The sequence below is a fragment of the Brachionichthys hirsutus genome, chromosome 8 (assembly GCF_040956055.1).
Source record: "Brachionichthys hirsutus isolate HB-005 chromosome 8, CSIRO-AGI_Bhir_v1, whole genome shotgun sequence".
Lineage (NCBI taxonomy): Eukaryota > Metazoa > Chordata > Actinopteri > Lophiiformes > Brachionichthyidae > Brachionichthys > Brachionichthys hirsutus.
The window spans coordinates 5,274,186-5,418,364 of record NC_090904.1 but is presented as its reverse complement, the minus strand read 5'-3'; the positions used below and the strand labels follow the sequence as shown (position 1 = coordinate 5,418,364).

Sequence of the window (144,179 nt, the reverse complement as noted above, 5' to 3'; positions counted from 1 at the left end):
AGGGAACTACGGAACGCATTCACAACGCGGATCTGTGTTAAAAAGGGAGGAAAGGAAAGAAAAGAAAAAAAACAGTGAGATGTTATGTTGTAGACAAAAAATGAGGGGATGGAGGGACCCCTGGAATGAGAGGGAAGTGGGAGAATAAAGGAAAAGAGTGGGGAAGAAGGGAAGCTCTCAATTGTGGCGAGGAGGAGGAGAAGGTGTAGTTGCAAGAGAGAACTGCAGTCTGTGCTCTGCCTTCACACAAGATGACTACAGTTCACAAATCACTCAGCTTAGGCGTGCACTAAGAAAAGCCGTGAGGAGCACGATTGTAAAAAAAAACACCACACAACAAAACTATACATTTCAAGAAAAACAAATACCAAAGCAACACAAGCGCTCGTTGTAAGTATACGCTTTAGTCCAATGTGCTGTATACCTAGAAACAAGCCACGTTAATAAATGGAATGCTCATAGACTAAATTAAAGGAGAATATCACATGCAAGTTTGAAGAAATCTGGTGGACAAGGTCAGTAAGAAGGAAGGAGGTTAGATCTGAGAGATCCAATCAGGTGGTTTAAAAAAACCTCTGGAGGTGCCAGAGCACCGTCTGTGAAAATATCCACACAGACTCCGATGGGGCAAACGAAACGCACAAATATAGCACATGGTGGGTAAAGCATGGATCCAAACAGAGCAATGGACAAACTCAAGCCTGCAGGAGGTTGGACCGACACGAGCATCGGAGTGTCACGGTAACAAAGTTCCACACAACGACAAGGGCAAGTAGACAACAAGCAAACACAGCAGGTAAAGACATTATGAACAGGGGTCAAAACAAACAACATGCAATAAGACAACGGGATGGCGAGGAGGTGGACACAAACACGGAGAGGTGAATAATACAAAATATAAAGTTAACCGTCAAAGGTCTGATGTCAGAGAATGTTTTCAACTCCATGCACATCTAAGTAAACACTCAAGTATAGCCCCCAATCAACTGAGTGAACCATTAGTGCATGCAGCATCTACATGTCGGTAAATTCAACCTGTGTATTGTAATGTCAGAATTGAACCTCAGCTGCGTGTACAACGGTATATAAAGTTAGATTTGGCTCTTTCACAGGTTTTCATGTTCAAACAATGCGCTTCACGTCAGCGTGATTGAATCGGGAATGTTCCTCTCCATCTGCGGGGTCATTCATTGTGAATGGCATCTGTTCAAGATGCCTCTTGTGAGACTTTAGATATATTAATGACTATTTAAACAGACAGATATATTGATCATGCGAGTCATCATTTTCATTTCTGATTATTTAAAATTTCATTTTCACGCTACAAAATTGTAGAAATAACCTTTTTTTTAAAAATCTAAAAGTGGCATCCTTAATTTTTTTTTTTTCAAAAGAGCAATTTGTGTAACAATTTAAAATGGAGAAAACATTTGTTAAATCAACAATGAATTCAATTTGAGTAACTTAGGAAGACTCTCTCATGAGGAGCAATGGAAATCTTATCTAAAAACAAAGCTAAAATAAATACTTTGACCTTCTATTATGGATATTTAATAAGTGACAGGTATTGTTTGGTTATACAATAAGTTACATGTGAACTTTATAGACAGTATAATATGATAATAGGCAGTACTGGTGCATCCCTAACTGTGAGTAAGGTATTAGGACACCAAACGGACAAGAGAAAAATAAACGTATCTCGAGTGCATGTGACAGGACGCCTGAAACGGGACACTGTCAGAAACGCGTGGGGGTGCTGAATTTTCATTGCTGGTGCTGGAAAGGATATGCGTTTGTAACTATGGCAACATAGCATTATAACTATGATGAGAGTATGAAGTGACAGGACAGGATGAATAGGTGCTGTACTGCTTCCCCCGTCCCCTCAGTCCCGGTCCACACACTCTGAGATTTACATCAGCTACTGATCAGAGCGAGAGAGACAGAGAGACCGAGAGCCAGAGAGACAGTCACAGAGAGAGAGAGAGAGCCTGGATGATGTGTGTACTCAGAGAGAGGTAATGGAAATGAACAGATTTAAACGGACATGGTGCCTGATACTGGCAGTAGTTGTTAGTTGCACCACATGGGGATCCTCATTTGAAAAAAATATTTTGGGTTTTGTTTTTCGTCCTCTGCACAAGTTTTAACTTATTTTATGCTTTCTGGTAACTGATGATGCGTCACTGGAGAATGTGAAATATCAGGTAAAACACAGCTTTAACTGAATGCAATGTGATTTGTCATGATTCTCAGAAGTATGAACCTCACAGAGGAAATAAGACAGCATTTGAACTTATACTTGAATGTTTACCAAGTCCCTTTTTGAGTTGATTGGAATTAGTTCATATTAATGTCTGTCAAGATGTAATTGGAAGGACTAGACGATGGGAAGATGGATGGTGGGATGGGCAGAGGGAGACAAACTCACAACCTGAAATGTCACGCCGTGGGTATCACCCTTAGTCCCGCGCTCCTAGCACTCTGAGGAAACAAACACACATTCACCAATGAGAGGACAGTACAGTACACCAAAAGCATGGAGGAGATATCAAGATGAATTTGAACAGAAAAAAAAAAAAGAAAAAAAAAGACAGAAGAGAGAGATAGCAAAAATAAAAACAAAAACAAGAAAGAAAAACAAAGATCTTCAGAGATGCCAAACCAAAACGGAGACTGTCATGGTAATTTATTTTTAAGAATAACAAACCAGAGAGTGTAGAGAAAAACAAAGCTTTTTGGTACATGATGGCACCCCTGAAGCAAACAGAGCAGAGAAGCAGACAGAGATCTGACTCACGGCCAGTAGTGGGAGGAGCAGTAGCAGCAGTAGTGCTTGTAGGAGAGGAAAGGGCATTGGACAAGGACACGTGACTAGGACTAGAAATATTGGTTACATCCTGGGTCTGGCTGTTGGTAGACGATTGGCGTCTCAGTGCCCCCGCCCCCTGAAAGGAGGTGCCACTCTTGAAGGTGTTGACTACTTCAATCTGTGGGAGGAGAGCGGGACAGGAGAGGACAAATGGCTGCTCAGAGTGACGGACAACACAGGCTGACTGCTGGGTGAAATTGGCGGCAATCATGACACGTTGAATGTGATGCCAGAAGACGGTCAGGACGTAGCGCGTCTCAGAGAAATGCTCAAAAAATTCACACGACTGTAAAATATTAAAATAAAGTAGTAATTTGAGGAAAATTGTGGCTGGAATTTCTCTTTTCTTTTTTTATGTAGACCAGATGATCGGCTCTACGATAATTAGTTTGTACAGGGAACCTGTATCTCTGCCGTTTCCCAGCCTTTGGCTGCGTCTGGAGGAATGTTGCTCCAATCTATCATGATGTGGGATAGTTTCATGCAGGACCGAGAGACACATCAGAGGTGAAATCCAGCACAGAACAAACTGTCGTGAGTATCACAGTGATAACGGTGTGTAGAAAAGTGAAAACTATTCAATGACTGCATCTGGTTGCATTTAGCCCAGAGGCCTGAAGTCCATCTTCCACCAGTGTACACGAATGACCACTTCAGTCCAGTGGCAGCTTGCATCTTCTTGTACCTGAATGAATCACCTACAGATAAAATGACTTTAAAGCACAAAACTATACGACACAGTCCAGTACCACCTCTTAGAGGCAAGTACCTTGCACCACCTCAGTATTTTCTCACAAGCACAAAAGCTGATATAGAATTATTAATGTAAACTCAGAAAATTTCAATTCATTTTTGCCTTATGTCAAGTATCAATATGAGGACTAACTTCCATCCAGTAAGATTCCTCTGTGAAATGAAACAGCAAACCGAGCGTGTGTCTTTCTCGTCTCCTCACCTGAGTCTGGATGCGGTTGAGTCCTCTGAACCAAAGGATCTGTCCTCTCCTCAGCTCCCTCTCTGCGTGGTCGATCTCCTCATTGTCCTCATTCACATCCTCCTCTGGTAACTCATCTTTCTGAGTTAGCTGCCCTGCCCTCCTGAGGAATCGCAACCTGCTGTTGGGTATGGTGGCTATCACCTGCCCCAACAAGAAAACAGAGCCCTGGGTCAAAAGGCAAGGGGATGACCGGCTCACACTACAGAATGGTTGGCCCACAGGAGTGAACCATGGGAAACTACAATGGAAACATTTTACAGCGCAATGGAAAACGTAAAAAAAATAATAGGGAAACAGATGAGATTTTACGTTACCTGTCCCCAGACAAGTTCTCCCAGCCCAAGGAAAATGCACCACATCCACTTTTCTAGTTCAAGAGGTTGACAGCTAAAAGGCTTCCCACCAAACTGGACAATTACAATCTGCACACAGTACAGCACATGTTTAAAAAAAATATCCTACAGAAGAGGAATCAACAATAAAGTTAAACAGTTTGCATATGCTTGCCTGCATAGCAAAGGTGCCAAAAACAATAGAGCAAAAAATGGGATTCCTGAAGATTCCGTCAAAGACGTTCCTCTCTCCATGGATTTTCCTGGCATTTATCTCGTTAAAGAGCTGCATCATGACGAATGTGTTGAAGATGATAGTGTAGTGTTCAGAGGGTGGAGAGTGTAGAGGAGCATTACGGCCGCTGTCAATGTCAAAGATTTGCTCGCCTACAGTTGGAGGAAGAAATCAAAAATGAGTATGATGCGATCAACTTTGCTGCAGAACTATTGGTGCAAAGCAGAGCAAAGTATCTGTACCGACAAAGAGCAGTGTGAAGATGATGATGAGCTGATAGACTCCGTGTCCGAGGATATTCTTCGTCATTGTGCTGGAAATGAGAGGCTTGTTGCGACCGTACGGCTTCCTCCTCAGCAGCGACTCTGTGGGAGGTTCTGTCGCCAGGGCCAGAGATGCAAAAGTATCCATGATCAGGTTCACCCACAACATCTGCACAGCCTTCAGGGGAGAGTCCTGACGGAATGGGATGGGGAACCAACGGTACAGTCTCATTATGGCATTGTATTGGTGTTGCAGTAGAGCTGCATTCACCTAATAGGAATGTTGAGCAATTGCAAACACATGTACAGCATATACAATCACACGCATACACACACACACACTGACCTGTGTGATGCAGGCGCCAGTGAAGGCCACTATAACAGCCACAACATTGACAGTAAGCTGGAATTGAAGAAACTTGGAAATGCTGTCGTAGACATTTCGCCCCCACATTACTGCCTTGACGATGCTGCTGAAGTTATCATCAGTCAGAATGATGTCTGATGCCTCCTTGGCAACATCTGTTCCAGCAATACCCTGGAGGAAGGCAAACACATTTCAGTCAGAGTCTAGGATATGCCAAACAACTGCGGTGATTCTAAATGTGCTAATCAGACCTTGTATCTCTTGCAAAACACAAAATAATGAAATGAAATTATGGCTGGTGATGAGGCAGAATAATTAAAGTTGGCCTGATGAAAGGAGGATGTTGATGATTTGTAAAGAGCATGACCCCCTTCCTAATAGATTCTGTCTTGTTTTATGGTTTACAAGATGGGCAGTAATCGTATCAGTGCAAAAACAGACTGGTACAATGGAAGCAAACGCTTTACGCGAGGAAATATTTGTACGTGCAACCCATTACATTAATTCATCTAGCTTAGGTAAATAATTTAGAGTCACTCACCATCATCAATGGGTATCTTATCTTTGAGACCTGACAAGTGTGATAACTCATCTTCTTGTGTGTATACCCGCACTGCTTACATACATGTTGTCCAGCCAGCCTTTGCTGATTGCTCTGCTTTGTATAGCATTACCAACAATGGGAATACGTGGGAGTTTGCAGAGACAATAAACATGGACATGTGATGTTCTGCTGTTATAAAAATTGAATAAAAACCCAGAGAAATGCTGGTAATGCGTAATTTCTGCCAAGTGGTACAAATGCAAACTTACATATGAAGGACTCTGCCCACACATTTAACCCTAACTCCATCATTATGTCTTAAATGTCCCCTTTTACCTCATCTCTAGTGCCAAAAAACCGCACGCATTTTAACTGCAGCCCACCAAGACATAATACTCTGGATAAGCCAAGGCATTCGGTCGTGGTGTGAAAAATATATGTAGTATTATGTGCTGAGAAATTGTATGAGCTCATACCACTAGGGGGAGCTAGTCATTCACCGATAGACGGAGTAGTTTGAAGGAAAGCCTGAATACTGCAGAGGTGAAGGTAGCAACAGACATTTTTCTTTCAAAAGAAACAGAAATGTAGGGGAAATGGAATACATTTTGCTCACCATAGCAAAACCGACATCAGCTTTCTTTAGTGCAGGTCCATCATTAGTTCCATCCCCCGTCACAGCCACCACCTGTCTCTGGTCGACCATAGTACTGTCAATAATGCCTGTAGAATACACAGTCATTAATTACCTTACAAGCTGAAAAATAATATGCATGGGAAAAGGTACGAGTGCTGATGCAATAATGAAGAATATTCCATTTTGATGAGTAGTAATTCATGTGAAGCAGTGCAACCAGTTCACCTTTGACAAGTGTGTGTTTGTCGGTCGGGGAAGATCTGGCCAGAACTCGGAGTTTAGGCCAAACCTTGTCGATGCGCTCCTGCTCTACCTGAACACAAAGTAGAAGTGATGTGTAATTAAGGATTCCAGAGGCATGAATTAATATCCCCCCTTGTTTTCAGTCGCTTTCACGCTCATAAGAGTTTCTGTACCTCTCCTTTCTCATTGCGGATTCTCCTGTTAAACTCTTTGCCATCAATGCAAAGGAAGTCCTCTCCAGGGTGGATAATACCACACTTAATGGCAATGGCCCTCGCAGTGTTTATGTTGTCTCCTGTCACCATGCGAACGGTGATTCCGGCACGCTGACACTTCTGGATAGCATCGGGAACCTAAAGAGTTAAACATGAACATACTTATCAAACCACGAGCAAAAAAATAAAACGAAGAATCAAGTTCAAGTTTGATAGAAGACATTTCGCCTCTCATCCAAGAGGCTTCTTCAGTGCTGGGAGACTGGTCGAGGGTCCAGATGCTTACTACTCTTGGACCAGAAAACAAAGAAGTGACCGAAACCACACAGGCAATCAGACTCGCCAGGAGTATTAGCATTCTCTTTATGAATGCTAATACTAACTGGCAGTCATGAAATCTGACCAATGGATCCTCAGGAGTCATTAGCATCTATAAAGTGAAAAGTTTCCATTTAATCAAATATTCCTTTGTGCTTCAGCCTCCGAACAGTAGTTAAAATTATAAATAGATATATGCATGAAGATTGATCTGTGGTGGAACCAGAGAGAAAAAGCAGAGCATTAATTCAGAAACACATCTTCCTCACAAAAGGTCAGTGTGTAGGAGCATCGCTGTCCAAACCCACTCACAAGCAAAGGTGCATAAACATTAGCATACAGTAACAGAAGCTTGCATCCACTTGCACATATATACAGTCCTGAGAATGTTCCTATCTCTGACACACACCCCAAGGCACTTTCAAATTTGCTCCTGGCACATACAGACACACACACTGCACATACTTAAGGCAGCACGCGGCAAGTCATAAACACACATAGAAAATTCAAACGTATAATGGAATGAATCCCGATTAATGAATCTACTGGACATTAACATGAAGGGTTTAAGCCAATTAAAGGGAGGGAATTACAAAATTAGTCTCTGGCAATGAGATGGAATCAACAAATAATAAGTTAGCTATATAATACATTTATAATTAATCCTGCTTAATTGATTTTGCATTGTAGATAATTCTTGGCTTCTTGAAGCAAGACTCCATGAAGTGTGACCCTTGCTATAACGATACTATAATGGAGGACCTTAGTTGATCAACTTAGTGCACAGTGACGACTCACTGACTCAGCAAAACAATATTTGAAGTCATATTTTAATAATTCTCACTAACATTAGCAACCACAAGCTACTGTTCATTCATTCATTCATTTATCTTCCTAACCGCTTTGTCCGTAACCGGGTCGTGCTGGAGCCTATTCCAGCAAGCAACGTGGACAAGCCGCCAGTTCATCGCGGGGCCACACAGACAATCATTCAAACACACACACACACACCTATAGACAATTTCATGTAACCAATGGGCCTAATTTGCATGTTTTTGGTGGTGGGAGAAAGACTGAGAACGCCGAAAACCCACACATAAACGGGGAGAACATGCAAACTCCTCACAGAGAGGCCGCAAGTCGGAGTCGAACGTGGGACCTTCTTGCTGTGAGGCAACCGCCACTGTGCCACTGTGCCCTGCTACTAGTCATACCAGACCAAATATATGAATAGCACCAAAGGCTGTATTTTAGAGAGAGCGCAAGTTCTTGCATCCAAAATAAAAAGATTTTGTAGGAAGAATCGTCTTTATTTATCCTTCAAAAGTAAAACACACCAATTACTCGAAGCATACTGCTTTAAAGTATTAGCATCATTGGACAACAGCCAATTTACCGTATGTAACTACCTCAAGCAAAGGCAAAAAAATGACGTGATAAAAAGAAAAAATGACAGGCGTTTAGTGTAAAGGTGGGATGCACCAAGGATCAGCTCTGAGCCCGTTTTTGTTTGCCATGGTGATGGATAGACTAACAGATGAGGTAAGACAGGAAGCCCTTTACAATATGATGTTTGCAGATGACATTGTGATCTGCAGTGAGAGCAGGGAGCAGGTAGAGGAGAATTTAGAGAAGTGGAGGTCTGCTCTAGAAAAGAGAGGAATGAAGGTGATCAAGAGTAAAACAGAGTACATGTGTTTAAATAAGAAAGCCCCAGCGGGTACAGTGAAGTTGCAATGAATGGACGTAAAGAAGGCAGAGGACTTCAAGTACCTCGGGTCAACAGTGCAGAGTGATGGAGAGAATGTGGAAAGGAAGTGAAGAATCGCGTGCAGGCTGGAACGGGTGGAGGAAAGTATCAGGTGTGCTCTGTGACAGGAGAGTGTCAGCGAGGATGAAGGGAAAGGTCGGCAAGACAGTGGTGAGGACAGCCATGATGGACGGCTGAGAGACAGTGGCTCTGAGGAAAAGAGGAGGAGCCAGAAGTGGCAGAGATGAAGAAGCTGAGGTTCTCCTTGGGAGTGACCAGGTTGGACAGGATTAGAAATGAGACAATAAGACGGACAGTAAAGGTTAGACGTTTTGTAGACAAGGTCAGAGAGACCAGACTTTGATGGTTTGGACATGTCCAGAGGAGAGACGGGGACTATATCGGTAGAAGGATGCTGAGGATGGAGCTGCCAGGGAACAGGACCAGAGTTCGACCCAGGAGACGAGACATGGACGTAGCGAGGGAGGACATGAAAGTGGCTGGTGTTGGGGAGGACGATGCAAAGGACAGGGTGAAGTGGAGAAGTTTGATTTGCTGTGGCGACCCCTCATGGGACAAGCCGAAAGTACAGTAGTAGTTACAGTAAATATTCTGGCGAGTCAAGCAAGTTATTACATAAGGGTCTTAACAAGCCACCGTTATCAAGATATCAAGTTCCCGTCTGCTTCTCATCTCCGCTGCCTGGTTTGGAAATCCCTCTGCTCCAGCTGACCGGTCACCCGAAAGAGGAGAGGAGAAGCGTGCTATCGAGGCTTATTAAAGATACAATCTGGCTCTACAATGGAAGAGGGTAGCAGGCTATAGTAGGTGAGACTGAAAAACAATCCTCTCATCTAATGCGGATGTGGTTTGAGTCTTGTGTTCTTCCTGTTTCTTTCCTTACCGATGTTACTTGTCCTGACGTCTGTAATCCATGTGTCTTACACCTGATTCTAAATTTGCTTCTTTTCTCTAATGCTCCAACATTTTTTTCTGTTTTCTATCCCATTTCCACGCCTTTCTAGTAGCAACCCTGCAGATCCTCCAGGAAAAACAAAAAAACTGGAGAAAAGATATTTACAACTGCGTGACCTTTTTAGCTGAGCACAGGAAGTTCTCATTTCCAATATTAGTCATTGTCTAACATTTCCGGTAAGATGCAACCGGAGTGCATCAACAGTCATAGCACTGCTTTCCTGCACGACTTATTGGAAATGTCAGATGTTAAGTGACTTTTGTCATGGAAGGAAAACAGACCTGGATGGGCCGTCGCGGGGGCAATTAAACATTTCCTGGTGACCTGGTGAGCTGACAGGCCTGTAGTGTCAGTGCAGTGTAAAACATGCTAAATGAATCAATGGCTGAATCAAAGAGATGGAAACAAAAGACAGTTAAAGATCATCAGAACTGTAGGCTGTCAGATTCCATGCCTGCCTCTGACCTCATAGTGTGGACTCTGGCTGTCATCACACATGAGCAGTCACACGACCACACAGCAACACAACCTTCACTCAGTGTTGAGTGTGTTCAAAGCTGAGTGGTGTAGAAAAGAAATGGATAGCAAAGGAAAGGATGGATGAGAGGAATGGTATAGGTGGAGGGAGCGCATGAAAACGGAGAGAGGTCTGAGAGGAACGCATTTTCAAAGTTGACCTCAACAAGTCATGTCACAACTTTTTGATGCTGTGTGTTTGTTTGCTTGCTCGATTCATAGCAGGATTATGGGAAAAACTGCTGGATGGATCAATATTGATGAAAAAAATCTGAAGATGGGGCTTGGTCTAATTTAGAGCCCATTACATTTTGAGAGAAATCTGGATACCCTTCTGGATACAAACAAAATATCCCATCTATCCCATCTATTTATAATGGTGGCTTTACAAAAAAAAAAAAAACAGCTTGTAAAATATGTTTTCAATTTATTCACAAAGAATATCAGTCATAAAGGGGTCCGATTTTCTTTTCTTTTTTTTATATTGAAAACCCATTTCATTTGCAGATTAAAAAATCTGTTAAAAATTCACAACTGTGATTACATTTTTATTTTTATGGTTGGTGTATAAAAATACCAAGAACAATTTATGACCTTTTGATGATGATCCAGATCACAACGTGGATGGTGTAAATCCAATTACGATGTGAATGAGCTGCTCGGCAGAGGTTTGCACTCTCCAAGTGCTCTTCTTGTTCTTTAAATGTTTACTGGTAGATGTTTTTATTTTATTTTATTTTTTTACTGATATAAGGAAGCAATACAAATACTTCAAGCCTGAACTATTGATCTATTATGAATGCAGTGAATGGGCAGATTAACTCAGGTTAGAATACCAGCCTGAATGCATCCCTGTACCCTCCCCTGAAGAAAGAAAAAAAGTGCAGCAAACTGCCAGGAACAAATTTGATTGCATTTATCCAGCCATGTCTTTCATCAGATTAGTTTTTTTCCCATTTCAGGACATTTCACTTAGCTGCAGCTGCTTAAATAACTTGTTCTTGAACTTGTTTTCTAATTCATGTTGAGCTCACTGGTTTCTATTTCCTCCGATTTATTTAATCTCAGACTTTTCAGATTATCTCTCCTGAGCAGAAAGCGAAAGAAGAAATCATTGAAAGAGAAATGTGAGGCACTATAGAAAAGTGAAAGACATACCTGACAATGATGATGTGTGCAAACAAGGAAACATTATGAAGAGACTGTGCTAAAAGGTGAGGAAGGTCATGGGAAAAAAATGAAGAGGGAAGTTGAATAATGCAGTAGATGGTGGCTTCCTGCTTCCCTGTGACTGTACGAGAGCTGCCAAGTAAGGTCAGCCACCGTACACAGACACCTCTTTCAACAGTTTTCCATTCTACAAAACCTAACCCTGCCTTTTTTCATATTAATAATGGACGAGCTAAATAAAAGACTAGTTACATTTTTTTTATAATGATGTCAGTGCCTTAAGGAAGAAGTTGTGGTGACAAGACAGGAGGTGTCCACAGTGGACAGGGAGAAGTGGAGAGCACTTGTTGTGGCGACCCCTGGTGTGACAAGCCAAAAGAAGAAGAAGAAGGAGAAGTACGCTCAACCATCCACTCCGTTATCTATATGGATCTCATTATTCCCTACCTCTGGCCTGACAGGATCCTCAATCCCAACAACGCAGATGGCTGTGAGGTCACTGAGGATCTTGTTCTCATTTTCCCAGCTGGGCTCAGGATCACTGGTGAAGTCACGGTACCCCACACAAATGGTCCTCAGGCCGTCACACGCCATGGGCTCAATCACCTTTTTTACCATCTCGTCCTTGTCCCGTGGACGGAAAACCTGCGGTTCACCCGCCTCGTTCAGGATATGGCTGCATCTGTGGAGTGGTGAGACGCAGGTATACTGTACGTGATTGGGTATTGTAACTATTGTTGAAATTACCCAAAATGGAAACACAAACACACAAGTTCTTTGTGGTAGTGTCACAATATTAAATATAAAAGGGCTCCTCGTCACTACATTTAACTTGAGCACGTGCTGAATGTTCTTCCCCAGACCCTCCTACAGGATGGCAGGTCTACACCATCTCCCTGTGTTGTTAGTCTACCATGAGTCTTGGAAAATCCTGTGGGAAACACTGATATTTTCTCAACATTGCCACATTTCTGTGACCTTTAAAGAGGTCACCCCACTCTGATAGCCCACTAAAATAGCTCAAGTACTTCATGTCCTCAAATTGGATCTGCAACACATTTGGTAAAAATTCAGTACTCGACTGTAACACATTATTGTAAAACAAGGCTGTCGGCTGCATTTATTATCCAAGTTCTCTTGTTATTCACAAAAACCACACTCACTTCTTGAGTACAATTTCAGAAGCTCCCTTGCTGTACATGCGGAAGCTCCCGTCAGAGAGTTTGATGACGGTACTCATGGACTTCCTGACAGAGTTGAAAGTGTAGACTTTATAAAGCTTCTCTTCTGGGATTTGGTTTCGTATTGGCTGGTAATCCCGCTTCAGGGCCAGGACCAATCCCAGCAGACCACACTCTGTCTTGTTCCCGACTTGTTTCGGCAAACCGCCTTCCTTATCTGGGGGCTGGAGAATGACAGAAGAAGATATTCTGGATGTTTAGTTCATACGATATTCATGTCATGCTAAATTTGATTCCAGTTAAAGATGAGTCTTATCACACAGTGAATAGAAAGTATATTCAGATGAACACATCTTTGGGGGGAGGATCAATAGTACATGCTCTTTATTTTGTGGTTTGTTCTGAAAAAAGGAATCCATTTTCTTTGGTACAGTGCCACCAATGTAAAGCTCGAAATAGCTGCCAGTGATAATTGAGCAGCCAACAGGTGAAGGGGTTGGTTCGTGTGGGAGGGAAGGAGCCGAGTTAGACGGAATCAAATTTGAATGGTCTTATTTCAGGCATACGGATCAACCCCTTGCAATCTGTACATTTGTTAAATATAGACATTTAATTGTACATTTGAAACCGTGTTTTCCTCCAGTTCAGTATTTAATCGCAGTATCCATTTTTCCCCACATAGCGGAATGGATCGTGTGTCTTCTATCATAACATTTCTGACATGTTTTTTTTTAATTACCATTTAGCATGTATATTATTTTCATGATGGAGGCATCAGTTGTTTGGTCTGTCAAATATGAGAAAATTGGAAATGACAAAAATGCATGAAAACATCAGAGAGCTCAGTGACATCCAAATTGCTTGTTTTTAAATTTCTTCTGACACTTTTCAATTTCCTGTCAGAGAAAATGAATTTTGGAAAACTGGGACCAGAAAATGTTTATAATTATTGGCTTGAAAAAACAACTCAATTATACAAGTAGCTGCTGAGTATAGTTTCTGATTGATTGATTGATCTGTTTAGTGTAATGATTAAGATGCAGTAGACATTAATTCATCCAGGCTCAGTGACATTTTACATGTCTGTTTAGCTGTAGCTGCTACACGCCAGGGTTCTTAGTTGAGACGGTTGAAGAGAAAGTCAGCTAAAATCTCATTAATCATTAAAATCCAATCAGACTGCTGGCCCACATTCACCTAATAATTTGACATATCTGGTAAATGTACAGCTGCATCTCACAGATACAGGCAAGAATATAAATACTTTATACTGAATTTGTGGTAAATAACTAAATTAATGCCTTTTCCAAATGACCATTGATTACATCAGGAAGACACTGTTCCACATTGGCTAATGAGAGGTTGGAACACATGTCCATGTCTGTACTGTCTGCAAAGTATTTGGGAGAAACGGCAACAGAGAAACACCACGACACTACTGCTAAATGTAAATGAGCCGCTGAATTCCATACAGGATACATTATAAAATTTAATTATTGTTTATAGATGAACTTTAAGATGTGGTGTCTCCAAAAACATTAAACGATGTTAGAAATTATGATTGCCCAGTAAGATTTATATTACAATCTGTGTGTGCAGAGTTTGTATATTCTCCCCCATGTGTGTTTGTTTTCTCCAGTTTTCCTCCCACCTCCAAAAACACGCAATTTCGGTGAATTGATCACTGCAAATTGTCCGTAGTGTATATGTGTGTGCGTAAATGGTCTATGTTTGCCTATGTGTGACCCTGCGATGCGCTGGCGACACATTCGGGGTGTAGCCTGCCTCTCGCTCATAGCAAGCCGGGATAGGCTCCAGCAGACCTGTGACCCAACAAAGCGAAAAAGCAGCTGTAGATGAGACAATCTTTCTTTGTTGAGTCTGTCATGAGACGACCTTTCACATTTTTAGAGAGCACAGGACGATGAGCTGAGTGTGTTCAGCTGCAATCTGAAGCCACATCGCTAGACGCCGCTAAATCCTAAATACAGCATGTGGTCATTATTACAGTGTCAAAAGAATTAGTAAGATAAGGCTGGAATCCCAATATAACTTCCAATTCATGTCATAAGGAGCACAATTTAGCTTCATATTTTGTCACAGACGATGTCCGTTTTCTGGAAATGTGATTTGTGGGTCCATCTCACATCAACAGTGTTGTTACATGTTGACCATCGCTTATCTATTCATCTGTCACTGACTGTCTATCTCTCCCTCTTTGGCTGTTGAAGAGGGGAACAGCAGTAGTAATGAGGGACAATAGTCATTATCTGTATGCAATGTAATAGCTGCTTTCTAGAGGGTTGATGATTATAGGCTAAATGACTGGTTCACGCCAAGTCCTGCAAAAGCTGAAGCTTTGAAGCTGGCTGATTTATCAACCCAAAAATAACGTCAGATGTTTCAGGATTCATGCAATATACTCGCTCAGAAAATACTGAATAGATGCAGATTTCAAGTGCTTCTGAAAAAAAACCTGGCATTTCAGTCAGGTCTTGTAAATGCTGTCACGTACAAACTCACACGTTCTGAACAGAACCCTTGATCCACAGCAAATCTTCTTGGTATCACGTCTAGTTTAACACCCACCATCCAAGCAAGTTGAAGGGAAATCCATTTGGTTACTTTTGAGTAATGCTAACAAACCAACCAACCACCCATCAAACAAATTGACACATATTGGACAATATTAATAAATACACAAATGAAAGACATTTAACATAACTCCTTCCATTATGTAGAGAAACACAGAAACTGATGCCACATGAACAAGCCATTAAAGGAGAAAGTGCCATAAATAAACAAAACAAATGGAAAGGCAGATAGAAAGGCTGCAGCCTTTCTGCTCTCAGATCCAATCGGGGTTAGCTCTATGTGGGGTTCTACAAGCAAGGAAAGTAGATCGAATGGGACGCTCAACGCTAGCACGATAGGCTTTGGCTTGGCATGTCCCATGGCCTGGATGTGGCTGAGGACCGGCTGCCCTCTCCCTGGCTCTTGTGTGCTCCTGCAGGCAAGGACATATGCCAGAGGGAGAGTTGGCAACTTTACTTCCTTTTCCACCTGGAGCTGCCCTTAATCTTTTCCTCCTGTTCTTCTCTTTTCAGCTTTTCCTGCTCTTCACAATCCAAACTCTAAAAAAAGTCTACTTTTTATTCCATTTCCAACACCGTCTTCCTGTCCTCGGTTTTTTCTATCCTGCCCTCCCCTCACTCACTCCTCTCAATCCTTGCCTCCCTTGCTCGCTAGTGTTCACTTTCTCCTCACCTTATTTTTCGCTCCTTCATCACATGCAGAAGTGGATGATATATCTTGCACTCTACATGACTGTACCAGCCAACTGGGCTCAGGCCTGTAGGCATGCTGGAGGGTTGTAATTCAGCCTGCCACTCCATGGTGAGGAAGCTTGTCACTCGAGTATGGTTCCTCTCCCCTACATCATTCATTAGGTGTGCGATTTTATCCTTGCTGTGACTCCATTTTCCTCTTCCGTATATATTTTTATCTCCATCAAAGAGGTTACATTCATTGACATTTCACTAGCATATCCTAGAAGTGATTAATTGTTTTTAGTGATACAGGAATTTATAACGGATTATTTAACATTGTGATTTAAGGCAGATTTCATCAATATATGTTTAATAATTTCTTAGGGTAGCAATGTATATCTACATTTTACCAAGACTGAATATTTTACTGTATCAGAATAGATTCCCAAGTTAATTGAGAGATGGGCCCCCTAATGCTGAAATTATTTCTCAGGGTTATTGGACCTTGGTTTGCAGTCTCCAAGTGTTCCTGTGCTCCATTTACTTTCACTAATTTTGGATACTTGTTTTTAATGTTCGTCTTGCCTTCACTGCAGACATGTTATGTTACCAAACATAAAAAGGCATAATCCTTAATTTTTTTATAATAACCATCAAATTTATTTTCAAGAATGACAACACTGGTGGATCCTTGTTTACATTCCATTATGTTAAGCATTAATTGAATACCACTTTTTATTGTATTACAACCTTCATGACTGACTGGGGATTTATTTTCCTGTAGAATCGTGATCCAACTTCTCCAAGGTATCAAAGCTTATGGAATTTACATTTACACAGATTGTAATTTTATTGTTGTTCTTACCACCATTTACCTTCCATGAATCTTACATTAAATTTATTGTATTTATCTTCTGGTTTGCAACAATTCTTTGAACATTTTCTGTGAAGATTTGAGAAGGTCCGCATTCACTTAAAAGAATAATATAATCCAATACTGTCATGTTGCAGGAGATTATAGTCTTATATAATCAGGTTTTGTCAGCACGGTAACTATAACAACTTGTCACATTGCACATGCACATTAAACTGAAATAGGAACTATTACAATTCTAGATTAACATACTTGAAAATGTTATTCTGCGTTGACGAATAATGTACAGTATCTCAAACCAAGGCTTTAATGAATGTACGGGACGTTTAACTGGCCATCGTGAAACAAAAGATGAGCAAACATAAATGCACCAGAAGTTATTTTACAATAATGAAGTGTTAAAATGCAGACTTTTGTCTCCACCAACCTCACATATTCTAAATAAATCCTTTTCTGTATTTAACTGATGCTGGCCTAGAAAAAATGGAAACATTCCTCCATTCCAATTCCTCATTCCAATGTGATGACATTATTCACTGTGTCTGTAAGTGTTGAGAAGATCAAAATAACTGTGTGGCTGATATTCTCTTTCACTCTCTCTAATTTCCAAAATGTGGCATTTTCAAATTTTGTCCAGTGTATCAAATAATTCCATGGGGACACTGGACTGAAAGCTTAAACCACCAAAGACACTCATCTGTCGTCAATGTTGTCCAAACAAACATAACATTCCCAGTACTCATTTCTGGATCTCTTATTTAAACTTTACACCCTGCACCCTATTACTGGCAGGGGGTTTATTTATTGATAAATAAAACATTTGTAATAACAAGCTGTGTTTCTTTCTTTGTCAGCCAGTTCAGAGCTTCATTGTCCATCTGTACAACTCTTGCCATCAACATTAGGACAAACATTTCTTTAAGAAATCCCTGACTTCTTGTTTTGCATAGCAAATGGAAGTTATACTATAAGTAAAAAACAGATATGAAATTCCTTTCTTTAAGTTGTACTTCAATAGTTAGTTTATACTGTGCATAAACTGTGCAAAAAGGCTGATGTGCGGTTTTTGCATACTTGCATTGCATTGAACCAAATAGCCAATAAATGCTGATACCTAATGTTTAAAGATACTATGCTAATAAAATACAAATTTTGAAACCTTTAGATACAGATGCAAGGATCTATGTAGTTCTAATGACAGGATCCTTGAAAGAAAAAAAAAAAAACAATTAGTACAAGTAGATTTAATTGAACAGGACAGCTATTCCGTACAAGGCTGTTGCTACTGGCTTTTCCTTTTAAGATGATGTAGATATTTTGACGTCACTGAATGCCATTAATAAATTACTACTTTGCATGCTTGGCTTGTCTACAAGAAACATCCAGGGTAAGATGGCGCGTTAAAAGCCCCAAGTTTTATATCCAAGCATGTGTGCACACATTTTACTGAATACATGATTAAGTGCACGTGGCTACAACATCAATGAGGAATTACATATACAGTTCGAGTGTGTATCCCATGTGTGTGCATGGATTCATTTTGTAAATGTGCGAGAATTTCGCCCTTGAGGATCCACTGAAAAGTCTGTATGTGCTGACAGCAGAAGAAAAAAAAATCTAGGCTGTAGCAGTATTATGAAGGCAGAGAGGCAAAAGGACTGATCTGGGTATCAAAGCCTGCCTCGCTGCCTTGGTGTTCTTTGTGTGTGATGGTCATCAAATGCTTCCATAGTCATCGTAGCATCCCACAGGATTGGACACTTATATAAGAACATACCAGCCAGCATACTGCAGGGCTGGAGTGGTGCTGAGGGGGTGGGGGTGGCTGAAGAAGGGAAACAGGGATGCACAAAATACTTACTGGAAATGTGCCTTTTACATCCTATTTGTAAGTTCACTTCATTCCCGAATTAAGTGCATCCTATAACATGCCAAGGACACACTGCACCTGCTCTGCAAAGAAGAAAGCTCTGCAGAAATGTCTCAGTGTTTCAGGGCTGCTCTTGTCATAGTGTTTCAATGTCACCCAGAGGAGCGGAATCTCTGCAGTGAACGCGAGATATTTGAAATGTAATAAAGACACGGAGTAGGGTTGTTGACTGTGAAAAGGAAAGGGGTACATGCTGTTTAATGCCATTACATAAGAGTTAAATAAAATGTGATGGCTGTTACTTCTGGATGGCATAAATGGAATGTCCAGAAATCTAACCTTACATTACAGGTGGCTTACCAGTATCTTGGTGGTGTAGGCGCTGTTGATTGAGATGGAGTTGACTAGGAGCTCCAGTGATTTTGGTGGCAGAGCTCCAGGATCCGGGATTTCTTTATAGTGGACATCTCCCACAAAACACTGCACAGCCGTCATGCGGTTGGTCGTTAGCGTGCCTGTTTTGTCAGAGCAGATGGCTGTAGCATTGCCCATGGTCTCACATGCATCCAGGTGCCGCACCAGGTTGTTGTCTTTCATCATTTTCTGTTGATAAAAAATAATGTGATACTGAGGATGTATTTAAATACACACTTGAATGAGCTTAGAGTTCAGCAGTCAGCGCGCAACAGAACTGGTTTGTCTGTCCGATCTTTTGAATCAAATCGGCTTTTAAAACTTTGTGGCCACTTCAGCATTCATGTAGGCATGCAAATTAGATGCTTGTAATTGTGATCAGATCCTGTGTGAAGTTCAAATCCAAGTCACAGAAAACATAAACATAGGCACAAAAATTAAAGCACTGTGGAAAAATATCCTTGCTGCATTCGCATCGAATATGCATACATTTTTCACGTGGTATGTTTAACTGCAAGTACAATGGAAAAGATGTTGCACAGAATGCAAACTGTGCAATGTGACTGACAAAAGGTGAATGAATTGAGTTTCATTTAAGTTAAGAAACACCAACTCAGGCCAGATATCCATGCGACACTGAGGAGAAAGGAGCCATTTGTCGTCGTAAGTTGACGACCCCCTGTCCAGCTTTTGTGTGAATGCAGTGTTAGAATACATTACTGGATACAATACTAAATGGAGTCAATGAACAGTAGAGCAGTCACAAAACATTCTCTCCCCAAAAACACCTGTATATATTTCTCCGTGAAAAACACAACTAGAAGTTGCATCCAACAATATTTTTTACTTTATTTTGTTGGGAAGACGGCGGCTCTAATAGAGTTAGCCTTTCATGCCATGCTGGATGGATTCTTCCCAAAACAGTTACATTCCTGATGCTGTCATTGATGGAAGTTTCTCACAAGTCTGTAAATCTTTTTTGGAATTTTAAGGCTACTCTCAAGGTACTTTAAATGTTGAACTTGAAAAATGCACCCACCCCTTCATTTGGTTCTACTCCAAAATTAATTGATTCCTATTTTAGGGAATAAACGGCCCTTCTACTCAATTTCATTATAATACACAAATGTAATACACAAAAAAGAAAGAATTGTAAAAAAAAAATAGACTAATAAAAAAAGCTAATTATTACACACTGCTATCTGGATGTTGTCCAAAATTGAATGGACTCTTTCCTGTTAAATCCCAAATATGTTAGTGGAAAGGGAAAAACAAGTCTTCACAGTAGTCATAATGTAGAAGAAAGGGGGACAATCCTTTCTTCCTTAAAACATTCTCAACCCTACCACTAAGTAAAGAAGTTTGTCCAGTGAAAAAACCAAACAGAGGACTCAAACTCCCAAACAGACCAGCGTCTGGGTGCGTATACACCGTATGTGTTTGTTCACCTTAACAGAGTAGGCCAGGGAGATAGTGACGGCCAGAGGCAACCCCTCAGGCACGGCCACCACCAACACGGTCACACCGATGATGAAGAACTTGACAAAGTACTGGATGTAGATGGGGGTGCACTCGGTCAACCAAGGGCGCTTCTGCATCACAAAGTTGTCGATGGCAAAGTACAAGACCAGGATGATGACCGTGATGGCTGACATGACCAAACCTGAGAAGAGATGGAAAAGGTTATTTGCACAGCAATGGCCTGATATGTAGTTGAAGTAAATGTATTGATTACAACCAATTAGCTGAATCCAATCATGTAGCACATTGTTGGAGCTTATAAAAATTAATAAAATACTTATTTTGATTATGCATCCAAGGAAGTAAGAAGTGCATTGATTTATGTCACGTGGTCTGTGTTCGGGTTGTTTTAGTATTTTATTTGAATTGATTAATCAAATGGACGGTGACATCAGTTTCAATTAGTGGCAGACAGAAATCGGCGGTCAGCCAGTTGCGTTCATCGATGCTTGCTGCTGAGGGGCTGACATATATAAAAGCACGGCATGCCATTAAGTTTGTGATCAATCCACCACTGAAAGCTGATAAAGCTTTGACTTGATAAGAGAATATACACAGCTGTTCCACCACAGTAACATACATAAACACATATCGGAGGGTCAGAGGCCCAAAACAACCATGTCAGATACTGCAGAACATGTGTCACTTCAGTCTGTCCGTTTCTGTGCTGTTAATAACTTGACTGACATCTCATTGCACCTTCACTGCTTTGAAACAGACCATCATGGTGGAATAAAGTTTCACCAGACCTGCAATGAAAATCGTGAATAGGAATAATGAAATGAATGAAGGGAGAGCTAGTCTGTGAATAGGGCTTTTGTGATTTTGGTTTAAGAACCAAAATGGCTCAAGACTGCTTAATAAACAAGACCCATGTCATATTCACTGATATCCTTAAGTTGCTGCTGGGAGGATACCTACAGCGCAGTCAAAATGGAATGTGAACATTCATCGCTGTTAAGTGCAACGGCATAGTGCCAAAGATTCTATATATTTAATAAAATGTATTATTGTTTGGATTGGATGGAATCTAATGTAATGCAATGACTGTGAAAGTGTAGCAGCTGCAGATTGTTATCTAAATTGTTTGCAGTGCAGTGATCAGTCCCCAGATGGCAGGTCATCTGCTAAATAAAAAGAGCAAGGGGTTTTATACTAACAGACACATTTAATCTTCCTCCCCATTTCTGTGAGTCAAGCAATGACTTCTGGTTTTGAGTCATGAACTGTACCTGCTTTGCCAATCTGGACTGCGAGTTTAGTCAGCTTCCCTTGCAACACAGACTTCTCTTTCTTTGGAATGGACACTTTCTTCCTCTCTTTCTCGTCAGCCTCTCCCCCTTCAGCACTCTTTAGAGGCTGCATCTCCATGGCAGCTGCTCCATCTTGCTTCTTTACTGTAAACACCAAAAGAGACAGACAGCAGCGGTGTTAGAAATGTAGATTTGGCCGAGGGCGCAAAGACAAGCAGGGAGCCAGACTTAACCACCCAGGTGTTACACTCGCTCCAGGATATTCAGAGCAGATATTCCAGTTGAGATTTGGAACCAAAGGGAAATCATCCAACGTGCCATGAGGTGAAAGATAATTGGCATGTATAAACCTCTCACATGTCATACTTAAATAGTTGTTTATATTTGTCCCTCTTGGAGACTGTGAAACTTCAAACATTATATTTTTTACTACCTTTTGGGAACACATCAATATTGTAGGTTATGCCTTAGTTATTTCAGACCATGAAACTGAATGGAAGAGTGAAGGATATGCCACGGAATGATGGATTTTATTTTTTACTTTCATTATTGAGTCCTTTCCAGCCATTCACACCATATTTTCATCAGAAACTTATTTATATATATAAAAAAGTAATTAATGTGCTCATATGACTAGATTTGCGTATTTACAAAAAGCAAAGAAATTGAAACCTCATACAATGGAGCACATTTCACTCATAGGACACTAATCAAATTTAAACAATGATGATCAATAAAAGCATAGCTATAAACAATTAGATACCCACACCCAGGAGCGAGAGAAATAGAGCGATAGATAGATGTACCGGGTAAACGTAACAAATATCAGGACAGTATTCAGCAAACCCGTATACATATTTGCTGTGACCATTTTTATCTTGTACAAAAAGACAATCACAACACTGTTTCCATTAGTCTAATAACGGAATGTTCATTTCCTACAATCAATAATCATTGATGCATGTTGCACTTTAAGATTAATCAAAATATCATCAGCTTTCACGCAGTAGGAATTTATCAATTACCTGACTGCCTATCTGCCATTCACACACACACACACACACACATTCTTTGTATCCCATTGTCAAGAATCATTACATCCCATTTTTCCGACAACAATGAGGATTGTGTTTGATGCTCATGAAAACCTTTTATTGATCATTTTTCATGCTGTCTTGTTGTGCATTTTTCCTTTTGACTCAGGACAGAAATTGACTGCATCTGACAGTAATCAGCAGGAGGGCAGGATCAGACACTCGATGCTAATACACAATCGGGACAAACAGTTTGCCTGCAGAAAACTTCATGTTCTATATTCTAGCTACATGGTCTCCAATGCACCAGCAGCGAGATAAAACATCCCAGTCATCTAAAAAGGTTTGCATTCTGAGGTACTGTAACTGAAAAATCTGCATTTATTTTCCATTTATAATGTAATGTGATTTTTATTTTTTTCTGATTGTTATTACACAACAAGCAGACTATGACCAAATGAAGCAGTTGACAGCAATGAAAATTATATGCAAGAATAAATTACACCTGTAAATGTAACAATTATCCCAGACATGATTTTTTTCATAATTGGGGGTAAGGGGACCAGGACACTAAGAGGACAGTTTTGGGTGTTTGCAGAGGGAAAGGGAACCCTGCTTGAGGTAGGGTATATAATGACAAAACAAGAACAACAGAACAAAAGACCAGGGACAACACATCAGTGACAGACAGACTGAAGAGGAGGGCTATTCTAAGAGAATATAACTGCAGGGGAAGATCTGGTCAAATGCATCTTCTGAGATGTACAGAGGTGAATTTTGTCAACATTTGTCAATAATTTGAGTCACAAGGAGATACGCAGAGTATAGAATTAGACAGAGTCCGAATCATAAAGCAGTGGATGATTTTCTGCCTGCATTTGAACCAGAGTTCACGCCACACACCACAGAAAACATAAGACGAAGAAAAAGGAAAGGGGAAGGAGGAGGAGCCCAGTAAATGTGGTGGTTGTTACCTTTAATCTGGTTGCTCTCCATATTGCCATCTTGCATTTTACCTATGATGGAGACATACAAGACAACAACAAATACAACCATAGCAGACAAATTATCACCACATAGACAACACACACACAATTGAGACCAAAACACAAAGACAGGAAAATGACTTTTAATACAATGTCTCTGACTGTCACATAGAAAGGATTGTGATACTGATAGTGATGTGATGTAGCTACAAGCTGCATCTAATGAAAAATGTAACAGATTCACAGACATATACTGTAGTGTGCAGATTTCCTTGTAAAATTAGGAGGAAATTAGGTTTTAATAGACTTTAGACTATTTGTATTGCATTTAAAAGTAGGTAGCTAAGAATCCTCAGTGGGCCTCTCTGGAACAAAAATAATTGTTTTACATTTGAATATAGATCTATGTTATTTTCTGTGATTAGAAGAAGAAAAAGCTGTACTCATAATGAAATTAGTTTGGTCCTAACAGAGACACTATGTGCACAGGAAACTCGACACACATTCAAGAATACAAGGCATATTGTCAGACTATCAAATTAAAGTGTACAGTTAATACAGCATTACACAGTAGGGGAGAGTGCGCCACAGACACACACACACACATTTACTGCAGACAAAAACAAGGCTGCAGCATGCATAAGAGAAAAATCAGAAAGTGTGTGCAGAGAGCGAGCGAGAGAGCGAGAGACTGGAGGAAAGGACCCCCCACATGGCAAAGTTACATAAGAACAACTGAAGAAAAGTCAAAATCTAAGGTCATTCTACAAAAACAAGATTATATTTGTGATATAGAATTGGTTTGCTGGTCCATACATGTAGTAAAAATCTATTCTGCTTTGCTGATCTTGTTACCTAACCAGGCTACAATTACACAAAGGTGGGTACTGTTCGTCAAATTGCATAAAATGTGTTGAGTGTTTTGCACTCAGCAATGTCCCAGAGAAAATGACTCCGGCAGAGCCGGCGGACCTGATTTCCTCAGAAATCACAGGCATTTGGAGGGTAAGTGTCTGAAAATCCACTTCTACATTAACCGTTCCCTGGATTCACATTAAAGCTGAAGATGAAAAATAGCTCTGTTCCAGCCCAGGACAGCACAAGGTCATCATTACTGTGCAATTTACAGCACATTCTGTTACTTCGATCAAAGGAGACAAAGATAAGAGACCTCAGAGCTGCTATAGAGAATGTATTTAATCCATGGAATGTTGTAGAATTGTCACAAATGGGCGAGTTTACAGTTATATTGATGAATAACCATTGACACCAATTTCATCTGCGTTGGTTTAAAAAAGTTTAGGGGAAACAGTCCGGTCTGCCTACCAATATCAAAACATTTAGAACAGAGTCTATGAATGCCACTGTTTGACATTTCTATCACTTTTATTTTATTTTGGTCATTACAAAAACAAAAATTAAACTAAAATCTGAAATGGTTAATGTCACATTACTCCTTTAATCAGTTGCCAAAAAGAAAGCAACTGATTTAATTCTCAAAACTGCCGCATTTGAAAAACAATTTTGCATGACATTAGACACTACACTACATTACACACACGAGTAAATATTTCTTGTACATTTAACATCAGAGGCAGCTAATGACTTTTCTTATAACAAAAGGTTTCCGAGACATCTATTTGGTATACTGTACATATTCAATGCACTAAAAGATAAAATATGGCAGAGAGAAGAAAAAGAAACAAAATACTATTTCTACTGCGGAGGACATGCACAAACGGCAGAGATACAAAATAATTCCTATATAAGTGTCGGAAGAGGTAGAACAAGGGGTAAGCACCTGTGACAGGAGTCACTGGAGGATGGAGAAGGGTGCAGGAGTCACAAGTCACAACAGAAAGAGGTCAGACATCAGAGGTTGTGTCAACCTACCATTAATTAGGCTGGCACTGCCAGGAGCATTAATGCCTGCGGCCCCATCCGTGGCTATAGTTGCGATGGGGTGGATGGGGGGATGGGAGCAGTCTAGCCAGTAACAAAGAAGGCCAAACTTCAATGAACAAAATTTAAAATACACACACACACACACACATACTCACAAACATACGCATGACAAGACAATGAACAGGAATATTAGGGTTATAGGACATTTACGATAGTCAGCATATGCATGTGAAAGAAGTGTTTTTAACCTCCTTAGCGTGTAAAGCATTCATGTAATAAGAGGTCAATGATTGAACATTGGACAGACGTGAAACATGAAATCAGAGGACGACGTACTGCATAAGGAAATTCAACAAAAACTGAAACAAGAGCTACGAAATAGTCAAAACTCAACTTTATTTGGGTTAGGCATGTAGAGAACAAGACTAATAATATCTCATTGTATGACATGTTAAATATTGAGTGTCTTTTTTAGGGGGCGGGGGGTAATCATCTATTATTAATTAATTTATATATATATCATGTGTTGATCAGACACGTTTCTCCTGCTTTGCTAAATCTGCCAAAGTTTTTTTTTTAATGGGAAGAAATAATCCACTACACTACACCATACTAAAGCCAGATTAAACGTACCGGTAGACAACTGAAGTAGCATATATCAGCATATAAGTATTTTGATCAGAAGACTACAGTATTGTCCTCAGTTGATGAAATGGTTTAAGACTACAGAGCGCGATGTGGTAACTCTAAGAGAGTAACAAATGCATCAAAACACATGCATCCATACAAAGGCCCTGCTCATTGCCATCATAATTATTCATAAGTGGCAAAAAAAACACTACCTTTGGCAAAAATGCGCATGTGAAATATTGCCCCTTACATTTTACAAAAGCATGAATCATCTACTTTGCTCTCTATTGCTGGTGCATGTTTGGCACACCTGAAAGGTTGCTGCTCTCATGTCATTATTTTATAACAAAGAGATGAGGCTGAGAGGCTTTGTTTACTCGCAGCATTTAGGTTCTCTATGAATCAGGGACGATGATGGATATTAACTAGTCAGTGCTGCGATAAAGGGAGAAGATTATGTCATCTGTTGATGTGGTGCTTCTCTTTTTACGTGACAAATTACATCGGGGTGAGGCCCTTGGCTACAGGAAGGGGGCGCTGGTTTATTTGGTATCATGACGGCTTGAGGGTCAAGAGGATCAAATACCGCTCCAAAGGGTCAGAGAAAGGTGATACTGTACCTGTGTTCTGGTGTCCGTCTTCCATTGCGCCTCCTTTGAGGTGAATTTGTAAGGACAAGAGAGCATGGACAATAATGTACCTGCACCCACAGCACCTGAACACTTCCGCTAACAAGTATACAGCCAATACTCATTTCATACACCAGGAATGTGCATTGTTCTACAAACACTTAGAAAAAGTTCAAACAGTTTGCATGAGATAATCAGATAAACCAGTGAGTTTATCATGAGGGCACAGAACATTTCATGACCTAATGAAAAGGCAAAGCTTAGTTAGAAGAATGCTGCTGAAAAAAAGGTTAACTTTAAGTACTCGGGAAGCAACTGCTTAAAAAAAGAAGAAATCTGACCTTTCTTTTCTTTCTTCTCTTCTTCCTCTGTGCCGGCCCCCAGCAGGGTGAAGATGATTCCAGTCTGAGAGTTGACGCCAACAGCTGTAACCACCATGCGCCCTGACCCTTCCATCACATGTGTCCCTGGAGAGATGGCAGCACATTGTTATACAATGCTAGTTTATAGATAGACAAATGAATTGACCCGTTTGGTTAGCCCATCCCTTACACAGACTAAACACAGCATATGTAAGGACAATTTAATTACACCAAATGGCTATTATTGTCTTTGGGTGAGATTCCTCAGGTTATTTCTGTAGAATTTCGTGCGTAAATGCGTCAGTAAAAGATGTGTTCCTTTTCCATAGCATGGTATAAAATAATCCAGCGCCTCCTATGCCTGCTCTTTTTGATTGCTCTATGGTCTTCTTTCTGCATCTATATTTAAGTTTAACTGTCCTGATGTAGCAGCCAAGATTAGAAGACTGCGTCATCCTCATCAATACACCTTATTGAGAGAGCATCCTAAACTTTATCAAAATCAAATGTCAGCACTTTATGTTATTCGTACAATATACTTTATATGACAGTTTTAATTTAATGCACTGGAATAGTGAGCCAAAATTAGTCATTTGTGCAGACTGTGTTACACTTTAGTGCAAGAGTGCATGCACAGAATAAATATAAAGAGCATCATTAACCTTTGGGAGAGCAAGTCAATGTGGATGAATGTGAGGCTAATTAAAGAAGGTAGTAAAAAGTCACACAGCTAATTATCCATGAGCAAAAAACTAAGATGAGAAATCAGATTAACCCACATTTCTGTCATCCGTGATACATTGAATTTCTAAGAAACCTTCAGCTACAAATTAGGAATGAGCTGCAGCAAATACCGAAGGAGTTACGATGGGAAGCAGATATTAAACGCCATGCTTGAGGCTGTTGCTACCATATTGTAGATTGTAACTGGCCTCCTTTACTCTATTATAGTATCACCTTGACTTAAAATCATAATGTTCCCATCACTGTCTACATGAAACCAGGGACACCAAAACTATTCTAACCTAATTTGCTTGAAAGTTTAATATGGAACACAGACGGTGACATGTAGTATACACCCACCCATCAGGTGACATACCAGACAACAGCATGGGGTCTTTGTCCGCAGCCTTTTTGACATGGTCAGATTCTCCAGTCAGTGATGACTCATCAATCTTTATGTCATTACCTTGGATCAACACCCCATCAGCAGGAAGCAGATCCCCTACAATAAAGATTTATCCACATTGATGAATGTTTGAGTTAACAGTCCCTGCTGCATATTTCTGGTACAAGATAGCACTGTGATTGGATGCAAGCGTGCTCCTGTCTGAAGCTACTGACTTTCTATATATTAACATACAGCTGCTTGAATGTGTTTAATTGCTTAAGGTGGCATTTCTATTCTTCCTCTGGAAATGAAATGAGGTGTACTCTCTTCACCTCCGTGTTTCACCTCAGAAGATGTTTTGAGGATAAGATGCTCTGAAAATTAGTTGTAAATTTACCAGGAACCAGTCTTGACTTGAAAATAAAATGAAGAAATGCATTTTCTTAGAATTACATGACTGGGACCAACTAATTAATCCAGGAGCCACTCATTCTCTGATCATAGAAGGATTTGGTGTCAGCATTAGTCGTTTTTTGTTCACACGGTATAAAATAAGTCAAGTTGGATATGACAGAAACATTATATCCGCTTCCCATGGATATTTTTTTAAAGCTCTGTGAACTATGAATGTGTACCAAGGTCATATTGGCCCATTTGAAATTAACCCACCTCATAAGTACCAGAAACTCATCCAGCAAGCTGTTCCCAAACGTACCGTATTTGACCTGTGCAATATCCCCCACCACAATGTCAGCCACAGGCAGCTGTATGACTTGGCTTCCACGCACAACCTGAAACTTCTGCTCCTGCTCGATGCGGCTCTGCAATCCACGGAACTGTTTCTCCTTCGACCAATCATTGAAGGCCGTCACCAGCACTACACACACCACAGACAGCAAGATGGCAGCGCCCTCGATCCAGCCAGCGTCAGCCTCACCCTCATCCTCTATTCCGCCCTCTGCCATGCCACACACTGCAGGGTGAGATGGGGGGGAAAAGAGGAGAAATACATACACCTGAAAGATCTACATATAACACGCTGCATTTACACACAGGTATACTACATGTGTTTATAAGGTCGAGTGGGACACTCTTTCGCAAAAGAGCTGACAAGCACATAAACATCCAGCTGTGGACAGCTGGAATTGTGTGCGCAGTGCAAATAAACACACATGTGCAACCATTCTCTGAAGGCTGAAATGACCTTCAGAGAATTCATTTCTCTCCCCTTCATTCAGTGGCTTTCATTCTTAAAAATGAATGTCCTGCAATCCACTGGCTGTTCACTCACATACCGAATCATATTCAGAAGAGAACCGAGACTTATTTGAAGTCATTCTTGTTTTTCATGTCGACCAAATGTGTCCTACGCCGTAGGCTGGTGGCTTCAAACGACCCCAGTAGGGTTAATTGCTCCGGACTATAAAATACTGCATCACAACAAAAACAGTAAAGAACCGAAATTATCAACAAAATGCAGCAGCAGGTTTAATCTGGAACTGTGGTCTAAAATAGGATTCAATTAATATGATTATCATTTAGAGGAGGAACACATCGGAACAGCACAGCACCTGTGCTAACGCATAAATATGAGCCCATGTGCATCCATGCTTGTTATAATACAAAGAGAGATGTGTTGCTATAATGCGTCGAAATCCATTGCTTTGTCTGTACTCATATGACATTTGCTTATGTAGCTGTCCATGTTAAGAATTGTAATCTTCAGAGAACCATGTGTAGTTCGCAATTTTGATATGTCATGTATCAACAAATATTGGTTCAGAATCAATCTTCCTCCGTAAAATGTGCGTGAAGAGAATTTAATGAAAAACCAACTGTCACCATTTATTGCCCCGTCTGAATAAACCACGTGCGTGGAAATGAGGCAGTATATAATTCAACAGCAGATCAGCCGTCCTGCTAGGTCACTGCAGCTGACTGGTCGTGACGTGCCGCGTAGAAGCAGTCAGCAGTTCTGGTTTTACAGCTCTGCTCAGACATGTGAATATGAATGTGTGCACAAGCTGTGTTCTCTCACAGGACGACACATTATCAAGCAACGCTTCTGTCACTCTCCGTGGTGCTGAAGTGGGAGCTGCCAGATACCCAGTCAGAGCGCAGCGTGTTACAATGAATGCAGCTTCAAATGTTAAACATAACTCATACATGTAGAGATAAATGTCTGTATGCTTCAAAGACAGTTGAACAAATAGTATTTTTTTATCTTTTTTTGCATGGTGTGCATTTGACTGACAAAAATAGAAACTGATTCAACTTCAGCCGGGCTGTTTTATATTGTGTCACTCCAACTCTTTTTTTCCTCTACATTTATACATTGCCTTTAAGATTCTGTACTTGAATGTGATTGACTCCTTTTCCATGGGTTTGTGATTATTTTTATTCTGTTTGAAGTTTAAATAAGATTTTTTTTTAACAGTATTATAAGTATGCTGAATCGTGTTTTAATGATTTGAATGCTTTCCAGTTAGAAAATATCATTCAGTAAAGTGCATTATACTGAGAAAAGAAAAAACTTGACATTTATAATAAAATATTGCTGTCATTCACACGTTTGCTGCAATGTTTGTCCAAAGATAATACGGATCTACATAATACGATAATATTTATTTATAAACATGTAATATTTATCTACATGTTGTTCCTTCTCATTGTATTTTTCTTTTTCTTTTTTAATCAGGTGATCGTATGACCATATCTCACTCGGCTTCTCGTATTTATTTTACCATATGCTTTCACATCATCGCATATTGCATCTTGTGCCTCTCAGGTTAAAGGAGCTGCTTGATTAAAGCATCTGCAGATGGACACAGCTATTACCAGAAGGACTCTTTGGCTCTCCTGTGATTGCTTTGGACTCCATGTTGCAGTAAGAGAATAATGCAGCACAAAATATACATAGAAATTAAGCTTTGAGGGGAAAGTAGACAGTCATTAAGCAATACTAGTAATTAACCAACTTTACTGCATTGTAGTAAATATTTTATGCATATGAAATAATCTGTGTAAATACCAGTGGAAAGCAGAAATAAATGTCTTCTTTTTCTGCTATTTCTACCATTTTAATGGCCTTTTTGATGACTGGTCCCTTTGACAGGGTAACTGAATGCCATTACCGTTATAATGCGGGAAGCATGACTAATGTTGCTGACTCATCATCTCGTTATGTCCTCCGTCTTCATTTCCCGTTTCACCGCTCACAGGGCTGATGTATGGGCACTGGGACCTCAAGGTTATTTCTCTACTCAACACTCCATTAACCTTTCCCGTACCTTTAATATGCACAATGTGCACACACACACACACACACACACACTCACAAACGTATCTCTGTGCTCCATGAGTCAGTTGATCTTTGCAGTAGGTCGCAACCAGGGTGCGAGCTACCTCACCAATTAAAACTCGCGTGTGAATACATGAAGGTGCAAGTATGTCAGTGAGTGCCAGCAATGTCAGATGAAGTGATGTCAGTGGGCCAATGCAATTATATTACTTTGCTTTCTTTAACAGAATTGGAATACCAGCTGGTGTGTGCACGTCTCGTGCGAGTGCATTTCAAGACTACTATGAAAAGCAGCATTTCAAAGACAGCAATGTCAGAAAACAGTCCACTCACCTTCTCCTCCGCCGCGCTCTCCGGGAGGGTGATAGAAGGAGAGGCCCAGTGAGATCAGGGCAGCAAACTCTAGGATAATGAGGGTGACGTCCTGCAGGGCCTCCCATACCAACTGCAGGAAGGTTTTTGGCTTCTTTGGAGGTATCAGGTTTTTACCAAATAGTTCTTTTCTCTTGTCCAAGTCATCCTGACCACCAGCAAGACCTGGGACAGCATCATAGAGGAAGAGGAGCACAGAGGAAGATCGAGTTAGATTACATCTCTGAAACTGGGTTTTCTTACAGAGGCGCTGCAGCGAATTCTGTTGCGTATGCATGGCGCAACAAACACCATAGAATAATTTGTTTATTCTATGTTTAATCCAACATCGTCAGAATCTCTATCGTCCCACACAAAAGTTGGTGGGAAACCATTTCTCTCATTTATTCAGGCATTTCCATTCTTCAAACAGATATTTTTCGAATCAGTATTTGTCTCTCACAATCACAACAGACATAGAACATTTTTAATCACTAGTTTGATTCATGGTGTGCCAGAGAATTGTATACCTTATGCAAGTAAAGAGATTAACTACTGCATATAAATATCTCTGGTATTTTATCGAAAGGAAATTATCTTGAGACAAAATTAACTCTTACAAGACTATGGAGGAAATTATATAATGAGATATGAGAACAAGTGGTATTATTTAGTCATCTAAATGGCATCACCCAAAATGAGAATAGCATCTTGTATGTAATTGCCGGATTAAATTTTCTTTTAAAGATGCTTAATGTTGGTGTTGCATTACATTCAATCTTACAACGACTATCAACGTATTTTATGGTTGTCTTAATTGGTTAATTCTAACTATTCTATCTTCTAGTGTTCATAGGTAATGGTGTTCTTGATTTTAATTAATGTGTATGTGTTGAATCTAACAAATTACAGCTTTGAAATAATTTTTGAAATAGGAAAGGATTTAGAGCCAAAAGGACTACAGCAAAAAAATATGCAGTTGGAATATTCATTGACTTAAAGGCTTTTGACACCATAAATCACTTAAATTAGACATATTTATTGGGTTTTTGTTTCGTTGGTCGAAATATGGTTTCTTGTACACGAAAAGGTATTATTTATTTTATTTTTGTTCTGCTTGAAACAAACAAACTAAACTAAATAGTTTAATATAGTCAAGAAAATGTCAGTAAAAAACTAGAAATTGTTCAGTAGGAATCTTAAAAGCCGATTTTACATCATAAAACAGTCTTAATTCTAATTCATGATGTGCAATACATTATAAAAATCGAAAAGTGTTCCATTTTGCTTGGTATATTTCTTGCAAATGCATAGCTTGAGCGCAATTATGTTACGTGGATGCGATAATGTGAATGGTCTGTGTGGAGTGTATATATTTACATATATTATGTATATTTATCATAGTGCCTATAGATGATATATGCATGACACACTAACAGGCTGCATTACTGGCTCCTGTTTGGCTGCTTTTCAGCGCTTCACTATTCTATGGTTGCTGAGGGCACACACACACACACGCAGTGTGCATTCACTGCCTGCCACTGTCTCACACACAGCCACAGACATTATTACCACAGCGTTATGTCATGCCTGCTGTGTCACTGGGTCTCCCAGGAGTGGCCCCAGATTGCACCCGATAAGATCACTGCTGCATGACACCGTTTCACGCTTCATGCTCGTGACTGAGACTCAACATTGGAAAAAAGACTTAAGAAAATACAAATGTAAAGTAATAAATGAATAACTAAATTTACTAAAAATATGACCCTCACTTGCTTGGAAATGAGAGACACATCACTACTGAGAGTGAAATGGAGAGGACAGAAGGAGAGCAAGCTGAAAGGAGAACAATTCCCAGCTCCTATGCAGGAGAATGCCTTGGTTACAAATAGATCAGTCTATATATAACCTCATTATCCATTCTCTTTTAATTGTCTCTGTTAGAGGACCTAGCATGCCCTCACATTGATCTCCAAAGCACCCTGCATCACGTCATAATCAAAGGTGTGTGTGTGTGTGTTTCCGTGGCTTGGTGTGTGCGTGCGTTTGTGAGTGAGCGGCAGTCTAAGTATTCCAAAGGTTGGTTGCACTCAGACAGTAAATCTAGAGCTAACTTGATAAGTACATTAGCATTCCTTTTTGGATCACTGATTGCAATGTTCGGGATTCAAATGTTATATTTTGAAATGCAGCAGTCTAAAGAGCTCATCTATTCACTGGCAGAGAATGTGACAAAGCAAGTTAGTGTAGAAAGTCTCCGTTTCATTTCAGGAACAAGTAGAGAAGAAATCACTCTTTCCTTTGTTCACCTCTGACAGGCTGCATAGGGCCATTGTGTGTATTTATACATTTGAGCAGTATCTTAAAATAACAATTGAGAGATTAATTAAGATGCCAAACTAAATTAAAGTTACAAAAATACCCAAGCATGAGCAACTCGTGATGTTCCACCACTGTGCAAATTTGAATCTGGATTAATAATAGTAATGATTATAATAATATTTTATAAACTTTGTTTGGATTGTTGTTGAATGATGCTACTAATAAATGATGGCACTGAATATAAAAAAGCAGCAGTTAGTAATATTGTCAAGACAGAACAAAGCCATTTTATTGCTTGCTTGGATTGAAGAATTTGTCGTGTTTCACAGATTTAAAAGCATTCTCTAAATCTTTACTAAAATTATATTCTCTTCACTGTTCTTACTCTGATTTGCATCTAGAAAAGAATATAATGACCTGTCAAGTCAGATTTGAATAAGCAACCTACACCGCGTCCTGTTTCTAAAGGCATTTAAAAAGAAGAAAATAAACTTTGAACCATCCTTTTGGGTGGTATAAAGAGATAAAATGGGATTTATCATTCAGAGGGAACATGATGGCATATTTTAACAGTTGGCCCTTTTTTGTCTGCTAAAAATAGATCTCCATGGAAACATTATGCATCCCACTCATTGAGTGGAAATACCCGCAACTCTAAGCCATGTGTAACTGTGCAAGCAATATGTGTATGTTCTGTGACAATGCAGACGTGTATCTGAGACGGTTCTATATGTTCACAGAGAAAAGCCAGCAACAGAAGAAAATGTCTGACGACCTCCAAATGTCCTTGTATAATGAATGCATTTAAGAAAGCAGTAAACAAATCACAATTGCTTATTTATAAAAATAAAAAATCCTAACAAACTGGCTGGCAGTATCACCATCATCACTTATCCTGCAGGGAATCAATAGCTTCAGCATAGATACTCACCATTTTAGAAAAAGAGAGACTGAAGAGGGAAGAGAGGGGAGGGGTGGTTGAAGTGTGATGCAGAGAGCGCAAGTGTGAAAAAGGAGCACAAGAGAGAAACATGGGCTGAAACAGAAAATGAGAGTAGGCTGGATGTGGAGTAACTCCACGAATAATAACCCATCAGCCGTCAAAAGCTGGATAATTATCATTCCTTCTTTTAGAAGATAAAGTGAAAAAGAAATGTCACATTATCCTTGAGAATGGCCTCCATCATAATGACAGTTCTATGCCGTAAAAAAAACGGTGGGCTGATTTATTGACTTGTTTCACTGTAACATTTTAAATCCTCTGAAAATGATGTCCTTTGGACACACAAGTGACTTGCAAGGAGAAAGCAACCTATTCAATGGTTATGATAAAATAAGTTAGATAATAGGTGTAAAATATAAGCCGCTGAAGGGGAAAATGTATCACTTTTGGGTGAGGGTCTCATCTTCCAAGCCTGAACTTTGCTGGCTCTGGCAATGCTACAAGAAGCCAACTCGGAACATAAATCTTTCCGGATTAAAACTAAGAAATCCACTTTAGTGTTTTCTATGTAAGGGCTTGTCTGTAATTTTAATGGTTTCCCAACAATGTATGCTGCAATGCAAAAAAAATCACCCTTGATTGTCTGTGTGCGTTTATGCATGTGTCCAAGTATGTGTGTGTGTATGCGTGTGAGAGTGTGTGGGGGCAGGTGTACAAGTGGGTGAGTTTTGCTGTCATGCACTGTGCTCTGTGAGTGTGACTCATGTTAGCGAGTGGTGTGAGAGAATACAGCACACAGCATCAACTACACACTCACACAAACACACACACCCTGGGGTCAAAACCTTCTCATGCAGGAGGAATGCATGGTGCATCTGGTCGTTATTAGCTATCACTGTGTTGTATTGTAGGATCATCATGTGCATCCACTTGTCATCCACTGTGTGTGCTCAGCCATATTTAAATAAATCTTGTACTTGGATTAGATCAATTGACCATAATAAGATTATTACATTATGCAGTGTAATTATTATGTGACGAGTGTATTCTATTCTCATTTTGGTCTGAATTATGCAGACCAAGTATGCAGCAATTAATATGCATGTTCAAATGTGCTCATTCAACCAATTGCAAGTCATCAAAAGTGATTGCATACCTCTGCCAAGAGGTATGGAATTTCTCCTTAACCATTAAAACTCGTCTGAATTCCTAATCTCTGTTCACATTGGTATTGGTCGCAGGTTTCTTGCCCCATTTGTTCTTTTACATTAGCTGACAAATTATTAACTCTATGAAAACATGTAAACATTTTGTGGATCTGGATTTACATTTGCATCTGCAGAAAACTTTGTTTATTGACACCAATCCCTTAAATATTAAATATAGAGGTTTTTGGTTTTATCAACACATTTATAATTCCTGCAGAACTTTAAGAACATGTTTAAAACACCATCTGATAGGATACAAAAGTTTGAAAACGTTTTTAAGTTTCCATATTCTGCTGGGATCAGTGATATAATTTAATGGGGTTTTTGTTCTGACCCGTGGTTCTTACTGCCACCAAACCCGTTCAGTAGTTGTTCCTTAATATTGTTGAAAATCCAACAAACATCAATGACATCACAACATTTCCAAAATTTTAGTTTGAAACTGAGGGTCTTGTGGTCCACCATCTGAGACCCAAACACCGTAATGTTGGCTGCCCTGAATGCCCTCGGTGTAAACACATTAATGAGACATCTCTTTCTAGCCGCCGTGTTCAAGTGTGTGTGTGAAGAATGACATAGTGAGAGTGCCAAGTGTTTGGACACACCTGCTTAGTGATAACAGCAGATTGTAGCAGGGTCAGTTACTTCATTCTGTAATCCCAGACCGTTCAACCATTCATTCAGTTAATTGGCTTGTATTTACACTCCCCATTCTCCATCCATCCATCAATCCATCTCTATGCATGCCTTTCTGTATGTCCACCCATTAGGTCTCATCCATCTATCCGTCAGTGTTCTTCAGCTGTCAACTACTAGACCGATATTAAATGTTATTGGTATTAAATTGTTACAAGATTTTGAGCTTTATCCATTTAAAAATAATTTAGTCTAAAGTAAAAAAAATGAACTGGTTCAATTTAATTAGTCTGTGCATGGGAACAAATCAAGAAAAAGGCTATTTCGACAACCCTGACAACAGAGTTCTGATTCTATTACCTGTGCGAAACATGCCCACATAAAAAAAAACAACAACTGCACAGTGCACGCAAACCATCCTCCACTTGGGAGTGAAAAATGAGAGTGTCCATAGCCAAGAGGCTGAAAGGGAGAGTGACACTGAACTATCTACTGTCTCCCATCTGGGTGTGAGTCTCTGGTTTCACCCAAGGGCTCAGATAAGCTCGGGACACAGTGGGTGCAGCTATTAAAATTCAAACTACCAGAGAGAAGTCATGAAATAGTCATGAGTTTAAAGGAAATCAGCACAGGCCAATGTGGCCCTGACTGTCTGCCTGCAGGGAATATTGTTCCGGGTCCAAAAAGAGGTGCCGAAGAGTATACAGAGAGGATGTAAGCATATAATATTCAATATAATTAATTAGATACATACACCAGTCCCAAAGATAGACCCATATAATAATTGAATGCAATTGACTAAACTTGTTAACCTCCTACACAAATGGACACCGATGGCATGAAACAGTATTTAAGTAGCATTCAGTCCCATTGATTGACTGATATATATTTTTTGCACACTACTCGTGTAATGTTTACCATTTGATGTTAATGGGCGCATTTGTCTGCAATTTAAATACGTACACGATAAAATACAGATACTGAAAGTAAGAGTTGAGTACCTGGCACAGATTATTACATATGAACATAGACGGTGGCTTTTTGGTTTGCTGAATCCTGAATTATTCATTTGTAATAGTAATATTATGACTGTTACGTGTGTACCAAAAAGAAAAAAACTGTTCTTTAGTAAGACAGCACTGCACGTTTCTCTCGTGTTATCGCATTCTACAGTATGTGTAACTAACCAATCACCCAAAACATTACAACCTCTGATGGGTGACGCGAAGAACGTTACCTCATTACAGTTGCACAGGCCAGTGGGTGGGACTGTGTACTTTAGTCCTTGAGGCTCATGTGGCTTGACATGGGAAGGATCTAAAATGACTTTGAGGGACAAATTGTGATGGCTTAAACAATGGGTTAAAAGCATTTGCAAACTGCAGGTCTTTGAGTTTTCCTGATCTGCAGTTTTACCCATCGAAAAAGAACTAGGAAGTAACAATTGGTGAACCAGCAAAAAGGTTATAATTGTCCAAAGCTCAGTGATACAGGTGGCGATTGAAGGGTAGCTTGTATTTCTGACCCCACAGAAGAGCCAATGAAGCACAGACTACTGCTAAAAAATCAGATGAACACACTCTGCATTGCAGCTGGGAATGCATTGCTGCAGTTTCAGTCAGTGTGTCCATCCTGGTGCTGAGCCCCCACAAAACATGATAACGTAATAAAGGGCAAGATGCTGTTACTATGGGAATGGGTTGCTTTGGGCAACTCTCTGCTTGGAAACTTTGGGGCCTGCCCTTCATGTGGATGTTGCCATGACATGTGCCACCTACCTAAACAGTATTGCAGACAAAGTATGTGTGTGATGTGCTGTAGTGTACAAGTAAAAAAAATACTAATGCAAGATTGACTTGTGTGTTCGTGTAAATTTATACTAGTTTCACTTGTTTGCGGGATGGGTGACAAAAAGAAAAATATTCAAAGTAAAAATGACTGCTCTGAAATGAGATGTGAAATAAATAAGCTATTATGAAAATATGTAATATTCTGGAAACTCAAAGTTGGAATAAATGATAATGATTCAGGTTTTGTAATATTTGATTGAGGTTGATGTTCCATCTATATTAGTTTCCCAGACAGATGTGTGTGAAGCTGTTTACTGTATATTCTGATACAGACAAGCATAATGTACCAGGTCGCAGCAGGGAAATATATTCTGGTTTTGCCATCTGTCCTCTTAATTCAGTCAGACATCTCGAGACAGCTGGCTTCACTGCCAGCCATGTTCAACATCCATGTGTGTGTGTGTGCATACGTGTGCCTACAAACTGATTTGTACTGCAGCCTTTTTTACGTTTCAAGGAGGTAAAAAGCCTTCACCAGCACATCATGATTGTAATCAAATTTGAGTTTACCATCAGGCTACAGATGATTTCTACCTTCTATTCCAACTTTTTTTTTTAAATCCATAACAAAAAGTTCTAGTTTTAAACTTTGAACATTTTCTGCTAATATAAGATAAGATATATATTTTGCTTTAGCCTAAAACATTTTTACATCCCTGCTTAGTTTGGGAAAACTGTCCACAGTGTGCAGACAAAATAATATGGACAGTGGACTCATGGTACATGTTGTGTAAATGTAAATGTTGTGTTGTGTGTGTACTGAATGCCTCTGCATGCTCAATGACATGAATAAAGTTTTATGCCGTCTCAAACAATCAAACCCTGATATAAAGCATTTTAAAAGTGATTGCACTTCACAAGATATCAGTGGAAATGTTTTCAAACCAGTATTATTTTTACCAGATATAGCTTGAGATTCTTCAAAGAGGTGTACTTTGCAGCGGATGCACCGATTCAGACGTCCTCATTTTGCATAGCTTGTGTTCAATGTGGCAATGACCAGCATAATTTAATTAGCACACAAATGAAATGTTTGATGACCATCAATAAAAAATCAGTCATGTCAATGGCGTGTGGATTAAGCATGCTCTGAACCGATCCTTCAGGCCTCAGCACATCATGAAAAAACGTCTTATTGTATATGGACGCTGTTGCAGTGATCGACCACTGTACCACAACACTGCAGAAGTCTGCCTCAAGGTCATTCTTACTACACTGCGGAGGAGATGTGTGTGTGTGTGTGTCAGCCAATAATGTCGTTTTGCTAAAAGAGCAAAATGGTTGAATAGCATTTAGAATCTGTCCTCTGAGAGCTATCCCTTTTAGAGAGTGACTTGGGGAAGGAAGGATAAGGGAGAGCAGAGAGGAGAGGAGGAGGAAATGAGTTGAAGAGAAGGAGGAATTGTCCTTATTAAAGAGCCGTCTGCTCCATGTGAGAGATCCCTTGTGGAACAGAGATTAAATAGACTGCGTAAGAAAGGAACGTGCTTGTGGTGCTCTGACTGGAGGACCCGATAAGCATGATAATCAGTCAGGGAGGGGGGAGGGGGGGGGGAAAGAGGTGTGATAAGGAAAAACAGGGTTGAGCATAAAAGAGGAGAATATGGAGAAGCACTGAATTGAAATTTGGACTTAATTTCTTGGGAGGAATGAAAAGAAAGATTAAAAAGGAAAACAGGCAGAACCTGGCTGAGAAGGATGGGAAATTAAAAGAGGAGATGAAATGAAATGAAATGGCGTAGCAGGTGGGGTGTTTCAATCAAATCCAGTAGACACAGATTGAGTAGATACAGAAGGATAAACAGAGTGTGGAAGGAGGAGGATGACAGAAGTGTGGGGGAAACATTTTCCTGAGTTATGTATGCACTACATAAAGGCCTCGTCATGGGAGCACTACGGAACCAGCGAGTGAGATGTAGGAGGAATAAGAAGAGCATCAGCACCAAAAGTCTGGATGCAACAGCATGGAAATTAAAATGCCATGTGCTGAAAGCTCATCATATGTTCTCTCATTCTCCCTATTTTTGGTCAACCACATATATAAATATTATTACATATGTGTCCTTAACATCAATATAATGTCATTAATAAATGGTTGCAAGCATGTAGTTCAATTTTCAAGTCATTTTCATTTCATTTCATGGATATTTGGGTGTGATGTGCCGTGTAAAAACCTCCACAAGAGCCATCAACAAAATTGTGTGTTTGTGATGTGTATCATCTGGCCTCCATCCACCAGTCGTCACTGCCACAAAAAACAATGCATAAAAATACCCCCGCTCCCCAGGGGTGTTCTTTGAAAGCACAATCCTCAATCAACTCATTTTCACTTGCATTTCTATGCATTTGTTTTCAACAAAGAAAATATACCGGTAAGCAAAAATAAAGTCAACATCCAATATGATGCTTTTGTTTGCTTGCATGTTTGTTTGTGTGATTGTTTAGGTCTTGGTCAAACTTTTGTGAGCGGAACGGTACAAACTCCAGGAAAGATATCAGAATGTGCTGATGATCCAGATCATTATATCAATCTAGCGTTTTCTGAAAAGATTCGCTATCAGGAGCAATTTTTGACACTCATTTCTTGGATTATGCCTGTGATGCTTGGACAAATGTACTCAATCATCCCCAATTAGTTTTAAAAGTATTAAAAGTCTGGTCATGTTCCAGAAGGTTTAGATTCATGGGGCTCACACAATATTTTGCATATTTGTGATTTAACAAATATTAAAGGTAAAGCGTGAAACTAAGTACAAGTTGGAGCTGATTTAGGCGTCTTGTAAATTTTCTGGATCCTGAACAGATTATTTTTCTTCTGTAATTATCAAAGTAGTACTAATATCAGTGTGATTCTGGATTTTAATGGTGGATAAAGAGTCATGTTACAAGATCAAACTATCATTGTTGGCCTTTAGGTTTTGTTCAATTAATGGATGGCGGGGGGTGAGCTGCCTTAGTGGGCGGTTGCACTCTCACTGCTGTCTGGTTTTTGTAGTTTCAGGACAAACTGAACTTTAGAAAAGGTGTACTACTTTTCCAACACCATTCCACTCTCACTAATGACAAAAGAAGTGAACCAAAGGCAGAGCATGATGAAGGTTACAGATGTAGAACAGGTCTATTTAGGCTACCATGTACACCGGCCCACTGGGAGTGAACTAACAGCACACAGAAATAGAAATGGGAGCAGAGGATAGTGTGTGTATGTGTGTGTCGGAGGGAGGGAGGGGGGGGGGGGGGGGGTTAGCGGAGGGAAGGTGTGGTGAGCCAGGAATAGGAGGTAGAGAGAAAGAAAGAGAAAGGACAGGTGTCGGTATTGATGAGGAGGGTAGACAGACAGAAGGAGGATGGGAAAAAGGTAAGTGGGTGACATCCATGATGGAGTTGTGCAGTGGGAAGAAATCTGCTTTTCCCATTCTGCCAGCAGCCATTTAGCTTAGTTTAGCTTTGTATAAATAATAGAAACAGGGGTGGGGGTGGGGAATCTCCAAGTTAATGAGTATTGACCTTTTCATCGAACATTTAGCAATAAATCAAATATGTTTATTGACTAAAGACTATTAGAGGTTATGGATATTGGTTTTACTTCTTTTAGTCATTCTGGAAAATATTGTTTGTTTTTTTTGCTCCTTGTTGAAGACTGGAAATCATATTAGCTTCAACTGTTTTATTAAGACAAGTACCGGTAGCAAATTACATCTACGTCAATTCAGAATGCTATGAGGGTTTAAATCACACAAACTGATCATGTGGAGCACAGAGAGATAGAGCAGGAGTAAGGTAAGGACATAAAATGTCTTGTAACTTAATTAAAAAAAAGAAAAATACACAACCTGCTAAAATGTATCCTTGGATTTAATTGCATTGCCAAAACAAAGTTTGTTCTGTTTCAGTTAGAATTATCTCGATTCAGCATGTGTTAGTGTGTAATAATGATTAGTGATGCACAAAGAAACCAATTTGATAAAGCATCCTATCTATCCATTAATCTGTAACAGAGTAGTGATCAAGATGAGAATAGGCCAGGCTTTAGGGGGGCTGCTGGGTTTTACTCTGTGGATAATAGCAAAATTAGAAATATGGTTTTACAATCAAAAATATCACAGCTGATCGATATTAGAATAAACATAAAACATGAACTGATGCATATTTTACTTTAGGATTCTTACATAATTTTCAATACTATGTTATTTTATTCAGAAAACACAGGAATGGTTACTACAGGAGACTTGAGGCAAACAGATTTCTTGTTTCTAGCGTTGTTCTCACACGTACTCGTGGTTCCCCCTCCTTCTGTGTACAATCTTACTCAGAGCCCTCCCGCCCTCTCTGTCTGACAACATCAAAGACTAAGAACCTCTTCATTCTTCCGACCATCAGTGCATGGCTGTGCCCTGAGCACTCGCTCCCGCAATCGCTTTCTCTCATACCCAGAAGGACATGCAGCGCGATGCTCTCTACAGACTCTGAAAACACCGTTACACTGTGATTGCCCAGCAACCACCTTCGCTCACATCTCAGGAGAAGCAGGTCACATCCTGAGCAGCTTCCTGCCGACCCTTCTCTGAAACTTAGCTGCAGTGTGACATCCCATCTGGCCCCTGAATGACTCATGCCATTCGTCCGTTGGCTGCTTGAGGGAAATGCTAGCCTTTTTCACCCCACAGTCACCTACAAGACAACACAGGCAACAACATCCTGGGGCTGGGTATAGGGTGAAAGGAAACGATATACTGAGAAAGTTAAAGGGACAACAAACAAAAATCTATTCGATGTGCTCATTAAGGTCCTTCAGCGTTATTACCTCCGCCAAGGAGGTTCTGTCACAGTGATTGTCTGTTAGCAGGAATTCAGAAAAACTGCAGGATGGATCTTGATGGGGAAAAGAAAATCTAAAATGGTGGTTCTTGGTCTAATTTAGTTCCAATTAAATATTGAATAGAGAAAAAATAAATAATAAATCTTAATTAAAGAATGCATATCTTGTAAAAATAAGTACAGTATTCAATTCACTCACCAAAAATCACAATCAAAGGGGTCTGATTTGCATGATACCATACAAAATGTCTTCTGGATCTGATCCACAATGAAGTCAGGAAATGTTTTTACATTTTAACATTGAAAACTCCATTTATGGATTCAAAAATCAGCTAAGAATACACATCAACTTTGATTCACTTTTCCTTTTCATGGTTGGTGTATAAAGATACCATTAACTATTTAGAACCTATTGGTGATGATTCAGATCACCATGTGTATAGTCAAAATCCAATCAGGAGGGGAATAAGCTGATTGGCGGAGGTCTGCGCTCTCCAAGTGCAATGTATCGTGTTTTATTACCTTATTACCGTATCGGTTTATAAGGCACCCTGCGATGAACTGGCGGCTTGTCCAGGATGTAAGCCCCCGCCTCTCGCACGTAGACCGCTGGGATAGGTTCCATCGGTTATGCAAATTGATACACTAACAACCTATCGGTTTCACCAAACAGAACTGAAGAACCTTCGTGGATGATTGACGAAATGTCCGCAAAGTCTAGTTGCTACAGGTTCGACCTTAAATGCATGCTTGTGCCTCTTTAAGTTATAGAGCGGTTTAGATAATCATTCATACCAAATAATGTTTCCACTATCAAGAGCTGTTGTATTGGATGCACAATTCTGCTCTCTTCTTTGTCATGCGCACACTGTGTATTGCGTATGGGAGTTGTCATAACAATCTCTCTTATTCTCCAATGAGTCCGTTTGGAAATTCAGTGAGCGGCATATACGCCAGTCATTTTTATGTTACATTTTTAATGAGGTGAATAAATAAGTAGCCTCCCACCAATTTGCCTGTTTTTTTTTTTTTTGCCTTTAACTCAAAGGTTTACAATAATTTCTTGCAGTGTGATAAGAGGCTAAAGGGTGGCTGCGCTGACATTCATGCAGCCATAAATAAAAAACCTCTTCACTGGTTTAATTTCTACACTTGCATCCATTATTCATTTACCCTGCATAATGGGCTTTAAACATTCCTGAACTGTTGGTATCATGCGAGTGGGTTGGTGTGGGAGACAGTATGGGGCTAAAGGGTCGACCATGTTCAGGGCCTCTCACCATCACATGCAGGCCTGTGGGACGCAGGTGCGTTACACACACCACACACGATGACAGCAACACAGAGTACCTTCAAGGATAATTACCAAGATCATATTTCTGAGGCAACATATGTTTCGTGGAGAAAGCCGCACAGCACACCACAGCAGCCGTGTAGCATAACCCCAGGAACACCTGGGATCTTCTATGCAAAGATAACCAGATAGCATTACTCATTTACCTATTAGTGCATGTTCCAGTGACAAATAAAATGCATGTTATAATCAGGGTTGAAGGGAGCATCCTGCTCGTTAGCAGCAAAGTAAAATATTCAGTCAAAACATGCACTTATCAAATACCCAATTTATCCAAAGTGCTGCACAAAATTAACAATGTTTTCAAATAAGTCAATAAACAGCAAAAATTGTTAGCAGCAAATACAGATGTGCATAATCGAGCCAGCATCAGCATGCATTGAGAGACAGTCACTCTGAGCTGAATTAGAGCAATTTACTTCTCTTCATGTTTTATCATTTTATCCACCAACAAAGAGGAGCTGCAATATTACACTATTGTTTAAAATGGGGTTGGATGGAAGTCTTGCAGTAAATTTCAATGGAAAATTCACAGGTAAACACTTCATATGAGAATTTTTAATGTTTCAAAGGAGATGAATTGTCTAATAATTACATGAATATTGTTTATGTTCACTTGATCGCTTTGATGTGTTGCTATTAAATAATGGAGCGATAGTGTTGGACACAGATTGACAGTTGAATAACATGAAGCTCAATGAATTAGATCACCAGTAACCGTAAGTATGTTAATAATTACAGTGTTCCTGCTTATATAGAATATCTTTAATTACTCTAATCTGAACTTTATTGCACTCCGCAGGCAGTGATCCTTGTTTAGTCTGTTGCAGGCACGAATAAAATACAATGTTGACGCATCTAATCAGGACGCTCATCAGAATAAAATATATTATTAGATTTTGCTTGTTATGATAATTTTATTGCCAATTTATTTCCATTTCACATTTATTGCCACACAGGAGGGATCGTTTCATGCTGTTTTTGCATGATGACAGAGCACCGGGGGGCGCTGAACAGGTAAAAGTGTCCACAAAGTTGCTGGGTTGGTCCATGAGCCCTGTAGCTTGAAGTCGACGCTTTCTCCAGAGCGATCCTGATTTGGCCTCACTGATTCTGTTCTATTGGTTTATGGATGATTGTTTCGCTAGTTGCATACTATCCTCTGCCACCACTGTACAAATTGGTTGACTTGTAAATACACCGAGTAATTAATCAGACTGGATTGTACTTGGTTGCCACCATTGCACCTTTCTAGTCCAAAAGATCATCAAAGTGCTGTCCAACACAAGCCAGCATTAAAACATTCATACAATGGTGGCATTCATTAGGTTTTGATGAATTACTGCCCATTTGCCATTTATCCCCCATTTTCCTTAGCTCTCTATTCATTATATCTATATTCAACCCCAGACTTACAGCGGGTATTACTGAAAATCCAACAGAGGAATAATCTTTTGGATGAGGTTCACAGGGGATATAATCTGCTGTGACTATGAGCCTATAAGACATGATGGAGATGATGTTTGATCACAACTAAACCATCCCACAGGTCTCCTAAAAACGATGGTTTTGACTGATGCAGACCAATCAGAGATTAAAGGGTTAAAGCATCATATATCCCTGTAATCTACTTACAATGAGGCTACCCTAAGGATAGTAACTAGCTCATCCCATTTTCCATACTCGCAGTCAGTACTGCCCACATTCAGGACCGGCTGCAGCAAATTAAAACTCGTAATTTCGCCTAGATCTTTATACGTTTTGGCATCTTATTCTAGGATCAGTTTTCTGAAGAATATTTTAATTTAGAGGTGTTTCTCCATTTTTACAGACATGTTTGTTTATTATTTTTATCTTGTACTTTTTAGCTGAAATGTATTTTATGTGCTCTTAGAACTGCTATGATGTATCTGCTATGTATATGTTGACTCCAACATGAGGTGAAGAACCTAAAACTAACTCCCCAATCTGTGAGATTTTCAGTTAATCTTGATAATTTGTCCAACAGGCGTAACAATATGAAATACTGATTAGTGCTCAGCACACCAGAATGGGGATGATCCGAACACCGGTGAAGATTAATTATCGGTATTATGCAGATAGAAGCATCTTTTGCATTCAACACTATTGTCAATGGGAAGAAAGCAACAATCCTGCTTTAATACAATATTCAGTTAAAGTAAAGGTTGGGCTTTAGAGAGTTTAAATATCTTAACCCATTACTGATGTTATGGCATATCTTAGGTGTCAGGGCTGGGATTAGGTATCACTAAATTGGCTTTCATAAAAAGTTGACATTTTCATTGTGTGGAGAAAACAATGTCAGAATAGCATTATCATGTAACTAATCTTCACTGACTAGGATAATACATAAAACCTTAGAAGTGGCAAAATTAACTAAGGAACAGGAGCCGTTTTCTCATTCCTCTCATGCCCGTTTTATATTTGACGGCACGCAAAATTCCACGTGGCAAAAAAAACCTAAAACCATGTTACCCTAGAGACCAGCTCCTGAAAATAATCTAGTGCCGATTGGTTGATGAGATGAGAGAATGACAAGGGAGGGTGGTGGGCTTATATGACCATAGAGCTTTCTTTGCATATTAAACAGGTCTAACACAAGCTGGAATTTCCATCAGTCCCTTCAAACAGGACTCCCCTCCCTGCCTGCTGTTGTGATGCTGTGCTTACGTATTTCTCTGTGTGCTTTGCAACGCTGCAGACAATAAAGCAGTGGATACAAAAAAAAATACCACCATCCTATGACCAGCTCAACATACAGTCACAGAGCACATTCTCCGTCATCTGATTATTATTGCGATGCACATCATTGCACAAATATGATAAAAACACACACATAGGAGTGCAGGGACTCACCTTCTGTGGGTGAGGTTTTCAGTCGTTTACACAGTCCCTCTAGACCCCCATAGTCCTCCTGGAGATTGACCACTGCCTCTGTGCCACGCAGCTCCATGAGCAAGCGGAGCTCCATGACCGAACAGCCGAAGTCTGCAGCATGGTTGTCCTCGTTTCTTTGGTTCTTGGCGTAAAAATCGCTGTTGGACATGTCTCCCATGTTTGCCAGATGGTGAAGTCAGTTATATTAGTTGTGTTATTGCTTTTTAAGATCAATCAAAAAGCTTGTACAATAGAGTCACTCATCCCGGAAAAGGGAAGAAAAAAAAAATCCAAAATAGGTATCAAGCAAATAATGCCGCTCTGTATGGAGATAGATTGAAATCAGATTTGAAAGGAATAACCAAGGAGCGGCATTTCTGTTTCAGGAGAGTTAAATATCAGTAGAACAAAAACCAGCAGACCATGAAGAGGAAAGATGAGAAAACACAAGTGGGGAGCATCCAGGTGAGCGTTGGACAGCCCCAGTGGTCAGTTCCTGAGAAGGGAAATGATGGTGGTTGCAAGTCCTGTAGGTGTCAGGCTCACCACGGCTGCTGTCCAGACCCACTCCATGCGTGGCTTCCCATTGCTTCTATTTCTGCTGTTGCCTCCGCTGCCTCTGACTCTACATGGTGGTCTTCCCCGTCACTGCTACAGAGGGAGGAGGAGGGAGAGACACAGAAAAAGAGAGCAGGAATGAGCACTGCGTTGTCAGGGCAGGGGTGACTGCGGTGCTAGATGGTGCACGGCTGAAGGACAGTCTCTCCTCCTTGCTGCAGTAACTGAGGCTCTGCTGTCTATCTGCTGCTGCCGCTAACCTCATTTCTGTGGATACACCAAATGGCAGAGAAAGAGAGAGCGAGCGCGAGAGAGAGAGTGCAAGATAGCGAATTTGGACGAGGGGCGGCGCAGAGAGAAGAGAAGACGATGCTCTTTTCTGGTGCAGAGTGGAGATGAGTTGTGTGCGGGTGGGAGGCTGGGGCTGCTCTGACGACAAAGCAGAGAGGCAGCACGTAACGCTGCGTTGTCACAGGGAGGACGGTCGGTGTGTGCCGGTGATCTGCTCCTCCCTGCTGCCGTCTTGTACAGCATTTATGATTTCATGTTCTCACTCCATGCCTCAACCTGTCACTTAAGAACTACATGTGGCACAGTATCAACATGCACAAAGAAAATTATTTATCTGGCACTAACAATTACTGGGACTGTAAACCACCAGGTTTGTGGATACCCTTCTCCTTTACCCATCCGCTGAGGGCAGAGACCTGGAATTAATATTGATGTATTCCTAAATATCTACTGAATACTCCAGTAGATCTACACTAAAGCAGTTGGGGGTTTTGTAGTTGATCTGTAAATAGATAATGGTTTTTGAACAATCTAGCATTCATTGATGGGCGGGTAGCTGTGAGCATCAACAGAAAGTTCAGTTGGCTGCAGATGAAATGACCACGGTTGTGACTTCACTCTGAATTTTTCACAGAAAGCAATAGTGTCCACTCACAAATATCAAGTGTGATATTACAAATAAGACCAGCACTAGATAAAGCCATGCACTCAAGGCACCGACCTTGTCGGGGGGGGGCAGCGACCTTGTTGCAGCAGGATGTGAGAGATGAAGTCAAAATGTGAAGTTGCATCTGTAACTGTGCAGGAACTTGTACTGGCTGCTAAGGAGCTCGACGGTGAGACAGAACAAGGATGCCTGGGCTGGTCCAACCAAACAAGCCTCCCACATCAGCTAAAAGCGAAGCTCCTCTAAAATCTACAAATGAAAGCCAGCAGGAGCTCTCCCAGGAAATCACACGGGTCTGTATGTATGACTCGGGATTCAGCTCACTGGCCAAGGATTAAACATCTTCAGAGGGACATTGGAGCCATTATTAGTCTTTCAGCATATCCGTAGCGTGATAAGGGGGGGGGGGGGGGGAGGTACCCAATTTTGGATAAATTGGGTATTTGATAACTCAGATAGAAAAAAAGACTGTAAGCATACTTGCAAACCAATAATGCTGATGATAAATGCGTAATTAGATATTCAGCTCCCTTACCTTGAGTATTGATTACCATTATTACACAAAAGGTTAGTCGGCTACCCTCCATAGTATATAACATAAGACATGCTTGAGACAATTTAAAGAAAATATAAATCATTTCTATGTATCGATAAATTTCAGTCCTTCGCAGTATTTTTCTTTAGAGTAAAAAATTGGCTGGAAGCATAATACTTTTGTGAGTAATTAAACACAGAATGCTGATGGATCTCTCTGCACGGCATTTGTCCATATCAACACGCAGTATGTTTCCCAGTATCATGTTAGTCAGACACGTGACTGGCGATGGTGGGCAGCCCCGGCGTTATATTCTACTAGCAGGCAGTTGCTCATCTTTAAATTATAATGGCACACATAATCAGCAGCGACAAGAAGGGAAGAGAGAGGGAAATGTGGTTCACAAAAGACAGGAGAAGGTGGAGACGAGGCGAGAGTAAGATAAAGGCGACATGCAACACCGAGCTGAGTCACGAAATAAATTATGTTTGCCTATTATATTAACCTAATGCAGATTTGCTCTTGTAAAAATGGGAAAATGAAGTGGCGTTATTGGTGTTATATGCATCATATGATGGTAACACAGACACACACCCTATGTATCTGCATATAAACTTGCATCGCATCACTTTCACCACTCCCTCTGTACAATGGACCATCAGTCTATGTTTTCGTTCTGTTTATCTGTCTGTCTGTAGCTGACTAAAATGCTTCCCTGCTGTGCGATTCTACTGCCACCCTGCCAACTTGCCAGTCTGTCTCCATATTGTTGGCATGCTCATCATGGCTTGACAGTGAATAATGAGATGATCAAACAGTCGAGGAGAAAGTTTAGATTTTGCAATCATGAACAGCCTTTTACCTTTGCTGCAAGAACACTTAATTAGACTTTGCGAACCCCGACACCATATGGAATCCAACCACATTAGAATATGAAACTCAACAGCCAGCTGCTATGACCATCTGACTACCGTAGTGTAGAGTGTTACATAAATGCATGACCCAACTACTGAGAAGAAGAAAAAAATCAGGAACTGACAAAAAGGTTATTAACATAAAGCCACTACAGCATCACAAAGCAGCTGTTGTGTGCATGAGAAACCCCCGGCCATGACAGGGTTACGATCTTGTGGTTCTTCAGCCACACCTTGATTGAACTGGCTGTAGGGCATGGAGCATCGTCCTGCTGTCGGAGCTCGATTCATGCGAGAGGCATCCCCCAGATCATCACCCAACGTCCACCAAGCTTCCCAGTGGCAGCAAGAAACTGTATTGTAGCCGGCTCCAGGTTTCTGTCCAACCATGAGACAACCAGGTGTTGGACTCAGATAAAATTTTCTCAATCTCGTCCTCTATTTTTCGATCCTTATGGTCTTTTGCCAACCTCAGCCGAGCTCTTCCTTGCTTCTCATTGACAAAGGGCTTTTTTTTCTTGCTTTGTGTGACTTTAGTGCTGCACTGAAGAGCTCGTTACAAACCATTCTTACCAGCTGTCATTCTTAATGAAAGTGAATTGATGTCATCCAACGGAGAGACATTTGAAATGAGCTGGCAGGCATCATGGTCTGCGGACAGTGTTTTTCACCCTCTGCTGGTCTGCATCTCTGTTGACCCCAATATCTGCTCCTTGACATTGTTCTTATGAACCGCTCTTTGAAATTTTAAGAATGGAAGCAACCCAACGCTCACGTATCCCTCTGTCAGTCAAGTCAAAATTGAAATCTCTCTTTTCCCAGCACTGATGGGGGTTTTTTGCCATCCATCCGGTCCTATTGCGGGAGGATAGTAATGACCGCAACAGTGATTTTTAAACTTTTCCTCACAAAATAAGATTTGGTTCAGGTGATCACCTAATCATTCATTCATTCATATGATGCAGGACTCAAGTGTGCAGTACCCATACTATTACAGTGTTGTTTCTGGGGAAGTGTATCACACTCTGGCAGCCTCAATCAATATTTCTAAAAATCTGACGAAGCAGAGGCAGCGGGCTCAAATACTGTAAAAGATGGCGTCCTCTCTTATATGTTCCAATGGTTGGATTCAGCTTGATTGAAGTCATTCAGCTTAAGAGCAATTCTTGAGGCTGTAGTTTTAAAGCTGCTGCAGCTGTAGTTAACAGCATTTTAATAACATCATAACCACCGTCTATCTTGAGGTGACCCGTTTTCATATTCATGCAGTACAATATTGCAAGATCTCACGATCTTGTGTCTGTCTAATGATTCCTTAAATCGATAATAATCTTAAGTGATGCCTGTGTTCTTGGTCTGGCGAGCAGCGTGTGCTTTCTGTCTGTGAAGCCACACACACACACACACACCCGGTGCCTGTCACAAAATGTCCCTGGTAGAGTAAGGATCTCTGCCCACTGCACCAGCTGCAGCAGCAGCAGCACCGGCATAGAGCGCCCCCTGGCTGTGACAAAACATACTGCAACAGACTTGACTGCATTTCCTTTTAACTGCATCTCCATCATTTATAAATCGTGATTTCTTGACATGAGGAATTTAATTTAAAATGCATTCATAAGAATTCATGCAATGATTCCCAAATAACGCAATTGAGCACAGAAATGGCATTTAACAGACAGCTCCAAGTTTCACAGTTTGCTTTTACAATGTTACTGCTGAACAGCATTAATAAAAAATACTGGTATCTATATGTCAGCTGTGTCATGTGTATGTTCACTGAGCACTGATTTGCACTTGATGTTTCAATCAGAAGGCAGATATCACAAAAATGAAGGCCAACTAAACAGAATCTCTTTTTGTGTGAGCATATGTCAGAGATTTCATACACCACACTGCCAGTTTATGTAATGGAACACGCGCCTACATCCAGCTACTTCACAAATCATGAGGGCAATAAAATAACAAAACAAGCTCTGCAGCAGAAGCAGTTGAACAATGCACAGGGAATCCTCAAACACATGCAGAAACACATTAAACAGCAGCTGCAATGCAATACTGCAGTGCATTATCTGAAGGCACTTCAACAGACATTGTCTCCGAGGTGAGCCGTTACATAACAACCACTTAGAGAGCCTCCTTTCAACCATCATCAGCGCTCTATAATTGGGTTGAAAGCAGCTGTCACGCTAACTAAGCGCAGCAAAAGGTTATTTTGGAAACAAATACAGCAGTTTTAAAAGGACTGCAGCTCCACCTCGCATTAGGATGAGGAGACAATAAAGTGGAGAGAAAGGAATGAATGAGGGAAAGCGGGAGAAGAGACGAAGACAAATTCATATATGTGCGTGCCTGTGTATGGTCTGTGTTGGTTTAAAAACAGCACAAATGTTTGGAAGAACAGCGAGGAGACCCTGATGGCTGCAGGGGCAACTATGCATCACTGCAGAGTGAAACTGAGAAGTAAGCGCGTGAGAACTGGTGATGATATGCTATAGCTAGGAGATGACTGAGAACGGAGGACAGGTCACTGAATGAGACATGCCATATTACCCCATCTATTACAAAACATCCTTCTCTGAAAGCACCAGCAGTGCCTCCATAAGAGTGTTAATAATCATGTTCCTCTCACCTTCATCCAGCCTCAAATGCAACCGTCTTCTCACTCGCTCTATTCTTTTTTAGCCGGAGATCTTTTCATTTGTACTGGTTTATTGTCTAATTATTTGCAACACATTAACCTGGGTGGGTTTTTTTTTTCAGCCTCTGTTGTTGGTGAAAGGAGCTTTGCTGTATTCACAACCACTTGAACGCCTTGTTGCAGTTGTACCGAGTGAGCAAATGCCCCTTTACAATGTGAACAACATGGTCAGACTGTGTAGAAAGATAGTATGAACAGTGCAGTCCTGCCTGGAAAAGCGATGTGGAGGAAGAGTAACAACTGTGATCAAATAAATGGGGGCATTTTTTAACTGTCAGAGAAGATCCTGCACAAGAGCAGCTATTTCTAATTCATTTTACAATCAAACTGGACTGCTGGACCAACCACAGACCGACTTACACAGGCTTTTTACATGTGTAAAAAGAACAATGACTAGTCAAATTAGTGTAAAACTTAAAAGCAACACAATTGAGCACAAGCTGCCCTCTCTTTTGCCGTTTCAGCATTTTACCACTAAGCTGCTCATAGCTCCGCCCACCTCATCAGCTCATGCTGCTCACCTGCTCATTCCGCTGCTGCTCATCAGCAATAATGCCTGTATTTCAGCCCTACTCACCTCTAGATTTTGCTCACGTTTGCCCATTGATACAAGACTTTCCAGCACTCACCTTCAGGTTGAAATAAAGTTAAAATAAAATAAACACAAATTCAGACTGGACTTAAAAGCATGGACTGAACAGATCTGATGCACCAGGGCAACTTATTCCAAAGCCCCCCCGAGAACCCGATCACCCGATCACATTTAGTTTTTAACCTGGACTTTTGGCAGACAGCACAGGTGCCTGGATATGAAGCAGATCTGTTAAATCATGAGGTTCTAGCCCATCTGGCGATTTAAAAACCAAAAGTAAAATCTTAAAATCAATTCTAATAGACACAGTGTAGCGAGTCCATTAGAGTGGTATGTTCACGCTTCTTCCTGCCTGTAAGCCGGCATGCTGCAGCATTTACACCAGCTGAAGGCAACTAGCAGTGATTTAAGGTAAAGGGAATTGCAGAAGTCCCGCTGAGATGTAATAAAGAGATTCTTTCAAAATCAGACTCAACCTGATCCTCACCTGCCTGTCCCATTGGATCCCCAGTAAATGCCTCAGCCTTCTGTCTCCAAACCCTCTGCACCGCCTACTTCCTTTCTGCCTCTTCCCACAGCTGTTTGGTGTTTTCCTGCTTTAACGCGGCTGATGCCTTCATTCCAGTCTCCGGCCTCTGAGTGTGGCTCTCTGCTCCCTGTCCTGTTTGTTTGTACCCCTGTAGAAACCCGCCTGCAGATGCCTCCTTCCATTCCTACAACTTGGGAGACTGCTTACCTGATATTTGTACTAGCACTGGCTAGCGCTTACCTGCTCATGCATGTTCCTGTGAAAGACTATAATAAAATGTTGTTCTGCATTTGGAGCCTACCTGAATGTTACGCAAATGGTGAAATGAACATATACTAGATGTCACAGCAGAGGATTCATTTATTAAAGGGCGTTACAGGTGCATGGAAAGAAGTAGAATATTCAATCCTGAGTAAAGGTATCTGAATAGTTGCCCCATGCAATCTTATGTGAGATATTTCAATCTCATAGGTTACATCCTTTAGGATTTGTATGGGGTTTTCTTTTCCCCAGGAACACTCAGATTACTGAAAGATAAACTGTTAACTTACAACATGGCTCTCCCTCTTTTATAGTCAATTTTATCATTAAAAAAATATATATTATCTGCATTGACTTAATGGTTCATCTCATCCAACGCTGTAAAATAGGGATTTTTGGTCATTGTTAGGGTGATGGGGTCATAATTGATGATGAACAAAAGACATTCAATGAAGGTACCTTTTTGAGGTTTAATGCTTGAATTGAGGCAGACAGTGTGAATACAAAAGCAATTTACTCGAATATTTTGGATACATTTGACATAATGGTAAAGGACTGAAATTCTTATTTCACACTGATGTCTCTAAAGATCAGATGACACAAACTAGTTGTTTAGATCATGTCACCTTTGTCACAGATCGTCTATAAAACTGTACTTCAGATGTGGTTATTGACATTATGTGATAAAATGAGAGAAGAGTACTTGAGCAGTGATCTTACTTCTGTAAATGTCACAACAAAGAAATCTGGTCTGCATCATCCCACACATCTGTATGCGGGATTAAACAAGTATGAAGGAAGGATTTAGAGAAGGATTGCACACATTGATGCTACTTATGTAATCAGTTCAAGCAATCATCAGAAGCTCTCTGTTGCAAGTCAGGAATCAGAATCCAAGATACAAGTTCTCACAGATGTTCAATCATCTGCGTCTAAATGGGACTTCACAGTCAGACGACATCTGAGGTAACAAGAGAAGATTGTTTTGTCATTTCAAGAAATAGAATAGAAACATTTCTATTTTAAGACTTGATTTTGTGAGCCTCAAGGTGCCACTGCACTAATGCACCAACCATCAACTTAAAATAGACACAAAAGACTGAATCACACACTTACAGTGTCATAGATTGGCACTGGCGCTGTCTAATACGCTTGAGGAGTCTCATGTGGAGACCGTACATGTGACAAACAGGTGAAAATGATGACTACCTACACACTATTTGGGCTCTAAAACCTTCATCTCCTAAATGTGACAAAAGGAAAGTATATGAATGTAAACAGCTGTCTGATATATTTTCATCATTCTTCTCTCCTTGGCAATTGCCAGCTGTTCTCCTTTCAGATTTTACATCTTAAATGGTACACAAATAGCATACATGGAATTACATTTTCAAAAATGTGGTAGTATTGATGCTCACACATGAGCTGTAAAGATCATAGAGCCTTCCCTATAAACGAAATCCCTAACATCAGTCATAAGGCACAAAATGTGCCAAAACCAGCTCATGAATTAAAACATTCACATCAGCTGCTTGTTGTTGTAACATTATTTATTTCAGATTTATTTCACTATTGTTTTGTTTTTGTTTACTTATTCTGTTTGTTTGCACCCATGTTGCAGAACTAACCTTCTTAGCAATAGCTACCACAGCATCTTGCCTCTGTAATCTATTGTATTTTCTTCATCATTTCAGGAGAAAAAAAACCCAATGGTTCATCCCCAGGAGAAAAGGACTCATACTGGTGTTTCAGTTTTACCCCTAAAAACAACACGACTGGCTTGTTGCCTGGAGCGATACATGACCTTTGAATACAGCTGCACTAGTTTAACATTGACGGCAGTATTCATGAGGTCAAGCATGCATATCCAGCTGTTTATAGAACAAATGTTAGGTGCTGACAAAAGACTTATCAATCATTTTAATTCATGAGAAAAACCTTTGTCTCATTTTTACCACGCATTAGCATCAACTACACTCGAACAAGGACCGGGCGAGCACAGGGACACAGCTGTGTGTATGTATGCTGTATGTCTTATTTAAGTAACAACCATATCAATGATTAGACATCCTAACATTAACTAGCATTATCTAACAATATATTATAATATATATTACCTATAACCTATTTGCTAAAATTTAGCCAACTAATTTCATCCAGATCAAAAAAGTCAGAGTGATTGTACGCTTTGATCTACAGATCACAAATATTGTTAACAACAACAATAACAATATTTATTGTGCACTTGTACTGTTAAGGTCCGTAGGTCTCTGTTTTTTTTTTTTTACATATTCTAATTATCAGTCAAGATGTGTTCACTGTCATCAGGTCAAGTCAACTTTTATGTTGACTTGAGAAAACAGCACGTCTGGATCGTGAGTACTTTTCTGACTGAAGTCTGCACCCTAAGCCGACTCTATGGATGTGTGCACATACTCTGCTTAGGGCTCATTTTGAACTGGCTGGAATGGAGGTTTGGTCAGCCCTCAGCAGTTGCCTGCAACCTTTGAGTTTGCAAGAGTATGAAAATTTGGATTAACGTCAGCAACTAAGCCTGTTTCCACAGAGCATAGAAAACATATGAATGCAAGTTTACACACACATTTATGTTAAACACTAATTGTAAAATGGGCCCTTTATTAAGAAAAAAGAAAATCTGGATGCATAAAATCTGGAATCAAGAGAAAGAGAAATAGATGTAAGACTTAACGCCTTTTCAAACAGGAGAAGCTGCTTTCTACACTCGCAGATGTAGCTCCAATTGATGCCACTTATTTCTGATTTTCCACAAATGTGTTTTGACCTTATTAAGGTTTGTATCTTAAAAAGTAGTTATTCAAACAAGACTGAGGACCACTGCAACATTAGGCTAAAGCACTAAAACACACACACACGTGCACACACACACACACACGCACGCACGCACACACACACACATTTACACACACACTCCTCTAAAATGATCAACCTAGTATGATTGATCATTTCTTGTCAAGGACAAGAATGAACAAATTAATATTGACTGTATTATTTGGTTAAAGTTTCTTATTGTAATTGTCATGCTTTTGCATGGTTGCTATAATACAAAGAGGTGATGATGACACAGCGAAATGCACTGCAAGGTCTCATGAAATATAGCAGAGCACACAGAGCGAGCTATCAATTTTGTTATCCTGTAGATTGTCCTAATGTGTATCTGTTACTGTTAATAATGATGAACATATTATGGAGAAATACTATAATTACAGACCTTTGCCAAGCTGTCTCTGTATACTGTTACTGTATATGTGCTACGCTGCTACATGTTAACATCGAAATCTACCTTTTTTTTTGAAGGTCATAACATTTTAGGGGTCAAATCGAGTGCATAGCTGATTAAAGATTTTCTGACTGGATCAATGTCTAAAACCAGTTAGAGGTTGAGTTAAATGGATGACTGGTTGTTTGACTGGCGGCTTAGCTGTTAAGACATTTATGGATTTTCTGTTCTGGTGCACACAACAGATCAATTGAACAACAGGAAACAAAAAACACTGAAATATCACTCATTGACATCGATCGAAATCAGCCAGACAACTGGCCATCCAGAAGAGTAGACAGCCAACAGATGAAGGAAGGATAACTAACCTCAACATTAATCCTGTTGCCATACCGAATAGTTAGTTAGCAAACACATACAGCATGTGCAGTTACAGCAGCTGAGCCTGCTGGTATGACAGAAGAGATTTGCAGAGTTCATGCTGCTGACGGATGGCCAGACTGACTGAGAAATTGTGCATTAAACCATAATCTGGAGAAATTACAAGATTATTCCAAAAAATAGTAGAGCTTGGACGTACGCAACATCATGAAATAAACAGTGTGTGGATGCAAATCTGTGCATATTCAGATATGTGTAGAAATGCACAAGTGCCATAGACAGACAGAGATGAAGTCCATGCTGCAAGAGAATCATCTTCAAGCTCCAATCATCCTTGCATCGTCTGTTTCTTAGCTATTCTGACCAGTGACACACACTAATGCTACAATGTCACACATCTTTTATATCATAACAGATTCAAATGGAACAATGTGTATAGAATCATTTTCACATACTGCAGCCTCCAGATACTCGGATGATCAACACCAACACAACTAGAATGGTCACCAATAAACTGCTCTGTCATGTACATTCACACAATGCATATACTTACATGGCAGCAAGGATGTCGCTGGTAACACCATGACGCAAAAAAACCATCCCACCTAAAAGTGATATTGCAACGATACAAGGAGCAGCAGACTAACCGCCACAGCCATGTGTGTGTGTAGGTGTGTGTGCGTGTGTGAGTGTGTGTGTGTGCATGTGTGTGTGAGGAGGCTCGCTCAGCCGCACACTTACTGCTTCTGCCTCAGCTGGGATGTCTCAAATGCACAGCCTGTACCATGTCGGCAGACGGCAGGGGTGGGCGTGTGTGTGTGCGTGTGCGTGTGTGTGTGTGTGTGAACAGTGTTGCATAGCAAAGAGATTCCTCTTCACTTTAAAAAGCTGTCCACTGAGTGGATACAGGGATAAAGATGGATGGAAGGAAAGATAGATTTATGGATGGCTTGATGGGGAGAAGAACAGAAAGAAGGGAAAATATATGATGCTCGCAGCGTGCACACAAACTATGCGTGTGTGCTACTTGTGAGGAGTTTCTATGTTCTACGACTTCCACCCACCACCAAAAACATGCAGCTCAGGTGAATTGGTTTCACACACTCACTAAATTGCCAGGCACATGGACAATTTAGTGAGTGTGTGAATGATGTCTGTCAATGTGTGGCCCTGCGATGAACTGGCGGCTTGTCCAGGGTGTACCTCGCCTCTCACCCGTTGACTGCTGCGCTGGCTCCAGCAGGACCCGCAACCCGGTAACGGACAAAGCGGTTCAGAAGATGAATGAATGAATACCACATTGCCACCCACAAAACAATGGACTTCAAACCTGCTTTAATATCAGTCAGTTAAAGAAATTGTTATTTGTCTTGTCTCTTGTCGATGTGCTCACAAAACCAAAACCATAACAAGGCTAAATGAATAATGATATCCCCTAACAAGAGTCAATGATCACCTGTGGCTGATGTAAACTGCCATGTGTCACATAAGGTGGGGGGTATTTAGAAGTGCTGTGTTGCCACACAGTAGCACTGTTGCTGCACAATTGTTCCACGAGACTCGATGGTCTCTCAGCACAATTTTGTCAACAAAGAGCTATAAAGTGGGTCCAGTGTATGTTTGCAGAAAAGCATCCATCATGTCAGGCTATCAGACTTGCTGCCACCACTACTGCACACAGGTATTATTAGTCTGGTACTCCATGTCTTGCTCTGGACTTTTACTGCAGTGGAACACTCTCACACTTAAACCAGCTAGAGTTGTTATATAGAGCAGTTCTGCCTGCTCTGGGTATTGTGTTTTGAATGTTTGCGTAGAATATTATTTATATATGTGTGTGTGAACGGTTGTGCTTATGGGCACTGTACTTCACGCTGTATTTCACAGTGTAACACGATAAAATATTTAAATAACAATCCACTTAGGGAAGCTGCCCCAAAAAGATTATTCATCAAAGCAGCACTTTGACTACAGCGTCACATGGAAGTAGTTACCTCAACAGCTGCAGCAATGCAGGTGAAGGAAGGTGCAATGAAACAGAACAGACCGGATCAGACCAGAACAAACTAGAATAGAATAGAATAGTTATTGTGCTTGGTGAGAATGTCTGCAGGGTTTGGACAATAAAATATTAAAGAAAAAATTGTGAAACTCTAAATCTTGGACAGGATATAGAAAAAGAGAGGTTCTGAAGGAGGATGTCATACAGAGAGAGAGAGCGAGCGAGAGCGAGGGCGAGAGAGCGAGAGAGCAGTGATGGAGATCAAAAACAGGCCCTGAATATCAATGCAGCATGTCTGAGAGAATTCAGGGCTGCAGTGCACCAAAACCTGGGAGACAGAGCATGAGAGGACAATAACATCAGAGGCAGCCAGAACTGAAGATACCAATTTCTGCACAGCCAAGATCACCAAAGCAAAATCAATGCACTGCCACCATGAAGATATTCTGTCATTTAGATCCCTTGACCTTTTTTAATCTGATAGATTGTGAAGTCTGATTTCAGAGAGATGTGCTTTTAAAGTTTCATAATAAACAGTTTAATGCCGCTCCTCTAATAAACCAGAGCACGTGTCATTAATATGAAAGTCAGTCTCCCAACTAAACCCTGCAGGTATTCCAATTATATCTATATGCTCCAGACATGCTTACACACACACACACACATACACACACACACGTATGCCATCCATCTTAGTTAAATAACAGGCTTTAAAGATGCCTATTAGACACACTAGTGCAAGGATTCCCATCCTCTCGGTCCTTCTGTCTTTAAATTACCAATAAAAACTCTATTCACTTCTTGTAGGGATCCGTTAACCCTAAAAGTCCCATGTTTACATATGTCATATCCTGGTCACAAATCACCAACACAAAAACATTAGCTTTATTAATTGAGTAAGCCTGAAGCCGTCTCCTCACTTCTGCAGTAAAATAAGACATGTATAGCCAGCCAAATACTGGGCTATTGTAGTGTTGTCGGTCAGACGCGCTCAGCGGCTACGTTTTCTTGTCGATTCTCCGTGTCCAAAAAGGAGAGTCCAAAAGCCATTTAAGGGGGGTAACAAAGGGGTCCTCATTTATTACAGAAATCCAAAAAATTACAATCAATAAAACACGAGCGTCTGGATAACACTATTCCGCCAAAGCGGTCAACACCTGCGCATCACCTGATTGGCTCCGCCTTATATGCTCTGTGGCAACAGCGCCACACAGTGCACAACACAGGAAGCACATTCCACTAATTCCATTTGGCTCCTATAACATGCACGCAATTATGAAGATGATCCCAATGAGGTGTCATCAGCACAAACTCTCCCTCTTATCTAATAAACTCGCAAACTGCATGTGTGTGGATCCTCCTAGCGACAATCGTAAACACCAACTCTACGCCTTGCCACCTGCCGCCTGTGATTCCAATGAGAGGCTATTTTCTTTCAAATTATATTTGACCCATTCCACAAGTGATGAAAATGACCATGCCGGTGACATTACATATCTTCTGATGGGAGATAGAGCTGAAAAGCCCTGCATGTAGGCAGGTAGTTACATTACATTACATTTATACTGCTTTACAGTTACAACCGGCCCTTTGAGGGCAACCATAATGCTGATGTGGCCCTCAGAGAAAATGAGTTTGACCCCCCCTGCTCTAGGTGAAGGTGCACGTCATGCAAGACTGTGAAGAGGTGGTCTGCTGAATTCAAAAATGCCGGATTTGGTGGGATTCCGTTGTCCTGCAGGATCTGAAACTGTTACAGAGGAGACCACTGACAAGATACTTGACACGAGGACAGAAGTCAAATAACATGATTTATTGTCTGATGATGATGAATATATTTATTAGATAGAATGTTAGAGTACAAGTACAGTCACACAGTAGCATGTATTAAAGTACAAGTACAGTCAAACATCCTGTCTAAGAGGAGAATTTCAAAAAACCCCTTGTGGTCTTGTTTCCGTTGAAAGTCTCAGGGTTGGGTCTTTCTCAAAAACATGCCCGTGCATTTTTCCAGAAGGAACTCCAAATGATCAAGTTGCCACTTCCTTAGGGTTTGATGAGAAAAATATGAAATAAACCTGTCAAGGGATAATTGTGCCATTTCTTTTGCTTAGTCTTTGAGAGTTTTCCAGAATTTTGTAACCATGTATTTAGCTGGGTGATGGCCCATTTTAGAAGGGGGGTGCTCCTGGGGGACTATGTGGAAGGGGTCACACTATTACACACTACTGGCCTACTACACTAACCTCTTCAGAAAGGAACAGATGTGAAGATGACAAAATGAGGGGTCTTCCACCTGGACAATGCTCTGGATCCACAATGGCAACGGCTTCTCTCCAGGGCACTGTCCTCATCTGGGACCTGCTTTAGTTACCGTATTTGGCACAGTCAGACTGCTGCCACTTCAAAACGACGATGGAGCTCGGCGATGATCATTTCAACAGTGAAAGCTCAACAGAGAACCAGTGATTATTTGTCTCATCTCGACACAAAATCTAACACTCAAGAGCCAAAATTATTTGACAAAAAAATTAAATTAAGATTAAAATACTATTTGGGCACCCAAACAAGAGTTTCATGCTTTGCTTTTACTCTGGCATCTAAGAACATCCTTATATGCCCTGTGCTGGAAAACTGTTATATAAACATGCACATTATTTGTGAAGTGATGGATATGATGCAGAATTTTATTCAGCAACTTTTGTTTAACTTAACCCAGAGTGGTTGGGGATTGTCTAAATAGTGAACAGCATTTTCTGAGCCATCTGTAGAGTGTCTTCATGCAACACGCAGTCACAACGTGGAGGCTTGAAAGAGAATGTTCAGTCCAGACAGACATTTTATTATTGCCTTATCCTTGCTGTCAAAAACAATCAACTGGAAAAATCAGTGTTACGATTATGCACAAATAGACACAAATACAAAGTCATTCTAAAATATGTTGAGACAATACATTTTTTCACAACAATCAATAATTATAATGAAATGAGAGAAACGAGAAGAGGAAGTGCTCTATTACTGAAATAAATAAATAACAATAAATATACACATATGGAAAATATTAAAAAGATAGACAGTGGGGACAGATTATCTGCTACATATCCATTTCAAGATAATGTGAAAATAATAAAGTCTATCAATTGATTGAATCTGTGATTCAGACAAACCAACCAGAAATGTAATGAATTTTGACAACCAATAATTACAGCATGCAGGACATCATACTAAGATACCAGTACTTGTTGGTTATCTTTATTTTTCTCACCAGTCCTCCACATTCCTCAATTCCACAAAATCCCCTGTCCATGTCATGTTCTACTTTTCAAACTGGATGTATTGTTTTCTATTTTCCTCAATTTCTTGCCTGTTTTGAATTTGTCATAAAACTCAGGACTAATTCGGGATCTGTTTTTGATTTCTATGTATTTTGTTTTACTTCTGTGCACAGAATGTATCTCTCTCTTTCCATTTTTAGCATTCTGGTTCCTGACACATTCCACTGGTGAAAGATTTAATGCCCTCAAAAAGTTCTCGTTGCTATGCAACTGATCTACCGGCACTGAGAATAATGCTAGAAACTTAGACTACACAGAGTACAGCTGTACACACACACTCACACATGCTTAGCATGCATTCTGTACTTCTTAGAAGTATTTATTCTTAAACTACCAAAACATCCTTAATCTACCCAATTGTTTTTGACCAAATAATCCTTTTTTCATGAGAGCTATTTTCCTTCTACCTGCTTAATATGCAGATAGCTGAACGTGTTAGTTTTTCCAAGCAGAAATGGGAGAGAGAGAGAAACTAAAGACTGAGTAGCACAAACGCTGCATTTCCACTGTGAGGTACTGACTCAATTTAAAGCAACTTTACTCACCCTCGTTGGGTTTTCATTAGGCAACAAGCACTAAGGACCTGATAAATGGTAAATGGACTGTACTTTTCTATTCTGACTCACTGGTGTCATACCCTTTGTAGGTGCCTGAGAGGAAATATTAGCTTAGAGGTTCCTTCAAAGGTGGAAGTCAGGGTCAGATTAGGAAGGAAGCATGTGATGAAGAGTGGTGGAGGAGAGACAACAGTGGTTTAATGGTGAGCTCCAGAGATGAGATAGCTTGAGTTGCACATGAGCCAGACCTGTCTGGTTGAGGTTTATCATGTAATTAAGACTGGTGTAATGCAGTGCATATACTGTACGTACACACACACACACACACACACACACACACACACACACACAGACTGATCCTATTTTGCTCTCCATCTCTTACTATCCAAACTCTCTCTCTCAACTCAATCACTCACTGGCTTGCCACTGCAGAGCTTTAGCCCATCTCTCTCATGGTCACACCAAGGGCGTCCAATCCCTTCACACTGTATAATACAGGAAGAGAGAGGAGAGGAAAGGAGAGGATATCTTTCAAGATGATGATCACATGCAAAGCGAAAGGACTGACTGCTATAAAAAGACAGAGGGGTGGAATATCAGGTAAGCAATAATTGAAAAAAAACAAGTAAAACAAAATGAACAAACAATGAAAGAAATATTATGAAAATTGAAGGTATAGTGGGGGGAAATGGTGCAGGTGAAGGAAGGGAGGAGAGGGGGGGGTGGGTGGTAAGAGGGAGAGGGACAGAGCAGGATGTTGACTGATGAAGATGAGATGTTAATGTGCCTGCAAGTGATGCACTGCAGCAAAGTGAGGGAAGTTGAAAATGCAGGTAGAGACGGTGGAGGAGGATGGACAATCAAGAGGAAGAGAAAAGAGAGGGAATGAGAGGTGAAAAGAAAGACAAGGAGGTGCACCTGCACCATTAACAAGAATAAGAAAGTAAGAGGAAAGTTAAACTTGAGAGGAAGGTTTTGAGATGTGAATGGAAACTGATGTCTCTGATGATGTTTGGCGACTGAACATTATTGAATTGTGGACTGCTGCATTCGCTAACTGGCCATATTTGTACTGTTTTAATGAAATTGCAGATTTCTGTTATTGTATATATACTGTATATTGAAACATGTCCACAATAACACGTATCAATAAGATATTAATAATGAATTAATGAAGTATGATTCAAATGGCCTGCTTCCAAGCCACATGATTTGCACTTGTAAGGCTGACAGCATTACACCAGCTGCCCTGCCACACTCCTCCTCCCACCACAGCTACTTGCTGCCTGATTTGAGAAAAATGCTTGAACAGTCCTGAAACAGTTTCACCGTGAGCCTTCTAGAACACCTAGAATGCGGTTAGTGTTAACCTGAAGCATCAAATCAACTTACATCAGGTGGCTCTGTAAAGACAGACAAATCAGATGGTTAAATGTTATTTAATGGCTCTACTGTATATACAAATTAGCAATATGTTTTTTTGAAGAGAAACTTTGTTAGGGAACCTATTTGGTTGCACAGATATGACAAATCACCAACGTCATCACTTCTGCAGCGCTGTAGTGTCAGATATAAAATGGTGCTTTTGAGCATTTGCTGAAGTGCAGTGGCTCTTATTATGCTTTGCAAGTTCAACATGATAAGGACAGCACTATCAAAAAGTCTCATTGCGTGACATTTTTCATGACCTCATAAAACAGGAACATCCCCTCATACCCCTAAGGAGCAGCTTGCTCGTAAAGCCAGTGCTTACAAAGAATGCTCACCCCAATGTCTTTAATGGCAAGGCTACACTTTCTATAGATCTATTAATAAGTACAGTTTAAAAGATAGGCAGCACAATCATCAAACAGCATTAAGGATGTACGCCTCGCCCTGAGCAATCTAGGCTTTTCATTCAGAGCTTTTAGTATGACGTACGAAGTCTGGCCTTTGCAGTAGTGGACCATTCACATTAAACATGAATGACTCAAATCTGACCATGCCTTTGGCTGCTTTCTTCTTTCTGTACCTTCTCGAAGAAGAGAGCAGTTGGCGGCATGAGAAAATTGTAGCGGCCCGTTGCTCACGTACTTTCCTTGTCGTACTGTACTTGTACTGTGCTGGCAATAACAATAACGTTTATTCTGATTCTAACACAGAATTGCTTCAATTAAAGTGACGTAAAAATGCCTGAACCATGTTTGTCTGCGTAAAGTGCACGTGTTCACCTGGGACAAGGTTCCATGCCGCTCCATTTATGTCCAAGGACACTATAACAATAAAATGTAGTTCCTCTTTGTGAAGTCAATATCATACTCAAGTCACGCCCACAGTAGATTTCAAAGAGAGGAAATAGTCAAAGAGAAAAGTGGAAATTAACAAGGAGAGAGAGAGATGACAGTTACTGAAAGTAACATGATCAGAAAAGGTGGTGGATGAGTAAGAATAAATCCTAGACTAGATTAATTGAAAGATTGAGTGGAATGTAAGAAGGGAGGAAGATGGAGGCTATGGGAGCCATATTACATCCGTTCATGTACAAAAGTGAGGAAGGATAGAAAGTCAACGAGTCCAAAACCTCTATGAAAATAATAATAATAATATAGGTGGCCAGGAGAATAAAGACATTGGAAAGGCTGTATCAAAAGAATAACTGAAAAAAAAGAAGCACACCATATTGTCCAAAGACACAGTCATCACGACTACCTGAAAGAAACATCCTGATGGCTGTTCTATCTCCATGCCCAAGGTCTGTCAAAAATATGTGCAATGGCCATCAAACCACATGACCAGTAGTAGAAATTCCCAGATTCCTTGGCTTGAAATCAGACATATGTAATTTTGAATATAAAGTGAATTTAGAATGTGATTTTTCAAAAGTACAAATAGTTATAGACCCAAGAAAAATCCAGAAAAATAAAATCTTAGATATTTTAGAATTGGACAAAATCCAGTGCAATAAGGATTAGACCTAGCAGAACATAAATCAAATACATCTTATATCTGAAGGCTTAATTGTGCTCAAGTTTCATATTACAAGATGTATCTGCATGGATGAGAATATGGCTTTGTGGAATTATTGAGTCGCAGTCATATTCAAAGGGCAAGAAAGGCTTTGGTCTAGTTTCAATATCAATATCAGCCAAACAGTGTAAAACAAATAAATAGGAAACACTATTTTATCAGATAAAACAACAACAACAACAAAATAAACAGAAACCATTTAATGAAAATGTCAACAAACAAGTCAGACCGGAATGTGGCTGTAATTACATAAATACTTAGAACTCTAGGACTGGTTCTGAGCTGTATGACTGAAGACTGGACATTGATATAGCCGCTGGCCCCTGGGCAGAATCATATATATCAATGTCCTTTTTCTCTATCTAAATGCAAGCAGCTACTAAACTCAAGAAACTGCAACTGAACTGAGTAAACCCACAAGCAGGGTCAAGGGAGCTGGCTATTTTAGGAAAGGTTTGCTGTTCAGACAGTATAGAAATACTTTGCATAGAATGGACCCAACCTCTGAGCCTCACCAGAAGCAAACACAGCTGCTCGAGAGGAATATCTGTGTCGATGCATTTCTGTGGAGCAGGAACTCTGTGTGAGCGCAGGCATGCAGGTAGGTCCCCTCACTATACTCCATCCTGTGCTGTTTCTTGGTGCAATGAGTGCATGAGTTCATTGATTGTATCTTCCTCCTGGCACTTTAATGGTTGTGCTGCACTCGTCTCTGAACCCAGCATTAGCATGGTCAAGTTATTTCCTCTCAGGGGCTATTTCCACTGACCGCACAAGATTTTTCCATTAGCTTCAAACTTGTGTAAGAAAATGGTGAGGTGCTTTTCCCCGTGATTTTCTATACAATATCTGGTAATAGAAGGTGGCAGGAAAAAAAAATTCAAGAGAGATTAGACTTGTGCTTCAAATTTTTCATCAAACTACTATTTTTAAGGTGATTCAATCCAGATTGTTTCTTTATCAGTCCAATTTATTGACAGGGTAAAGAAAAAAAAAAGGAATTGCTGATGCCAAATATTTTCCAGCAAAAATCAAATTAAAAACCAAAATCTTTGCAAGTTCAATTGACTAAATCCTTGAGTGGGTGATATCACTGTAAGACAACGGAACCCTCCACTCATGGGTAGAGAACTGAGTGACAATCAAGCAGCAAATGATGCAGTGATGACATACTTAGGTATCTCCACACAAACACACACACTCTTCATTGCAGGTAATTGGTGTCAGGACAAAGCGTGCAGACCACCAGAAGGCAGCAGCGCTCTCTCACACCCTGACCTTGCATCTCATCCCATCATTTTCCTAACCTTGACCTCATATCCCCTGAGTATTTCATGCTTCTGTACTTCATTAGTCCTTGTCTAAGACATACATATATAATTAATTCAAGTTTAATTCAAGGCTACTGTGCATTGTACTGTATGTTGGAGTACAGTAGTAAAATTGCAGCATGCCACAGGATTATAAAGCTTTTAAAGAGAACATAAAGCAACATGATGCCTCCTTAAAGGGCCACAGCGAGCACCTGAAAAGTGACTAAAAAGGCACTCCTGGTCAGTTAAATTGGCCAAACATGTAGCTTCACAGGTTGACACCTCTGGAGTGTTATGTAGCGTGTGATCGTTGTAGTGTTTGTTGAAGCGTCACTCAGGAGAGTTTCCAGCCCCTTCATGTTTTAACAGGTCTTGGGACTGGCCTTGTTTCCCAAGATGTTCCAACTCTCTCTTTGCAGACAAATATCAGCACTTCCCTATTTAAACATGTCTAAAAGCTGTGATGGGTAGAAAAAAAAACCCTCACGGCCAAGTACTAAAAAAAAAATGGTTGTGCTCAAACAAAGAATGATGTAATGTAGGACGCATAAAGAGTCAAATTCGTTTGCATTTTTGACAAAAACTGCTAAGGTCAGACCTGGTTCTTGTGCAAATGCAGCACTTGATCTTAACCTTCATGCATCAACAACCCAAATTCCCTGTTTACACATGCATCAGTCATTTACAAGCCAAACGCTCGCAACAGAACAAGGATTAAAAATACAATTTTACTGCATCATCTACCGCATGACAGTTGAGAGCAAAGCTGATTATCAACCACATTTTAAGGCGGTCTAGTGAAATTAGTCTCGTTAAACATTAACATTACAATAGCTAGAACATTTCAAGTGGAATCGGTAAAGATACTAAATTAATGGACTGCCTAACAAGTGTAGAGCAACTGACTGCAACTCAACTCTTTGTCCCTTTTCAATGGTGGCAAAATCAGTCTCGTATTTGAAAAGAATTATAGTTGTATTATTTACTTACAGTGAAGCAGCAGAGAGGAGAGATTTGGTGATGGTGCTACTCAGTGTTCCCTGATATCCCTTTCGGTGCTGGTAGTTGTAGCTGCAGGTTAACTTGCCTTAAACCTAACCTAGACAAATCCTAGAATGTTTGCAGCGGGTGCCGCTAGCAGCTGGAATCGGGCTTCCCCACGTTGCATGGTCAGAATATTCGTTATATGTGGACTCATTCTAAAGGGCTGGAAAGCAGCACAGCATGGGAAAGTACTACAACAACAAGAAGGAGCTTCACATTAATGCTGTGTCCCTCGAACAAATGGAAGGAGGGAGGGAGGGATGGAGGGGGAGAGAGAGATGGAGGCAGGGAGGGACAGAGCTGGTGTGCAGGAACATTTAGTCCATCAGGAGCTCAACTGAAACTAAACTATCAATACCTCTGCACTCTTAGGTTTGCTGCAGTTTTTCAGTTAACTGCTGTGACACAAAATCTATATATATATATATAATTCTACATAATATAATACAATAATGTGAAAGTCATACTGGATCGGTCGAGGCCCGGGTGGAAATGTGATTACTGTGGGTCGAAGACAGAGACAAAGAAGAGTAGGAAGACGGTTGCATCAACGGAGAGAGGAAAATAAATGGAAGAGTTTAGGATTAAGAGAAGGTACTTTGAATGTTGGGACGATGATGGGAAAAGCTAGAGAGCTGGTGGACATGATGATGAGGAGAAAGGTTGACGTGTCCAGGAGACCCGGTGGAAAGGAAGCAAGGCTGGAAGCTTAGGAGCAGGATTCAAGTTGTTTTATAATGGAGGAGATGAGAAGAGGAGGAGGAGGGGTTATCTTGAAGGAAGAGTTGGTGCAGAGTGTTCTAGAGGTGAATCGAGTGTTGGATAGACTGATGAGTTTGAAGCTGGAGACTGAATGTGTCATGTTGAATATCGTTGGTGGGTACGCTCCACAGGTAGGAGGTGAGTTAGAGGAGAAGGAGAAGTTCTGGAGTGACTTAGATGAAGTGGTTCAGAGCATCCCGAGCAGTGAGAGAGTCGTGAATGGAGCAGACCTCAATGGGCATGTCGGGGAAGGAAATAGAGGAGGTGAAGAAGTGATGGGCACATTTGGTATTCAGGATAAGAACCTAGAAGAACAGATGGTGGAGGACTTTACCATTAAAAATGCAATCAACCTTAAATATAAAAGTTATACTGGATCGGTCAAGGACATCGTCACTGTAGATGGACAGAGCTAAATCATTTTTCCATTAAGTGTGTTTGTTTCTCTCTCTCCAATGATGGAAAAGCAATGGAATAGGAAGTATTTGTTCTTGCAGCTGTAGGGAGAACCACAAGGATAATCATGTTAGACAATTCCCCTGGAATGTTTTTGTGTACATGAGCATGCAAGAGTGTCATACTCTTTTACTGATACACTGAGACTATTTTCAGCAACGCTGATACACACACTGATACACACACTACATAATAGTAGTGTGTGTATTTTCTATTACTCCTAATAGAAAATGGATGACACATAAGGGCAGCGTGGAGGTCTTCCCATGCCCCCCCTCCTGCCCTCTCTGTTGGATTTGGACATCTCCCACAGGCTGAGCTTTAAATAAACAGTACCCCCAAAACTTTCACACACTCACACAGCCACATACACACACACACGCATGCGTGCACACACAGAACTATACTTAGAGGCACATTGTGGCCTTAACGTGTACTCAAAGGCTCTTCAAATCAAGACGGAACTGCAGCATCCCTTCAACTCCACTGACATTTGTGTACACACTGAGCTCCCCACTAGCACTGAGTGTTGATATTAAGCTAATGGAACAAGTTAAACCTTTAATGTCTGAACAGATCCCAGTTCTAGTCTATGATGTGTCAACAGATGTCTCATAGCCATACCACAGAACTAATAACTGCTCTTCGGGACAGAGCCACTGCAAAGACTGCACGGTAAATCACTGTGTGAAAGCATCACAGTAAACTAGGGTGGACAGTGGGGTATAATTACCAGTGGATGTAGACTTTGTCTTATATGTTGACTTATAATCAGCTCCTGACAGCCAAATGACATCACAACGAGTCCCGCTACTTGTCCCGCTCACTCAGAAATAAAGTGTAAAATAGCACAAATCTGAAACTTTACTTTTCAATGTGATTTCTGAATGTGCTGCTGAATATTTATTTCAAAAATATGTTTAAAAGAAATTCCACATTCATGTCATTTTCAAAATGGGGAAAATTGAATTCCTTCATCTGACCTGTTACACAGAGTGGTACTTCCTGTCTGCGTCATTTTAAGTTAAGCAGATTAGTTTGTGAGTAAACCCTAGAATAGCGTGAAGAATTATGCAGACTTGAATTGTGAAATTTAAACCAGCATTAATTAATAGTTCATTTCAATTAACATAATTTGTCAACCAAGTGCTAAACAACTGGGCAGGCAGTTTTTGTCTCCTCCATAGTTTTTACAACAGAGCAGCAGCAGATTAACAAGGTGTTAATCTTGTTTTCTTGAAATGAGTGACAACACAAGGACAACCCCAAACAACGATACTATGGCAAAGGATTGTGTCACTTTGGTGACCATGCAGGGTATCGCACAAACATCTAAATGCACCTCCAGAGCACGGCATCATTTCATTATCCACTCCTATATCTGCCAGAGATCAAGGCTCTCCCCGTTTCACCTCCGGTTCAACTAAACGGTCTGTAATATCATGACCTACAGCACAACTCAGCAGGCTCTATTCCTAAAGCTCTTCACAGACAAGAACGATTGCCCCAAAGTGCCTCACACTCTAAGCGAAGCAGTCACCGCTCCCAGCCAACCGGTTTGTGGTGCTTTATGAAATGACTGACGCTGTCAGTTCCCTTTTGAAGGATTGTTTTGTCTTACAATAACCTAATCCTGTCATTCAATACAGTCTCAACAATACAACTGCCAACCAGTCAAATAACAATGAAGTCCTTCATGGAGAACTGTTGTTACTTGGATAATATTTGGGAATTGGTATTATAATAGCTATTATAATAGCCTATCAGAAAAAAACAGAAACTCTATTTACTCTTTAAGAAGAAGATTCAACAGAAAAGGGGGGGAAATGTTCAGTTAATTAACTAATTTACAAATTCACAACACTTGCCTCAGCTTAGTTCTAATTAATATTCTCTATAGTTTTCTGATTCTAGGAGCCCATTATTCCCAACAGATCAATAGTTTTTCAACTATCTAGTCTGATGTATAATTTCCTTTTATAGCAGACACAGAGCACACATCTCTCCTACAGCAGCTGTCAGGAACAAGAAAATATTCTGGGTACAATTTTTCATGTTCAGAAATATAGAGTACCGGCATGTGTATTTTTCAAAGTAATTATTAATTTTTGAATTCAATATGATATATTAGTTTTAGCCACTGAACATTGCATCAGCTGCATCTTTCATTTGCATTATGTACTCCAGCACTACAGCTATTTTCTTACGCTGCACAGACATGCAGTGTACATTCAGTGCAACACTGAGCAGCCAGTCAGCAGGAAAAAAAACTACCTGCTGTGTCTCATATGTGGCAGGAATTTTAAGCCAAGAAACCATGAAGAAGAAAAAAGGTCAGCACTAACAGCATTTGAAAAGAAAATATTCAACTTTTATTCTATCTCAATGTAGTTTTCAACAATTTTATCACTTACATTGTTGCGATGTACGATTATTCGAAGATTAAATCCTTCCAAGTTCCTTTAGTCTCACTGACGGATTTGTGGAGCAAAAGGCTTGACCTGAATGCTCCAAACACAAGCAGCCCACTGTAAGCTCTCAAATGTGCTGTTAACCCTCGAGTCTTGATTATTTAACTACAAGAGCTGAAACCTTTTTTTTGTTTTGTCAGAACTCAGAAAGCATATTAGCATGCTTCAACAGTCCTTTTGTGATGAGGGAAATTGGAGAAACTTGAATCAGGAATTAAAAAAAAAAAAAAAACATTACTGACATTATTATTATTACAACCATCATGATTGGCATACTTAAACACCACTTCGCATAAATGTTGGCTTGCTGGCAGAGCGGCAATATCTTTGAGGCAGTGCTGCAAACATAAAATACGAAGGAGCAAACATTTGTTTGCCAGTGTGCTGATTGTGTCTGCAGGATTACAGGAAAACTGGAGGCTCGATGGCGAAATAACAAGGGCCAAGTAGGAATCAATTAAATATTGAAGTGGATTTGACTCACAGGGCAGATTACCACTTAATTTTTTCTTTTTTAAAGAGTATAATTTATTTGCATTTTTGCTGCTAATGCTAAACTGGGAGGGAGCTGCAGCTGTAAAGAGAGCTGCTTGTTCATGGGGGTCTAAAGTCTTGGACAACTCTTTTATGAAGTCTCGAGGAAACTTTGGTTGTGAATTCACACTATATGAATAAAAACTTGATTTCAAACCGACATGTAGACCATAACTTGAAGCTATATTTTTGAATGTTCTTGACAATTGAAAATAAAACACAAAAACAATCCAAACTGGTGTAAGATTATACCTACATGCATTAAATCGCCTTGCTGTATTGAGTGAAGATGGCGACAGTAGGGACTGATTGTCTGTGTCTCTGTGGAGATGTGTCAACCAAAACACCTGAAAGTATTTCTGAATTGATGATTAATCGTTCACCATGCTTAAATTAATTCTAATAAAATACAAATAATTGACAGATGGAACCTGTAGACCTGAGAAACGTTCAAAAATGGGTCATTACAGTTCAGGATTTTAATAATACTCAAATTGCTTGTGCACAATTTATTTTAATTATTCTTAAAATATTAACTACTAACTACTTAGAGTCACACTGTAATGAGTGGAAATGAGAAAAAAACTTTGAAAATAGGTCACCTAATTATATCAACAAATCAGTCTTCAAAGTCTAAACAGGTAATGCACCATGCTTTATGCACGGCATGCATAAGACAGATGTGCAAGGTAACGATCTAACTGGTTGCACCCTTCGCCTCTGTTCCACTGCCGATCTGCAGCACACCGCATGTCACTGTGGCAACGAGAGCAGACAGAATGGGTAGCAACAGTGTGTCATTCCTGCCGGCAAATCTCACTGTGAATGCCAAGACATCTCCCAGTATCACTGACTTCTCCTTTGACAGCAATCTCCTAACAAGCATGGCAGGGACAAACCGAAATGGGACTACAGCAACCAGACTGTAAGGGCCTTTTTGAATAGGTGCAACTGGCAGTACTTTGACTAATTAACCTCAAACAAACAATAGAATTGGAATTTCTGTAGCCTTGCAATTTCAACTTATTTATATCTGCCAAAGCCTACCGGCAATGTGCATTTATTAGCCTCCCAGTTAATTGGCAGGTCTCCACCATGTAGCTCAAGAGAAGCTGCAACATATGTTATTTTTGGCAGTAGGTTAAGAATCTGATGAGGATTTAATTTATGAAATGATCCGAACATATGTTACATTATGTAACGCAGATACGCGAGGCTGTGTGGACATGCTGGCCAACAGAAAATGCTGTTGATGCCATTACTTAACTTTCAAAGGCATAAGATATAGCCTAATGTAGCCTGGCAGAAAATACAGCAAATTATATGTAACACACACACACACACACACACACAGACACACAGACACACACAAAGGGTATATCGACTTGAAAATTTGGAGAAAGAGAGAGACGGGGAGTTAAGGGAAGCCACGTGGCAGTGCTCCGGGAACAGTTTTTGGGGTCTTGCTCAAGGGCACCTTAGCAGATACCAGCGCACACTGATCTGACCTTGATGGGGCGGCAGTGGCGCAGGTGGTTGAGCGGGTCGCCCTATGATCGAAAGGTTGGCGGTTCAATTCCCGGCACCCGCACGTGTACACTGTTGTTGTGTCCTTGGGCAAGACACTTCACCCACATTGCATGTGTGAATGTAGTGAGGGAGTGAATGTCGGTGGTGGTCAGGAGTGATACGTTTTAAAAATACACATCTACTCCGATTCAACTTACTTTTCATGGTTGGCGTATATACAGATACCAAGAACAACTTAGAACCTTTTGATAATGATCCAGATCACCATGTGGACGGTGTGACTCCAATGAGCTGCTTTTCAGAGGTTTGCTCTCCGAGTGCTTTTCTAGTTAGTGGTTTACATCTTTCTGCAGGAGCCAGCTTGCCGAGGCTAAACTGATTTACTGGGAGAGGTTTAGATTTTTCCATTGTGGAGCTGACATTTACGTGGGCAGGCCGGAAACAACACCTCGTCGTCAACATCCCTGGAAACACAACAGGTTCTTGTCCTGCCTTGTGGCAAATCATTTGTTCTCTTACTGAATTGAGTTTGTTGTCTGCTAATAGAGTACACTGACAGGCGTCACGCTCGCCTCACTCATGCAGCATACTGTATTTACTGCGACGTCGATGGACAGATGGGTCAACGACCTGCTGTCATACCTGGGCCACGGCGTGCAGGGGCAAAAACAAAGTAGCAGGAGCAGATGGCATCGAGACTGACGAGGGGAGATGTGTGTTAAATATTTAACTAGTGAGGCAGCACACTACTGCCCCCCCCCCCTTCAGCAGGGGGAGGTAACCACCGTCACACTAAAGTAACTAAAGTGACACTGGTTATGGAGATGCTGAGATTCAGGATTTATAGAATTGACTGAGATCAAAATATAAACATGTTTCCTCCTCGGCCATCATCTCCCCACTCAAACAATCTAACAACAAAATAACTCCAAAAACTGGGAGATAAGTCATGACAAAATTATATGAGACAAAAACACAAACATTGTACTTGTAGACATTTATTTGCTGTAACAGTATTCTTAGAATATCTGTTGGTGGAACAAGTTTCAGATCGCTGGGCAGCTGTGAATCGTGGCAGTAAATGATTTTGCAAACGGCAATTTCTTAACAACCTTGTTCTTGCACTTATTTATCTTATACTATGTAATTTTATTTTTATATAGACTGGCAAAAACATGCACGTCAGCAGCACAATGTAAAGCACGTGTAATCTATAAAACTCACCCCAAAATATCAGTGTACTCTTATTTTGTGAACGCATTACTTGAAAATTATTCTACAAAATCCAACCTCTGTCTCAAACGCATTGAACTCAATATTTTCCTCATTTTTTTGTTGATTGATGTTTCTATTCTGGGATTCATTATAGAAACCAGGTGAAAATTATTTCAATTAACCCGATTTACATTTTATTTTATAAATAGTGCGGTGTTCAGAAAGTCAGGTCATTGATAATATGAAGAAAACAGATGTTAGACAGGTGGCCTTCATGTCAGGATAAAGGTAACCGATGCTGCACATGCTGGCTGTGCATTTCTTAGTTTATACAGTACATTTTTGAGTTTGTAAAGACAGATGTCAACACTGCCATTTTTTTTTAACATATTTCTTGACTTTCATTAAAATACCATTTATTGGAGGGAATTTGGCATTTATACACCTTTTTGATCACACTGCTATTATTTTGAACTCAACCGTAGGTTTATTTGTTAATTTCCAAAATGTGCACTACAATAGGTGAACTTAGTTTCCCATATTGTGAGTCACTGCAATAACTCCTCTAGAATAAGATCACCTCAAATGACTTGAAGGAAAGTAGATTACATAATTTTTATCTTTGGCACATTAAATTCATCAAGTCTTTCCTTAATATTGACAGCAAGACAGGTTAGATGGCTTTCTAATCTTTATTTGCAAAAGTTTCTGAAACATGAATAAAGAAAACGACAATACTGAATATTTAAATTGAGCTAATATGAACCTTTCTTTGTGGTGTAGTCTACTATATTTTCCATCATCTATTGGAGCTTTTCAGCTATTATGTATATTAATCATTCTGTTCCTGAAAATCATCCAATTTCTACTGATTAAATAATGTAAATGTGTTCTTTGTGCAGGATTAATGTAGCCTAGCAACACATTGCGCTTTCGTATAAAACCTCACCTGGTGGAGAATAAAAAAAGGGCAAAAGTAAGAAACAAGGAACACAGCAATTTAGGCTAAATACGAAATTTAATTAGAGCTATCATCCAATCTCGGAATGTGTTGGAGCACATTAAAATCTCTCTAGACATTTCTAGGTATCGATTACGTGCCCAAAATAACCTTTAGAAATCTCAAGACATGGGTGATAGTGACTGCATGAAGAAACGGTTGAGAACTGTCAGAGAAGCTTTGCATCGGGATTTTCAAAATGATCTCATTGAACGACAAAATATTGTGACATAAATCCACTGAAGATCAAAGGGGCTAATAATTGGATTTCACTGGTAAAACACAAAACTGAATCCAGGGATCCTGCAAGGCATCGTAACATGGCCTCTATGAATTTATGCTTCGGCTGTTGTTGGAAGAACCCTGACAAAAACTGTTTTGGTGTCAAGAGATTTTACAGATGAACTGGCTGTCAATTCTGAAAAGGAAAAGAGACAATGAAATGATTACTATGTACACATTAGGCTAAAACTAAACATAATGTTTTTATTGCAAATGTCTCTTTTTGGCTTAACATAACTGCTGAATTGGTTATTAATTTGTTATTCACCTCTTACCCTGGAATTTAATAAAAAATAAAGAATTAAATAAACAATGATTTAAATAATAACAAAATATTCAATTTGTTCCAAATTTGATCAAAAGCACCTCTCTGACTATTCAAATAGTAAATCAACTTTCCAATTTTAAATATGGGGTCACAATTTTCGCAAATCTCCAAAGTTCAAAGATTCTCAAATTTAGAGAGTAATTTTATGAAATGTATTTTTATATTTTTTTTAACTACCGGTAGTAGTAGCTTATCCATAACAGCCTAATTAATTAACTTTCAGTTTGCAACTCTGAACAAGCAGACTCGTATCCAGTGCATGGTAACTGATTAAATATAGCACCTATACTTAAACGTGTCATGTGACCACCAAATGTCCTCCATGCTTCTAAACTCTCAGAGTAGGCTACAAAAAAGCATAGGTTTGTTATTTAACATTGAAAATTCACTCAATAATTGTTACAACCGATCTTTCCACTAATCGTTACACCTCTACATTATAAGAAGGTAAAAACTGATTTAAATAAGAACATACCTGCCAATATCTGCCCAGAACTATCTATTATATTATTATCTTACCCTGGGTGAGATCCTGGTCCAGGTAGAGCTTCAGGCGTCTGCCGCGTAGGCCAAAGACCTTGGAAACCTCAGACATCAGACCTGAGAAGTCCAACACATTCTGGCCCACCGGGTTCGCCAACAGGAGGGTGCCCACCTCGCCCGTCTGGCACTCTGGTGGAAATAGGAATAGCACTGACGACATAGACTTCACACTTACAAATTAAAGAAATGCTTGCCAGTATGCTCGTTTATGAATACTGTGGACAAGTTGGGCATGTGGAAATTGAGGAAAAAGAGGAGGAATAATGGATTAAAAAGAAAGTATGTTCGAAATTGTTCTTGGTATCTTCATGCACCAATGATTCACTTTTACATTTCATGGTTGGTGTAGAAAGATACTAGGAACCAATTAGAACCTTTTGATGATGATCCAGATCAGTATGTGGATGGTGTAAATCCAATTACCGGTACAAGGGGACTGAGCAGCTTGGCGGAGGTCTGCGCTCTCTGAGTGCGTTTCCAGTTTCCTCTAAAAACTGATGAAATGCCCTACTGGTCATGTGCTGGGGTTACACAAGTAGGGGTTGGAGTGAAAACAAGTCCACCAGGAAATCAATGTCAATCTGTGTCCCTGAAAGAGAACCAAGTCAAGTGTGTGCATTTCTCACCAGACGGTTGTGCATGGCAGAGCAGCAGGTTCACATACGGACACAAGAGGGTGTCTCTGGTGGGAGCGAGATCAGGGGTGGAAGAGCCTGAAGTCGCCAACAAAGTTTGACCACTCAGAGCCTGAAGATCCGTCTTGCTGGTCAACTCTGCAATGAACACACAAATTAGACAGAAGCTCAGGCTGATATGTGCAGCCTCCGACTCGTGTTATGTAGGCTGTTTACAGCTGAGGTCACTCTGCTGTAACAGTCACATATTTGCAAATGGACGCGTACGGAAGCATCTACTGGGCCAAACTTGTAACAAAATGTGGGAAAAAACAACTACTACTTGATTGTATTTCTGGCACTTATTATTTTCCTCCATTAATATCTATGGAGAAGTGATTTTGAGATTTGTCCGTACATTTACAAATTTGGATTTGGCGGTTTATTTATTTACAAATTATGTGCATGCAGACATTTGCAAGTTTCTGCACGCAGTCAGAACTCCCGGTATTAATCTGGAGATGCATAATCTTGATTACAAATCTGATTACACAGCAACACTTCCCAATTCACATTTGCAAAGTACTTTTGCTACAAAAGTGTGTGCAAATGACTGGCTCAAGAAAAACATTCACTCCACATTTTGTGAAGGGTTTATTGTTGAGGCAGAGAAAAATCCGATTTCTCCAGTACATGCTCATTTTTCATTTCTCTTTCTCTACAAAGAAAGCAATTTAAAGTACATTTCCTGTGTTTCTATAACATTTCACCTGTCAAAAACAGACTCTGCACTAATGCAGATTAATTAAACTGAAGGAGCTATGTGGATCAAGCGTGCATGAGGAACAGTAGCCTGTATCAAAACATATTACAAAAACTAATGCAAATCTAAACTAACTAAAAAGGTGGAGAGGAAACTGTTGCATTTATACATGGATTGACTCTGATCTTCACAATTATGCATGTAAGCCCACACAAGTCACCCCCCCACCACCCACCAGAATAGCTTCCGTTAACACTTGCATCCACAAGGTCATTTCACTCTCTCTACAGGTTTCTCTCTGCTATATTGGCTTTGAAATTATGTCAAAAAGTTCAAGCTGTGTCTGCAAGTTCTTTATATTGTGTTGTGTTGTGCTGATGTATCAGTGCTCATATTGATGATTAATCAGTATTTGAAAGGTCTTCGTGCAGTAGGCCTCAGGTGGCTCACTGCCGTGATGTCAGTGGGAAAAGGGCAAAACTCAGTGACAAGGTTGTTTGAACCTTTTGGTGTCTGAAATCATTAAATAATCAAGATGGAGTGCAAAGCCTATGAGATTTGTAAAAACCCGCATTAGATCATGAAAGATCTTGTTGGCAAGACTGAGATAATTTTTGTTGGATAGTAATTGTTCAAACTCTCTGCTCCTTAATCAGAAAGTTAATTGTTTGGACCAATTTACGGCATCCATAATGTAAGGATTTTGGCAATTTGACAGTACAATAAAGGTTTTGGTAAGAATAAGCAGATTAATTCAACATATGCCATCCTCTTTTACTACATTCTATTTTAAAGGATAACAGGTAAGATGCATGGAATGTGTTTTAGTTTAGTTAACAGCCAGAAACCTACATGGATAGACCAAATACAAAAACAAAGAATGCAGAAGGAACAATTTTTACTGCACTAAATAATTTTTTTAAGGCCCGAGTTATGTTTAACCTGACTCTATAGCAGTGATAATGAGAAAACTGCATTACCGGTATTTGACCTTGACGACTCATTATGTTTCATGACCTAAGAAGAGCTTAAACTCCCCACTAGACAGGTAGAAAGGAAGAAGCCTCTTGGAAGAGGGGAGCAAACCTTCCTAACAGTAAACAGCAATCCAGCTGCTTTAAATTCAACCTTCATGTACTACAGGAAACTGCATTAGGTCAAAGCCATTTCTCACCTGTCTCCCCGTTGAAGAATCTTAGCTGGGTGCCACTGATTTCAAAGATGGTACTGCTTACTCTCTGCATTTTGTCGAGGTCGAGCCGGTTATCCGCTTTGGGGTTCTCCAGCAGTATGACCCCCTCTGCAGAAGAGGATTAATGATGTAGTTAGGGTGTAGTGCATTCCTATTACTTCAGTGGAGAGCAAATCACATTACCTACGAGGAACTTTTATGAACAACTGAAAAGGTCAACACATGTTAAAGGCTTTCTTTATGGAAAGCCACTACTTCCCTATCAGCTACCTTGTTCTTTATTTTTTAATTTCATCCTGAGGTTCACATAGTTGCATGCCGGTCCATTTAGTGGAGCCCGTGGGGCTGAAGATCCCTTTGTTATGGTTAATTCCAAGTCTGAGCCCTTCAGCTGGAATGAAGAAAAAGAAGTTCATAAAGGAAACAATTAAATAAGAATACTGAATTCAGTGTGATGATAAAAAATGTTTTACCAATTCCAAAAGGCTGTGGTGCTCAACATCTGCTTGTTAAACTGAACTTATCAAACTGGATAAATCAATTAATCTTCTCCACCTAAGATACCAGATCATACCTGGGTCTTTTCTTCTATGATGACACTGGCAGTCTTGGGAACAGGGTAGGGCAATAGTGGAGCCTTGGTTGTAGCAAAGATGAAGTCAAGATGAGCTTGAACCACAGAGTCCAAGTACTCCCCCTCTGGCTGACAGCAGTAGTGCACAGTTATCTCATCCGATGGCACCAAGTGGCCCTGAGAGACAAAGGAACAAAGATCAGTACCGGTTAACAACATACTTGTTTAACGCCGACTCAGAGTTACGACAGGCTTTCTGAAATGTTCCACAGCGCACTTTTTGTCATCTTTATATTTATATATTTATTCCCTCATGTATCACCTCGACCAATGAGGGTCAGAGGAGCGCTTGTGAATATCCATTTTTGGATGAGATTGTTTGGAGGGGTGAGGTAAACCAAGGAAGATGATTAAGGTCCGAGGAGGATACAGGTTCAGATCTGGATTTTAGATCACTGTTTGAATTTTTACAACATAACAAAACTGAGCATTTATTTTACTAATACCATGAAAAAGATCATATCAGAATCAAAATCCCCAGGATTAACTCATGTTCAACCAAATTGTATCCAATTTCTGGTTTATAAACTTGATCCTTGGAGTCTTTTCATTTTACACTATGGTAATGTAGGGACGCATAGTGCTGCAACGATTAAGTAACTGAGATGAAGCACATTCAGGGTCATTAAAATGGATTACATGCATCTTAAAAGTAATAAACCATATCTACATGAAAACTAAAACTAGAAACGCCATTGTGTAAGATGTTATTTTTATCACTTATAATAAACATGATTCCAAAAGTTCGGAATAGGTTTCCATGGTCAAGGAATTTGCCGTTATTACATATTTTGGCATGAGGCTGATGTGAGTAAAGCAGTCGTGATGGTAAATATACTGTTACAGTACCAGCAGAGGTAAGTTTGATAATTTTTACCTCTGAAATTTAAGTGGACCTTATGTTACAAAGGTAAATAAAGTCTGAGAGCCCCGAGTAGTGCCTTTGATATGTAAATGACTACCTCACAGAATGTTTCCAGAAACGAACTGTTTTTATAGAATCAGAAATACAAAAAGGAAATACTCTCCATGAGTAAATAAATATGTAAATAATTCCCTTCAAAAGCTTTTCATTATCTTAAAAGAACAAAAACAAAAATAAAGTCAGAAACAGGAAATTACCCAGAAGAAGGTGCCTTTGATTAAAAAAATGAAACGGCAGACAAAGGAGAGAGCGTGAGGGATTAGAAAGTTTAAAAAATGACAGCATAGGAACAAAAAAAGGCTGAATGGAGAGATTTATTTTATTGAATAAAAGCATCTATTTTGTCACAGCATGCTGCAAGCTTCCTCTAACCTTGACACATTCCAATATATTGATCTCATCCTAATCTGCAGTGTGCTGCTGAGCAAGCGTGAGCACAGCAGCACACACACACACACACACATTTACCGTGTTGTGCTCAGTCACACTTCAATTAAGCATGTGGATCAAGGGCAGAGGAATAACGTTAGTTTCATACAGTGGAGGACGTTTTATGGGCTTTTCCTGCCAAGTCAAGGTACTGACTCTACCCTGAAAGAGCTGGCACGGTGTGTGTGTGTGTGTGTGTGTGTGTAGGACAACGGTACAGAGATCTCTAGTTTGTTAACTTAAAAATAAATGCCGACCCATTTCTCAATCCTGTTTTTCTCAAACACAATGACAAAAACCACACACGGACACCCACAAATTACTACCAAACATGGCAAAAGAATTTTAAATAAATTAATTCTCATCTCCGTGGTGGAAAATTCCTAACAGATCACAGTTTGAAACAACAGGAGGAATTTAGCATGGCTGCTAGCCAGCGCACGCCGCGGCTATAGGGGACGGAAAAACTGTTTGCTGCTTGTGAAAACAAGGGGCCTGTTGGCTAATCCGTCTTTACACCCCAGACCACTTCAAAGCTCCAACAGCAGAATCAGAAAGGGGCCAGACTGTAATTACGATTCCATTAAGTCTGCCTTATGATGGAGAAACTTCTAACTGTGACGCTACAGTGGAAAGATTTCAAAACGGCTCTGGCAGAATTACCATGGGATATAAAGAGCAATGGGGGGGGGGTGTACCATAAACAATTGTTTGATGGACGTTGGAAGGTGAGAACTGTTCGAACTCAATTAATTAATATTTTGACGTCAAAAACAAGAGAACAATGTTCAGCACACTGGTCCTTGTACTAATGACGTGTCCCTGCCTCCTCCTCCTCCTCCTCCCTCTTAGGAGCCCTGGCAACCAACGACATTCAAAAGCACTGCCTGTGTGTGTAGTTCCAAACTGAAGCAGACGCAGGCCACTTGACTTTGTTCTATACCATGCTGGGTAACATGCCGAACCAAACCTATTGTCCTGTTTTACTTGAGCAAAAGACAAAATGTTCTCATACTGGTAAAGATTAATTTTATTTCTGTGATCAGAGCAGGTGAACTACTGTTCCCATCTCAGGGTCAGGGTTTGTATGTCTCACTCATTACAACTTTGATTTAAATCTGTCTATTCATCTAATAAGCAGTGTGGTATTTTCGTCAATGTTACCAACAGATATGGCCGCTTCTGTCAGTCTGCCTCAGACGAAGTATGGAATGAACGAATAATGCACAATGTAAAGCGTCTTTGAGTGTCTAGGTTAGCGCTATATAAAACCAACGCATTATTATAATTATTTGTTAATAAATGCATTTCATACTTATTTACTTTTCTTTCCACTGCTCAACTGTCTCACCTTAATTACGATCCAACAGCCCTGAATGTCACCCCCTCATTATGACTTCAGCGGCACATCCTGTGTGCTCTGATTCACGTACTAGCAAATTGTTTTAAATGCGTCATTAGACACTGGATTGTAAAATTCATTAGTGGAGTGCCACTCGTGTTTCCAGGGCTAGTAGCAATCCCGAAATAATTGTCCCACCTTCTTGCGTAGTTTCTGAATGCGGTTGATGACCTCTCGGGCAACCCCTTCATCCAGCATGGATTGGTCCGGGGAGATATCCAGCAGTACCAGAACCTAAAAGATACCAGATACAGGTTAATAAGTTGTAGCTACATGCTGAACCAATGACTGGACTCATTGTTAATATTCATAAATAAAATAATCATGTATTACATTACACATATTTTATTTACCCCATCTTGAAAGTCTATTTCAACTAGAAGATGAACTCACTTGTGAATCAGAGTGTGCTTCATACTGTGTGGCTGAGTCAGAGCTCTGGTCGAAGGTGTGCATCAGCCTCAGGTCGTCCTCATGGAGCTCATGGCCATCCACCATGATGGATCCTTAAAATCAATAAAAAATAAATCATAACCACAAAAGGTAGGGCTCACCTTCATAAGGTAGTATTCAAGAAAATTAATCCTTTCACAGAAAGATAATTTAAGAATATATCACAAACTATGTAATAACATAACTTTAAAAAAAAAAGTGCACCACTGTTTTTTTTATATCTACCTTGTGTTATTTTACACACACAACCATACTATTAGACAAAGAGAAATACCGGTCTTCTGGAAAGCCTCCAGCTGCGTGCTGGTGAGCTCCTTGATGGAGGCAGTGACAGCTTTGAAAGCTCCTTTCAGTCTCTTGCCTAGCACCATGTGATCTGGCTCAGCTCTCAGACGAATGCCATACTTGTCCTTCTCTGTTGAAAGTGTCAACTGGCGCACATTAAGCTCCTGAAGGACGGAAAAAGATAGAAGCTTTGTCTGAAGGGTGTTTACAACTGTACGCAGGTTGATCTGCTCAAGACTGAAGAGGAAAAGAAAAAGGCTCATTCTTGCATTTTGCATTCTGGTCCACACTGGTGCCGTGCAAATTACCTAATTTGAAGATTTACTTGCTAACTTTCATACTCCTGTGTGAAATGCAAGCTGAGAGAGCAACTTGAAGCTTTAATGATGCATAATCATAATGCTTATGCATGCTGGAGACGAAAAACACCATGTCTGGCTGCACTCTATCTGATAAGAGGTTTTGTGGCACTCAGAGTGCATCAAATGTAAAATAACTTTGAGGGAATCTGCTTCAACTCCTTTTTAAATGAACCAAGCTTGGAAATGTTAATGATGGGTGATGATCAATACGGTGTGTGAAGAGGTATTACTGTTGTAGAGAAAATACAGTGGCTCTGAGGTATCAACTGGGTTGAGCATTATCTCTATAACTCTTAAATATATAACAGTAGCAATCATGGCATTATAAACAAAACAAAAATGGAGAAAGATGAGAAGAATTGCAAGGTTTGCCTTGAAACGGAAGAGCAATACTGTTAACTTACTTCTAGGATGTATTTCTGCAGGGACTGGATGTCTTTCAGGGCCTCTGGATCCTGGTGAATAACCACCACCTCCTTCAATGGGTACTGAAATAAAAACGGACATTAGACTTGGACAAAAGCTCGAGTCTCGAAGGAACAAAAAAGGTTGATGCAATCAACATGACAAATAACTTGAATTCCTCGTACAGTCCAAAAAATATTAGATCACAACCGAGACATTGTTTCGAAACAAACCTCATGCATTTCAGACAGAAAGCCAATGTCCCGACGTGCAAAAAGCTGCTACCAGCAGATACATCCTATGTTTTAATTTACTGCACCTCTGAAGTGAATGAACATATGGGGAAAACGCTCACCTTGACAGGCAAGGTCTTCCTGTCTCGGATCACTCTGCCCAGTTCAATCACAGACTGCATTTGAGAGACGGCGCTCTCAATGCGCTTGTCAATTAGACTCTCCCTGAAATGCAGAAATGAGAATACTGATAATCACACTAAGCAGAGTTACAATGCTACACTGTCAACTCATCAATTTGGGACGTGTCAAAGTGTGACTTTCTCTGCCGCTCCCCTACCTGGTGAAATGATTGCATTTGGAGAAGGTGTCGGGTAAGCTTACAGTAACAAACATGAAAAATATTGAAGAGCCACACTATAGATGCCTTTAATTGAAGACATTTTTAAAAAGTTTCTTTTTTTTAAGTGCATAGCTGAGAAAAAAAACATTTTTTTCGAGTACTAAAACCAAGTAAAAATAAAATTCCCACAATAGCAAAGGCAGCCCTCCAGTATATGGAATGTGTACTCAAAGTTCTTTGTTTCTGAAACAAAACAAGGAGAATGAAAAAGTGTACAACACATAATAAGGTGTGTTATGCATGACAAAAGGCTCATATGCTTCTACGAAGGCTAGTGTTGTGTAGTAAAATCGATGAGTGAATTGCTGAAATAACTCCATTTTCATTATATTCATACATGTTATTATTGACTGATGAAGTATTTTTTAATTAAAGAAAATGAATGATTAAGTGTGACTACAGTAGTAACTACATGAGTTCAGGACCACGAGCACCACAGAAGAACTCAGAAACTGTCACTAGGTACACAAAGACCATCGCCTCTGAATCCAAGTCGAGCTGCACAGTGCCTGATGACACGATAGTGATATTAGCTCCACCCTGCATGTATGTGCACAATGACTGCTCTTTTACTCCTGTGGTGTTTTTTCCAGAGTGCGCGCACTCAATAGCAGAGTCATATGCGAGAGGAGACAATGCAAGGGGCAGCCAATCATTTAGTGGCCTGATTGAGGAGCAGCTGTTCCCTCAGCCTGATTTCGAGGGGGGGGGGTGGGTAATCCCATTCTACACCAGAGCAAATCAGAGCAGCATTTGAAGAAGCGGCACAAGAGAGATTATTAACTCATTCAGTGCCAGCCGTTTTCAGATCAGCCATACACTGAATGCCAGCGGTTTTCGCTCATTTTGCCCTATATTTGAAGAATCACAGAATATTATGTACTGTGGGTCTGTGACAATGGAAACACTGAACCTACCAAATGAAAGATTCAAGTCTCTTCTTTCATCAGGAAAAAAAAAAGTGCTTTCCAGTCTTTTTTCGTTCTGGAATTATTGGTCATTGAAGAAAGGCAGAATTCAATTTCAAACCGAATTGAAGTCTTTAGATCTCAATTGGCAGTGAATGTCCGGATTTAGATTGACGTCAATGGCATTTAATGAGTTAACCTTTTTTTTCCCCCTTTCATTTTCCTAAATCACATTGAACTAAATAAAGTAATAATTATGTGATAGTTAACAGAGGTGTAATTAAGGTTAAGAGTTTATTAATTCCTCCCAGGCATTGTAAAACTTATCTGCCACCAAGACACACATTTTACTCCGAGTTAATTGAAGTCGGACTTCTAACTTTTTAAAACACCTTCAGCGCCCTGGACCATCTTTTTATTGTTTATTTTTTTTAATTTAAGGAATGTTTTTGTCATAATTCCACCACTGTCCTTTGTTAAGCTCCCTTCCACGAGCACCAGTGGTTCAAGGGACTATACATGATGTTTTTATTGCATTGAAAATGTGGTGATGAATTTATTTTCTCCATTAAATATGTATTCTTTTAATTATTAAATAAATATATTACCATGGATAGTGACAACTCCTAAGGCATTTTCTTATGTAAGTGACATGAAGTAATCCTTATAATTTAAGCTTCACTGAGTGATTTTTTTTCTGACCTGACTTGAGGCAGCATGAGATAGTGAATGCTACTGGCGTCCTTCTCTTCAACAGAGGCAGGGTCAATGAGTTGACGGAGATTTTGGTACATCATCTCTGTAATGAAGGGTGTGAAGGGAGCCTGAGGGGAAGAAGCAACAAAGGCAACGAAACCCAAGAAAATGAAAGAGGATAATATTATTAGATTCCCTGTATTTACATTTCCATAAAAATCTAAAACCCAGTAGCTGCTATTAATTCAAGATAACGTTTTCAGTAGCTCCTCTTCACCTCAAAATTATGCAAATGTTCAAACAAAATAGTGCCACAGTAAAGTTACTTCTGATGTGCTTCTCTTATTTCCACCATGGCTAATTACTGTATTTTCCAGACAATAAATCACACTTTTTCATAGCTTGGCTGGTCATGCGATTTACACTCAGGCGCTACAAGAAGCATACACATCAAACTACGTGTGAATGCTACATAAAGCAGACAACAAACTACGTGTGAATGCTACATATGGCATAGACAACAAGCTGACTCGGTGTCCAGTATTTTAATGTGCTTCCTTTTCGATTGTTGTGCGAAATAAAATTCCCAAAGCGCGCCTTATTTATGGGATTTCTTCATGATGCATTTATTGACCAATGCGACTTATACTCTGGAGCGACGTATAGTTTGGAAAATATGGTAATTAGCGTACTTCACAGCTGATCTGTATTGATCTGGTTTTGCCGAACTGGCTCTTGGCGCGTTTCTTTGCTAGCATGCCAACATCTTCAATGTGTTATAAATAAAAACTCCTACATCTCATGCATTATTTATTGCCATGTATGCTTGCAAACACAAACAAACACACATTCCATAACAGCACAATTTATTTGTGTCTTGCATGCACCAAAGTAAAACCTTACTGCAATATCCTCTATTCTCTCTCAATAGAAGCCATGCTTACACACACACACACATACACAATGACCCACCATTAGCCTGCACATGGAGAACAGCACACTGAAGAGGGTTTCCAGTGTCCACAGGCAGTCCTCTGTACCACTCTCTCCCTACAAAGATCACACAACCATCAATGTGGTACATAGAATGACATATGTGTGCTAGCAGGCATCACTAAATGTATATCTGATTCACTGCTTTCATCCATAAGAAGGTCACAAGTCGTGCTGGATCCTATCCCAACAGTCTTCAGGCGAGAGGGGGGGGTACACCCTGGGCAAGTCACCAGTTCATCGCAGGGCCACACAGAAAGAGAGAATCATTCATACAGTCACATCAGACAATTTAGTGTAACCAATATGCCTAATCTGCATGTGTTTGGAGGTGGGAGGAAGCTGGAGAACACGGTGAGAACCCACGCAGGCATGGGAAGAACATCCTCACAGATTCGACGCTGTGACCTTCTTGCTGTGAGGCAACAGCCCTAAAACGGTGACACCCGTGCTGCCCTACTTCACTGTTTCCATTCCATCAAATTAGGAATTTCACAAAACAGCAACCAATAAAAACAAAAAAAAATTGTGTGTGTTGACACCGGTGTCCCAAAACTGCAAAAATTGTGACGTTAGATCAGACATGATAGATCACACCCTCTATTATTGATGAATGTGGGGAAAAAAACGGATATAAAAATCACAAAAGTTCTTTGAGGAAAAAAGGAAGAAAAAGAAGTCTCACCTTCAGACGGCGTCTATTGGTCCTGACATACCAGTTGGTCAGCATGTCGACAAACTTGACCAGGCGAGGCACCACAGTGTACAGGCGGTAAGCTGCATCAAGAAACAACTGTCAGTGTGTTCACTCTGGAAAGAGAAACAGCATGAGAATGCTGCCAGAGGCCAACACTACATGATACATTCAACACAGCCAGGACATCTTTCCAGTGTCTCTTCACTAATTCTAACAAATGCAATTACACCAAGCAGCCACACAAAGGAGGCCATGTAGTCAAAGTCAACCTAATGCACCAATCTAATTCGGTCTATTCAGAATTTCAGACTCGTTATATATGTAGTGAAGACAAAGGAATTCGAACTGTGCATATATATCAGCAAATACAGCGCATTAACATACACAATTCAAATAAATATTTTCAGTGGAGACCAATTATACAGAAGGCACAGGGCTGATACAGGGCGTCATCGTGCGATTCAAAGACGATGAGCAATTTAAGTTGAATCAAATTCCAAAAGCAGTCAAACTAAAATATGTTTTAATGCTTTGGCCAATAAGCTGATCCTGACAGAATTCTGAGATTATGTCAGAAGTAAATCAGCACAATAAAGCTGAAGCCCAAAGTTAAACCTTAATCTACTAAACACAAATCCCGCTTCACAGTGCTGGTGTTAAATGGGATGGGGTTTTAAGATATGTGGTTTTCTCTTTAACAACTGTTCATATCAACAAGAGTCCCTCAAAAAAAACCTCTGAAATTGTCTCACCATCCATCTCAGCCCTGAAGAACTTGATGAGGGACTGTGTGAAGGACTGAATCCACTTGTCCATGATGTTGTCACTCTGCTTTGCTGTGTTTTCATTGTACAAGAACTGAATGTCATCCTCCTACAACACAAATATACACACATAAAAAAACACTTCAAACTTCCTGAGGTGGGGTGAACGGCTTATGCTGGTACATCTGTGAGCAACGAACACCAACTTGCTCAACACATATGCAAGCACGCTCACAAAAACACACACACACAGTTGTATTGTGTAATTATTGTATGCATGTGGTCATTTATCTCATCGTTATTTGTACATCAGAACAACTTTCATTCAATCACCTTCAGCCACTTATCCGAATTCAGGTCGCAGGTTAAGATGGCTCTTATCACAGTCGGCTACGGGGCACAGCCCGAAATAGTCACTAGTCCATCGCAGGGCAAGACAAACACCCCACTCACGCGCACATTCACACCCAAGGACGATTTGGAGTGACCAATTCAACGAAGTTACACATATAAAAATAATTAAAAATATTGTAGGAGTTGAGCAAAAAAAAAAAACATTCAATCTGTTCACGACCATGTACCTTCTGTAACCTTTGCACGTTCTGCACCAGGAAGCGGTACGCATTATACCAAGGCAGGAAGACATCCTTCAACACATCTCGCACCCCTTCCTCCTTGAACCGCAGGTTCTCTGCTCTCACTACAGGAGAGTTGATGAGGTACAGTCTAAAAAGAGAAATCACAAAGGACTTGCTGAATGGCAGGATTGATTGCAGAATGAGAACAAGCCCTGCATGCACACTTCATCGTTGAAATGTGCACATAGGGAATATATGAGTGGTGAGGCTATACGCCGCGAGTAAGTGGCATGCCACAAAAAATAGTTATAGTTATTTGTAGTCATATTTAAAAAAAATATTTACAGGACAATGAAAATAAAATAAAAAACAATAATCCATCCATTTTCTTCCGCTTTTCAAGTCACAGGAGTTACTGGAGCCTATCCCAGCTTACTATGGGTGAGAGGCGGGGCCACACAGAGAGACAACCATTCATGCACACACACTCACACACTTGGAGTGACCAATCCACCTAATATTGCATGTTTTTGGAGGTGGGAGGAAACCAGAGAACATACAAATTACGGCACAGATAGGACTCGAACCAGGTACCTTTTTGCTACGAGGCGACAGCGCAAACCACTACGCCACCACAATAATGTATATTAGCATAATAGTGCATAGAGGAAACAGTGCACATAGTATACAAACTAGTCACAAAAGGTTCTAATGATGATTCTGGAAGCAAGCTAATAAGATGTAACATGCAATGGACCATGAGTGACCATAAATGCAGTAAAAACGCAGCATAGGGAACCATCTGCTCACCAAACAATTTAACTTGGCACCCTTCAACAATTCAAGGTAAAGATGGTTAACACTTCAAAGTCAATATAATTTTATTAATTAATATTTATTTTTGTAAAACCTGAGCACCGTAACAGCTAGCTTAAGACACATAAGACACATTTTGTTTACGAAACCATATGCTCACAAACTATGTGAGCATATGGTGCAACTGTATAGAGCTTTATTCATTAGGCCATATGTCCATGGAACTCTCACTGCTTTGGGCAAAGGACCGAATATGTGAGGCAAAGACATGTATGCATGTGTGTGAGCAGTATGCCTGACTGTGAGTATCCTGAATGTAGGACTCTGTTGTCTGCTGTCTATTCAAGAGAAATAGCAATTCAAATATTTTAAAACCCAAGCTTGCTGAAGATACAAGGTCGGGTAAGACACAGAATCCTGCCACCGGCACTCATGCCTTAGAAACGCTCACTCACACCCGTTTCACAAGGAAGCACAGATCTGACCTGAGGGCATCAGCTCCATAGTTCTGCACTATCACTCCTGGATCTGGGTAGTTTTTCTTGCGTTTGCTCATCTTCTGTCCATCGCTGCAGGAATGAGACAGGCAAAGGCATTAATGCACGCATGCACAAAAGTGCATGTTAGAAAGCATGCACTTGGTATTCAAATGAGTCCTTCCAGGTCAGCAGGCCTGTGAGCACAGTGCTGCATTTAGAGCCTGGAGTGGAGGACAAGTAGTTCTATTGTAGAGCACTTCTCATGGCTAAATCCGGCAGCAAACAAGGACACTGATCACAAGAAAAAGCCTACCAACAAGGATGACTGAACATAAGAATATAAGTATTATCAAAGGCAGAAAATAAAAATAAAATGCTTAAAAATATGTTTGAAATGAGAAAAAGAATAGGTTTGACATTATTTTGTATTTTTCTTGCCATCAACCAGTTGTTTTAAAGACAGAAACCAAGAATGTGCTATGGGGGGGTCTGGTAAACTTTATCTTATTCTTCTGTATCATAAACCTCAAAGTGAGCACTGGCAGACGTGCTCCTTTCATTATTATGGTGACGTTAATCCTACATTTTAAATATAGTCAAGTAAAACGCATGACAAAAAAGGTTTTTTTTTTAAACTTAAACTAAATTTCCAATCTTTTTGACTTTCGTCTATGAAAACAAATTGAGCTGTTACCTCACGACACAATCAATGAAAATATAAAATATTAAGAAACAATGTCGGTTTCAGTCCTTTCGCAGCTGATTTTGTTGGGATCAAAATAACACCCACAAACAGGCCCCATGGCCTCTATCATGCCAATGAATTCTCCTTTCAAATGAAAGAAACAAGCGGATGGCAGGTCTCTGTCTCACCTAGCAAGTACCAAGCCGTTAACAATGACATTCTTGAAGGGAGGTTTACCAAACAGAGCTGTGGAGAGCACCAACAGGGTGTAGAACCTACATCAGGACAAAAAAAAGACAAAAGATTAGGGTGACAAGGACTGAAAATTTGAAAATGTAAGACAAAGAATAAAAAAAACAAGAAAGGTTTTCTATTTTAGTCTAGCATTGTTTATTTAACCATTATTTAATAATTATCTGTTTAATTGTAATTACTAACTCTTCCAGCACTACTCTCCTTTGCCTGACTTATTCATTGTCTACTCAAGTCGGTTCCCACAAATAACTCAGCAAGGAAAGGTCAGTTCTGTCAACCTCTTTCTATCTATCTATCTATCTATCTATCTATCATTTGTCCACAGCTTACCATCCCCTCGTCTGGTCAATGCCTTCTGCAATGAAGTCTGCAGGGAAACAGTCTTCAAACTCCTTCCTATTTTCAAAAGGGTAGTGGACCTGGGCGTAAGGCATGCTGCCGCTCTCAAACCAGCAGTCAAAAACCTCCGCGATCCGCCGCAGGGCACCCTTGCCGCACCGCGACGGGATGGTTATGCTGTCAATGCTGAGCAGGGGAAATGTGGACAGAAAAAAAAAAAAGATTTATTAAGAAAAGCATTGTTGTCTGGAAATGTTCAACCTTGGGCACTGCAAGGATTCACAGGAATATAGTGTTTTCGAAAGCAACCTAAAACAACAATTCCAGAATTTTTCAATGCTGGGAGGGCGGTTTAAGTAAAAGTGATCGGCACCCATGTTCTGATGACACCCTCTAGAATAAGGTCAGTTATGATTTCATGATTTAGGGATTAATTTACACAATTTGCTGCAGCACTCGGCCAGTCCTTGAGAAAAATCACTGTTTCTTCAGTAATGTCATTCAGAGGACAACCGAAACCGCCGTAATGCGGCAGCCAGTGTGACGCGACCAATAACACATCATGAAAAGTTAACTTGTCCTTCTGTACAGGTTTATCACAACAGACACACGGCATTGCTTTCATCTCAGTGTTTTATCAGTAACTCACCTCTCACGATGAAGATCGGTTACTTTGACTCCGGTCAACTCCTCCAGTTCAGCCATGGACCCAACACACACAACCTGACCAACAACCACAGACACACACAGCCCAGACTGAGTGACAAAACAGCATTCACAATAAATACATTCTGGAAACCACCAGGATTTAAAGTCAGTTTTACTCCCTCTAAAATGAATTTATTTGATAAGAGTCAAAGGCCCGTCAGTGCTAAAACTCATCATTCGCGTTAAAACAATAAAGCAATGCAATAAAACAAATCAAAAGTAGTCCTACTTCAATGCTCTGACTAACCTCAGCAAAGTACGTTATCTAGTTTGTGTTTAGTCTCCTTAGAGAGTTCACCTGTAGGCACTGCTCTAGTTTTACTAGAGCATCAGGTGAGATGGCCCACATACCAGAAAATGAAACACAACAAAAAGAGCAACAGAACCACAGGAAAGGCGAAGACAGACTGTAGATGGAACAAAACAAAAGAGACAGAGAGATTATACTAACAATCAGAGTGATATAGAAACGCACATAGCGACGGATGCGCGTGAGAGATTTGCTGCGGACGGGCGTGTGAGGGAGGCACAAGGGAGAGTGATTGCTCCGGAAAAAGCGGGGATGCTATTTCCAGCAAGCAGGTCGCTGGCTGTCCCTTTTTTCAGCCAGGGGACCAACGCTTTGCTTTTCAAACGCTTAAACAAGCCAATTCTGACGTGTGTATTCAGTTCAGTCTACTTCACGTAATCAGCCGGGCTTAGAACAGTTAGTTCCACAAGCTTCTGCCCCCCCCCCCCATTAATTTCCTCATACTTTATTCCCATTCCCTCTCCTGCTCCTGCCCCTCCCTAGTCACTGTTTGTCTTGAGGACCTTTGAAGTTGCCTTAACCAGCCAGAAGAGAAACCAAATAGAGCTTTATCTTTTCTTTGCTGTTAACATTAGTGAATCACCGATGTGTTGAGTTTACAGAGGCGCTCGGTAATGCCGCCTGAAGGGAGCGGACATCAACGGCCACTCCACACACACACCAAATTATGTGAATGTCAAATTCATGTGAAGAGCTGGATTTCTGCACTCTTGCAACAGACCAATCTGCTTTTAAGAGACACAGTACATTGTTCACAAAACCTATTTTTATCCTAAATACATTATTATGGAAAGGTCAACTTTTCAATTATACCTCTTCATGCTAAGCCCACATTGATTCATGAATGCTCAGAGTGCAATAGACTCATATTTGTGTGTTTTTTTATGTTTTCCTGACCTCCTCAAAGTCATCGCTGACCCAGAGAGGGATTGGCGTGCCCCAGTATCGGTTCCTCGAAACCGCCCAGTCTCGTGCATCTCTCAGCCAGTTCCCGAAGCGTTTCTCACCCACAAATTCTGGAACCCTGCAGAGACCAAGAAATATACGATGTGTTCTGGATTCTGCTATTCTTATAGAACACAGGGCATTATTTAAATCACATGGACAATCAAGTCTTCATTTAATAACCAGTTATCCTCGAAACCATTTAATCAGGAAGTCTGGAAGGTTTCCCGAAACTTTCCCCTACGTTCTAGACTTCTCAATACTCCACCGAATGAAATGAGTGATAAGGAATAGAATGTTCTGTATTTTTATCACATTTGTCCAGCACATCCATAGTAATAAAAGCAGTATGACAGAGATTTGAAATAAACTGCACTGCTTTCCTCATACACCTCACCTGTAAAGGTTAATATGGCCTTTAAGGCATCGGTATTTCGCCCTGACCGATTTCAAGCTTTAAACGACCATCAACAATCTCTTCAGTTTTTTCCTGCCCATCCTCTCTTGCTACACCAGCCCCATGTTGCTCAGGGGAACAGTGCGGGCAGAAATTGCTGTCGGGATCCACGTGCTAAGCTACAGGTCCATCAATTCTCATTTGGGGGACGCATTTCTATTCAGCCCTCTAAATATATCAATTTAATGATTCGTTTTTTCCGACCCAGTTCATCATCCCCCCCTTCCAACTCTTCGCTACCTGTAACTGATTCACGCCAAGTGTAGAATTTAAGATAGGTCTTGTGCTCCCGATGCACCGAGGAGTATATAACATGTAAGAGCGAGAGATGCTGAAGATGGATAGGCCGTGGAGACAGACTGTGGCTGCAGTGAGGATGACTGAGTGAGCACTAGAGAAAATAATGATGACACAAAATCATCTTGCTTGGGTGGTAATGTGAGGCAATTCAAAGTGCCCTTGTTTGCAATTTGAAGTCTGAAGATGACTGAAAATGGTATTTTGCACACATTTTGGGAGCCGATCATTGAGTGGTAATGCTAATAAAATGTAACCGTTTAGGCATGCCTTGGACATTCTTAAAATCAGTTTAAAAAGGTTTGAAGGCCATTCAAGAGGCCTATATTTGTCGGGCACTATAGGAAATCAAAGACCCATTATTTTTAATATTACTAGAAACACTGGAAGTTGTTTTACAACCAGTTGGGTTTAAAATTTGGGGGACGCATTTTAGGAGCATACCATTAACACCACAGGACAAGAACAATCCTCTGAGATCAGGCACCGGCGACTCAGCTTCTTGTAACTCGATTGAGTGAAGCTCCCATTGAAAGCATTCAATAATTTTGCCCTTTATTCGTTCAGACATTAAGACATTTGGAGAACACTTGGTCTGAAAGTGCTCCTTGCCCCACGTGTGTAAAGGCACACAATGAAAAAATCACTTTAAGAAAATGGTAAGGAGCACTTTACGTGCAGAGTCTTTAGGCTCGCCTCCTTAGTTAGCATGAAGTTCACATATCGGTACTGAACTATGCAAGCACTTCAGATTTTTTAAGATTATGATGATGATGATGATGATGATGATGAATATATTTATTAGATAAAGCTGGAGCTGGAGCTGAGCTGGAGCTCACGAAGAAAACCTTCAAGAGGCTAGAACTCATGTTTGAAAGTAGAGTCTAATCAAAAGGAGAGAAAAAAACACTTATTTTAGCTGGATTAAAATAATTAGATTTGAATAGGCTTAATTAAAAAGCTGTTGAAGATCATCACCCCCAGTGCACAGCCAGAAAAAGGGTGTATTATTAAAATGACAATTCATGTCCTGATTCTTGATACACACAATATATAATTGTTTTGTCGTGCCTTTAAATGTTTTGTATATCTTTGCATTCAACTCTAGATGTAAAAGGAGAGGAAGTCATTGGTAGGTAAACATAAAATCAATTTTGTAAATTCACTGTTACTCAGAATGTTAGCGCTTGATTCAACCGACAGCTTACCAGTAGCATTTGCCATTGTTGTCCAGTAGTTTATCCACCATCTGCTCCACTCGAATGAACCAGCTTGGAACGGCTTTGTAGATCAGGGGTGTGTCAGATCTAAAAGCAAATGAGCATAATGCATTAAAGAGGAGGATGCAAACCAACCCAAGGTGAGGAAAGGTAATATTCCCAACAATTGAAAAAAATATATATTTGAAATTGAGGTTCATGAAGCAAAGCATTTGTTTTGATGTTGACATTTGCAGCTCTTCATTATTTTCGATTTCTTTTAGCTAAACTTCAATAATTATTAGTTTAATGACTGAATAACTTTTCACAGTGTTGCCTCAGAAACAGCATTTTTGATGTCACCTTGCAGGTTTTCATTTGGATTAAGGCCCAGAGATGAATAAATTCAACATGATTCCTAAATTCTGGTGTGTGATAAATAAGCCTGATACCATAATATGAGAAACATCCCCACATCATCATGCTTGTGCCACCATGGTTAACTGTCTTCACAGTGTACCGTGTCCTCGAAACCCCAAAAGAACAATCTTGCATTCCTCGGTCCAAAAATGTTGTGTTATTTGGCCAATCTGCAGCATGTGTCGTTTTACATAGCCTTCTTCTAACTGTTACAGCACTCACAGGTAACTTACGACCTTCTTTGATCTCCCTGAAGCTGATCATTAGTGAAGTTTGCCATTTTGGCTGTTCCTTGATCCAGCCGAAGGGCAGGTGTTTTTTCACCGATGCACCACAGGGAGGTTTACAAGCACACGTTACTGAACACATCCTCTACCAATAAGAGACCAGCCATTATCGAAGAAGAACATGTAATATTCAATAAGTACTCCGCTAATGTCTTCGAGTTTACAATGATTTTTCCATTAAGATAGAAGGGGCCATACTAATACAAGCACAGGGCTAATACTAATGTTTACAACTTATTGAATAATGTGCATGTCTCACCTCCAGCAGAAGGGGTAACTATGTTTGTAACTGCTTACAGTGACAAGTCGACCCTTCTCCTTCAGCAACTTGATGATGTTCTTGTCAGCGTCCTGTGAAAGGAAAAAATAAGAAATAAACAATCCAAAAGGGTGATTTACAAAATGCATCTTTAAAGCGGAGTTTAATTGCAGGCTGAAAAGAAAAGACCAACGAGCTGCGCTCGTCAACTTTGTCGTCTTCTGCGTTGCAAAAGCAACAGCCCCTTACGCCTAGGATAGGCGCTCGGGGCACAACACAACACTGAAATATCGGTTATGTCTCTAATGCACGCATATGAATGTGAGCGACATCCCATTCTGAAACCATAGGATTTAATATGATGTCGGCCCACCCTTTGCAGCCGTAACAGTTCATCACTGCTTATTGGCAAACAATGCAATATGGAAAAAGCCCTAGGTCCTTTTCACACAATACTTCACCTTCATCTGAAGTGTAATTTACAGGAAGCTCATAAATGTGACTTTCCAAACCTCTTTGCAGAGAAAGGGTTTTTAAAATCTCTCAGTCAGGAGTAAACTGTGGTACGCCCTGACCCAGGCTCATTAGAACATAAAAGTACATGTGTGATGTGGAGACTCATTGGAACTCTGCCTGCAGCCCATTGAGTAACAAGAATAAATCTATTTCACCACCTTGCAAATCGGTTATAAACAAGCTGCACTGCATTACCAGAATCTCTGTCACAAAGCCTATTAATCAGCAGAGTAAGTTATAAAAAAAAACTAGTACTTTTCTGTAAAAGCTGGCCTGGTGTTGAAAACAGCAGCCCTTGGATTGGATTCGTGAAGACACCTTTTCTTTTTTTTTTTGCAAATTATTTACAGGATGAAGGAAAATTCTAAATATCAACGAAAACAATGACTTTTCAGGATCATTCATATTTTTATTAGACAGACAGACAATAGCTGGAAGGTTTCCACAAGCAGAAGAAGGAATCAAAAATAAATGCAAAAAAAGATCAATTCATTATTATTTCAGCTAGTTGGTCAAAATTAATGTCAACAGTAGTTTTGGACAATCTGGGGCATTGTTAAGGTCATTGATAACACTTAGGACACATTCTGTTTCACAGAGTTGAATTGTGGCTTAATAGTGGAACAGAAGTGTGTGTGTGTGTGCTAGGTGAACTTATTTAGTAGGTCGACACAAAAAAGCATCCACAGAGATTCAGTATTATTTTGGTAGCAGTAGTAAAGCATATTTGAGAAATTGGCACTTGTATGGGAAACATTTATGTGCCCCCTTCGAGTAAGGAGAGGAACAGAGGGAATGAATAGGCAAGATAAGGAATTATGTTCTAATACAATGAGATGATCTCTCCTTTCCACAATGCTCTGCTGATCTTCTCTCTGCTCCACCAAACTTGCAGCTCCTTTCCTCCAAGGCATTTAGACATCTTTAGCTATTCCAAGCCTGTGCTCCTCCCCTTCCAGCAGCTTCCTGTAGGTGGCGATCTCCGCGTCCAGCTTTAACTTAATGTGCAGCAGTTCCTGATAATCTTGGAGATACTTGGTCATCTCTAATTTGGTTTCACACAGTTGGGTCTCCAATTGAGCAATGACATCCCCGAGGCTTCCCACCTTGTCGATGTGGGACACCTCCATGTCATCCAGCTGATGCTGCAGCGCTGCATTACGCGCTCTAAGGCCATCGATTTGGTTCTGCAGGTCAGTCACTTGGTTGTGGAAGGACGTGATCTCGTCTTTCATGGTCTTCATTTGGGTCTCATTTTTGCCAGCATGCACCTTGAGTGTGTCAAACTTGCCCTTGTACCACTTCTCAGCTTCTTGAACATTGCGGGAGGCAACAGCTTCTATCTCTGCACGCATGTTGCGGAGATAAGCAGCCAGGTCGGGACGATTGCCATCCAGCTCTGCAGTAATCTTTGAGTCTTCAATTTGCTTCATGATGTCAGCCACCTCTTCATCGTGCAGCTTCTTGAGAAACTCGATCTCAGTCACCAGTTGCTCTATGCGCTTCTCCAAATCGGCCTTCTGCAGTGTGGCATTGTCGACATCCTGACGAAACTCACTCAGAATCATCTCTGCCTCCTCTTTGAGGGCCAGCTCCTCCTCCAGCTTTAGTCTCCACACGTCAACCTCTTCCTCCACGTAGCCTCGTTCGATATCAGCTGCACCTTTCTCATTGGTCAGGGCCTCAATCAGCTCTCGCACCTCCTTGAACTTAAGCTCGTATTCTTCTCCAATGCCCGTGGCACCTCCCTTGTAGCGGCTTTGCAATTCAGCCAGCTCAGCATGAAGAACAGCATTTCTTTGCTCTAGTGCCTGGACCTTGTCAATGTATCCTGCAAACCTAACATTGAGTTCTTGCATCTCCTCCTTCTCGTTAGCGTGGTGCTGATGTATCTCCGTACCCAGCTCGACGGCAGTGCTGCGATAACCAGAGCGTCCTCGGCTGTCGTATGAGGATCCACGGCACCGGGAAGGCGATGGGCTCTGAACCCTAATTTTGCCACTAGAGCCGCTCACCTGCAGGCTCTTCTGGGTGTAAGACGCAGCCCTCATGTTGAGCACAAAGAGAGCTCGTGTTTCTCTCGACAGAAGGCTTCCCCGGCTCTCTTGACTTCACTTCAAGTGGCTGGCTGTGTGGCAACTGAGTCTCCCTCAGATCACCTCTAAGTTTTTATACAGAAACAAAGAATGTCTCAGACAGTCTTGAAACTCATGTTCGGTAGAACATTTTTCAAAAGTGGATTATGACGGACTATCAGTGAACTGTAGGTGCATGTTCTTTATTAGCTAACGCTGTACTGTTATTGCCTGGTGGGTCAGGTCCACTCCCTGGCTTTAGTGCGAGGATGTGAAATAGTGATCAGATCAAGTATGACTGCTATTTTTCACCCACTAACCATAGCTAATGAGGCTGGGTGTGACAGGGAGGATGAGTGGACCCAGTGAACTGGTAAACAGTAACAACAGTGCTCTGGAGGCAAGTTGCCTTACACAACGGGGCGTAATTGCTCCAATGCCGATTTCCTCAGCATCACTAAACTATTCATTCGTCATGTGGAAAAATAACCCCCCTCCTGAAAAGAATAAGAGATTCATAATCTCCTTTCATTCTAAAAATCATTGAAAGGATTAATTTATGAACATGAAAAGAATAATTCCAAAAATATGCCATTTTTTCTCATATAAACATGAAAGAAGATTGAGAGCCCAAGGATGTGAGAAATGCTATCCTGTGTATCATACTACTGGCTCTCGCCAGGGCCAGAATGCTAACCAAATCCATCTATGAACGCTTGATGTGTCACTCACTTTGACATACTGTCCCGCAAAGTCAGTGACCTCTGAAGTGAAGCAGCCCGAGGCGTCCACAGGGCAGATAGGAGCCTGGTCCCGCTGGATGATGTTAAATTCTGTGCACACCCTGTGATCATCCTACGGAGACAATATATAGAAATGGTTTAAATTCAAATTGGAGCTGAAATGATCATTTGATTATTCAATTAGTTGATTGACAGAAAACTAATAAATTGAGAAAGCCTTTCTTGCACAAGTCAGTAATGTAAATAATTGTTAATTATAGCGCTGAAAATAACCAAGTCACTATTTTATTAATCCAATTTTGATTCTGTGAGATCAAAGTAAATGACATGCTTTTGATTTTACCTCCATGCAGTGAATCATTACTTTAACTTGTGATGGATAAAACATTTTGGAAACAAGTTTAGAAATATGCCCAAGATTCCATGTGTAAGTGTGTGTGTACGTAAACACACTCCACTGGTATGTGACAGCTATGTGTGAAAGCTCTGAATTGCCCAGCTCTTTATGTATTTTATATTCACATACCCTGTCAAGATTCGAGATGGACGGTTCACAAGGCCATTTCACATCTCGTCATAACATGAAATGTGAAAATGTAATGCACTTCACCTCACACTACATCTTGAGAGTAAATGCATGCGTCTCACAGGACTTCAGCAGCTAATCAACGTGACCGTGGTCACTATATAACAGACGTGCACTCAAATAAGGACTGATCGGGGACCGATCGCCAAAGAAATGGCCACCGAGTGCCTTCACAGCTGGCTCCATCCATTTGCCCTCGACAAAGTGCTCTAACCTATTAGCCATTTCCCAGTACCTTTGATGGAATATACTGTTGGACTCTACACTATAGGAACAATTTCATCATCATAAAAGTATGTTGTTTTTTTACTTTGTTAAAAGTGTTGCAAAAATCATAGAATTCTCATAGCTGTAATATTTTTTTTTTGTTCCCCTGACATAAAATGATAATTAATATAACAATTGAAATAACGGTCGCTCACAGCTCCAAAGTAAGGTGCCTGGTGGACGACCCCGGTGCCCTCTTCCTCTCTGACGTAGTTATCCACCACCACCTGGAATGCGCCTTCCTCCCCGCGCTGAAGTGAGACACAGAGAATCAGATGAAGGGTGTGTGTGGTGTGTGTGTGTGTGTGCAAGCAGCAAACGAAATAGAGCCGAGGGTAAAAGAGATAAAAAGACCGATTCAGAGAACATCAGCCAAGATGCCATATTGCAATTAACAGGTAATTAAACTGAGACTTCGAGCAGTCTTGACAAAAAAAAAAGGGAAATTGATTAAAAACTAGGAGCTAGAACAGAGTCTACAAACCTCGGCAAAGTACGAGAAGAGAGGCTTGTATTTTTTTCCTTTCAGCGTCTTGCCAGGGAATCTAGAACAAAAAGTTCTCATTTCATTATCTGGAAAGCAGCTTCCGTGGGCTCCAAACTTGTAAACAGACTGCTTCGCTCTTTAGATTAGATACAAGCGCAGTCGGACTGAGACTGAAGAAAATATAGGCAGGTGTCGGCACAAACGCTTTCCCTGAGGCACAGGTCAATTTGCGTGCTTCGTTCGTGTCTTTGGATCTGGTGTACTTACTTGTCCAGGACAGTGTACTCGCTCTCCGACTTAAACAGAGCACAGAGCCGGGCCTCCATCATGATGTAGGTCTTGTCTGTGGTGTTATCTGAGAGATGAACAGAAATAAATAAATAAATATGAATACTTTCTCAATGCACTTTATATACAAATAGATGTACAAATACACACACACACTTCATATTTACAAGTCCTTGAATTTCGGCAATAATATTAGTGCGTATGACAATAAAGTATATCTCTATGTTTGAATCCTTGACTTGTAGCCATTAACACGCTACTGTAGCATTGACCTTTGGCTGTCATTCTAATCAGCTCATCTCGGAGTGGAGTCAGAGTGGATGTCGGTGCTTCAGGTTATGATATGTCCTCAAAATGTTACTGACATATCACGATCACAAAAACTGGATGCACAAACAACAAGAAAGCACGTCCCAAGGTAAGGATGTCTCACAAGCATTAAAAGAAATCAGAGTAAATACATGTGGATTAAATAATAACAGGAACTGATATTAAAAATATTCAATTACTCCTGCTGTGTTGTACAATGAAGACATAAAGGCAAAGAAAATTAAAATGATGAGCCAGTATGACAATCAAATGAGATAAATATGTATTTATAATACAACTGTGGCATATTTTGACCAAGGTCTACACATTATGTTTGCACCTTTGATCTGTGCAGCTTTTATGCCTCACAGGGATGGCGCTACTGGTCAATATGATGTGGAATGACTGTTTGGAATGGTCTTGGTTTCATTAAAAATCCATCATCTAAATAGTACCAGCAGAATGATTTGTGTAACTGACCTGAATTTTAAATAACATATAAATCATTCTCCAAATCCAGGTATCAAGTCATCTCGCTCCAGGTGTTTTGCTGAACCTCATGTCTTGCTTCATGATAATACAGTCAGTCATAAAGTCAAGGTCAGGGTAGGACTCCATCGTGTAGCAACAACCGTTCAACCAGGAAACAAGCTTATCGAGAAGCTGGATAACTGCCTGACATTTTTGGAGAGTGAACCCTAGTGGGAAAACTAGCCAATCGAGGATTTTAGGAAAAATTACTGGAGGGGAGAGGTTGACAACAAGGACAACAATTGTGAAGAAGGTGAAAACTAATGGCCTGAGACAGACAGAAAAAGAGCGAGCAGAGGGCAGCATCAATAAAATATGCTTCTTCTCCCACAGTGATGTGACTAAACAACTGCACAGCTCAGACCTGCTGCAGCTGACAGCCCTCAACCCAAACAGCTCCAAAGGCAGCCAGAGAAAAAGACAAAGTAAGACAGAGCGATGGCAAATAGGAACAACATTGGACAACAAACAGAAATAGGTTGATATTGAACGCAAAAACGACAGAGAGCAATAATATGGATGAATGACAGACAGAAAGAGAGAGAGCGATATTGAGTCTGTACAAAAAAAATTAAATAAAACGACATTCATTGGTATTCTAAGGCGGTCTCCCATGCAGCACATCACAGGCAGCGCAGATTACATGACAGACTGTGCTTCAACAGTGCCCCCTGCAGGATCACAGATGTCATGGCAGACAGGAATGAATCTAGGTCATTCTTTAAATTAACACCAGTTGTCTCTCAGAGGAACCAAAACCACACAGCAGGATGGTAACTTAAACACGAGTCACCTTTCCATTTATATATGAACGAGTTAAGTGCGCTTGGAGCGCTCGGCCATCTAGCTTCAGCAGCTGAAAGCAAAAATACTGCTTGAAGGCCGGCTCGTATCTCGGAACGCTCGTACGTCGCAGGTATTACTGTAATCTTTTTTGTTTCTATTTTCTGAGAGGCCAAAGTGACATCTTGCAGTTGTTTAATCATGAATGGAAAATAAATGGCAAGTGTCAAATCTTTAAATTCAAGAAGTGTGTACCAATTTAATCAATCGTTCAGTGTGTGAATCCAAATCTAAATGTAGCAATCTGATTTTACATGAGGCGAGTCTCCAATTCCTTAGAGGAGAGATAATAGCAAATTTACAGTGAAGAATTCAGCCTGGGCATCAAGTTACCGCTCAGAAATGGGAAGCATCTGATAACAGATAAACAAGTTACGGTTCCCAGCCAGCCACTCATCTCATTCCATTAGCTAGCACTTAGCTAAAGGCTGCAAAGACCTCGCTGCAGCCAGCAACTATTAATTTGTTCTCGCAAACATGAGCGCCAATAAAAAAATAACTAAAGTAGATAATATTTGGATAAAACATTCCACATCTACAAGACTTGCAGGGAAGTATTCGGTCCCAGTCAGCACGTTGGCGATTGTTTAGAATCGGCAATTCCTTTTTTTTTTTTTTATTCCAGTCAACCACTGGAAAAACAAAAACCTTCCATTCGTATATCCGTGCACCCTGTATGTAATCAGAGTGAAATACGCGATGGAACATAGCAGCTTGCGTAAAGGTTTGCCTCTCACCTTTGACCATCACATATGAGAACTCCGGGTTAACACAGAGGGCCAAGTTGCTCGGTAGAGTCCACGGTGTGGTCGTCCAGGCAATGAAAGACACGTCCTCGTTCTCAATCAACGGGAAGTTGACGATCACTGATGGGTCTTGAACATCCTGCAGACAATAACGAACATCAATTTTGACATTTAATATCAAAGCATCCGAGGAGTGCAGCTCGTTCCTCGTACGCATGTTCAAAATGCCGTGAGAGGATTTCCATATGTGCCGACCTTGTAGTTCTGGTGGGACTCAAAGTTGGACAGTGGGGTGTTGCAGGCAGTGGAGAAAGGCATGACTTTGACACCTCGGTAAACCAGACCTTTATCATACAGTTGTCTGAACACCCACCTGAATGATCGGAACATTAAAAACAAAAAACACACACACACACACACACTTAAAGAGGAGCATCAAACTGTATACAACAGGACGGAGTTGTGACTCCCCCTGGTTTAAATCACTGTCAGCATTTCCTCTAGGTTTGGGAGGCACACATGGTGTAGCCACAACCTTACCTGTAATGGTGGACTGAGTGTTTCGTATAGTCTGATTAATATAAACATATGCAAATGAAATACAGACTCAGGCTCTTTTTAAATTGACATTCTTACCAGACACTCTCCATGAACCATGGATACAGAGTCTTGTAGTCATTTCTGAAGTCAATCCACCTTCCCATTCGGATTACTGAAATCTGGGAAGAAAAAGAGAGAGCCAAACAAACTTCAGCATTGCAACTCCTTCGAGCACCATCTTTAGGTCCGTTTTAAGACGCGAGGATGCCAAAGTAACAGAGAAGCAGCGTTCATATTGTGCCGTTCTCAGGCCAGACATGCACGAACAACAAGCCAATCTAGTCACTCAATTATGATCAGAAGGATCAGAAGAGCGATATCGTCTGCGCACCTCCCACTCCTTGGAGTATCTCATCACAATGTTTCTGCACTGCTTGTTATACTCGGCAATGCCCATTTTGGCCACATCATCAGGTCCTTTGATACCAAGAGTTTTGTCAATTTCATACTCCTGCAGAGACACACAGAACGCAAGACACAGACGCAGATTAATCTGGTACTCTATGCAGGTTTATGGGAAAAAAAATAGTTAACAGCATTCAGGATGTCGTATTCCCACCACAGGCAGGCCATGACAGTCCCAGCCAAATCTCCGCTCCACATGGAAGCCACTCTGGTGGGCGAAGCGAGTGACGATGTCCTTGATGGTGCCAGCCAGGATGTGACCATAGTGGGGTAGGCCTGTGGCAAAAGGGGGGCCATCGTAGAAGGTGTATCTAGTCGAGAAATGGGCAGCAACTTGTTTTAAGAGCAGGTATGGTGACCGCAATATATTTTCTATATTTAAATATATTAACCTGGAGATGACTTTAATTTTATTTATTTTAAAACATTGCAGATTAACTAAACAGTAAAAAAAAAAAAAAAAAGATGAGATTTACTTGGGCCTGTTCTTGGACTGTTTGAGGCATTCTTGAAAACAGTCCTTTTCTTTCCAGAACTGTGTGATCTTCTCCTCCTCAGAGGGAAAGTGGAGAGATTCAGGGACTGGCTGCACCATTGTTTCTGCACGGAGAGACAAACCATGAAAACGAAAGAGAAACCAAGTATCACCAGAGACATTCCCCAATCAGACAAAAAAATATTATTGCCCCCAATACAAACAACTAATTTGAGATAAATTAACAGTATAAACACTTTTATCAGTCTGCCACACACGAGAAGACAGGCAGGTTGACATTTCTCTTTCATCGATCACACATAACTTTGATATTTTTTTAAATAACCATTCATGGCAAAACATGTCGATTTTCTATCGTTGTTTCACGAACATGCAGCCAAATGTAATTTATCAAGTATTACCAAGTCGCACCAGCACTAAAGAGAAACTTCATTCACAAGAATGACGCCTCCTTGTTGATAGCTAGCAGGCTAACCTGGCCTAGCAATGCTGAAATTAGTCAGCTAGTAGCGAAACGTAACGCAAACGTTTGTCAGGGCGGCGATCAGCGTCCACGTATAAACCGCAAGCAATCAAACCTTGAAATATTCATTGATCTGTTCAAAAGCATTTACTCACATGTTCTCAAGCACCGGCCGCCAAACGACCAGAAATGATGCAAGCTGAAGACAGCGTCGGCGGAAGTGACGACATGATACGCGCTGCTCAGATTTATGAAAATAAATAGCAGTGTCTTATAAAATGAGAGCAATATATTTTGGAAATAGTATTTGATCTCTTTAAATGGTTGCATATATGCAAATACAGATGTTTAAATAAAGTTCAATTATTGTCAGAGTTGAGATTCCATAATTATTATTAGTAGTAGCAAGCCAGACGAATATTCTGAGAAAATAATTAGCAAATTCTGTTTTCGCTTTCCTTATTTTTGTTGTAGATTCAGAATTTGCTGTATCTTGTTCATATCAATCTTATTCTGATAACCAATCTCCAATGTAGATTGTCAAAAAAACTAAAATAAATCAGACAGGGAAGGCCCTCTCAATAAAATGATATATAACGTGCCACCAACCCATCCAGTAACTGTCCTCCCAGTTTTGACTTTGTTCTTGTAGCTTCAAAACCAGGATCATCTCTCACTGTATTATATATACTGTATAATCTATATGTACAAGCCAACAGGAGACAATTCTACAAAGCCACTGTGGAGAGCATCCTGGCGTACTGCATCAGTGTGGTACGCCGGGGGTGCAGCCACAGAGAGGAAAACCCTGCAGTGATCAACACAATCCAGAAGAACATTGGCTGCTCTCTGCCCCCCCTGGACCATATCGCCGGCTCTCACCATCTCAGCAGAGCATCATCCATTGCCAGAGACTCTTCAAACCCTGGACACAACTTGTTCAACCTGTTGCCCTCAGGACGGTGCTACAGGTCGCACAAGAGCAGGACTAAAAGACTGCTCTTGTGCAGTCATCAGCGCTCTGAACAACCACCAGCATGTGCACGAATATAACAACTCACGTGCAATTTGCAATGTGAAGGAAAATAATGTTATAAATTAAGTGTGCAAAGTACTGGAAAATCTATCTGCATGCAGTTCATCACTTTCAATTTGTGTTTTTTTCTACTACTATTTGTATTTTACATTGTACCCAATCTCGTTGTATATCCACTATGCAATGACAATAAAGGCTTTCTATCCTATTCTAATCATCTATTGAATACAATGTGTAATCAACGAAAACAACTTGACTTTCAGAAACAGCATTTCCAGGGACCGGACTGATGACAAATCAGCAACAACAACAAAAACTGATGTTGGTTTGTTAACAAAGCAAGGCTTTATTGTGACGTGGAAACATGGTACATGGACATGACTGCATTGCAGCTTATTTCTCCGGGGCAGCTGGGGCAGCCGGAGCAGCCCGGGCAGCCTTCCGCAATGCCTTCATGCCTTTCTTGTTGTGCTTCTTAGCAAACCGCATGTTCTTCAGGAACTTTGGATCCACCTGTAGCAAAGAAGAAAAACATGAGCAGGTGAATTAGTGACGATTTAATTTAAGACATGATACATTTTACGAACTGTTGAATTTGAAACATTCCAGAGATCAGACACTGGAAAGAAAACCTTCGGGAATGCTCAAAGGTGAAATTTGTCTTTAGTCATTCTGATGTTTCTCAGATCAGATTTGATTATTTATTTCATAACAAAAATTGTCTATCTATCTGGATCTAATGTGAACACAACTGTCCATCATAATGGCAGGCACGTGGACAATGATACATTCTTTCCACAAATTATCTGCTATCGCTAACAACAAATACTCATATTTGTCAGATGAAGCTTGGCATGTAAACAGACAGAGACATCCTGGTTATAAATTTAAGAAGGGTTTGGTCTGGAGGAAGGCAAACACATCGCTAACACTCCGTGGAAATGTATTTTCTGGCACTGGCTGATGACGGCAGTGCTTTGCCAATGCATACATGGAAAAACCCACATGAATTCTGTTCCATTAGGAATGCTGTTGCATGGTCACGAATCAGATCACATGCAACAGATAACAGTGAATCAGATCTGATTAGATTCGACTGGAAAAAGCAAGCAGAATTCATAAAAAATAAAACACGTTAATTGGTAACAGACATTTGCACCACCATTAAGTATGCAAAGCTCAGTCACAAACAAAACATTACAACTTGGTTTCCAGAACACGACTGAAACATTTCTGTAACCCGTTAATCCTACAGCGTCCGTTGCATTCTTATTAAAGTCCATAAATCGTCAATGACTTAACCTTTTCCGAGAAGGTGTGCTCTAGGGAGAAATCGGTGTTCACTCAGCTTTCTGCTTCAGGGCAAGCAAGCAAAATGTGATAGTGATATAAAACATGCATGTGCACAACAGTCAACTCAAATGACTGGTACGTACCCCCTTCAGTGACTCATATCTGTTAGACTTGGGCTTCTTGATGCCATTCCTGTGGGCTTTACGAGCTGTTAAAACGGAGACAATAAAATAAAACAAATTATGTATTGAATGTTGAAACAAACAAACACACACTCGTGAATAATGGTTGACAACCTGCCACACATTTTCCTTTAATTACCTCAATAACAGCAGCATTGCATATCACTTGAAAAATACTTACACTGGTTATGGGATGTGTGGTTCTTAGACTTTGCCATCTCGTCACTGGTTTCTGAAGGTGATAATTCATAATTTAGCATTAGCTAACATATTTGATAGCCCATTTCCGTAACTAAAATCCTCGTACTCTAAAACAAATCAACCCGATATTGACAATTCAAGACATTGAGGTATTTGACAAGAGCTATTCGATTTGATAGCAAACGTGAAGCTAACCCTTTACTACAGCGAACATTAGCATTCTTTAAATGTGAAATTTCAACTATGAACGAGTCTCATAATTAACCATACTGTGGCGGAATGATGGGCAATAAATTGGTCAATAAGAATTAATTGATAAATATGAGTGATGAGATAAACTTCTCAACGATTAATACAGATTTGAAAAAACACACAAGTGGGACATTTGTATACCTTCCGCACGAACAGGCGATAACCGGAAAAGAAAGAATATCTGTTCCGGTTGAAAAGAACAGAGGAAGCCAACGGAAAAAGACTGGTCACAGTGTCGCCTGCAGGTGATGTGTAGTATTACATGCGAAAGTCCAAAAATTACCACATGATGTCACCCTTTACAATTGTCAATATTTCTCCAATTTGTACTAATGGATTTACTCTACTGTCAATTTTTTTCAGACTTGTATTAATAATTAATAAATAAATAAATAAATACACAATTATAACATTAGAGAAGTTAAGTAGTGTTAATTTGAGCTCAATTCCCTACATCTTTATTTAATCCAATATAGGTGTATGATGAAGTAATGTAAACAATTCATTTAACATATCACCTTTTATCTTTATAGCTAAAGGTTGGACAAAAGGGACTCATTATCCCATCTGTTTCAGAAATGTGAGACAGCTATAAGATATTGTGAGAAGTTCCCATCATTTTTGGTGAGTGGCTCTAGTCTTTATGGATCTCCCGGTCAAATTGCAGACGTCTTTCAGGTTGTTTTTTTTATTTTACTACATGATTTTTTGATTTGAATTGTTGTCTTTTGTCCACATGTCACAAAAAAACAAAATGTAATATTTATTTTGTGATACATAGAAGGAGGCCTTCTCTCTTGATATAAATACATATATTCTCTATTATTTTGGTCCTCCAATCCCTTTTAAAACTATTTTTTGTATCTTCGGGAAGACTTCTTCCAAACCATTAATTTACATATTAATGTTGCCCTCTCGGAATGACCACAGGGTTCAGTGTCTTTCAAGAGTTTATTCCTTCTTATAGGAGAATCAGCAACCTCGTATATATTGAGATGAATATGTTCTGAGATATTAAATGAATTCCAAGTAATTCATGCAGTAGAACAAATTATTAAGGCCTTCACTACTGCATGAATTACTTGGAATTCATTTAATATCTCTTTAACATCTCAACAGCTGTCTGGCATTAACCTCCTCACTGTGTCTACTTCATTTGGTTTTAAAATTCATGCAGATATTCTTTTGTAACAAAAATGATTTATCTCCTGCTTGAGACAGAGCTTGATTGTTTTAAGAATTCCCTGAACAAGAAACCTATTTATGGGGCCCATTGTCAGCGCTTGAATCCAAGAGCTTTCATTAGCCAGTGTCTTGGTGAGTGAAGATAGATATGTAGGTTCAGAATGTAGTCTGAGGTCTTTTCATCTGCTACAGGGAAAAAAATATAGTTAACCCAATTCATTGTCATGTGATCATCGCTGCCGCCAGAAGAAAAACTAATGATAAAGTGAGAGTAGATGTTAAGTAAACATCAATGCTTGTGGTGACTCGGAGTCATGCGATTATCTCATGATTATACATACAAGTATTATTAGTCACTCTGGTTTTGTAGCTCCTTTGAGTGCTATATTATTCAGTTGGTTGGTCTAACATCTCTTCAAACCTTCCTGCTGGATTGCCAGAAATTCTGCAGGCTCTTTTTAAAACATTATAATCTTTTTCCTTTGCATTTTGGGGGAAATGTCTCCAGAACTGACTAAAATCTGACACAAATGCTGAACTCTCTAATTTGCAGTGCTTATTAGCAAACACATTTCATTTTTTGCATCTATCGAATTTTTATTTATTTTTTAACCATGAGGGACCATACTGCGAGACTGGGTAGAAGGGTGGCAAACGCCTCAGTGAAGAAATGAAATGGAGTAGCTCTTGTTAAAGGGACAGAAGCCTCTTGGATGGGAGAAACATCTTCAATAAAAACTTGAGAAATCCAGTTGATTCTTCATTTTTTGCTCTTCGTGACAGAAATAAGAACACGATTGGATTAGTTGGAGATCATTAAAAATGTTCCCTCTGGCACTCTCTTCAAAGATGCTGCTGAGGAGCCATTGATAAGACTCGACATGATTTCAGTCACTGACACGGATGCCTCAAAGTCGGATCCACTGGATACAGCAAAAGGAGATGATGGGCGGAGTGCGAAGCAGCCAGAATTTACAGACTGATCCAGAGAGATTGCGCTGCCTCTGGCCCTCCCCTCTGCTGTGATGGATGTGAAAGGATGTCCAGCCATGTGACTGTGCTTACCACTCTCACACACACACACTGACAGAACCAAACATTTCTTTAAACAGCACCCTGACCTCTTGTCATCCTCTCCTTTCATTTTCTTCTCTTTTCTTTCGTCTCTCCTCCCATTCTCACCCTAGGTTGGGTGATTCCCTACTCAAGCAGAAGAAACCGTGGCACAGCGTCCTTTATATCCATGATTGAGTCCTCAAGTCTCTCTGATCCGCTCTGCAATCAGATCTGCCAGGTCAATTGCAAATTTTAGAGCATGCTTGTATTCGGATTGGGAAAAGAAACATTATCCCTCACTGGGTGTGCCTAACAGGAAGGCACCCACCCCTATTCACTCTGTTTCTGATCGATTATACTCTTCCAGGGAGTCCAGGTGCAGATTTGTGCTGTTATGGTGCTAATTATACCTCAGTAATAAAAACTATAAAGCTCAGGTGGAAAATGTTCACATTTACTGCAGTGCATTTGAGCTTCAGTGTCAGGACAGATGATGGTACGGACCCAAAAGCACGAAAACAGGGGTAAGTCCTAGAAGCGTAGTTTATTTCATACAGCATGCAGTTCAAAAGCCAGATAATCAGTCCAACTAGCGACAGAACCAATTAGGGGCAGGCGAAGAGGCAGGCAGGGTCAGAACACAGGTGGCCCAATCTGGAACTCTGGAGAGTAAGAAACATCACTAACAATCTGGCGCCGGAGTGAGGACTGAACAGAGTGTATGCAGTGTGAGGCTGGCGAGGAGATGAGCAGCAGGTGTCCACAGCAGCAGGTGACAGGGCTGAAGTGATTACAGGTGTGGCCGGCAGCGCAGAATGACCTGAGTGGGAGGCTCCAGCTGGGTTCCTGGATGTAATAATATTCCTCTATTTATAATAATAATAATAATGCGTTGGTTTTATATAGCGCTTTTCTGGGCACCCAAAGACGCTTTACATTATTTCATTCACCTGGTGAAAAGGACATACAGTAAAGCTTCTCAATGGATTTCCAATGTAAATTGTTGGTAGGGTGGGGCCCCCCTCCCCACTCCCGGGTGGGGCCCCTCCCTTGGTCAGGATAACCTCATTCAATATTGGTGCTGGTCCAGATAAAGGAGTGGATTTTATGGTTTCATCTGTGTTTATGTTTAATTGATTATTATTATTCTTTTTTAAAGCTTCTGTATTTTTGGTTGGAAGAAGATTTGTGTCTGTTAATTATGAAGGAAACACAGACTGTTCCCTGCGCCCCCGTCTCTGCATTCTGGGGTCCACATGCAGGGAGTCCAGCACAAAGCCACGGAGCCATGAGCTTGCTCTTATTTTAGCATTTCCAACATCTTTTTTTTCATTTCTCAGGAACTGATGCCAGTCGATGCATGCTCTACTAAGACAGCAACTTACAAAGCTGGACAGTGAATAATAGATGCGGTGAACATTTGTGAAGTGGAAATACGCAGCGTCATAATGAAATTGGGCATAAATGAGGAGTACGGAGGCTGCAGACTGACTCATGCAGACGTCTTGGCGCTCCCATAAAAAGCACTTAAATACTTTGTCAGTTGAACTTAACCATACTGTATGCTGTTTTGTCGACAGTCCTATTTACACAGATGACACGTATCGATGCAAAAAGATCCACGGGTCGGATAACTGACATAAAATCCAACAAACTGTATTAGTCACATTCCCGCAGCGCTCGTTAATTACACTCATTCAACAGCATACCCATATAGAGTTTTCACACACGCCTACTCACGCGTTCACACAGTGCAACTCACTATTGGGTATTTTTAAACACAGTGCTGTCGGGAAGCCTGTTATACAATATATATCTCAGGTACCGGCCAGTCTGACTGAGCTGTCTCCTGCCTCGAGGCCGGCGTTCACAAATAGACACGACTCACGGCGGTCCTTGATTAGAGAGGAGCAGAGAGGTGAAGATTAAAAACTGTTCTTTATACTGAATATTAAAAGGAAGATTATTAACTAAAATAAGATCAGCCACTCACCTCAGACTAAAACGAGTGCGCAACTGAGAAACGGTTTTCTGCCGCATTCACACGCCTGTGTGAGACGTTGGAGGAGAGATGGGTGAAGCGTCTCGCTCGAGGACACAACAGAGAACGACTGAGCGGGATTTGAACCACCAACCTTCAGCCGATCGGCCAACCCACTCTACCATCTAAGCCACAGCAGCTCCGTTGTTCCTTGCAGAGAAAATAGCTCCATCATGCGGCAGTAATGTCTGATGTAACGTGAGCCTTGTTTGTTTGTTTGTTTGTTTGTTTGTGCGTCCGTTTTGAGGGTAACAAACCGAGCAGCCAGAGACGGATAGAAGGGCTCAGCGGCAAATGGCCTCAGGCTAGAATCAAACCTCGGTTGATGAGATAAGGACTCGGCTTTGACATGCAGTTCTGTCCAACAGTGAGCTGCTGGGCACCCTGTGGTGTTTTAGGAAGACGCAGATGCCATTTCTCTGCTTTGTTTAGTACAAATACAAACACCGACCCCTCAGCTTCATGCCTCATTCCCTCCGGAGCCTTCTATCAGACAGTTCTCCTCCATCACCAGCTCTCACTGACCGTTTGTTACCTCCGTTTCCATAGCGCTGCGACACTTCGGCCATTCTCGCCTCTGCTCTTACCTTGTAGCCAGTTTGTTACTCTCCAATCGCGGTGACATCGTCATTCCACCGAGCAAGGCAGCGCTGCTCTCGACAGTATTGGTGATTCATCGGTGCTATTCAAAAGAACTACGTTGATGGAAGCTGCATCAAGCTGTACAGAGTCTGTTAGAATTGTATATAACAGTAAAACATACACAACATTTAGGAAGGTGGAGGCTAAGGTAAGATCTATTTTTATTTCCAACAGTGCCTGCGTAGATGCATAGAAACACTATTTGGAATATGAAGTTTTCAGATTAAAGTATCCTTAACTTCAGATAATTTAAACATTATTGATGAGGGACAATTGAAATGAAAAGGTCATTGTCTTATTTTGAATATTTTTAATTTGCCCCACAAAACTTTAAAAGAAAATTCAAGCACAGACATTATCACATGGCTCCTAAGATGTTTCTAAAATTAAGCTAAGAGCAATTGCAAAAAAAAATCTGATGACAAGGGTAACCCATTTGTTTTGTTTACCCACGACCCAGATCTCGGTTCAAGCAGTCAGGAAAATGAATGAATGAAAGAATGAAAAATGAAATTGATGTATTAAATAACCCAGCTCAGACAACAAAAGGCTACAACTGAGTCTGCATAAATTCTTGAATATACTTTTGCTTTGTGTTCAGGATAAAACACACCTTGCATTTTATCCATACCTCCAAAACCATGTCTCCTTACAGTTTACCAGAATAAAGGTTAAAAAGGTTAAAAACAGGTTTTGCTTGGCTGCAAATACCTCTATCTGGAAAATGAAACTAATATCAATGAGAGAGAGTGAATCGACATCTGAGCGAAAGGTTCAGAAAGTTAGGCAATTAAATTCAAACAAGTGAAACGCGAGCCATCATCATTATCATCATCTTCATCTTCACAGAACTCAAATTATACATGTCTGAACTAAAATGATGGTGTAAATGTAAAATGATCACAGAACGACTGGGCTCATTCTCTGGCCTCTGCTGCTGCTGGGATCGTGCCTGCGATGGTGTGAATGTTAATTTGAAACAAGGCCTCCTGACGCCTCGAGTGCTAAATGCATACACACATACCACAACAGTGTGTCATAAATTCATAGTTAAATAGCGTGCGGGTGTTATATAAACCACAGCGACACCAGTATATGTACGTAAGCCAGGATTCCCATCGGCATTATGTCGCAAAGCGTATGTGTCACTTTTACACCGGTTCACAGTTTCCAATGTCCTTGTTAACACAGGAAGAAAACGGAAATACATCCACCGCTGAAGCCAAGAATAGATTAATAGGAAAACAGAATTTCCTCCAGTTTAAGGTCATCCCCCCCTACATGCGATAATATTATCTCTTCAAGAGGAGTTAGGTTAGAGCATGACCCGCTTCTTATTTATTCTCATTGTTTTACATTCACTGTCCGTCTGTTTGTCTGTTGACCTTTCTGGCTGCCCTGTTTCTGTTCCATGTTCACAGACCCAGTTGTCCGTTTGCGTCAATGCATCGTCTTGTCTGCGGTTCGGTAATCCTTGTGTGCGTCTTGTGTCTCCCCATTAACCCCCCCAGTATCTGCTTGTCTGATTGATTGATTTCACAGGCTTCCAGTTATCTTCTCTCACTGACATATCTATTTATCATTGTCTCTCCTTTTCCTCATCACTCCTTCCAACATTTTGTCCTCTCTATTTTCTTATTGTTGGACCGCGACCTTTTTTGTCCTTTGTTTCTCTTTATTTACTCCTCTTGGACATTTATTGGCAGGAATCCTGACTTTATATATCTTTGAACCACATCCCATGTGTTTCAGCCCGCGGTGTCTTCTTTTGGGTCCTGATTGCCGACCCTCTGACTGCTCTAGTTCCTGTTCTCCAGCGGGGCGGACCCTCACTCTTTTAATTCAGTAATTATATATTATCATCATTTATGTCATCAGATTGTCCCTGTCTTTGTAGAATGTGTTGATAGATCTCATGAAACTTTGCTCTAGAACAGGAGACATCAACAGGGCGGCCTCTGGGCTGAAACCAGACTACAAGACACTTCTGTTCTTTCTTATAATCGGAAAAGATAGCCCCATTTTTTAATTTACCGGTACATCATCCAAGGGATTTTTAGCAGGATTTTCAACAATGAGGCCAGCTCAGTTAAGCACATGTGGCACAACCTTTATCTCATGCAGGAATAGACTCAATTTTTTTAGCATAGATATATAATTCCTTCCTTTTTTATTTACAATCATACATACATTTTAAAGTTAACTCACCGCTGTGTTGTGTGTCAGGAAATATTCAACTGCTTCCTGAGTCTTCTCTGTTGAAGTGGCTCTTAGACAAGATTAAAAATTTTATTATTTGTTTAAGTGAAGGGGTTTACAAATATTTATAAACCGCACACCAATAATACAAAGTTCTGCACAAATGAAACATTTGCATTGCAGATTTCCAAACCACTGACTGCACCTGTTCTCTGATCCAGCATATGTTTTCCTTGAGTTTTAATTACACCGGGGATATCGAATCATCTTAAGACTTAAGTGATTGTAAAGCTCAAAGCCGCCAAATAGCGTTTCAATAGGTGCTTCCAGAACTACGCAGGATTGACTGGATGGTTTCTTTTAGCTGTTTTTGGGTTGATAGAAACATGGGAAAAGGGAGTATTTATTTTTATTCCATCCTTTGTCATTGACAAAGTGAATGAAAGCAGTGATTTATTAAAACTCCCGAGTCCTTCTGGATGCATTTTCTTCTCAGTTCTTATTCATAACAGGAAATAATGTGCTGTCAAGGTGTGTTTAATTATAGGGAATCTGTGTACTCGACAAACACGTGCACCCACACACACATGCACACAACACTGAGGCAGAGTGGTGCTTACAGCTGGACTCCTGCTGCTGTCTGTGTGATGAGGAAAATCTAGGTCTCTCATCTTGTTAATCACACATATGCAGTTCACTGCTCGATGAAGGTGTTGATTAAACACGGCGGTGAAAGAACGAGAGAGCTGCAGTTTTGCCCGAGGTTATTTATGGTGAGGGGATTTTCAGGTCAGCCCTGAATTTGTGGGCTGATCAGATCTTGTGTTTCCCTCTTTCCGCAGTTGAAACGAGAAACTATAGAAGAATTTCACTTGCACAATTTCCATGGAAAAAAACAACAATTCTGTACAATTTTTCTTTAAGAATAACATAACGTAACCTGCAAATAGTACTGGTGTTCGTTTGTCTGTTAGTGTTTTCTGTATCTGTAACAGCATACATTTGTGCGTGACATAAATTAATTTCTTCATTCATCTTCCTAACCGCTTTGTCCGTTACCGGGTCGTGCTGGAGCCTTTCTCAGCAGTCAGCGAGCGAGAGACGGGGTACACCCTGGACAAGCCGCCAGTTTATCCCAGGGCCACACTCAGACGGACAGACAGACAATCATTCACACACACACACACACACACTCACTACTATGAGCAATTTAGTGTAACCAATTCACTTAACTTGCATGTTTTTGGTGGAGGAAGGAAGCCGGAGAACCCGGAGAGAACCCGGAGAGAACCCACACAGACACGGGGAGAACATGCAAACTCCTCACAGAAAGGCCCGAGTCGGATTTGAACCTGTGACTTACATTTCATTTACAGAATACACCAGGAACATTACTTAAATACATTCAAATCTGACCTAACTTGTATGTGATCACTGCTTCTCACAAATCACATGGTCAAACATCTGGTTTGTTTCTGCTGCTATGGGAACTAGAATAAACTATGGAAGAAACAGGGACCGGATCCAAGGCATTTATATCCAAATTTAGGTCCCACAGGTTCAAGTTGAGTCTGTAATGGCTGCATGTGTCTCGTTTTCTTGCAGGGTGAAGTAAAGTCCACACATTTCCAACAGAAAACACTAGGTGTGGGCTGGAGTGATCAGGATCTCCATGGGAGCGGGTGGGAGTTGGATGACGCATCTGCAGGAATTTGTGCTCAAAAGATCAGAAATCCTGCAGGAGCATGTGGAAATCTTAGAAATAGTAATTGAGCAGCCCTTAGTATCCTAACAGCATCTCACTTTTATAACCAAAGACAATTTGTGACAAGCCTTTTCAGAAAAAATTGCCCACCTCTTCAACTGAGATGTTTATCACGTGCAGGTGGAGAAGTTAAGAAAACCATGGCAATGTGACATGTGATCATTTTCCTTCGTGCTGCCGCTTCCTCGTGTGTTCCTGAGCAGAAACCATGTGACAGCAGATCCAAGCAAACAGGCGGCACTGGAGAGCAGCTGCATGAGGAGACACCAAAGCACGGGAGTTTGCATGCACAATTGCTCATGCATCCATGCACACGCTAATGTATCACGCCTCCGTGCATGAGCGCAAACATACTTTAGCGGCACATCCTTTCAACTGCAGTACCAGACACACTATTTTGTCTTTGTGTGTGCAGACAAATCCTGTACCAGGAAGAACAACATCTTGAGAGAGAATACACAGACATACAAGTCGGATTGCTCCCTCTAACTATCTCAGCTGCCTCATTCAGTAAAAAAAAAAAAAAGGCCACTGATGTGTGAAAGCGAGATTTGCAGCGTGCAAATATAATAATGAATGAAGATAGGGTGCATGTGCTTGCAGACATGTGCATGTGTGCGTATGCGTCTTGAGCATGATGGAATTAATCTTCCCTTTGATTCCCTCTTGTGGATCACTCAGTACTGGGAATAGCTGTGTGTGTTGGTGTGCACGCGTGTGTGCACGTTGGGGAGTGAGAGAATGTAGAATAGAGAGGTGCAAGTCAATCTTTTTCATTCAGCAGCTAGCTACTGATATATCATTCAACTAAAAATGAGACCTGAAGGAGGGGAGGGAGTGCTGAGGAGAACGGCAGGAATGGAGGCTGAAAAATGGAGATGACAGAGATAAAGGGAGGCACGGGGTATGAAGCGAATTCTGAAAAAGATATGAGGGGTGAGACAAAAGGGAGGAGGCAAGAGTGAGAGAGAGAGAGAGACAGAGAGAGAGAGAGAGCCTATAGGGATGGATGTAACTGGATAGAGAACAGAACAGGAGGAAAGAGGCCACTGCAAAGGATAATTAGAATCTGGGATCCACATTTCCTCACCATTGATTAACTATGAATGAAGTCTAGTCGTGCACTCCAGCAAGATTGTAGGATACTCGGTTTGTGTGTGTGACTGAATAAAACAGACCCATTCCCTTTTTTGTACATACTATGATATATGTTAACCATCACATCACATCCAAAACTGTCTATGCTGCTAAAAAATACAGTAATAGACAGCATTTTGATTATCTCAGTAGCTTATATACTTGTATACTATACTTATATATTACTTACTGCATATACCCGTTTCTGTATTATGATGTGTAATCTTATCCGTGCAAATAATGCTAACCTTGAGTTATATTTGTGCTTTGTGGCCAGTTATTGGAAAAATATTTAAGCACAATTGACAGATATTTAAAACTTCTACCAAAAGGTGCATATCAGTGTCATGTGCTAATGTTCTGTGTTCTTTCACACATCTACAAACTCCCACACATTCTGCATGGGGAAATGATTTTGGAATAAAACAGCTGTCGTCCTGATAAATCCTCAGGTATTTTGCAGGTGCCGGTGTAGTGGAATGTCCATGTGGATGTCAGCCTCAACCCAGTGAAAATAATGACTTTATATGGGTGGCAGGTGGACAGATAGGTGGAGTATACAGTACAATCATGTCGCAGGTGATCTGTCCACTATTGTATGTGCGCTATGCTGCCTACTGTGTGTAGACATATCTGATATAGGCTTATATTTCCAGGAAAAACATCCTTTCCACCTCAGTCTTTACCTAAATGCTGTCCTATTTGAGGCTTTGCATCACACAGTGAAGGTGCCAAATGCCCACCAATGTAACTGTTACAAATAGAGAAATAAGTACATAAATAAATATTAGTGTAATAGCCAGGTTAGACCAGTTTCTTTTTCTTTCTTTTATCTGTCAATGGCCCCATCACTTTCTGCTACCTCAGGACTGCAATGTACTAACAATGCAACTAATCACAGTTCAATTGCATGTGCTGTATTACATAAACTATCTGCACCGGGTGCCACTTTGCAATGTTCAGTCGCTACAATTCCTGTGAATGCATCTGCAAAGTCAACGAGTTCATAAAAGAAGTGAAGTACCAACATCTGGATTCAGCCTCCGTGCGGTTCAGCCGGGCCTTGATTAAAAATAAACAAACACGTAAATGTGGTCAAGTAGAATTGTAGTCTGTGTCTAAACATCCTGAGTGAAACTGCGCTCTGAGAAGCGCCCTCCAGGCGCCAGTACTCCAGCGGCAGCATCATTTAAATGAAAAGAGGGAGAAAGGGACAACGAAGATTTTTGAAGAACAGGTTGTAATAATACACTTTGTTCTCTAAAGGTATTAAAATGCAACGACTCAAAATTGGCTGGAAATGAAATATATTTGTACCTTTTCTTTCCTCAGCTTTATTACAATTTGAATGACATGCGTTTGCTGTATAAAAACTCACGCCTGTCTTGTATGTTATTGTGTCCAGTAGGACATTTACATGCTCACTCGTGTATAAAATAAACCAGACTATTCTTAAGTTAACTTTTGACAAGCTAATTTGTTTAATCACTTTAATATTCACTTATTAATTTGTGCTAAGTTATCGTTATCTTTGCTTTCATTACTTTAAGTGCTAATTTTTCCAAGTTGTTTTATTTTGGCTTCTTGATTGTGTCATGCCTCCCTCTTGTGTTAATCAAGTACATGCATTTGGTTAGGAATGGGATGAGAACTGCCTGGTGGATTTGGAATCATGAATGCTCTTTCCACATTGTAATCTCAATGTGTGCTCACACAATGTTTCATTCAAACCTTCCTTATTGTCTCTGTGGCCAAGTCATCCAACCCCTTTCTTTCCATAGATAATATTTTAGTTCCCACTCTGTACTTGCCTCCATGCAATGCTTTGCTCCTGTCTCGCCTCATTAGTGTCCATTATCGGTTGGGCGAGCTAAAGATGCAGCGCTCAGAATCAGAATGTCAATAAGTCATTTCCAGCAAGAGGCACAGGACACTGTGTGTGTGTGTCTGTGAGTGTGTATTTGACACTAATCATCAACAAATCCCCTGGTTGTGCCACAGCTCCATGTCAGTGTTGTTTATTGGCAAACATGAATCTCGGCTGGACAGCACAGCAGCTGATATGTTCTCTCTCTCTCTCTCTCTCTCTCTGTGTGTGTGTGTGTGTGCATGTCAGTGAGAGATTATTTTCTATCATCACACTAAGTAGAATCCCCTTAAGTAGGCGAGTGGTTCCTATATTATAGCGCTGAAAATGACACCTGCTAAAAATAGCTTGGCTAAAAAAAAAAAACGACTACAACATTTGATTACCACGAGATCTTAAAATACTGATACGATAAAAATTGTCATCAAAAAATATATTACGGTAATAAACACAGGATGGCAATGAAATCCTATCCACAGTGGGCTGTGGTTTGAGTAGAGAATGTTCACAAATATCTCCTTTCACCTGTGTTTGGCTTCTGGGTCTTATTATCTGGCACGTCCAGCATTTTTTATTGCCAAAGAGGTTATTTTTTACCTTAGTGTAGGACACATGACAGGGAAGAACCAGTTACATTTTGGAATGGATTCTGATAAAGGGACATATTCAGGATCAACCCCCACCCTTTTTTTCTTCTGGATATCACAAGACAAGACAAAACTACTTGATTGGGGACCAGAAAACTGTGTGGAAGCGCGGAAACCCCCCTCAAAAAAACATTATCAACATCTGGACCGGGATGCCGAGGAGAACCGCCATTAATGAGTTATTAATGTTTTCTAAACTGCTTTATATTTGTTGCAGAATTTTGGAAACATTCTTCTTGCTGGGGTGTGTTACACACATGCTGCTGTTTGGAAAGCAGTGTGGGAATAACAGAGGCATCATTCTCCACCTTACAAGTCCGTGGTCACAAAACTATTTCTGAAAAATAATATTAGACCAATGAAAATACTCTGGCATGGATGACTTATGCATATCATTTTGTCTTTTGACAGCGCTGACTCTAGTTCTCTAGCTTTTTTTTTTTATCGTTCAACTTTGATAACCAACTTGATTTTTATGTCATTACACAAACTGTAATGCAACAGGAAAAGATGCTGTCTTTACCCTCTGTGTCTGTCCATCTATCTCACTGTGGGAAAACCCTGGCCTGTCCTTGGCCCAGTGTGACAGATTCCACCATGTGATCAGAGGCAACAGATTCCCTACATATCAGACGACTCGGGTGTCCACGTCCGCTTCCTGCCCTCCCACACACACACACACACACACACACACACACACACAGACCTGTGCACAAATTGCCTTCCTCCTCTGTCCTCTGTCTTAGGGCTAGTGGCCTGGTCCGGGTCCACACAGCTGGCAGTGGGATCAAGTTGCAGCACTCAGCCTTAAAATAGATCCAACGATCATTAATATCCACCGGTCACCGTGTTTCCTGTTAAAGCAGTGATGGGGCACAGGGTTAAGGAGAGAACAGAGGAGCCACTTATGCTACTTACAGTTAATCAGCGGAGAATGGAAATAGCAGAACAGAAAAGGCTCATGTAAGAGAAATTAACCTAAGAACACCCACATTGTTTTAAAAGGAGCGGGTTGCTGATTTATACACACCCTGCTCTGTATTCAACCGAGAGCATGTTATCAACAATTATATCAGCAACCGTTGCATTAACCACAGAAAAACATGCTTTGCTCTCTGTTGCCTGCATCATTTAGGCACAGTCTTATATGAATAAGATTTCGAACCCACTGACACTGATTGGAGTGGAGAATAGTAATATGTCAATGAGATTTACTCAATTTAATGAATGATGTCTATATATATATAAGGTGAACTGTGGAGTTTTGCACTACACAATAAAGCTTAAAATTCATAAGTCCTGCATTTTTCAGGAAAAAAAAAAGCCTTTTGCAATAAACTGCTTAGTTAGAATTTTCTCCAAACCAAAATTACAAAGCAGACTTATTGATTCAAAGGGAGGAAATAAGTCAGCGAGATTAGAATGACTTTCAGTCTGGGGCTCAGTGGAAAAGAGGCCCTTATCTGGTGAGTAGGTGTTCATAAGACCTATTTCTGGACGGCGTGCCGACAGACTAGCTCGAGCATTTCCTCTGTTTTGTCATCCGCTCACACTCTCAAAGACACAACAGTAATCCACACAACTAAAGATACACACGTGGACTGTGGCAAATCACTGATCACAAATCAACACTCAATGCAATCTGGGAAAGGGTGAAGTGTGATAAAAAAACACACACAAAACCAGTATTCTGTCACCATGTTTCTCTGGCAACTGAGGCAAAGCAATAAGTAGTGCGGTAAAGTATAAAAGTGTTTAAGTATGAGAGTGCATAAGTAAGTACCTTTGTGACTGTATAAACAGGTTTGCGTGTGTTTAAGCAGGTGCCCGGGTGTTCACATTTTCATTGGTGTTGCACTTTATTACTTGATTACAGTAGATTACAATATGTGATAAGCACAGCAGAGGATTTGACATGATTGCAACAGATGATATAGGATGAAAGGGGATGATTTATTTCTTGGTGGTTGTTTCTGTTCAAAGAGGATATGCTCTGAGATTAATGGAGTCCAGATGAGGGTGGCCGACTCTCCTGCCACAAATAAAATGATGACGCTCGTGAATCTATGAAGACTCAGTGACGGGACTGTGGGGTCCATGCATAACAGCAACATGAATGAAATAGAGCAGACCTCACCAATCAGCTGACAGTGACAAGAGGATTCTGTTGGGAGCTCATCTCTCCTCGCTGGCGTATCAATCAAGTTGAGCCACATATTACTTTTATATCGACTGTTTTGAGTTTGGGCTTCTTTTGAAGCACCTTTGGTATTTAAATGTGCTTTGTAAATGAATTTGACCTTGACCTTGACATTGACAAATTAGATGTAAATGACAGGATAATATGGGAAATAAATAATGGCATAACTTGAGACAAAGAATAGCATTCCTGACCTAACGAAAAAAAGGATGCTTCAAACACATGGGACCAATACATTTATGCATCTAATTTGTTTCTTACTGTGTGATATTAGACACTTGACGGATGCATTGTACTCCCATAAATGAAATAATTTGGCATTTTGTCAAACTAAGAAATATTTGAAGTGATTATGCAATATCTTTCTGCCTGCTGTGTGTTTTCACTGTCTCCCTCTGCCTGCCGCCTCTGTGTTCGACTCTGTTGGTAAGGATATGCAGCAGGCTGGATGTGCCTGGATCATTAAAGATATAATGGGTGCGAGTGCTGGGTTACAAGGGGCTCTCCCTGCCTCATTAATAATCCATCGGAGACCAATTTATCAACAGACAGCCGGAATACTAACGAAACTCTTCCTCACCCCATTCACAGACTTCCTCCTTCTCAGTTCTGTATATGCATGTGTGTGTGTCGTAGTTGTGTGGGTTTGTGTGTTCTATGTTTTACAACTTTGTGTGGATACGTTTTTATAAATGACCTCTAGACGAGACATCCTGTCACGTCTAGAGGTCAGCAGGGTGAGGGAGAGGATATCTCCTCTTTACCATCAAATAGATTTGCTTTACAAAACATGTTGCTGCTGTTGTTTGTGTTTCTTCTATCTCCAACTGTTTTTTAACATCCAGAAATTCCTTATTTTATACAGGTAGCAGGCATAGTGTGTACCGAGTATGATCTGGAGATCCCCGAGTCAAGATGGAGGTCACCTCCAAAGGTGATCGAGAACAATCGGGACAGCTAAGATCCTGCGCAGAACCCTCAAGCTCCCAGGCCTCTACCACCCGGGTGGTAGAGGCATTGTCTCGCCACCCGGGTGGGCGAGACAACAAATATTTTATGTATATATTTTACGTATATATATATATATATTATATATTATTATTTCACACATGATCCTGTCATTTACATCTAATGTGTCAATGCCAAGGTCTTTCAGTGTGCTTTGTGCAATGGAAATAATTTAAGAAAGCTTTTCCTTGTTGACAAACACGCTGTTTGGCTTGAAGGTGCCCTGGACTGTAACATCACACTGGACTGAACCAACCTAAGGGAATGGATGAGACGATGGCATTAATGATTCATGGCTGGGGTTGGGCCGTTGTTGGTTACTGGCAGAGTGCCTGATGTCCCTCCAGACCGGCTAAAGGATGATGTCATGCTTTAGAGTATCGATTAAACTCTGACCTTTACATATCACAGTCTCTCCCTTTCTCTATTGTTCCCTCTGTCTTCTCTACAATTCTGCCCACCCCCCCACCCCCCTTCTCATCTTCTCTCCTTTAATCTGAGCTCATCAAGTGCATCATCACAAGCCAGATGCAACCACTAAAACAATAAAGCGCCCATTCGGAGAGTCATAAAACACATCATAATCAGATGGTCCACGCCAGAATCAATAATTTCCAGTTAGATCTGGTACTCTGGAAGGCAGCTGTGGATGCTGCAGTGGGATGAAGAAGGGGGTTGAGCGGATTAATGGGGGCCGAGAGTTGGGTTACATCTAAAGTGCACCAGAGAATCGATAGTTCGTGTTGTGGACCGGTCTCTTGTGGGGTCTGATGCAGTCATGCCTGCTCGACAAAGCAACTCTGACAAAAAAAAACCCAACAGATTAGATTTCACTTTCAAAAAGCATGAAATGGAGCAGTGTTAGCTGTTACAAAATTGCTGATATCAAAAGCAATAGTTGGGGGGGGGGGCATAATAAGAGGCTTCTTGACTCCGAGAACCCCTTTGATATTTGAGAAATCTATTTATATGAAAGTGTTTAAATCTCAGATTCAGACAAAGTTGTAATTCAGTCGCGATGAATCATCTTTATCGCTACATAATATAACGCAATGCAATGTTCCTTTCATCAGGGCTGCTATTTTAAAACAGCACAATGAATAAGCAGCCATTATTATTAACAAATGTAGAACAAAAATGCATTTTAGTCAATAACTACGAAGTGCCTTCTCCGAGATATCAGTCAGTTTAAAGCCGTGACGAACAGATGACAACTTTGAAATGTGAAACGTGAATATTTCTTGAAAGCTGTTCAAAATTAAATTATTAACATTTTGGCGTGTGAAGCCGGCCCTGCAGTGGAAACTGCAGCGTTATGTAACACAGCTCGATGTAGTTCAAGCCCTCATGCATTAGCTACAAACAACAGATCATAGGCCAGAGGGAGGGACGCGTTCTCTGCTTCAACACTTCATGGTGAAGTTCTTATTGGAGGAATTACGAGTAGCTTCTTTAATCTTTGTTCATGCTCTGTTAACTCCGGAGCTGTGAGTCGTGAACTCTTTTCAAACCTGACTTTTCCACTAATCTGGCTAATTATTTTATGTTTCCTTTGTATGCAAAAAAAAAAAAAAAACACTTTAAATTACAGTCCAATCATGCACATTCACGCATCGTAACTCCGAGTCGTTGTTAAATGAGAACGCCTGTGTACACACTCTTTCAACAGGTAAGTGCAGAAGACACTTTCATCATCCCTGGTGAGTAATAGAGAAAATGCCTCATCAGTGAGATCAAAGTGCAGTTTCTCTTCCAGAGAAGCTTTCTCCTGCTCAAGATCCCTTTAACCGTGAGCAGTGAGCGAGTGAGTCGCTCTGCCATCCGGCTGGTGACTAGTGTAATGAGGACACAGTTGGGTGGGCACAACCTCAGTCCAGCTGATTTGGGTTCAGTCTATTACAGTTCAGATCAGGTCAAATAGACTTTGCTGAGGCTGATTATGCAAGCTTATAGATAATCTAATGGGGTCAGATAAGAATCTGGCTGGAGTCCACAGTACGATGATAAGCTCACTACTATGACCACAACATGCCACTACACTAATAAAGATGACCCACTAACAATGTATGCGGTGGCTTTGACAGCTGTTGGCTTAAATTGTCCACATCTTCTATTGGCTGTCATCCGGCTTTTTTTCTTTCTTTTTTTGACAGTGGTTCAGCAGGTCCTGCTGAGCTCTGCAACAATTCCACTTCCTTCCTGTTCTGGTTACCATGGTAACAGTAAGGAGAACTTTATTTTCATCAGATGGATCGGGCTTCAAAATTATTTTTATCTCCACTCACAACCAGGGGAATGAGTGTCCCCGCAGGTTTCATGCTGCCGGTGGAGAATGCAGCCATTTCAGGGATTGAGAGATATTTTAGATACTTTAGAGACTACTTCATTCACAAGTGTAAATACACAAACTCCTGATGCACTGAAATAATAGGAATCACTCAAAGAGCACAATAATAATAATAAAAAAAAGAGTTTCTTCTTGAGTGAATGTAAGTAAATATCCACCAGACATGTTTAATTGGAGATGAAAATATAAGATAAAGACTTAGCTCGTGTTTCTCCTTCCTGTTTTAACTACTGAGATTAATGATTTAATTTCTGTGATCTTAAGAACAGTTTAACGGTCTGTTTCAGGCTGTTTGCCTTGTTTGACAAACAACAAGCAAGAGCCATGTATTGCTCAAGTAAAACATTTCCAATGCCGTATGGTTTCCACACGCAGTATTACAGCTTGGACTGTGGTCTGACTGTCATAATCTCTGGTAATCACTGATTGCCGTTTTTCTTTCACTGGTGAGCGGATGTGACAAGCACTTTATTAGCCTTGCGAGCGCCTCACCCAGTCTGGAATGATATTACATATTAGGGGGAAAGGTGCAGCTGCATGGCAGAGGGTTTGGGGAGATAGCAATACAAGGTGAGATAAACAGAGAGAAAATGAAAGAGGATGAAATGAGAGAAAGAAATAAAGACCATAGAAGGGAGTGAGTGTGAGGAGAAATAACTCGTCGATGTGACGTCATCTTTTTATTGGTCTGTGTGCTGGACTTTACACTCAATTGCATATTTCACTCTCTGGACTTTGGAAAGAGGTGTTAGTGAGGTAAGCAAAAACAAATTGTAATTGTGTAATAAAGTAACGGTCTCAGATTGTACAAGTCAAAGAGCAGCGATAGAGAGGAAACACATCAAACACATCAAACTCTATCTGCAAACAATAGCTGAAAAAATCTGTATAAACTCAAGTTGGACAAAGGCACAGATATCTAAGTCATAAAAGTCACATCGCATATGCATTATATTTCGCTGTTATTAACCTGCATTTCTGGATTGCCCAGATTAGCCTTAGCCTCAGCTTGCTGGCAACGAACCCGGGTTTTAATTACTAAATAGCATTAAAGAGAAGCAGGAGTTATGGAATCATTTATGCTTGTAATCCAAAGTCAACATTCAATAAAATAAATAATCATGACAGACGCCTCTTAGGTAATGTCACATGGGGGCAAAGAGATAAGAACAAACTGGATGTGTTTGCTCACCAAGGACCGGAACAAAGTCAAATGCGCACACACACACACACACACACACACACACACACACTGCCTGTGATCCTAATAAGAATCTGGAGTCCGTTTTCACCTGCTGGAAGCACTAAACTGTATTTGACCACAGTGAAGCTGCTCCACATAACTTATAGGTTTATTCTCACAATGCCTCATATCTGTTTAGTTTTGTTTTCATGGCACGGATCCCTATATTAGAGGCAATGTCCCTGATCTGTTGTGGTCGAAGTCCAATCGGCCATGTGTGTGTAACGATGTGGCAGGAAACACAGGTGAACTAGAGAGGTGCGTATTCTCAAACTGCTCTTGCCAAACAAGCCTTTCTTATCCCTCCAACCAGAAAGCACAGCAAATCATTTGACTGCTTTTTACCACGACGCTATTTTAGCAAAGACATGATGAATAACAAATAAGTCCTGCAGCTGAGACAGACATCCATCTCGTCTGCATTCCTACTGCTTTCAAAGTGTCCATCTTTGTGGTATGCAGACTTCAACGTGATGAAACCTGAACATCTCTCGTTAACTCACTCCTGTCATCGACCCCTTCCTCTGTCTCTGCTCCCACCTAAACCCCCTCCCCCAGCTCTTGAAGCTATGTGTTGTTGGAGAGAGTGCTGTGCTGGGTCTTTATATAACTTTAAACGAGAGCAGAGCGAGCAGTACAGTACTGCTCACAGTGGGAGGACGGTCTTCTTATAAGAAGGCCACAGCCGCTTTTTTATTGACATTATTTGAACCCATTCAAGGAGCCGGCAGCAGCGGAGTATTTTGAACAAGTAAATGGCGTGACCGTGTGGGATGCATCTTATCTGCATGGGTTTCAGTTCTGTCCATCACACAGCAAATGAGAAGGGAACCTGAAAAAAAGATGATGGATATAAATAACGCTGAATTGAGGGGAGAATAATAACAGCCTCCCACATGGAGGAAAAAACATTTCTGTTGCAAAGTAACATTGAAATGATATAGCACTCACAAACACAAAGTTCATGTTGTTTTACTGCGACTGTAAGTGGGACAGCTTTGTGTACCGATTGCTTACATGTTCTTACAATGGTAGCTAGCGCCATTAACAGATGCAGAAAGGATCACTTTTAATGCTTTTTTAAAAAGTGCTATTTATTTCTAACACATTGGCCAAATTTCTTCTCTGAGGTGGCCAGAAGATTTTGCTCTATTATACTAGGGCCGGAACCTGAAACCCATACCAGCCCATATTCCCGAAGGCTAAATAAACCAATATTTATACCAATAAAAAATACAAATAAAAATACCAATATTTACCTGTGCCTTGAGATAGTGTTTTTGTTGGGTTGTTAGCAGGATTACACACACACACAAAAAAATATAGATTTTGATTTACATTTTTAGAGGAAGTGTTCGTTCCAAGATTTTCGTGGTGATCTGGATCAACTGGATCATTAATCCTTACCGAGGGTACCAACAATCCTTGGACATAGAATAACACCCCAAGATCTACCACATATCATAGCCTGATCTTTCATTGCATACTGCCTGCAATAGTTAGTGGCAGTAGATGGACACACATATCCAGTGGGTGAAGTGTTAATTTCAGTGGAACCATAAAATTGTCACACTAATGCAAGGCACTACACTTGTTTATTGTAACACCTCTCACTTGGACTAATATCCACTTTGAGTACATGACATGCATAGACATGAATACACACAGAGAAACAAATACATGGCTGTGAAACAACCTGACTTAATTGTGGGCGGAGCCTAAACTCACACCATAAGTGAATAATTTATTATAAAATAAATTAGTAAAAATGAGTACAAGTTTCTTTTGACAAACGAGAGAGATATATTTCACTGGATGAAAGTGCGAAGCATAATTACCAGCTTAGAGTTTGACACATTGAAGAGAGTTGAAACCACAGATGTGCTTCAGTCACAATCACAACATTCATTCATTCGTTCATTCATTTTCTTGAAGACCTTTAGCCGCTTATTTGGATCCGGGTCACGGGTTTAAGCCGGAGATGACTACGGGCGGAGGTCACCTACACCGAGGACAAGTCGTCAGTTCATCGCAGGGCCACACACACACACACACACACACACACACACTCACGGTTGCAGTCATACAGTCAATTTATAGTAATCAATCCATTTATGCTGCATGTTTTTGGAGCCGGGAGGAAGCTAGAGAACCCGAAGAGAAGCCTCACTGACATGGGTACAACATACAAACTCGGCACAGAAAGCCCCAAGGGGGAATCGAACCAAGGACCGTCATGCTGTGAGGCAACAGCACGATCCACTGCGCCACCATGCTACCCAACATCTTAACACTGCCGATTACTTTTTCCAACTACCCATGTTCATGATAAACTCTCGTGTAGTTTAATTATAGCCAATTAGAGTAGAAATATTTCCTAATGATGATGATGATGATGGTGGACATGATGAAAAGCCTGTTATCATGCTGCCAGCAAACCAGAAAGTAGTCAATCCGTAGCATCAATCATCTTGTTTTCCATCTCTTCAAAGCAGACCAGGCCTTCATTTCCCTTATTTCTCCGCTGCTGTCGTTGTAATATCCTGTCTGAATGACTCGGAGGTAAATGGCTTTCTTTATGGCGGGCCGGCAAAGGAAGCCAAGGCTAAAATGATCAAGAGCCATCGGAGAAGGAGGGAAGGGAAGTGAGAGCAAGCACGGAGGAGAGGAGGGAGATATTTATAGCCGGTTCAGCTCGGCTCACAGCTCTTGTCTTAAAGATGGGCCTTTTTTTCCACACAAGCCCTTCTTTTCACTTACTCGCTTTGCTGATTCTCCATCACTGTCAGCTTTCATACGCGCAAGTGCTTCTTGAGAGGGTAGAAAAGAAATTTAGGTTAAGTGGGAGCAGACTTAATGAACACACAGCTATGAGGTGTTTGGAGCTCAGAAAAATATATCTATTTCTAATTTCTTTGCAAAACAGCTCTGCAGTATTTATTTTTTTTACCACAACAATAATTAGGCTTGGGTACCTGCCTACCTATTTCCTTTCATGCGGAGAGTTAGCTTAGAGGATAAATGCCACTCACAGATCTTAAGTGTTAGTTGGATACATCGTATTTATCTTATATACATCAGCGTGATAACAATTGTATTTTCTAACGCCTGTTAGACAGCACATTTCCCAGCATCCTCTGATAGTATAGTAGTATATAAAACACACACACACACACACAGCAGCTTGTGTGAAGGGAAGTGGCAAAGTGTCAGTTTAAGAAACCGGACATGTATGCAACACAAACCCTGTGTGTGTGGGTGTTTTCATAGCAGATGAGAGGAAGTCAGAAGCTTGCAACCCCCCCCCCCCCCCCCCCACAAAAGAAAAGAAAAAGTTGCCAGTCTGGAAAAAAAATATATTTAGAAATGTTTTACAACAAGATGTCAATACAAAACATTTCATTAACTCTTCATAAGTTATATGTGTTCACATTTACATAAAAACATTTAACCTGTCAGATAGCTGCATTAGAAAGCATTTATTAAATAGATATGATGCTTATAAAATAAAACAGTGCCATTGCTGAACAGATATCTTGGCTGCTGCATTGCCAAGTGACTGAAAGCTTGTACCATTTTGAAATTAAAACAGCTTCTTTAGAATCAAACACTAGCTAGCTATATTTACTTTTTTATTTTCCTCTGTACTTCTCTACTTTTCTGTGTCATTTGAAAATTTTGCAACAGTAAAATTCTCCAGTTATTGCTACGCATTGGCTGAACATCAGAATAAGAATTTGTCTGAAGAGCCGCTTTTCTGTTTTCTGTCATCAGACTGGGCACCACCGACCTGACAAACGTGACGAGTTCTTCTCTTGTAAAAGTGACTTAAGTGTATTTAATACAGTTTTGTGGTAATGAATGAGAGGAAACTTGTTAAAGAAAAAAATATTTCAATATTTATTTGTGGTATAAACACGTCTTGCTTTCATACACTGTACAATACATAGGGTCAATCGGATTTCCTTCAGTAGACAGAAAGGTCAAACTGCCCTGGTTAACATGCCCCTTTATTTTTATACAGACAGATTGCATCTTCCTTAAAAACTGTTTACAGCACAATACAAAACAACAGCTATTCAACGAGTGTTTTAAGCTGTAACACGATGCAAGATGCATTGTCAAAAAATCCCTGAAGAATTCCTCACTGAGGTAACATTTTTAAAATCCGTCACTTTTTAATTCCGCCTCGTGTTCGATGCCGTCGTCGCCCGGCTCTCGCCAGCTCGGCCTTTTCTCCCTCAACCACATTCTTACCAAGATGTATAGCTACAAGTTTAACTACACAGAAACAAACGTTCCCATGATTGGACAAATTTACAAATAGAGAAAAAGACTCTTCTCTTTCATTGTTACAAAGACACAGAAACACAAGAGAGCAGCTTCAAACCAACCAGAATCTTTTACAATTGAAAAGCTCCGTACTGAAATATATTTCGATCCTTGGGCGCAAGTGACCAAGTCCTTGACTTTTCTCTTATTGTAAGTGGGGTGCGACTACACACAAAGGAAGTCCTTTTAAGCTTGGCTGTATTCATTGTCATCTCTGATACTATAATAGGAGAGGAGCTTTTGCATATAAATTTATAATATATATATACACTTATATATTCATACTGAAAGGCCACAGGAATAGCATAGAACATGTCATATTAAAACAAAATGGAAAAAAGGCCATGTAATTATTAAAGTCGGGTGGCGTAAGAGCTGATGGTAAAACCTAACTGTCCTGCTGAACCACAGCTCAGGCTGTTTGAATGCGCGTCTGTTGACGAGGGTCGCGTTCAGGTTCCTAACGGCCGCAGTGGCTCGATAGATTTAACACCCCAGGTGAAATGGTACTTCAGTACCACAAGCCGTGTTGAGCTAGGTCTTGATACAGTACAAAAAAAAAAGATTTCGAAACATTTCCCGGTCTTGGATCTACAAAACACTGCAAAAATAAAAAATAAAATAAAAAGGTGTTTTGATATATTGCAGAGTCACAAAGAGGACCTTGTGCGACCCATTACGGTAAAAGCTCGCCATCTAATATTACCATGATCTGATTCGTAGAACAGTGACATGTTTCCTTTTTACACAACATTGTTCTACAGTGAGATACAAAGAGTACTGAACAGTCTTGTTACAGACAAGTTAGAAAGATTATATAAGGCCAGCAAAAACCAAGCCTGTTAAGATTCAACTGCCGTCCCCATCGAAAAGACAGTTCATCGTTTTCGGTGAAGACCCCGTCCACACCGCTGCTCTGAAAACACGCCTACCTGCAAATAACGGGCCTCGTGCAAGAAACACAGACGGATTCATTTAAGAGAAGCATTACATTCTCTCTTTAGTTGTATTAGCGATGTGTCAACCAGCGGGTTGTGAGACCAGCAACCGGAGACGGAAGAAAAACCAAAGGCTGGTTGTGGACTAATTTGAGGACATTTCTTAGTCTCAAGATCAGATACTTTGTCTTCAGTGGAGAAACACTTCATGTTTATTGCAATAAAAAAATCATTGTAATTTGACTGTGATGCCACCGTGGCTGCTCGCTAACAAAGACGAGTCAGTTATTGGGATTTTGTAGCAGAGATTATTTTAATAATCACTCGGGTTGAAAACTGCGATTTTGCGACACATTTTGTGCACTAAATGTGATGAAAAGTTTTCTTGCATGAGGCTCAGTGTGTCTGCAGACACTGCAGTGTCATGCCGCCGACAAGAGGGAAACCTAAACGGACATCCACTGCAGCAGAGAACTCTGTTAAGATGCTTCAGATGTGAACAGGGCTTCAGAAAACTCCTTAGCCACATGCCGTTTGCCGCTGAACACGGCGGCAAACGGCAGTTAAAAAAACGGTCCCCATCATTTGTCCTCGCAGCTGATAATAAAGCAATATTCAACCAGCGTTCGCCTCTGCTGTCAGACAGCAAACACAACCACATCACGCTTAGGTATACAAAATAATCACTTTACTAATAGCTCTAATTTTACTATACTATATATATATTTTTTTGTGTGTGTGTGTGTTTCTTTCATATAAATACCCAAGGCTTCAGGGTGACGCAGACAAACGAGTGATCCTTTACATAAAGACTTTCTTCGTTTTTTCCAATGCAGTTAAGCTATTTAAGTTAAGTGCAGTCTGTAGCCGAGGCCAGTCCGACACCAAAAACTCAACTCCAAGCGCTTACGTTTCTTTTTGGCAAATGTGTACCTGGGTCCTAAACGGGAGCAAAGCTTGGATGACAAATACATAAATCTGATTCGATGAAAAGACGCAAAGGCAATACAAGAGTGTTGGGTCCTTTCTTTGCCCACGGTTGCTAAGGCAAGCTAACCCAAGATGCTGAGAAATGTCAACAGCTCCTTCTGCAGGAACCCGGAGCTCTTTATCTAGTCTCTGGTTCTACGTGAAACGGTCTGACTCATTAGAAACGATATAAACACGGAAATTCGGGGTTCAGTTTCGGAATGACCAAAAACAGCTGCTGGAAACGACTGGGGCTTCTAGATGAACAGGCAAAAGGGGAAGAAGGAACTGGGAACTTGCACTTGAATGCAATTGGCAAAATATCAAATCTCGTCGATCATGATTCAAACGGATGATTCCCAAACACGCGTCGAAAGGTCACCGACTGAATTGTCAACTTCCGCTGATTCCATCTGCAGAATCATCGAAGCTATGGATGTGGACTGAGCCACACGCCATCCTCTTGACCCCCCCCCCCGAACCAATCTGCCTGCTTCCAAGCACTGGCTCCAAGTGCTAACATGTCAATGGCTACGCCCCCCCCCCCCCCCGTGCAAACTGCTTTAGGTGATCAGAAACCTTCAAGAAAAAACAAAAGAAGACAACAAGGACTATTACAACAAAGCTCATCTTGGCTGGCGCCACCACACCCACCCTCTGTCTAGAATTACATTCTCTTAAGCCATTATTGTATTGGATAGATAAGAGTTCTAAATGTATATATTTATGTATAAATGTACACAAAAATATACAAAAAAATGCATATAGACATACTGAATTTGATAAGGACTGCCCATACATTTTCTGCTATGCACGTTAACATACATACAGTAAAAACATACATACTTTGTGTGTGTTAATTCCTTGGTTTATAAAACTCTACGTTCAGTAGAGCTCGATTTCCTACACGCAGATTTCCACGCTCCCATCTTTGTATCTTTGCATGAAGCTTGTCTGTCCTGCAGCCGCCTTTGCCGAGTCTCTCAGGCCTTTAAGCATCTCCAGCTTTTTGTTACAAGAGATGTTGATCTGAGCTCTTCCTCACCTTGGTTTCAATCAGCTCTGAGGTGGATGTCTTTGAGAAACCTCTCTTTCCCCTCAGGGTAAAAAAAAAAAGTCCACTTCAGTTCAGCTTTTCCCCCTTTTAGCCGTGGCGTCTGTGACCTCGCCCGTCCCTCTGATGCTGCTCCACGGCCAGGCTCAGACGCTGAGCCACCGGGACCCCCCAAAAAAACATTCACAAAAACTGGCTTCTTTCTTTCGCCAGCGGAGCTGCTTTTTTCTGACCTGTGAGAAAGAAAAAACAAACCAGGACGTTCCCTCCTGTATCCTCTTCATGTGGACTCGAGCGTGTCCAGCTGAAACACATTGTGATTGGTTGGAGTGGTGAAGAAGAGTTGCTCGTGCGTTGGAGAGGTGGAGCAGTTGTCACAGGGGCTGTTGAGGCCCAGAGTCCGCTCGAAGTCCAGGAGCTGGCCCATAAAGTTGAAGTTGGGGGAAATGTTGGACTTTTTCCGCTTCACAAAGTCATAGGCGTCGTTGAGCGACAGGTTGAGCTTCTGCATCAGGTAGGCCACGGTGACGGTCACCGAGCGGCTGATCCCGGCCAGGCAGTGGACCAGGATCCCGCACTTTTGTGAGCGAGCCTCATCTGAGGAGGAAGATGAGTGAAGGGAAAGAAAATCGAGGATTGGATTACTGCACTTTACTGTTTCATACGCTTGGCTTATTGATTCGATATCATTATTATTCATTTAGAGTATAAACAGAACGCATGCGCTTGACTGTATGAAGTCTGTAATACCATGTGGACACGAGGAAGAGGACTCAAGAGATCATACCCTGCAATCATCAATGACATTCCTAAAATAAATGTTAAAATACATGTACGTAATCCTGTTAAATCTGTCACAAACAGCTTCTCAATTTGGGATCCCGTCTGGACACGCAGGTTTCTGTGCTCACGCAACACATTATTGCGCTTCTTTTTCCTCATAGTGGTTTGAAAGTCAGAAATACTTCATGAAAACATCTCAATTGATGAAGTAGTTGAAACAGCAATGTAAATTGTTGACTTTTATTTGTTCGGGCACAGAACAGGGCAGATTCAGACATTTAATCGTATAGTATTCAGAACGTCTTTGGGTTATCAAGCGGGCACTTTCTTTCATCGACACCTCGGGAAGGCTCAACGGTGACAACCAGCTACCTGGAACTACTTTCCACATGTATAGAATTGACTTTGAATCTATAGCGACCTTTGCCGACGACAGCAGAAAGTCCCATTTCACCCCCGCCTTCTAGCCCTTTACAGAAAATCCTGAATAAGCAAGCATCTTACATTATTAATAGGATACATGTACCGGTATCCACCTTCTCTCAGTTTCGAGCCCTTGGACTTGCATCACCACACTCCATTAGTGCAAGAGTTAAGTGCTTCTTTCCTTTCTTTCTTCTCCCTCGCTCCTCCTCCTCCTCCTCCTCTCCTTTATCGGTGTCTGCCTCTCTTGTCGTAGGATTGGGGTCAGCCAGCTCATGAGCTCAAGCTGCCGAGCAGATCCCAAATGAAATTCATACACGACTTGTGCTAGCTTTTCACTTCTGCTCAGAAGGGATCCAATTGTGCAATATTACATAATTTTATTTATACATTAAAAAAAAGGAATTAAATAGTGAAAATAAACAAATTCTTCCCTCTCCTTTTTTGAATTCATCAAAAAACAAGTTAATCTGGTCATTTGAGATATTTGAGGAATTCACTCTGCCGCAGAGCAGTACAAGGTCACATCTGGGTCTCCTTTACAGCTCCAGCTTCTCTCCTTCAGCCACAATCAGGCACCATTTACCATCAGTATGACCCAAATCTGCCCCCCCCCGCCTGTGTTCTGGCTTATGTCCCACCTAAGTAGGGACATTAGTCCAGAAAAAAGACGACTGCCAGAGAGTCTGGACAAGCTAAGACAGACAAAGAGAGTCTAATTGACCCACCAGAGAGGGACTCTACTCATTCTCCAGGAATGCAGTCAGAGGGAATGATGGGAAATGTTTAAAATGGGAATGCAGTACGACCCCCACGCTCAAGGAATCCGTGTTAATTAGAAAATTGTTTTAAATGTTGTGATTCTCGGTTATATTTAATAAGAAACGGCAGAACGAATGAAACTGACTAAACACAGCCAACGGGAGAACAGAAAAACCCAACTAATCGTCTTTGTGATGATTTTCAATAAATTATTTCCAGATTCTTGATTAAAAAAAATAGCTCGAAGAACACAAGGAAACCGCCCGAGGGTTCAGCTGGTTGCTCAACCATTTAGTGTTGAATAAAATGTTCAGCAGTTTCAGCATTAATTTGGTATCGTTAGCTGCTCGTGGGACAAAAAATAAAAATATTTAGAGGTCAACTTGACCTTCTCTATTTCCTGACATTCAAAAACAAGTAAAGAAATCATTATTCCATTCGTTATTTGCTGATTGTTTAAAAACAGTTCAGTCACCTGCCTATAAAATAAAGGATAATTTAAATAGCAGAAAATCCACATAAGTCAAGCACAAAACTCAAACTAATAAATTACAATGATATTTATTTGAGTCAAATTCTTAAATATTGAATGATTTGCTGCCTTTCCATTGAAATTAATTACTAGTTTAAAGGGTTTTTAAACCAAAAGTCAGACGAGTATTCTGAAGACCTCACTTTGGTTTGTTTTACATTTTTATTATTAATTGTACAAACCTAATGAAAAGAGCAGATAAAATAGTCAATCAACATAAATTAAATGAATAAAACTTGTGAAAATGGACTAATGCTTTTACCTCAGCAAACATTTAATTCATTAAATATTTGAGGGCAACGGCTCCTAAAAAAAGAACATGATAAACTGAGCATTTCTAGGTTTTGGAATGTTCGGAAGACAAACCAAAGAATGTGAGGATACGACCAAGGACTATTTATTTTAAACGTTTTCTAATACCTTATAGAGGGAATGAAGAAACAAGAAAATTCTCAGCGGGTTCAACGACTATCATTCTCTCCACGATTACTCACCGATGAATGAAATGGCCTCTGGGAAAAACTGAGAGAGGTTCTGGCTCCAGTGATCGGAGATGGGGATCTGCTTGTACTTGAAATCGCCTTCATGTTCGAACATGTTGGGCAGGTTGGGCGTCACGTTGAGGATGTACTTGATATTGTACTTGCTGAGCACATCCAGGTTGGCGGAGTCTTTGGCACAGCCCAGGTAAAGGTATGGCAGGATCTGGACCGGAAATGCTGGCTGGTTGTTGGGGAGCGGGCTGCCCTCGGACTCCGTGGCGCTGCCCGGCTCACGGTCGGATTCCCCGTCCGAGCAGTCGGAGCTGATGCGGAGTCCTCCCAACCCGAGGACGGAGGCTGGTGGGGAGCTGCTGGGACAGGAGCAGTCCAAATTGGTCTCGCAGTGCTCGGGGTACTCGGACTGGAACTTGTTGAAGCCCCCTGGAGGAGGAGGAAGAGGAGGAGACAGAATAAGGAAGAGCATTTGAAAGAAAGGTGGAGAAACATTCTTTTCACCACTCTGTGAAATGGCTAAGTGGTGCATGATAACAAGCATCCGAGGTCAAATGTGTAGCAACAACATGGAAACTGCGTAGGTGGATCACGGGCCGAAATACAGTACTTTGGTTTCTATGAACAAAAGAGAAGCAGACAAAAACCGGGTAAAAGATAAACACACTCAAAGTATTTCAAACTCGATCTGCTTCTGTGGTTTGTTGTGTGTAAATCAACGCCTGCACCGTGTTCCCTGTTGACCTTTAGTGACCTTTAGGGGGCATATAGGAAGATGGTCACTGTTCCTCTGACTGCATGACCCTGGAGTGGATGCACCACTGTGGAATGGAGCGTATCCACTGCCAGGGGGAGGGGGGGGGGGTTCTTGCCAGGTGCACTGCTCCGGCCCCCAGCATGCAGAGCATCATGGAATTAACTCAAAATATGCACACAAATCAGTGAAGCCCGTCTAAACCCGTTTTCTATTTATTTTCTTTTTACAACACGTCCTACATATAGACGTAAACCTAAACAGAAAATCCTCAGATTGCCCCCCCCCCCCCCCCAAAAAAATACAAATAAAATAAAATAAGAGGCGACTATTTAAACCCCACCGGCTTAGATTAACGCGATGTTTGCGTCATTGTGAATTGGCGCGCTCCATTGAGAAAAGCTGCGGATCAGAGGAGGACGGAGAGAGGAGAGCTGCTGCTGCTTCATAAGAGTCAGCCTCTTTTTTGTGAATGGCAGCTCGGCTCGGGACTCCAGTCGAACCCTCCCGTGATCCGCTGGGTCGAACCAACACGTCCACGTCCTCCGCAAATCTCCTGCGTCGTTTCTCCACGAAATGACGGCGTCGTTTTAGGTGCGCCGGGATTTACGCAGAGCGCGTCGTCCTTCTCCTCGTTTCGCTGTTGTTCATTCATGAAAAAGAAGTCAGTCGGAGCCCCCAACATGGCGGGGCGGCTCTTCAGCGTTTAATTGGAAGCACATTTTAGAAGCAGCTCTCCGCGCCGACACGCATCGCGCACTGCGCGACGGTTCTTGTTACGCGTTCGAGCGACTCTCTCCGGACACGGACGTCAAATAAAGACAACGAGGACGCGTTCTGTCAAAGTTCAGAACGACTGAAGGGAGGCGAAGGGACGTGAGGGGGGAGGGGGGGGGGGGGGGCACCTTCATACCGTGATCCGTCTCGTTATAAAACAGTAATCATTGAGTTTAAATGTTGATCATAATAATAATAATAAACACACTCACTCGTAACAATGTTGTGAACTATTCAGACCAATATTCTTCCAAAATCTTTACCGCGTAAAAGCGCCAAACTCTTACGCGTCACGTCCAGGATAAAATACACCAAACCTTTTACTGTCCGGTGACGATGCCACCTCCATACTTTGAGTTCAGGTAGTCTCAATCAAATCGGCCGGATGGAGTGAGAGAGGACAGACGGAGAATCTGTCTGATCCTACCTTCCAGGTAAAACGCCTTGCATCCGTCATCCCGCAGCTTCTGCAGGAGCAGCCCCAGCACGGAGCCCCCCAGCCCGGACCCCCCCAGCCCGGGCTCCTGGCGCTCCGGGCTCGCCTCGTCGTACAGAACCACCACGTCCGTCTTGCACCGCTTGACGAACGTCTCCTTGTCCTCGTTGTTGGGGATGATGGAGCGGATGGGCAGGTTGCCCTTCTTCAGCCTCCGCAGCATGAGGCCCGGGATGGCCAGGTTGATGGCCGAGCCGACGTGCGAGGACTCGAACAGCTCGTGGGATCTGCAGTCGAGCAGCAGGAGAGAGGAGCCGGCCCCGGACTCCAGCTCCTCCTGCAGCCACTCCACGCTCTTACCCGACATCATCATCATCATCGTCACAGTCACGATCACAGAGCCGCTCCGCGGATGCGTGGTTTTCATCAGGGAGACGTTAACGCGCCTGCCCCCCGGTGTGACATGAAAGCAGCGCGAGGGAACCGAGAGAAAGGAGGAACAATCACGGCGCTAAACTTCCCTTCCCCGCGGCCACCGCCGCCGCATCTCCTCCGGGCGCGCAACACACACACACGCGCGCATCCAATACGCACGCACCGATGCGCTTCTGGTTGGAGCAGAAAACTTGGAACATTCAGATGTTTCTTCCCCTCCTTCCTTCAGTCCGAGAGACGCGGAGGTTTCGTTACAGTCCATTGACGTCCATTTGGCGACGTCCTCTCCAACCCCCCCCCCCCCCCCCGACGCGTCCGCAGACCGACGGAAGAGCCCCGAGAGGCTCCGTTAGTGTCTTCAGGTGTGCGTTCCGGACGAGTCGCCGTCTCCAAAGCCCACGATGATGCGTCTCAGTGTTTGACA

General features: G+C 40.8%; 4 protein-coding genes and 1 pseudogene across 4 annotated transcripts in view; all 5 read right to left on the bottom strand.

Moving 5' to 3' along the window:
* atp2b2 (ATPase plasma membrane Ca2+ transporting 2) overlaps positions 1-48,333 on the bottom strand; it is a 48,613-nt gene extending 280 nt beyond the window's left edge. The window contains exons 1-22 of the mRNA XM_068742714.1: positions 48,135-48,333; positions 32,109-32,312; positions 29,190-29,447; positions 28,463-28,588; positions 27,343-27,468; positions 26,993-27,025; positions 23,826-23,867; positions 21,797-21,961; positions 20,492-20,706; positions 18,990-19,232; positions 12,599-12,840; positions 11,883-12,117; positions 6,664-6,843; positions 6,473-6,560; positions 6,227-6,333; positions 5,046-5,237; positions 4,679-4,892; positions 4,377-4,588; positions 4,184-4,291; positions 3,828-4,010; positions 2,898-2,990; positions 1-32 (exon numbers count right to left, since the gene is read on the bottom strand). The exon at positions 1-32 is cut by the window's left edge and continues 280 nt beyond it. Of these exons, the coding sequence (XP_068598815.1) occupies positions 1-32; positions 2,898-2,990; positions 3,828-4,010; positions 4,184-4,291; positions 4,377-4,588; positions 4,679-4,892; positions 5,046-5,237; positions 6,227-6,333; positions 6,473-6,560; positions 6,664-6,843; positions 11,883-12,117; positions 12,599-12,840; positions 18,990-19,232; positions 20,492-20,706; positions 21,797-21,961; positions 23,826-23,867; positions 26,993-27,025; positions 27,343-27,468; positions 28,463-28,588; positions 29,190-29,447; positions 32,109-32,312; positions 48,135-48,333 (3,497 nt within the window). The remainder of the gene's footprint in view (positions 33-2,897; positions 2,991-3,827; positions 4,011-4,183; positions 4,292-4,376; positions 4,589-4,678; positions 4,893-5,045; positions 5,238-6,226; positions 6,334-6,472; positions 6,561-6,663; positions 6,844-11,882; positions 12,118-12,598; positions 12,841-18,989; positions 19,233-20,491; positions 20,707-21,796; positions 21,962-23,825; positions 23,868-26,992; positions 27,026-27,342; positions 27,469-28,462; positions 28,589-29,189; positions 29,448-32,108; positions 32,313-48,134) is intronic.
* Positions 48,334-76,840: 28,507 nt separating this feature from the next.
* Positions 76,841-108,401, bottom strand: iars1 (isoleucyl-tRNA synthetase 1). Its single transcript, XM_068742972.1, has 33 exons — positions 108,283-108,401; positions 107,961-108,117; positions 107,733-107,852; positions 107,438-107,520; positions 107,057-107,174; positions 106,793-106,940; positions 104,352-104,439; positions 104,082-104,142; positions 103,753-103,848; positions 102,734-102,856; positions 99,411-99,502; positions 98,454-98,552; positions 96,444-96,570; positions 95,178-95,251; positions 94,520-94,714; positions 94,123-94,209; positions 93,256-93,339; positions 91,958-92,102; positions 91,365-91,485; positions 90,601-90,692; positions 89,895-89,972; positions 88,929-89,050; positions 87,038-87,140; positions 86,682-86,765; positions 85,905-86,079; positions 85,571-85,683; positions 85,316-85,411; positions 82,362-82,538; positions 82,058-82,178; positions 81,770-81,895; positions 79,845-79,991; positions 79,195-79,347; positions 76,841-78,483 (listed from the first exon to the last, which is right to left on the bottom strand). The coding sequence occupies exons 1-33, from the start codon at positions 108,399-108,401 to the stop codon at positions 78,401-78,403; spliced, it is 3,807 nt and encodes a 1,268-aa protein (XP_068599073.1). The 3' UTR covers positions 76,841-78,400.
* Positions 100,322-102,012, bottom strand: LOC137898921 (vimentin pseudogene; annotated as a pseudogene).
* Positions 108,402-110,123: 1,722 nt separating the features above from the next.
* rpl29 (ribosomal protein L29) lies at positions 110,124-111,906 on the bottom strand. Its single transcript, XM_068742653.1, has 4 exons — positions 111,871-111,906; positions 111,458-111,508; positions 111,238-111,302; positions 110,124-110,314 (listed from the first exon to the last, which is right to left on the bottom strand). The coding sequence occupies exons 2-4, from the start codon at positions 111,492-111,494 to the stop codon at positions 110,195-110,197; spliced, it is 222 nt and encodes a 73-aa protein (XP_068598754.1). The 5' UTR covers positions 111,495-111,508; positions 111,871-111,906; the 3' UTR covers positions 110,124-110,194.
* A 26,733-nt stretch (positions 111,907-138,639) lies between these two features.
* Positions 138,640-143,759, bottom strand: dusp7 (dual specificity phosphatase 7). The gene is made up of 3 exons (XM_068742554.1): positions 143,312-143,759; positions 141,354-141,782; positions 138,640-138,956 (listed from the first exon to the last, which is right to left on the bottom strand). Exons 1-3 carry the CDS (start codon positions 143,745-143,747, stop codon positions 138,640-138,642), a joined length of 1,182 nt encoding a protein of 393 aa, XP_068598655.1. The 5' UTR covers positions 143,748-143,759.
* Between the last annotated feature and the right edge of the window lie 420 nt (positions 143,760-144,179).

What these genes read in the sequence shown, in the direction of transcription:
- iars1 (XM_068742972.1), bottom strand. Translation starts at nt 108,401, where the DNA reads ATGGTGCAGCCAGTCCCTGAATCTCTCCACTTTCCCTCTGAGGAGGAG. An exon ending in TTCAGAAACTACGCAAGAAG is followed by an intron (nt 82,539 to 85,315) that starts GTGGGACAATTA and finishes TTTGTCTCTCAG; the next exon opens with GGCCACTTGGTGCCATCGGA. An exon ending in TCATAGAAGAAAAGACCCAG is followed by an intron (nt 82,179 to 82,361) that starts GTATGATCTGGT and finishes TCTTCATTCCAG; the next exon opens with CTGAAGGGCTCAGACTTGGA.
- rpl29 (XM_068742653.1), bottom strand. Translation starts at nt 111,494, where the DNA reads ATGGCAAAGTCTAAGAACCACACATCCCATAACCAGT. An exon ending in CCACACATCCCATAACCAGT is followed by an intron (nt 111,303 to 111,457) that starts GTAAGTATTTTT and finishes CCGTTTTAACAG; the next exon opens with CTCGTAAAGCCCACAGGAAT. An exon ending in GATATGAGTCACTGAAGGGG is followed by an intron (nt 110,315 to 111,237) that starts GTACGTACCAGT and finishes TCTTTGCTACAG; the next exon opens with GTGGATCCAAAGTTCCTGAA.
- dusp7 (XM_068742554.1), bottom strand. Translation starts at nt 143,747, where the DNA reads ATGAAAACCACGCATCCGCGGAGCGGCTCTGTGATCGTGACTGTGACG. An exon ending in CAAGGCGTTTTACCTGGAAG is followed by an intron (nt 141,783 to 143,311) that starts GTAGGATCAGAC and finishes CTCCTCCTCCAG; the next exon opens with GGGGCTTCAACAAGTTCCAG. An exon ending in AGAGGCCATTTCATTCATCG is followed by an intron (nt 138,957 to 141,353) that starts GTGAGTAATCGT and finishes CTTCCTCCTCAG; the next exon opens with ATGAGGCTCGCTCACAAAAG.